Source organism: Podarcis gaigeae (assembly GCF_964106915.1).
Source record: "Podarcis gaigeae genome assembly, chromosome: 5".
NCBI classification, from domain to species: domain Eukaryota; kingdom Metazoa; phylum Chordata; class Lepidosauria; order Squamata; family Lacertidae; genus Podarcis; species Podarcis gaigeae.
Genome location: NC_139681.1, coordinates 10,312,968 through 10,434,863, shown reverse-complemented (window position 1 = coordinate 10,434,863; position 121,896 = coordinate 10,312,968). Strand labels below are relative to the sequence as shown.

Here is a 121,896-nt window from a genome sequence, read left to right as displayed (position 1 = left end):
CCTCCTATAGAGCAAAAATTTGGGAGAACTTCCTGGCCATTTCACCAGGCGGCTGAGCACACAATTAAGGTACAAAAATACCTTTATAGCATTCTAATGTCAGGAAGGTGAATGCACTTGGAAACCTGTGTGCAAGAAACTCTCATTTCTCAGCGTTCCTGACCAGAGGGAACATTTCTCAGTGCATTCAAGGGAACACACTTAAAAAAAACCTCTTCTGTCCTTGGACCTAAAAGTACATGTGCCTAGAGATGTTGTCTCTGTTCACGGTTTCTATTCAGGCAAATGCCTGAATATAGTTCACATCTCAACAATAAAATATCGACTGAATGTATTATTTCCTGTGGTGGAAGAGAAAGGGGGGAACTATTATGGGAACATATTTGGACACTGAATACTGAGCAGGTATCAGTGCTATTCTGTTACTTCAGCCAATGTTCAACACGCAAGCTTTTCATCAATTTAAATGTTTGATACTTGGCTCTGAGCTGCTTCCCTCAGCATCTGGTGGTCAGCACTCAATCTTCCAGTGCCACATTACTGAAATACTATATGTACATACGACTTAAATTATTGTTAATTTGCCTCAACAAACATTGGGATAAATGAATTGCTTGGTACTTTTCAGTAGCTGCAATAGCTGTGAAAATCAAGCAAGTTTTGCTGTGGTTAAAAATTGACTAATTTGTTGTATTTTATTAGTGGAACTGGAAAAAAATAAAAGAATTATACTTTCAAGTGCCACTTCTGTAAATAATGAGAGGGTGGAGTAGAAGAGATATCACTGATAACATTTTTTATAAAAATTCATTAATTGCGGCCTAAACATCTATTGCCTTCCCCCAAACAATTTAATATATTTAATATATGATCTTGTTGTTGTTGTTTAGTCGTGTCCGACTCTTCGTGACCCCATGGACCAGAGCATGCCAGGCACTTCTGTCTTCAATATATGATCTACTGATCCTTTAAATATATGTATTTAATAAAAATTGTGCCGCTGGTAAACTTTACACTCCTATATTTTGAAAACAGACAGACACTTGAGTCTTGCAGAGTTAAAAAATACGACAGTCGTCTTTGGCAAACGTATCCATAACTAAACATTAATGTTTGCTGTTTCATCATAACGGAAATTTTATTTCTTACATATTGTCCTATGGTTGAAGTGGACCACTTTCCAACTTCCTACAAAACTCAAATCCCTATATTCCTTGTGAGGCTCAGGCTCTGTCGACGACTTACAGAAGGCAAATTCTCCATCATAGTGGGATTTCCCCATGCAATCGCCATCCTTTGTTGCCATCATTTTTAATGGAGCACCCGTTAGCTGTTTGCATTCCCATGTTTCTTGAACAATTTCCTGTTTTGTTCCAGATCTGATTTCTTGCAATATTTTTGTGACAAGTTCCATTGCGCAACCTGTGCATTGGTCTTAAAGCCGTATTATGGCTATTTGGGGCTCTTCCAGGGAAGACAGAGGAGACGATATAACAATGAAACTTGCAGAAAGCTTGTGGAATATTGGTTATAATTTATCTTTAAGACTAGCTACCTCATTGTAGGAGGGACACGGGTGGCGCTGTGGGTTAAACCACAGAGCCTAAGACTTGCCAATCAGAAGGTCGGTGGTTTGAATCCCCACAATGGGGTGAGCTCCCGTTGCTCTGTCCTAGCTCCTGCCAACCTAGCAGTTCGAAAGCACGTCAAAGTGCAAGTAGATAAATAGGTACCGCTCTGGCGGGAAGGTAAACGGCGTTTCCGTGTGCTGCTCTGGTTCGCCAGAAGCGGCTTAGTCATGCTGGCCACATGACCCGGAAGCTGTACGCCGGCTTCCTCGGCCAATAAAGCGAGATGAGTGCCGTAACCCCAGAGTCGGTCACGACCGGACCTAATGGTCAGGGGTCCCTCTACCTTTACCTTTACCTCATTGTAGGCCCATTATCTGGTGAAGTCTTGGTCTTAGTCCTGGAATGTGTACTACATTTAAGAAGTTCGGCATCTTTCATTAAATTGCATTCCAACCAGGGCTTTTTTTCAGACGGAACTCAATTCCAGCACCTCTCAGGTGGGCATCATTGCCGTTCCAAGAGAATAAGGGAGGCGTTCATGGTGAGTCCACCACCTCTTTTTCTACAAAAATAACACTGATTCCAACTATTTTGAATGCACCATCAGACCATGAAGTACAGGTCCTGAGTACAGTTGGGCAGCCAAGCACTTGGTGCAGGCTTCCTCAGCCTCGGCCCTCCAGATCTTTTTGGCCTACAACTCCCATGATCCCTAGCTAGCAGGACCAGTGGTCAGGGATGATGGGAATTGTATTCTCAAAACATCTGGAGGGCTGAGGCTGAGGAAGCCTGTCTGGGTGCTTTGACACTGGAAGAAGTAATGGTCTTCCATATAACAGTGAATTGATTATTCCTGTTAACTGTTCTTGTTTGAGCACAAAGAGGAATAGAACCTCAATTGGCTTTTCTTGAGAACTACGTAGTGTTGTCAGCCATCTAGAATATTTTTATCAACCGTTTATAAGGTCCAAAACACATTTAACCCATGTTCTCCTTTCCTCTTTTGGCTGCCCCTTTATATATATATTTGTTCATAAGTTACTTGAATTGTATTACTCCAAAACTGCCATTAAAAAAAACTTATGGAAAAGGAACAAAAAATAAATAACAACAAAGCCATAGAAAGGAACACAGCTACAGCAAAACTCTATGGAATTTGTATGTAGATGGTTGTTGGTTTAATTTTGGGACATCTTCCATTCAATATTCAGAAGACTCCTGTCCATCACACATGGCTTGCTTGTAGGGAGCAAAGGGGGGGACGGATGCTGACCCCCCCAACATGTGGTGCTCATAATAATAATAATAACAATAATAATAATAATAATAATAATAATAAATTATTTATATCCCGCCCTCCCCAGCCGAACCTGGGCTCAGTGCGGCTAACAACAATAAAACAGTACAAAAGTACAGCACAAACAACACTCTAAAATCATTCATTATAAAATTAATTAAATTCAAGCCATTGGCCACCATTGGGCCAGAGCTCCGCGAAGATTGCCGAGGGAGGGAGTCAGGCTGTGCCCTGGCCAAAGGCCAGGTGGGGCATACCTGTGGGTGTCCTGTGGGGCATACCAGGAGAGGCGGTCCCATAGGTACGAGGGTCCTAGGCTGTATAGGGCTTTAAAGGTTTAAACCAGCACCTTAAACCTGATCCTGTACTCCACCGGGAGCCAGTGCAGCTGGTGTAGCACCGGGTGAATGTGATCTCGCAGCGAAGACCCCGTAAGGAGTCTCGCTGCAGCATTCTGCACCCGCTGGAGTTTCTGGGTCAGTCTCAAGGGCAGCCCCTTACTTTTCATGTGAAAAGTAAGCCGAACACACAAGCACTGGCATAATTGGGGGGGGGTGTCCCCAATCACATGGACCTCCTAACCTCCACGTAAGAGAAAAGCAGCGCTCCCCCCAATAATATTTATTGATTTTCATAAATAAACATAAAAGAAAATATACAATAACAAGGGGGGGGGGGAGAAAAAGAAAGCATCAAGAGCTTAAAATACATCCAGCACCCCGTATTCCATAACATCAAAAAAACAAAACTCAATTAGTTAATTGAAGCCCATCTTCATAAACATATTGCTTGACTTCCTCTAATCTCATCCATCTGAATTTCCTTGTAATTAAATGTAGCAGTTTCCAATATCATTATTTCCTAAAACCACATTACAGTCACATTCCAATTTCCTGACTTTTCTTATCGTACATTTTCTTATTTATATATTTAATCCTAATTTAATCCTAGGCCTAATTAGTTCTTTCAAGTGATTACCTATCTTTAATATTACAATATTTATTCAAATAGTCTTTAAATTTCTTCCAATCTTCTTGGTATTCCTCTTCTTTCTGGTCGCAGATTATCCCGGTGAGATCAGCCAGCTCCATAAATTCCATCATCTTCATCTGCCATTCTTCTACCGTTGCTAGTTCTTGTGTTTTCCAATTTTTGCTAGTAAAATCCTTGCAGCAGTTGTGGCATACAAAAGAAAGGCAGCGCTTTTTACTCTGCACTTCAGTCCTATGCAACTAAACTTAGATGCACGAGTCAGTGGGAATGGAAGCTTATCAGTCAATTATGTCTGCATATCAATTAAGCAAATAACTCTGCAGGAAATTTCCGTTTCTTACATTTTGCGCAGATTTTCACGTTATCATCCATCTGTGCGCACACTGCCTAATTTTGTCATAGGCATTCATGGGTCAGGAAAACCATCATAATGCCTGAGACGCGGCTTGGAGCATGGCCACATCAAGGAAAGTGAGATTTATTTGACAAGCTCGATTAACGGACATCGCTCTCTTTCGCCCAAATCAGTGTGCCCGTTCACATAAGGTAAATGTGTCGCTTTTCAGTACATTTTAACTGCCTTTTACTGCTGGCGGCGATTCTGATCAGGATTGGCTGGAAACGTAGCACACTCATAGACCACATCAATGCCAAATTACTAGTTCCGCAGGTATAATGCTGAGGTTTGTGTGGCCTTTTCGTAAATGACCTAGAATAATAGAATGGTAACATTGTAGGGTCAGAGGGGGGTCCTGAAGGACATCAGGGATCACATTCATTCAGTGCTTTACCAACTGCATTGGCTCCCGGTGGAGTACAGGGTCAGGGTCAGGTTTAAGGCTGGTTTTGACGTTTAAAGCCCTATGCAGCCTAGGACCCACGTACCTACGGGACCGCCTCTCCTGGTAGGCCCCGTGGAGGACCTTAAGGTCCACAAATGACAACATTTTGGAGATCCCAAGTCGCAAGGTGGTTAGCTTGGTCTCAACTAGGGCCAGGGCCTTTTCAGTACTGGCCCCGACTTGGTGGAATGCTCTGTCACAAAAGACCAGGGTCCTGTGGGACTTGACATCTTTCCACAGGGCCTGCAAGACTCACTCTGACCCTTATGTTTCCCTCCCTTTATGGTTTTGATCTATGGGCTACTTTTAAAATGAGGCTGCCATTTAAATTGCATTTTAACCTGCATTTTAAATTTGTGCCCCCCCCTATTATTATTTTTACTATGAGTTTACTGGTGTTAGCTGCCCTGAGCCCGGTTCTGGCTGGGGAGGGCAGGGTATAAATAAAAGTAGTAGTAGTAGTAGTAGTTATTATTATTATCTTGTCCAACTGCCAGCAATGCAGGAAATAGCTCACCCCTTTATTCTGGCCTTGAAGAACTGATCTCCCTTCTCTGCCTTCCCCCTCAGTCCCTTCCCTGTGTGTTTTGCCTTCTTAATTTGCAAGCATCATGACAGATCTCCCTCCCTTCTCAGGGCATTCCACCATGTTTGTACTGAGCTTTTCAGCGCTATGGGGAGGAAACCCCATGTATATTAAACAATGAGTAATAATTATTTTGCCCGGCTTGTTTCAGTATTGCCTTTAATTGAATGAAACAAGATATTGAGAAAGCTTAGGATCCTCAGGAAAGATGTGTCTTAATGGCCATTCTACTTAGATTGGTTGTGTTGCCAAGGGGTCGATATGGTAATTTTTCATTTCTCGCTTGCTGTAATTCAGCCGCGTGAGGAAGCGGCTCCTTGCTAATTGCTCTGGCTGCAGCGAAATGCTACGACCTTTGGCTTGGAACCAAGGGAAGTGGAATTAAGTTTGAAAATTCACATGCAGGGGATTATGGGTGCTGTAAGCGGTCCTGCCGAGAGCTGTTGCCTAGCAATTCGGTAAGGAATCAGCACCAGCCAATAAGGAAATTTATCTCTGCCTGAAGTACACCACCCTGATTTACCAAGGATTACACAAATGACGACTGGGTTGGCTGGTCGAAATCAATATGTGAAATTCACAGGGTGTTCATTCGCAGGGGAGGTGGAAAGAGAGGAATGCCAGACAGGCTGTCGAGGAGAACTGGGAGTTGAAGGAGACGGTTGTTCGGTTAGACTGCATGAAATATACTCGGAGTCGAGAGTGGATTTCATGCTCTTTATTCAGCTCATAGTGGTGAGGAGGAATGGAAGTTCCCCCACAATATCTGCTTTATATACATTATTTACACAATGGGCTGCACGTGATTGGCTAATTCCAGGATTCTCCTGTAGGCCAATCAGGTTGTGGATTCACTTCTACCTGGAGCTGGATTGGGTGGCTCCTGCGGACCAATCATACTGCTACATTGTTCTAGGACCAATCAGATTGCTGCATTTTGGATCCTATTCAACTCAGTGCATAACACTGCACAAGTAGGAGAAACTGGCTGGGCAACAGCACTGCTGGGACCTGGACCAGCTCAGCTATGAGGCAAGGTGAGGTAACTGCCTCAGGCAGCAGGATCCACAGGGGCAGCAGATCCTGCCTCCAAGGAATGCATTGCCCACTGCTGCTGTTGCTGCCCCTCTGCCTCCTTCTCTTTAGCAGCCGACCAATGCCATAGCTACAGAGGGTTTTGGCGAAGAGGAGGTCCTGCTGGCCTTATTCCCTCCTTGTTCCTGGTGTAGATCTTCACTCACCCCTTATTCCCTGGCTGGGGGTGGGGTAGGGGAGGCACCACTTTGTGGGGCACTAATAATAATAATAATAATAATAATAATAATAATAATAATACTTATACTCTGCCCATCTGGCCGGCCTCCCCAGCCACTCTGGGCGGCTTCCACAGGATATTAAAAACACCAAACATTAAAAACATCCCTAAACAGGGCTGCCTTCAGATGTCTTCTAAAAGTGTTTCTTTCCTTGACATCTGATGGGAGGGCGCCACTACTGAGAAGGCCCTCTGCCTGGTTCCCTGTAACCTCACTTCTCACAATGAGGGAACCGCCAGAAGGCCCTCGGCGCTGGACCTCAGTGTCCGGGCAGAACGTTGGGGGTGGAGACGCTCGTTCAGGTATACAGGACTGAGGCCGTTTAGGGCATTAAAGGTCAGCACCAACACTTTGAATTGTGTCCGGAAACATACTGGGAGCCAATGTAGGTCTTTCAAGACCGATGTTATGTGGTCTCGGCAGCCGCTCCCAGTCACCAGTCTAGCTGCCGCATTCTGGATTAGCTGCAGTTTCCAGGTCACCTTCAAAGGTAGCCCCACATAGAGCGCGTTGCATTGGTCCATACTGATTTCGACTTCAGGTACCAAAACATTTTGGGTAAGCCCTGGCCAAAACCATCAGCTAAGGGAAATGGGGCAAAGAACCCGAGGGGAAAATGTGTGGTTGGAACAAAGACCTAAGGAGAAAGCAGAACCAGGTCAGAACTTCATACTGGATAGACATGGGAGAAAGCGTGTTCTCACTAAAGGAGAGCACATGTTGCGGATGGGGCCAGGCAAAGCACCCCGTAGTTGCCAGGCAGGATAGATTGAAGGGGCCTGGCTTGGATTGGTGGTTGGTGTTGCTGGGTAAATTTGATGTTGCCAATTTGGGGGTGGGAACAGAGGTTATTTAAACAAGGTTCACAGCAAGCTGCTTTCTCTTTCGCTGTGGGCACTGGATCACCCGCCCGCCCTCCCTTTTGGGCTTGTGCTTTGACCTTGCTATGCCTCTCATGGGGTCGTCCGCCTTGGTGCGGGGGCCTGGTAGGAATTTTTCCATTTGGCTGATTAGTGTCTGCCATTTGGTTTTTGCCTACTGCGTAGCAAATCGTCACAACTTGTAAGGTTGGCGGTTAGGCATTGGTTTAAATTGGTTGGTGGAGGGGCATGGATTGGCTGTGCCTGCCCCTCCAATGCTGCTGCTGCACAGGAATTCCATTAAAGGAATTCAGGGGCTTACCATCCTTTCGTCCAAACCCCTGGAATCGGGTTTGGGCCGTGTAAGCCCCTGGGAGCATGCGGGGAGAAGCTATGGGTCTGTACCGCAGCTCCAGTTATCCCTGATCTTGTTCTTCCACACTGGCTTTCGCTGGAATCTGGGAGTCAGTGCTGTCCGCAAGGCGGGGGGGACGGGACAGATAGTCATAACCAATGCCTAAGCAACCACTCACAATTTGTATGTTTAATAAAGTTGTGGCCAAAATTATGCCAAAAACCTTAAACAAAAATTTATGAGTGATGTGTGAGTTATTGGGGTAGGGGTGTTTTGGGGGACCTCAGCACGCAAATAAAAAGACCAGGGAAGTTTGGGAGATAGGGGTCTGTGGGTCAGGGAGACAAAAGGGGGTTAGGCAAAGGCTCCAAAAGGACTCGTCAACCTTGAAGCCACATGGAAGTGGGCTTTTGCTAGCTGTTGTTTATAAAGCACACAAAAGATTTCTAGAGATCTAAGTGCAAGACAGGCCCTCTACAGGCCCTCTTATTTTAGATTAAGTAAACATGCAAGGGAGAGGTTGAGGATTCCCCCTGCAATTTAGAACCATGGTTTTCAGAGCTGCTGTCAGAACCTCTATTGGCATGAAGAAATCCTGTTGAATTTGTGAAGCACCACTGCAATGCCTATATACCCTCAACTGTTCGGGAGAGGAAATTCATTTTGTTTCACATCTTAAGGCAGACTTGCCTAATCATCACTTTCCTGAACAAGAACCGAAACACAGCCATCCTTTGACATTTGAATTTTTGCAACCGTTTTCCAGCCATGTAAAATGCATGCATTGTTGAAGACATCCAAAAACGCACTGTTTTAGGGGAAATAAATGTGTATATTAGGGGAAATGGCACCACAGGAGACCTGCCATGAGGAGAAATTAACGCTAAGATGCTTTTTGAGTTTTCATGAAGATTTCCTTTGAAAAATTCAGGAATCACAAGACAGAGAAACCAGTAGGAGAACAATAACAACAACAATAATAATTTATTATTTATACCCCGCCCATCTGGCTGGGCTTCCCCAGCCACTCTGGACGGCTTCCAAAAAAATATGAAAATACTATAATACATCAAACATTAAAAGCTTCCCTAAACAGGGCTGCCTTCAGAACACTTCAATCTCCCAGGACATTCTATACAAGATCTCAAAGTAGCTGTCTTATTACAAAAGAATTTCAGAAATAGACTGGAAAAAGAAGTTGCAGAATTGCAACTTATTACCAAATTTAAAACCATGGAGAGACCTGGTAGGAATAGAAACATTGGATACTTATGTCATTATACACGATAAAGCTATTTTTAGCCATCTCACCCCTTGCTTTTTCCTGTAAGACCAAATGCAGTCGTTAACAGTTGTCAACAGGTTTACCACACCTATCAGCCAATCACCCATTCCCACCACCCTTCTGAGTAATACCCCTCCCCACCCTCTCACTAAGGGTCTGGTGACTTCTGTTTCAGTGTATCCGAAGAAGTGTGCATGCACACAAAAGCTCATACCAATAACAAACTTAGTTGGTCTCTAAGGTGCTACTGGGACGCGGGTGGCGCTGTCACGACGCGGGTGGCGCTGTGGGTTAAACCACAGAGCCTAGGACTTGCCGATCAGAAGGTTGGCGGTTCGAATCCCCGCGATGGAGTGAGCTCCCGTTGCTCGGTCCCTGCTCCTGCCAACCCAGCAGTTCGAAAGCACGTCAAAGTGCAAGTAGATAAATAGGTACCACTCTGGCGGGAAGGTAAATGGCGTTTCTGTGTGCTGCTCTGGTTCGCCAGAAGCGGCTTAGACATGCTGGCCACAAGACCCGGAAGCTGTACACCGGCTCCCTCAGCCAATAAAGCGAGATGAGCGCCGCAACCCCAGAGTCGGTCACGACTGGACCTAATGGTCAGGGGTCCCTTTACCTTAAGGTGCTACTGGAAGGAATTTTTTTATTTTGTTTCAACTATGGCAGACCAACACGGCTACCTAGCTGTAACTTTGAAAAATTCGCATACTGATGTGGAAACGTCAAGAACGGAACTTTATAGTGACGTGGCGATGAGACGTGGCAAAAAACCAAAATGGACAAGATTCGCCTGCCCTTAGCAACCACAGGCCATGGTGGTTGGGACTGATGTCAGTTGCGTATCAAAACATCTTGGGGAAGTGTTCCTTAGGAAATTCCACTTATGCGCTGAAGACTTTGCAACTCTGTGTCCTAAGTTAAGCTTTGCTACCCTAAAACGTTTAGGGAGTTTCTCACGTTACCAATATGCCTTGGCTTAGCTAGAAGTTATCGCAGCAATGACTGAACAAGGAGAAACCAGGAAAACCTTTTTATATGCAACTTAGAATACTGGAGTAATCTTTATTGAAAATATAAAAGATATACAAAGCCACTTATACCCAGCATGGAAGAGTTCATTAAATTGTACACATTCATTATTATTTTTAAAGAGTAGCATAAAGTCAACAATGTTTTACATGAGATCTCTTTTCCATTCGCTCAGATTTTTATGTTTGAAATGTTCTGTGCAAGAGCTGCTTTTTCATGAAAGCCAACATTTTACAAGCCATGAATCCATTCATTATATAGTAAAAGAAACACAACAACGCAACTGTTTCCCCCGGTAACAGTTAAAGTAAACTTCTGAAAAAAAAGATCATGATTTTCAACATTAAATGCAATCAAGAGGAGCTAGTAATTAATGCTGCTTTTCACTACACACAATGCTTATATTGCTGTGTATCTTTTCTCATGAAAGGTTTTACTCATATGCAAAGTGTACAATGCAAGAGCATTAACAGAGGTTTATTTCCAATTTAGCTGCCGGTTTATAGCTTTAGGCGTCTTCCCCCTGGTTAAAGGAAGGATGACTACAAAATAGATGGCTGCTTCTGAAGCAGCATGGTTTGGTTAGCAAGTTCCGGGCTAACAAGGTCTGTAAGCTGCCAAAAGTATAGCCGACCTTTTGTTTCCTGCATTGTGAGCACCACGGGGAAAATAATACACTGAGTATTAAAGGAAGCAGCAAAGGCTGCAATCTTAAGGTGTGTTTTGAAAATGCTTTGCCCTACACCCTGCTGGGGCTGGAGCTGGCAGAACGAAGAGCGGAACACCGGCATGCCTGCCTCCATCTATGTCTAGGCTGCCCGATTTAAAAAATATTAAAATTCCCACTTGTTAAACCAATTTGAAAATAGTAGGAAGGAAGGTTTGTTGATGCTCAGAAGCAGGAGCTGGCAGTGATAGGGGCAGGTCTTGCCCTAGGGTGCCTCTGGGATGCGAGAAAGGCACCCAAAATATTTTGTTTCATCCTTCTCACCAGTTCGTTGCCGTATAAAATTTAGTTCAACGCTAAAAACATTCAATTGCAGCCTTAGGTTGTAGCAGCTGACAGCATGGCCCTGATCCTGCGGTCTACTCAGTAGATCCCTGTCCGTAGAGCAAGTCTCCCAATTAATTTAAACGGAAAGAATAGTTTTCTCACAGAGTGACCCCTCTCCGTTTAAATCAGGAGCAGAAATATCCTTATGTGCATCTGAACACATGGACTTTTGGAACAGGGTTTATATGGCTTTCTTGGAAGCCACTGATCAGAGACGCATGAATATTACACGTTTTTAAAGTGGGGTTAAATTATTGGGTATAGGCATTGGAATGATTATTTTCCCTGCACTAAAAATATATTTTTTGAAAGAAAAAAAGAGGTCTCAGAGCTTCACCTTCAGCAAGATGATATACTCAAACATGCTGACTGCGGCTTCTGAAGTAACCACACTAAGGTTTAAAAACAAGGAAAGGAAAAGGAATAGATCAATGGTCACCAAGGCACAATTTGACTAAGGTGAAGAGTCCCTGAGACTCCGATTCAGGTATGTAACTATTCCCTTTCTCTATATGAGCAAATGGGAAGAGTTAGGAAAAATATAATACAGAGTATTTCATAGGAAATGTATTTACAGGCAATATAACATGTCTAAAGTCTATATAGCTTTTAATCTTTTTTATTTATTTAAAAAAGACCTTAAAGTAGCGATCGCAAAGATTGGTCCATTTTTAATTACCAGCAAGCCAAACTCTAATGACTTCACTAAGCTTAAAGTGTATTAAAAGGCAAGGTTGCAGTATTGCTACATTCGGGGTAATTATATTCTAAACATATTGATGAACGCTAAATAAACGATGCAATTTTACAGCATTTTCTTTGCGTTTTGTAAGGAATACAAATTTCAATGACAGTATACAAAAGAAAAGAAAGAAAAAGGTTTAATATGAATACTGTAATTTAAAGCCATGCCTTCCATTTAAGTGTATTTGCAGCTGTAGAAAGCAATATAACATTAAGAAAAACTTAAGCAAACAGTTTTGCTTTCTTCTAAACAACTATTTGATAATCCAGCTCTGGTTCATCCGAGCTCTGAATCCTTCACGAAGAATACTGAAATATTGAATGGTAAACATTAAAATCAGTTAGGGAAAAAAAAGAGTGTGTTGGCCCCAATCCAGCTTGTCCCATCTGACTACATGAGACTTAAATGACCTGAATGGAGATGCATAATGCAATGTACACCTGACGCTTCCATCACTTAAAATGGGAACTAGATAAGCATCATAATATATGATATGTATCAGCTGCAGACATGGGCCTCCTTTGCTGAATTGACATTCGCTCGTTTGGATGTGGCACAACCATCAGAATCACAGTCTGAGAAGGCGGGAAGAATAAATGCAAATACAAAAAATGAAAATCCTGAGGGCCGAGTGCTACATACGCAGTCAAAGCATTTCGTGGAGAGTAAAAACATGAGTACAATAAACAACCCTTGCTAAAAATCACCAAATGAGAGGCAACTGATCTTTGTGCACAGTAATCCTGACCCTCAAAAGTTAGCAGAGTGTTTTTTTTTACATGTGCAAGCAAACACGATTTATTTTTTTCCAGAGTTATTCACTATAAAAACAGAGAAAGCAAGGGTCATTGCACATTAAGTCCTGATTCGAATCAGCTTTCCCCCCATCTTTTGAAGACGAACAGTACGCTTGATGATAAATCAAGAGAATATACGTTTTTTTTGTGTGTGTGTCTCAAAAATATCAAAAGAACTACTCCTATAGGAATATTTGCTAACCAAAGTTGTTGGGGTTTTTTTGTAAAATGATAATGTACTTTAAAAAAAGTATATCCTCCCCACTAACTTTTCAATCCTTGGTCCACTATAGCCAGAATCCAAAGAATGAGGGGGTGATCCCAAGCAAACCACGAGCAGAGATTTAGGGTTAAGTCCACGCTTCCATTTGACCTGTGCAAAGAAATGGTCTGAGCAGTTTTGCCTTTGCCATGCCACTTTCTCCTGGAAAACCCGCTCTTAATTCAGAGAAATCCCAATCGGATTCAGCGGTAAAAAGCAGGTTTTCCCGGGAAAGATTGTTGTGGCAAGCGGAACTGCGGACGAGCCTTTAACGCGCCGTTTCGGCTACAGAAGTTCCTATTGCCAGAGAAAAACCCATTTTTGAGTGGCTAACAGAAAATCTCCATCTTCGTGTGTAAATATTTGCTATGCCCACTTTGTATTTTAAAATATTTTTAAAAAGCACACCCACACCCAGAACTAACAGTGTGTACAATGGCTACAATAAAGGACTTTAAGCCGCGAGTGTATCTACTGTATTTTTCGCTCTATAAGACTCACTTCTTCCCTCCTAAAAAGTAAGGGGAAATGTGTGTGCATCTTATGGAGCGAATGCAGGCTGCGCAGCTATCCCAGAAGCCAGAACAGCAAGAGGGATTGCTGCTTTCACTGCGCAACAATCCCTCTTGCTGTTCTGGCTTCTGGGATTCAGAATATTTTTTTTCTTGTTTTCCTCCTCCAAAAACTAGGTGTGTCTTGTGGTCTGGTGCGTCTTATAGAGCGAAAAATACGGTAATCACATTTTGTAGAAAAAAAACATGATTTGCAATATATTGAATATACCAATCGTCGTTCGGCGAACCCTGGGCACGAAACCTCCTTTCAGATTACTGTGGGCTGAGGTTTTCTGGAAGAATGGCAGTCTGGCATATTTCGTGTAAGTGCTTTAGTCAGAACGTCCTGAGTTGAGCGCTGCCCTTCGACGCTACAGAAGCCTGGGATTGAGTCTGTGCGAATGTGTGTAGCTGCTGTCGCTTGAGCTCCCTTGCAAACTGTCTTCTGCATCGCTGGGACTTCTGCTACTGTCCATTTCAGCTGGTGGGAATTCCATTCCTTCAATGTCTACTTCTAAATTGAAACGGGAGAGAAGACGGAAGTTTCAGAACTGTGACAAGCCGAACCGAACCATCTGATGTTTATACAGTGCTTTAGAGCGTTCAAGTTAGGATTTGAAAAAGAAATATCGAAATTCGATAAATACTTAATAGAAGAAAAATTTAAAAAATATATCTAAATTGTATAATCTGATCTTAGAGTGGGAAACAAAGGATGAACTGGTTAAAGCATCCATGATTAAATGGGTGCAAGATATTGGGGGAAATATTATGTTTGAACAATGGGAAAAATTGTGGAAAGAAGATATGAAATTCACTTTGTGTTATATATTGAAAGAAAATTACTTCAAAATACAACATTAATAAAAATTGTAGCGCTGTCTGCTGGCGATGCAACACTGGAAAAGGTACTATGATGCATATATGGTGGAATTGTTTAAGCATCAAACAATTTTGGGAAGCAATATATAACGAAATGAAAATAAATGTTCAGATATTCATTTAGGAAAACACCAGAAGGTTTTCTATTGGGAATAGTACCAGGAAGTCTAAAGGAAGAAGACATGAAATTATATTTATACGCAACAGTAGCCGCAAGGCTATTGATTGCGAAAAACTGGAAAAGTGGTATTATACCAACAAAAACAGAGTGGCTTGCCAAATTATTAGAGTATTACAATATATCCAAAACAATGGGAGAAATTGGAAGGATCTCAAAAGAGAAGATAGAGAGGGACTGGAAGGTGTTTAAAGGATACTTGCAAAACCATATTAAAAAATCAGAACTCCTATTAGAATAAACAAGTTCCGTTTTAAATACTGAAATACTAAATAAGATGGATAACAATGTGTAATAGAAAAAGAAGCATGAAATTAGGTTAGAGGCGTGTGAAAGAAAGTAATAGAAGTGGAAAGAAATTGCAATTGAGTAGATTGGAAGTCTAACACAAAGGTGGGGTGAGGGGTGGTGGATGGTGATGGGAAAAGGAATTATCTGTGGGATTGAGTGTAGGTATGTTTGAACATTTTTAAGGATTGTATGAAATGTATGTTTGTATGCTTGTATTTTCGCAATATGTGTGTATTAATGCTGAATTATTTTAATAATAAAAACCTTTTTCTAAAAAATAAAAGTAGAGTGTTCAGAGGGCTTCCTACACGGTGGGACCTTGGTTCCTGAACGGCTTAGTTGTCGAACAAATCGGCTCCCGAATGCCACAAACCCGGAAGTAAGTGTTCTGGTTTGCAAACCTTTTTCGGAAGCCGAACGTCCGCCGCGGCTTCCACTTGAGTGCAGGAAGCTCCCGTAGCCAATCGGAAGCCACACCTTGGTTTTCGAACGGTTTGGGGAGTCAAACGGACTCCCGGAACAGATTAAGTTTGAGAAACAAGATACCACTGTAGCAATATTTACAACTTTGTAAGACGGGTCATTATTATTCCTATGATGTAAATGTGTGCACACATTTGAAGGGCAGGGGGGAAAGGGCTTGTCTGAGAAATCTTTCCAAGTTCACAGGAGGTGCGAGATTCAAACCAGGGACTTGCCAACCCAGAGCTCAGTCTCTTAGCCACAACCATATACCACATTTCTTTCCTGTGTTCATGTCTGCATTCAGATACTCAAATTATATAAGTTTAATGTGAGGGACGCGGGTGGCTCTGTGGGTTAAACCACAGAGCCTAGGACTTGCCAATCAGAAGGTCGGCGGTTCGAATCCCCGAGGTGGGGTAAGCTCCCACTACTCGGTCCCTGCTCCTGCGAACCTAGCAGTTCGAAAGCACATCAAAGTGCAAGTAGATAAATAGGTACCACTCCAGTGTGAAGGTAATCGGCGTTTCCGTGTGCTGCTCTGGTTCGCCAGAAGTGACTTAGTCATGCTGGCCACATGTACGCCGGCTCCCTCGGCCAATAAAGCAAGATGAGCGCCACAACTCCAGTCGGCCACAACTGGACCTAATGGTCAGGGGTCCCTTTACCTTTAGTCACCATGAGGTTGTTACAGTGAGTGCCACACTTTTTAACCATAAAAAAGAGGTGTGCGTACCCCCTAAAAAAAACACTGCTTACTACATGCAAGTGTTGGTGCTGACCTTTTAAAGCCCCAAACAGCCTCGGTCCAGTATATATGGAGTGTCCCCATCCCCATCGTTCTGCCCAGACACTGAGGTCCAGCGCCGAGGTCCTTCTGGCAGTTCCCTCACTGAGAGAAGCAGGGTTACAGGGAACCAGGCAGAGGGCCTTCTCGGTAGTGGCGCCCGCCCTGTGGAACGCCCTCCCACCAAGATGTCAAAGAGAACAACAACTACCAGACTTTTAGAAGACATCTGAAGGCAGCCCTGTTTAGGGAAGCTTTTAATGTTTGATGCATTACTGTATTTTAATATTTTGTTGGAAGCCGCCCAGATTGGCTGGGGAAACCCAGCCAGATGAGAAGGGTATGTATGTATGTATGCATGCATGCATGTATGTATGTATGTATGTATATAAACAAACAAACAAACAAAGCAACAGGCAAACATGCCTTGACACTATTTTAAGAAGGAGAAACAGCTTTGGCACTGCAGAATTTAGCGGAGAAACAAAATGGTGTATTTGTGTGGGAGGGGCATCTCCTGGTTCTATAGTAATAAAACTAGCTTTCCTGTGTGAATGCAATACATCGCCATGCAGAGAAGCGCCTTCACTTGTGGTGCTCCTATCACAGAATTGTAGAGTTGGAAGGGACCCCGAGGGTCATCTAGTCCAACCCCCTGCAATGCAGGAATCTCAACTAAAGTGTCCATGACAGATGGCCATCCAACCTCTGCTGAGAAACCGCCAAGGAGGGAGAGTCCACCACTTCAAGAGGGGGTCTGTTACATTGTCCAACTGCTCTTGCCACCAGAAAGTTCTTCCTGGCGTTAGTTGAAATCTCTTCTTGTTCAGTTCAAGCCCTAGCCTCCAGAGCAGGAGAAACAAGCTTGCTCCATTCTCCGTGTGACAGCCCTTTATATATTTGCATATGCCTTAATGATGTATGGAAGATGTATGGAAGTGAGAGCTGGACCATAAAGAAGGCTGATCGCCGAAGAATGGATGCTTTTGAATTATGGTACTGTGCTGGAGGAGACTCTTGAGAGTCCCATGGGCTGCAAGAAGATCAAACCTCTCCATTCTGAAGGAAATCAGCCAGGACAGATCCTGAATCTGAGACTCCAATACTTTGGCCACCTCATGAGAAGAGAAGACTCCCTGGAAAAGACCCTGATGTTGGGAAAGACAGAGGACGAGATGGTTGGATAGTGTTCTCGAAGCTACCAGCATGAGTTTGACCAAGCTGCGGGAGGCAGTGGAAGACAGGAGTGCCTGGCGTGGTCTGGTCCATGGGGTCACAAAGAGTCAGGCACGACTGAACGACTAAACAACAACAACAACAACAACAATATGCCTTAAAAGAAAATGTGATGAACATGATGTATAGATGGTATATTACATCTGTTAAATTAGCTAAAATGTATAAAGTGAGTAACAAATGTTGGAAATGTCAAGAAAAAGAAGGAACATTTTATCATATGTGGTGGGAATGTAAAAAAGTGAAAAACCTCTGGGAAATTATATATAATGAGATGAAAAAAATGTTGAAATATACATTTATTAAGAAGCCAGAAGCATTTTTACTTGGCATTGTAGGAGATTATATCAATAGAAAGGATTGTAAATTATTTTTATATGCAGTGACGGCAGCAAGAATATTATTGGCACAAAATTGGAAGCAAGAAGAAATACCGACAAAAGAAGAATGGAGGATGAAACTGATGGACTATGCAGAATTAGACAAATTAACAAGAAGAATTCGAAACCTGCGGGACCAGAGATTCACAGAAGACTGGTGTAAATTTACGGACTATTTGAAAAGGAATTGTGACGATCAGATTACGCTTGTAGGTTTGCAAGAAGTTTTGTAAGGTGAATTATTTGAATTATTGCAAAAATGGTAAAGAGGAGAATTGTTAGTTAAGATAATTAAAGGCAATATGAGTTTAAGAAATGCAGAAGAAGTGATAAGAACGGTGGATCATCAGAGGTGCTGATGGAAGTCCAAAAAGATTGTATAAGAAGTGAAGTTTTGTTGTATGTATGATAATATGTTAAAATTATTAAAAAATTATATGGCTAGAGTACAGTGGTGCCTCGCTAGACGAAAAGAATTCGTTCCGCGATTCACTTCGTCTAGCGTTTTTTTCGTCTTGCGAAGCAAGCGCATTGACAGCTTAGCGGATTAGCGCTACAGCTGTCAAGTGGCTTCCAGCGATCAGCTGTTAAGCGGCTTATCAGCGGAACAGCTGATAAGCGGCTTAGCGGCTTAAGAAAAGGGTGAAAAAAGCGAAAAAAACCCGCGGGGGGACGCAAGATTTTTTTCGTCTTGCGAAGCAACCCCATAGGGGAATTCGTTTTGCGAAACGCCTCCAAAACGGAAAACCCTTTCGTCTAGCGGGTTTTTCGTCTTGCGAGGCACCACTGTATCTTCTTTCTGACCCCGTAGATCCTTTTCACATGCACCACTGGCAATGCAGGTGTCCTCCATCTTACATTTGGCCGCTGGTTCTTCCTGCCTAAGTACAGAACCTGTCACCTGTCCCTGCTGAAATTCATTGTTTTGGCCCAGTAATCCAATCCGTGAAGGTAATCTTGAATCCCAATTTTGTCTTCTGCAGCATTAGCTACCCCTCCACGTTTGGTGTCATCTGTGAATTTGATGAGCATCCCCCTCAATTCCTTCATCCAAGTCGTTTATAAAGTCATTGAACAACAACGGACCCAGGACAGAACCCTGCAGCACCCCACTTGTCACGCGAAACCATTAATGGGTACTCTGTGGGTTCAGTCAATCAACCAGCTACAAATCCACCTAACAGTTACCTCGTCCAGCCCACATTCTAGCAGCTTCTCTGCAAGAATATAATAGGAGACTTTTGTCAAAAGCCTTACTGCAATCAAAATATACTGCATCCACAGCTTTCCTGATTTATTGTTTTTTAAAGAATTGACTATTATGCTTTGAACTGTCTCTACTTCTGGCGCTGGACATTCTAACATACATACCGTATTTTTCGCCCCATAGGGCGCACCGGCCCATAGGGCGCACCTAGTTTTTTTGGGAGGAAATAAAGAAGCCTGCGGTGTGCTGAACTCAGCGCGCCCCTGGCTTCTGGGTGCAGGCAGCTCTCCGCAAGAGGTGGGAGAGCTGCGCGACTTCGTAGAGCTCTCCCACGGCTTGCAGAGAGCCGCCCGAAGCCCGAGGGGCGCTGAGCTCAGCGCGCCCCAGGCTTCTGGGTGCAGGCAGCTCTCCGCAAGCCGTGGGAAGTCGCGCAGCTCTCCCACGGCTTGCGGATAGCTTCCTGAAGCCTGGATTCGCCCCTTAGGACGCACACACATTTCCCCTTCATTTTTGGAGGGGGAAAAGTGCGTCCTATAGGGCGAAAAATACGGTACTTGTTTTGAGATGCCCAGTATATACCCTAGAGAAATATACAGTCTAAGTTTAGTTAACAGTCCCATGGTGATTTCTATGCCCCCCCCTACCTTGCTCAGAATCCGTAGATATTGTTGATCCCAGGCTGTCTGTGCGAATTCGTTCCAGGCCCTGCATGGAGAGCTGCTCCAATCTACGCTTGAGGTATCGATGTTCTCGCTGTAACTGTTCTTTAATATTTAGAGCTTTCCGGTCTTGTTCTTCCAATTTCTATGGAGTTAGAATAATTTTAACAGTAATTTAACAGTAAAAACAGTGTTCTGGCTGCACCGATTATCTGGTGCTCTCATTAAAAAAAACAACCAACTGTTTAAAAAGTGGAGAAGTTCTCCACGTACTAAATTATTTGGGTTTTAACCTACCACATCAGCATCGAAGACTGAAAAAAATAGACCATTAAGTAAGAGCAGCACCTTTTAAATTAGAAAATCTGCAATCCTGCCATCTCACAAAAAAAGGGTGTGTGTGTGTGTCAGATTGTTGTTTAAGTAAAACAAAAGATAACTCTCTTTTTTTACCTTAATATGCATCTTGGCTCTTTTCAGCAGACTGAGTGTGGTGTGTCTAGTGCTATCTGCTCCCAAAGGGACAAGTTGTTTTAACTCTTCTAAATATAGTCGCAGTTTAGCTCGTCTGAAATTTAAAAAAAACAAACATGTTTAGTGTTGTTACAGTGCACTTTAGCTCACTAGAGTGCAATAGATAGCATATAACTTTAGGATTTCTGCACAATGCTACCTTCAAATAAGCAAAAAGGACATTCATCCCAGCACTAAAATGACAACCCTTGTAAAGATCTGAACAAAGTTCAAAGCATCAAACCCACTTTTTCTCGTCATTGTTCCCCCCCTACCCCCAATCGTCGCAGTCTTTGTTTTAACACATTTAAATCCTGTTTTTGATTTCCAGGGCAGCTGGCACCATGTAAAAGACTCAACACACTACAAGGACAAGGACACAGAATGTTGAGAGGCAGAGGAGAAAATGCAACAAGGACTCGTTCCATCGTTGGAAGCGTCCCCTGGACTAAAAGCTAAATGACACATTGACAGTTATAATAAGAACCTGTGAAGACCTGCTCAGAAATTAATTGGTATCCCATTGCTTGGTCCCAGCCCCTGCCAACCTAGCAGTTCGAAAGCACATCAAAGTGCAAGTAGATAAATAGGTACCGCTCCGGTGGGAAGGTAAACGGCGTTTCCATGCGCTGCTCTGGTTCGCAAGAAGCGGCTTGGTCATGCTGGCCACATAACCCGGAAACTGTATGCCGGCTTCCTCGGCCAATAAAGCAAGATGAGTGCCGCAACCCCAGAGTCGGTCACGACTGGACCTAATGGTCAGGGGTCCCCTTTACCTTAAACTACATTTGGAGGCGCATCTTTGCACCCCAGCAGCACATATGTTGAAGACGGCCCTGATCGATACCCTTCAATTTCCACCTAGAAACTCCCTATATCTGCCAATCAATCAATCAATCAATCAATCACAGAACAATGTTATGGCCTGGTCCTTTCTACCCATCTCCAGGCAGATGTTTTACTTTTCAAAAATAGCATTTTTCTAGGGCATCTGGAACCTACGATCTTGCAGACTTGCATTTAACCCCACCAGGATGCAAGGATTAGCGTATAGGATAGCCACACACTGAACATAGGGGACAGGGTGAGGCTCACGGCATTCCAATTAGCGGGCCATGACTTTGGCTGCTGCTCCACTGAGCTTGCAGAGACTGAGAGCAGCAGGCTTTGAGATCCAGGCTGCAGGGGGCTTTGCTCTTGTTCGGAGCATGCCTTCTGTCTACTGTCTGCTGCTGCCGCCCTTGCCCTGCCTCCTGCTGAAACAGAAAGAGTTGTGAGTGAGTGAGAGGGACAGCCAGCACACAAGCACCAGCCTACTGGTGCCTTTTTATTTGAGCTCCAGTGAACAGCAGGTTTTCCCAGTAGTGATTTATGGAAGTGAGAGCTGGACCATAAAGAAGGCTGATTGCCGAAGAATGGATGCTTTTGAATTCTGGTACTGGAGGAGACTCTTGAGAGTCCCATGGACTGCAAGAAGATCAAACCTCTCCATTCTGAAGGAAATCAGCCCTGAGTGCTCACTGGAAGGACAGATCCTAAAGCTGAGGCTCCAATATTTTGGCCACCTCATGAGAAGACTCGACTCCCTGGAAAAGGCCCTGATGTTGGGCAAGATGGAGGGCACAAGGAGAAGGGGACGACAGAGGACGAGATGGTTGGACAGTGTTCTCGAAGCTACCAGCACGAGTTTGACCAAACTGCGGGAGGCAGTGGAAGACAGGAGGGCCTGGTGTGCTCTGGTCCAGGGGGTCATGAAGAGTCGGACATGATTAAATGATTAACAACAACAATGAACAGCAGGTTGGTTTATTTAATCTGGGACCCGTGCGTTTGTATGTGGGGGCATTGGCGCTAGCGCTAAGGTGGAGGGGGAAATCAAGTTGCTGGAGCGAAATTGCATTCTCTACTGTGTGTGTCCCTACAACCAGGAGCCTAGCACCAATACGGGGAGGCAATTTGTTGCACTGTTTCTCTGCCTTTCTCCTTACTCCAGCCCTATTTCTCCAGCTTTATGTCTGCCCTTGCTGGAAGAATGCATTGCAAATGCCCTGTCTGCCTACCCTCTTAACTGCTCAAACTTTTTGGTGCTTCTATAGACACCCTTCAGGAGGTTCTGCTGTCAGAGGTGAGAAACCGTGTGCAATTTCTCTCTCGGCTCTCTGTAGTCGCTAGGCACTGTCTTACTTTTCTAGTGTCTGTGGAAAGGTGCCATTTGTTTCTGATGCTCCAGCAAGCAACAGAGCTGCCAATTATTAGCCAGGAACGCGCCCCTTAAGAGCTACAGTAGACAAATTCAGAAATATTTTAATGTCACTGAAACCTTAAGTATAAACAGCATTATGCACATAGTATAATTCAACGTTTAGATACCTGTTTCTAAAAATGGTGGTTGGAATTTGACAGCAAACACTTTCATTAACACGAGTTAAACAGATATAATTCCCTGTGACTTCCAATTTCTCTTGCAGGATTGTGCCATAGCAGAATAATAGTGTCCGTACAGGTTCTGTTTGATTCGTACTACTTACCTATGCTTTTCTAGTTCATTATGTGAAGACCTATAAAAACAACAACAGAAAGTATGATATATTATAGAGTTTTACTTGCTAATAACCCAAAGTTCAAATGAAACAACGCACTTTCAATCAGTTCCTGTCAGAAATCCATTAAAAAAATATCTTAGAGACCTATTTTGACATATCCAGAACACTATTAGCACATCTTATTTTCTCCCCCAAGGCTCAACCTTGAATCTGGTTGGGATTTTTATATTTCACACTTCACAAAATTAAATAACCCCTCCGCATACAAAAATAGTATAAAAAAAAAGGAAGATGGTTTTGTAGGACTGAAGTCTGCACACGTCTCTTAAACAGCACTACAGTAGTAAAAAAAAGGTAAAGGGACCCCTGACCATTAGGTTGTCGCGGACGACTCTGGGGTTGCAGTGCTCATCTCGCTTTACTGGCTGAGGGAGCCGGCGTCCAGCTTCCGGGTCATGTGGCCAGCATGACTAAGCCGCTTCTGGCGAACCAGAGCAGCGCACGGAAACGCCGTTTACCTTCCTGCCGCAGCGGTACCTATTTATCTACTTGCACTTTGACGTGCTTTTGAACTGCTAGGTTGGCAGGAGCAGGAGCAGGGACCGAGCAATGGGAGCTCACCCTGTCACGGGGATTCGAACCGCCAACCTTCTGATCGGCAAGTCCTAGGCTCTGTGGTTTAACCCACAGCACCATCTGCGTCCCCACTACAGTGGTACCTCAGGTTAAGTAGTTAATTCGTTCCGGAGGTCCATTCTTAACCTGAAACTGTTCTTAACCTGAAGCACCACTTTAGCTAATGGGGCCTCCTGCTGCCATCACGCCGCTGGAGCACGATTTCTGTTCTCACCCTGAAGCAAAGTTCTTAACCCGAGGTACTATTTCTGGGTTAGCGAAGTCTGTAACCTGAAGCGTATGTAACTTGAAGCTTATGCAACCCGAGGTACCACCGTATTGCTTATGGCAGTTAGCTATTGCAGGAGCAATGGTGCCCCCAGATGTTGTCCTGTATACCTGTATACCCCCATCGTTCAGCCTGGACACTGAGATCCAGCGCCGAGGGCCTTCTGCGGTTCCCTAATTGCGAGAAGTGAGGTTACAGGGAACCAAACAGAGGGCCTTCTCGGTAGTGGCGCCCGCCCTGTGGAACGCCCTCCCTTCAGATGTCAAGGAAATAAGCAGCTATCCTACCTTTAAAAGACATCTGAAGGCAGCCCTGTTCAGGGAAGTTTTTAATATTTAACGCTGTACTGTTTTTAACACTTGATTGGGAGCTGCCCAGTGTGGCTGGGGAAACCCAGCCAGATGGGCAGGGTATAAATAATAAATTATTATTATTATTATTATTATTATTATTATTATTATTATTATTATTGGACCACAGCTGCCTTTGGACCCAGCCAGCGTGACCAGTGTCAGAGCTGACGGAAGATGCTTGCCAACAGCATTTGGAGGGCACCATGTTTTCTACAATAAATGCCAAATGTAGTACACTTAAGCCGTATGATCAGCAGAAGAACTCTCTCGTGTTCCTTTGGGAACAGATGAACTAACGTCTGGCAATGTGAGCCTGTTATGCGGCAGATCCCACTTTGGACAAGAGGCGCAAGACGCAGCCTATGTCACTGCAACTGTTATCAAGAGAACATTTGCCCTGTTGTGGTGGAAAGGCCCATCATTTCACAGTTCCAAAACCGGACAGTTTAAGAGAGAGGCTGGGAGAAGTCATCTGCATGTTCTGTCTTCCAAGGAAACGATCTCGGAGGAATGGAACTGCAGCCTGGAAAAGGCCAGTTGAGAAGAAAGTGTAGGAAGTTCTCGAGCCAGAAGGCTCCTGTTTTCGTAAAATATCCAGATAAGCTCCAATGGACAAGAAGGGAAGACTCAAGAACAGCAGTTGCAGACCTTAGAACACTCCAAGGGGGATTTGAAAGGCACAGCCTATAGAACGATTCCTCTGTCCTTCCTCAGCCATTTAATTCACTAGGATTGGGGTACAAGGATCTAACACAACTTACTGTTGCTCTAGGTATGTTCATACAGTTTTCAAGAGCATGGATAAGGAGATAATGGCTTAGTTGAAAACTGAGGTCAACAATCAGCACATATAACAACTCTCTCTGCACATAGGTCATGCCTGAGCTGTCTAGTTCCATCAACCAGAAGCCAGTGGTTGCTTTTGTAACCTGCCTAAAGAGTTCCCCCAGCAGTGATACTACCTGTGACTCTCACGGGCACAGCTGTGGACACAGCTTGGTAGATAAAGACAACTTTACCGCTGGTGTGCGCCATCTTGATTTCGTTCACCAAATAGAGGGAGGCTGCTTGGCTCTCTTTACATGAGGCCAAGCCTAGGGTTTGCCCTACACTATTTAGTTTAAAGGTCCGTATAGTTAAAGCTATGGTTTTCCCAGTAGTGATGTATGGAAGTGAGAGCTGGACCATAAAGAAGGCTGATCACTGAAGAATTGATGCTTTTGAATTCTGGTGCTGGAGGAGACTCTTGAGAGTCCCATGGACTGCAAGAAGATTAAACCTCTCCATTCTGAAGGAAATCAGCCCTGAGTGCTCACTGGAAGGACAGATCCTGAAGCTGAGGCTCCAATACTTTGGCCACCTCATGAGCAGAGAAGACTCCCTGGAAAAGACCCTGATGTTGGGAAAGATGGAGGGCACAAGGAGAAGGGGATGACAGAGGATGAGATGGCTGGACAGTGTTCTTGAAGCTACCAGCATGAGCTTGACCAAACTGCGGGAGGCAGTGGAAGACAGGAGTGCCTGGCGTGCTCTGGTCCATGGGGTCACAAAGAGTCAGACACAACTAAATGAGTAAACAACAACAATTTAGTTCAAATCAATTTGAGAAAGTCATTTCCCGTCCTCACTGATAACATAGGCATCACCGTCTCCTGAGAGTTGCTAAGTCGAGATCTTGATGGGACTCCTGTGCTTCTAAGCTTTGTGGAGGCAAGAATTTCGCAAGGTGTGGCTTTTCTCGCTGCCATCTTGAAAGACGTGAGAAGCAAACTTTTGTCCTATATGCATCTCTTCAAGGGGAGAGTCCTTAAATTTGGATCCAGCAACTCTATATAGCTCCTTTGTTCTGTGGTGCATGGATTCCAGACCTTTCCTGCTTGTACAATGGCCACTCTTTAGTGGCCCTTCTCCTGCACCTTTAAAAACAGCTGGGCACAAAAGTCAACGCAAAAAAGCTCCCCACTTTCGCCTGTCACCTCAGAGAGGCTCACGGAGTGGCAAGGGGGGGGGGCAGGGGCTTTTGGGTTGTGGCCCCTCCACTAGTCCGTGAAATACTCTCCCAGCAAAACCCACCAGGTGTCTCTTCAGCACCAGGCATCTGAAGGCAAGTGAATTGGGGTTGTTTTTAAAGACCATTAAATTTTTGTTTTGTTTGTATATTCTGCTGGTTTTGATTTTGTTAACTTTGACGGGGAAGTGTCCTTTTAGTATCATATGGATTCGTTATTTTTACCGTTTGTGGTTTTAAACCTTGCATGTTTTCAGGATTTTATCTTCCTGTCATTTGACCTTGGGTGGTTTCGGAGAAAGGTGGCTAAGAAATTTAAAAGGCAAATTCGTTGGGTCAGGCTGTTTGTGAAGGACACAGGCAGCAGCAGAGCAACTGAGTACTATATGAAACTTTTACTGGCACACAAGCCGAGCAGCGAAATCGCTAACCCTAACCATGTGTAAGCTAGTCCCCATCTCACCTTTTCTTTGGCTACCCCTCTGGCCCTGTCTGCCAAACATTTATTTGCTCAAGTCTCAGATTTTGTCCCTACTCCTTTATCCATCCTGTCGAAACATTTAGCTCTTCTCCTCAGACACTGCAAGAGCTTAGTCTAACCTGTCCACTATGCTTTCGTTAATCCTTTCTTCCCTCTCCACATCAACTCAGTAAACAGATGCCAGGAGGCAGCTCGTGACAGTCACAAAATCTAGTGGCATATTATTAGTATCGGCTAGTAACTAAGGCTGCCACTATCTGAAAATCTCAACGGTCTGAAGACTGTTACTGATGTTATTGCACACTTAGATCATTGCAGACCTAAATAAAAATAAAATAAAAGACCTCTCGAGTCACAAAAAGGATCCGTTACCCGAAGATCACAGAGCAATTTACATTATAAAAACACAGCTTTAGCCTCAAGCTCTCCGTTAGCAAGCCAGTGCCTTATTCTTTCGGTGCAACTTTATAAGGCTGCTACCTATCAAGGGAGGAGAGTCAACATTGTTAATTTTGTAGGAAAATGCAGAAATGCCTGAGCTACATAGTCCGGAACATCAATGTATTATGAGACGGAACATGAGTCCCACCAAAATGCGTTCAGCTGAGTGCTTTCCTAAATAAATAAATAAATAAATAAATAAGTAGTAGTAGTAGTAGTAATAGTATCTGCCTCTTTCTCCCTTGCTTGTTTTCCCGTGGTTAGCTTACTCTAAGGTAGGGGAAACCTTTTCAACCTGAGGGTTGAAACCTTCTAGGACCCTCATACCTACGGGACCGCCTCTCCCGTTATGCCCCATGGAGGACCTTAAGGTCCATATATAGCAACACCCTAGAGGTCCTAGGCCCTAAGGAAGTTAGATTAGCCTCAACCAGAGCCAGGGCCTTTTCAACGCTGGCTCCGGCATGGTGGTATGCTCTGTCTCTTGAGATCAGGGCCCTGCGGGATCTGATCTCTTTCCGCAGGGCCTGTAAGACAGAGTTGTTCCACCCGGCCTTTGGCTTAGAATCAGTTTGATTCCCTCCTCCTCTTTCTTTTTCCTTTCTCCTCCTATGAAGAGATTGCAGCCTAATGTTTTAAGGTTGTATCTTAATCTTTTAAACTGTATTTTAATCAACTTGTTTTTATTATTGGTTGTTAGCTGCCCTGAGCCCAGTCTTGTCTGGTGAGGGCGGGGTACAAATAAAAATTTATTATTATTATTATTTATTATTCAGCAACCTTCCATGCCATTGGTTGGAGGCAAAAATGGGCAGAGCAATGAATGCAGAAGGTTATCTTTGCAGAGTAAGCTTGTTTCTACACACGTGGTCCGTGCAATACCTAGGAAGAGAAGAGGTCTAAGGATGAAACCCAGCCAGGGGAGAACAATCAAGGAGGATGCAGGTCTGGGGAGGAGTGGGTTTCAGAAGGGTGGGTTCAGAGGGGCCAGACAGAGCGGCCTGGAGGGCCACACTTGGTTGCTGGATCTAAAGTCCCCCATTCCTACTCTGAGAAATGCCTCCTCTTTCTTGACAACGCTCCTGCGTCTTTAAAAGCTCCATGGCTGGTAGAAATACAACAAGCAAAGTTTGTTGTATGCTTTCCAGAGGGGTAGCCTTGTTAGGTTGCTGTAGCAAAAACAACAGTCTGGTGGTGCCAAATTTAATATGGCGCAAGCTTTTCTGAATTGAAGTCAGCTTCACCGGATGTGTGAACTGTGTTCGCCCAAGTTAGAAAGGCAGAAAAGCAAATTGTGTAAAACAGAGAACAATAGTGCTGCAGATGCTCAACCTACTGCCAATGAGCTTCCCTTGCCTCTCCAATGACATCTCAATTACTTTGATGGGTCAGGACTGGAATACCCAGCCCATGATTTGCTGCTTAACCTGCAACCCTCATCCTGTTGTTGTTGTTTAGTCATTTAGTCGTGTCCGACTCTTCGTGACCCCATGGACCAGAGCACGCCAGGCCCTCCTGTCTTCCACTGCCTCCCGCAGTTTGGTCAAACTCATGCTGGTAGCTTCGGAACACTGTCCAACCATCTCGTCCTCTGTCGTCCCCTTCTCCTTGTGCCCTCCATCTTTCCCAACATCAGAGTCTTTTCCAGGGAGTCTTCTCTTCTCATGAGGTGGCCAAAGTATTGGAGCCTCAGCTTCAGGATCTGTCCTTCCAGTGAGCACTCAGGGCTGATTTCCTTCGGAATGGAGAGGTTTAATCTTCTTGCAGTCCATGGGACTCTCAAGAGTCTCCTCCAGCACCAGAATTCAAAAGCATCAATTCTTCAGCGATCAGCCTTCTTTATGGTCCAGCTCTCACTTCCATGCATCACTACTGGGAAAACCATAGCTTTAACTATACAGACCTTTGTTGGCAAGGTGATGTCTCTGCTTTATAAGATGCTGTCTAGGGTTGTCATTGCTTTTCTCCCAAGAAGCAGTTGTCTTTTAATTTTGTAATTGCTGTCACCATCTGCAGTGATCATGGAGCCCAAGAAGGTAAAATTTCTCACTGCCTCCATTTCTTCCCCTTCTATTTGCTAGGAGGTGATGGGCCCAGTGGCCATGATCTTCATTTTTTTGATGTTGAGCTTCAGACCATATTTTGCGCTCTCCTCTTTCACCCTCATTAAAAGGTTCTTTAATTCCTCCTCACTTTCTGCCATCAAGGTTGTGTCATCTGCATATCTGAGATTCTTGATATTTCTTCCAGCAATCTTATTTCCGGCTAGGGATTAATCCAGCCCAGCCTTTCCCATGATGAATTTGCATGAACCCTCATCCTACTGCGGTTTAATTCAGATTTGTTTGTCATATATAGCTTCCATCGCTCTGCCTGGGCAATCCCATGGGTGCTCTGTCTCTTCAGGATTATTAGGTTGCAAACCATGAGGGGACCCTTGTATTCAGCGAGTTCCCAGGAGAAATTTCACAAGGTGAGGTGATTCCTACCCTAGTTGTCTACTTCTACAAAATGGTGTACGAAAGAAGCACACTTGGCATTGCAAATGAAGGACGAGGTTCTCAACCTTGCATTTCCTTGTGATGTTAGCCGCCTCAAGTCTTTCGTGTTAGGAAACGAATGGTAGGGCTTATTCTTCTTCAGTATTGCTAAATGAATAATATTGGCCCCCAAGCCACAATTTCTTCAATGCACCAGTGTTGAGCACCTACTGGGAAAAGGAAATTTTAGGGAGAATTTCTTTCCCCACCCCTGCAAACAATGCAGATTAATTAAGGGCTGGAAAGATTTATTTGAAGCAGGGAGAAAACCCATTTTGTTCAGTCCCTCTCGTAGCAGTTTCTTCTTTTTAAGAAGGTACATTGGGGCAACATTTTATGGGTCTATACGGAACATCTAAACTATGTGTTTGACATTATTACACCACTACCGCTTTGATGAAGAACAAAAATGCAACAGATGCTCTTAAAACGGGGTATTTAACTCTGAATATATTGAAAACCCTGCCTGCCGAGAATTCCACTCACCTTCCTAATCTGAAACGGTGACCCTGCTATGCACAGAAGAGACTTTGAATTTCTTGAGCCTGTGCATACTATTTCTTGAAAGTGAAACAACTGGAGGAAGGTTGTCTATATCAGGGTGACTGAACTGTTGTTGGACTACAACTGTTGCCAACCCTGACCATTTGCCATGCTGGCTGCGGCTGAGGAGAGTTCGCTCCCAGGGTTCTTCCTTTAAAGTCTTCCAGCATCTACAAGGTGGACTTCCAGAAACAAAATTCGACATCAGATTTTTTTAGTTGATCCAACTGCAAAGTAAAAAACAACGTTCCTTTCCGATGGCTAAAACTTCCATCTGCTGATGTGTCTTTGAACCCAGACAGGGGAGCCGACTTGGGTCCCAGGTTACGGGTGCCCAGTGCGAGACCTTAGAAGTTGCGCGGGTAACCCTAAGGTGTGGGTACCTGAGCATCCACAACAAAAATTTTGTGGGGGCTCAGGCATCCAGAGTCCCCCATAGTTGGCACCCCTGAACCCAGAGATGGTTTGTGACAAGGTTAAGAAAACTGGGTACTTAATTTTGATTCCGGGAGGGACAATAGTAGGGGACAGATCACTGCCTTGTCGTGGCGAACGGGCTTGAATAACTCAGAGAAGCTATGAGCTATGCTGTGCAGGGCCACCCAAGACGGACAGGTCATAGCCTAGAGTTTAGACTAAATGTGATCCACCCGGAAAAGGAACTGGCAATCCACTCCAGTATTTTGCCAAGAAAACTCCATGGATATAAAAAAGGAGAAGCTTTGAGAAGAAAGTGAGAGTTTCCAAGGCATGATCTGGTCCATGGGGTCACAGAGAGTTGAACACGCCTAAGATGACTAAACAACAACAGTAAGTGCTTTCATGTTCTTTTTGTAGGCTTCTTAGAGTCATCTGGGTAGTTTATGTGAGAAACAGGATCTGGACCAGAGAGGCCTGTGATCTAATGCGACAGGGCTCATATGCGTTGGAAGGAGCCCTGCATTTAATTGTATATTAAATATTGTGGTGCCTTAAGTATCTAATTGGCTATGGTAATTAAAATGTCACTAGACTCATTCCTGATTTCAGTTATACTGCAACGTTTTGGTGGCTGCACTTAGGGATAGCGAGCGACTGTGAAGCTTGTCTGATATTGCGAGTGCTTGCGATTATTTAAGATTCCTTTGTAGGTAGTTTTTTCTCTCACTCCAAGATGATATTTTGCATGAACAAAGAGAAGGATAAGCAAAGGAGGGCAACAAGAACAATGAATGGGTATTTCAGGAAGTCAAGGAAGAAGCAGGCACGTTCTTTAAAGCACAGGGTGTCCTGGACTTTGTTTGGGGCAAGCCAGACAAATCTGCTGAGTCTGCAAAACAATCTTTAGCAGCTCATTCTGATCATTAGGACAGGAGTCCCTGCAAGGGGGGTGGGTTTGAAGGGGGTGTGTGTGTGTGTAGTTTGTGCTTCACAAGCTCCTGCTTCCAAGGCCTCCCTGGTGCTCTCTTCAACAACCAGTATAAACAGCAGATGAAACTCCCTTTTCAAACACTTACTGTATATAGAACAAGCAAAGAATAAAGGCACCATCCCACTCTATCCAGGCACACATCCAGTTAAGCAGAGCAGGAAAGCTCAGGGTAAAGCATCCAGAGCCGGGGGATGCACTTTTAACAATGTGGCATTATAAACCTGGATAGGAACGCGGGTGGCGCTGTGGGTTAAACCACAGAGCCTAGGACTTGCCGATCAGAAGGTCGGCGGTTCAAATCCCCGCAAGGGGGTGAGCTCCCGTTGCTCGGTTCCTGCTCCCGCCAACCTAGCAGTTTGAATGCACGTCAAAGTGCAAGTAGATAAAGAGGTACCGCTCCGGCGGGAAGGTAAACGGCGTTTCTGTGCGCTGCTCTGGTTCGCCAGAAGCGGCTTAGTCGTGCTGGCCACATGACCCGGAAGCTGTACGCCGGCTCCCTCGGCCAATAAAGCGAGATGAGCGACGCAACCCCAGAGTCAGCCACAACTGGACCTAATGATCCCTTTACCTTTATAAACCTGGACAAATATAAGGAGATGCAAGGAAATATTAAATAACTCCCTTTATGCCAATCTTACAGCGTTCTGCCACCTTGCTACTCTCTTAGTGCATCTATTAAGTTGTACTTTTTATAGAGACCATGCAGAATCTCACCTGCAAGTCCCACTGAATCCAGTGGAAATCACTTCCAGGTTAAGCATGCAAAAAAAAAAAAGCAAAAACAGACAGATACAGAGGCTTACAAGTGTGGTATGTGGTAGGAGCAGGGCTGGCATGATCATTAGGATGCAGACCTCAGAGTGAGACAGCTTTATACAGATTAGTTTTTGTTATAACTGCCTGATAACATTTTACTTTTTATTTTTAATGCAGCATTTCAAAGCTCAAGCTTACATGCGATCGACAATCTTGCGAAACAGACCAGTCGGGGTGGCAACTAATTCAACCCGTATTATCAGCACTCAACCCGAAGGAACAGGTGACAAAATTTGCAAAGGAAAAGATGCACAAAGTGCAGTTTTGATGTGCCTGTAACTGAAACCCGCAAGATACTTTTAACACCAAGCAGTTCCCAAGATTGTTCAGAACGATCTGTGTGCCGAAACACCTTTTTGTATTGGAGAAAGATAATGAAAGATCGCTGTGCTGCTTATTCTTGCAATTTAAAACAAGTTCAGCAGGTTCGACTTTCGTGCTTTTCATTCCACCCCCCCACAAGGCACCTGCTTTTGAAAACTGAAGTTGGCAGTTTTGGGGTGTTAGCGATCCTGCCCTCGCCCAAGTCGAAATCCCTGGAGCCGAAGAGCAAAAGGGGCCTGCGGGTCTGGTGTTGGTAGCATCCAGTAGAGGTTGCTTGGGAGAAAGGAACCCCCGCTGTACGCGTGGCAGCTTCTCCAGGAGAGACCGAAGCATAAACCCAGCCCAGAAAAGAGGGGTCGGCAGAAGGAAATGGCGACCTCCTGCTTCTGGGCTGGTGCTGAAGTCGCTGCAAAATACCTTGTGCTAGTGCATCAACACGGCCTCTGGGTCCTATCAGGTGGTGGGCGGACTACAGCTCCCATCATCCTCAGCTAGCAGGAGCAGCGGCCAGGGATGATGGGAGTTGTAGTGCAGAAACACATGCAGCCCACCCATAAATAAGGCCGTGGGAAGAGCTGCATTTAACCAGAGGGATCCTGGGTGGGGGGTAGGGGATCGCAGCCCCCCGCACTCACCGGCTGCTTTGGGGCTTCCCGGTCTTGCTTTTCCTCCTGGCGTAGCCGCTGTCGAAGGGCAGCACCGAGGCGTAGCCGTGCTCCGCTTCTGGTTGGGGGAAAGAGGCAAAAAGACACACACAAAAGCTGAGCTCGTGACAACTGCCGCGTATTGCTGCTGCTGCCCGTGCAAACGTTGCAAGCAACTTATTGCAAAGGGAGGAAGCAGTTGCAAAGGGAGAGAAGGGAGCAAAGGCGGACCTGCAGCGCCACCAGACCAACGGTGGGGAGATTTTCCTTCTTTTCGTGGCTTTTGCTTTTTTCTTTTTTTTTAAAAGTCCTTTTTGCAACAAAACAAACCCATCTCCCCACCCCCCACCCCCACTCAAGGTGACTTTTTTTAAAAAATGAAATAAATGGGGTGCATCGCAGCCCTGGCGTGGGAGCCCCTCAACTTTTGCAGGGAATCTTGCTGTATGTACCTCTCTCTCGCCTTTCCAAGTATTCCGCAGCTTCCAGCAACATCAGCAGGGAATTCCACTCCATTTTCACAGCCTTTTGCTTTTTTTTTTGCAATTTAAGCAGCAAGGAAGGAAGAACAAAAATAACAGCAATAGTAGCAATTAGCAATGGTTTGGGTGTTGTTTTTTTCCGGCACTCGGGAGCTCACAAGCGCGCGCAGGGAGGCTCCTCCAAAGTGTTGCTCTCTGAGCCCAAGTCTACAAACCCCCACACTTTGAGCATATTACTTTCCCAGCTGACGGACGGCTGGCTGGGCCAGTCGATAGCGTCCCCCGCAGGGTCCTGAGACACCGCGGAGCCAATCAGAGGCGAGGTGGGTGGGAGGGGGAAGGAAGGAAAGGGGAAAAAACACGCACACAACCCAACCAGCTGCCCGCCCTCCGTCCCTCCGGCGCATAGAATGTTGACAGATCAAGAGCCTCGCCCCCTGATAGGCCGGCGACTATAGCAACAACTTCAGAAGCCGAAGCTTAGCAACAGCACGTGGTAGCCCGGCCCCCCGGCTCTGTGAGTGGCCGGCCGGGCTCCATGCAAAACAGGCGACGGCCAGTGATTGGGCACGGGGAGCCCATGCAAATGAGCTTTCAAGTTGAACGCCTCGCGGGAGGCGGCGCCTCAGTTTGAGATGGGAGAGGGCGGTGCCGGGAGCACAGCTGGGCGCGCTTGCGCAGTGAAGGAAGCGAGCGGGCGGAACCGTCCAGGCCGTGGCCGCCCTGATGGGGGAAAAATTAGCCTGGTGATAACCAGCGTGCTCTGGTCTAATTGGTGCATGGAAGGGGTTAAAAGCCTAGAATAAACTATTTCATACTGATATAGGGACACAATAAAAATATATAGTGACATACAACCCCCCCCCCACATTTTAGTATAGTGGTACCTCAGGTTACATACGCTTCAGGTTACAGACCCTGCTAACCCAGAAATAGTGCTTCAGGATAAGAACAGAAATCGTGCTCTGGCGGTGCAGCGGCAGCAGGAGGCCTCATTAGCTAAAGTGGTGCTTCAGGTTAAGAACAGTTTCAGGTTACGAACAGACCTCTGGAATGAATTAAGTACTTAACCTGAGGTACCACTACCACTGTACTGTAAATATAAGTTAACATGAAGCCCTCTCAACTTCAAGCCCATGGTCTTTCAGAAAATGACTGTGAAGCATAGCAAATCTTGAGTTCCTATACGGCCACTGGTCCCATCACCTCCTGGCAGATAGAAGGGGAAGAGATGGAGGCAGTGAGAGATTTTACCTTCTTGGGCTCCATGATCACTGCAGATGGTGACAGCAGCCACGAAATTAAAAGACACCTGCGTCTTGGGAGAAAAGCAATGACAAACCTAGACAGCATCTTAAAAAGCAGAGACGTCACCTTACCAACAAAGATCCGTATAGTTAAAGCTTTGGTTTTCCCAGTAGTGATGTATGGAAGTGAGAGCTGGACCATAAAGAAGGCTCATCGCCGAAGAATTGATGCTTTTGAATTCTGGTGCTGGAGGAGACTCTTGAGAGTCCCATGGACTGCAAGAAGATCAAACCTCTCCATTCTTAAGGAAATCAGTCCTGAGTGCTCACTAGAAGGACAGATCGTGAAGCTGAGGCTCCAATATTTTGGCCACCTCATGAGAAGAGAAGACTCCCTGGAAAAGACCCTGATGTTGGGAAAGATGGAGGGCACAAGGAGAAGGGGAAGACAGAGGATGAGATGGCTGGACAGTGTTCTCGAAGCTACCAGCATGAGTTTGACCAAACTGCGGGAGGCAGTGGAAGACAGGAGTGCCTGGCGTGCTCTGGTCCAGGGGGTCACGAAGTCGGACACGACTAAACAACTAAGCAACAACAACAACATACCAATAATCTAGGGATTCACACCACTTTGGAACTAAACTGATTTTTGTTACTGTCTCTGCAGCCTTTCTGGTTCATGCACAGCAAAGCACATGAACCTGACTTTTGAAAAGTTTGTAAGCAAGCCAATTTTCAACTAGCCGAACATCTTTTCTCTATGCTGGAGGAAGAGGGACATTTTGGAATTGGCTTGGAAAGGCATATTTTAAACGTTTTAACAACCCATATTTCCACATTTTACTGCATATTTTGTGACTTTGAATCTCTGCTGGGGTTGCATCACCAAACAGTACAGGAATCCAGGAATTATCTATATTTGCAGCAACACAAGCCAGGAACCAGCAATTTTGGTGATTTAGTGCAGAAGGTACAGGGCAATGCACCAAATAAACACAAATATCCCGATTTGTTTAATAAATAAGGTATCTATTGGTATTGAATATTTTGAACCATCAAATGGAATTTAGAAGCGTCTATTGCATCGCTCTTAAGTTATTCCAGTGCTTTTGAGATTCACTCAACAGGACATTTCAAGGCATCGGAAAAGTTTATTTGTAGAGACCAGCTGGATATAAATGTTGCCTGCATGCTTTTACATTTCCATAAATAAAAGAGCTAGAGAGATTATTATTTTTTGAGAGAACAAAAAGCTGAAAATTCAGGCAAAGGCCTGAAATAGCTTAAGGAGATGAAAATGATGGAATATATGGAGCTGGCTGAACTTACTGGAAGAATCCATGACCAGAAAGAAGAAGAACATCAAGAAGAGTGGAAGAAATTTAAAGACTATTTGAACAAATATTGTAACATCAAAAATTAGAAACTACTTGAAACTACTAAATAGGCCTAGGATGAAAGTAAGAGTTGTAAAATAATTGAGATTCAGAACTTCGAAAAGTTAAGAAATTAGAACTTAATTGGAACATTGTGATTTAATAATGATATTAGAAAACCGCTACATTTAAATACAAGGAAATTTAGATGGGAGGGCTCAAAGGAAGTCCAAACTATGGTAATGACGTTAGAAGTTTGAGCAGCTGATTAATTTGTATGGTCTGGGTGTTTGTTGATATGTATTTTTATTTTCTTATATTCTTTTTTGTTTATATTTGTGATTTTGTCTTTATTTTTTGTTGTAGTGTGTGGTATATTTGTAAGAAACTTAATATTTTTTTTTTTTTGAAAAATGAAATAGCTTAAGGAGGCCAGCAGAATGTTGGCTACGGGGGTGTAAAGGCTGGATCTACACCTGCAGCAGTATTAAGTATCAATGCACTTGGGGGAAATGGGTGAGATGAATCAAGGATGGGCAGGCTTCAGACTTGTGTGATCCACTTTAAACCACAACAACAGCCCCACAACCTCAAGCTCTGCCAGGCAGAGTGAAGTGCAAAAAGACCTGAGCACATTCGAAACCGTGGGAATTGGTTTCCATGTTCAGAACTGAACTCCCTCCTTTTCTCCCTCCTGCCTCTGACCCAGTTTCCCTTCGGGAAGAAAAGCACGTGGCGTCTCCTTCCAACTCGGATCTTCTTCCCTCACGCTCGCACACCCCATCCTCACGTTACATTATACACCCGAAGCGGGAAGAGCAGAGCCGGTGGGTGAACTGGGACCCGGGACCCTCTATTCCGCGGCAGCTCCCGGAGCAAGAGGGCGCGGGAGCATGGCAAGAGCGCGCCGGTTTGGTGAAGCGGGAAGAAGCCAGCTTTCTAAATCCCGCGGCCGGGCGGCGTCGGGCTTCGTAGGCCGCCGCCACCGGCTTCCATTGGTTGCCAGGCAACCGAGGCGGCGTCGTCCGCGAGGGCGGCCATTTTCTCTCGCTCGGGACGGGGAAAGCGTTTCTCTCTCTCTGCGGAAGGTGAGAGAAGCGGCGTCTCTCTCCATCTCTCGGGTCGTCGTCCAGGTGAGTGCCAGACTCACCTGCTGGATCCGGCCATTGGCCCAGCCAGCCCAGCCTCGCAGGAGCCCGTCGTGGGGAAGCAGCCCCGGCGGGAGAGAAGCACTTCTCCATGAACTTCTATCAGGGCGCCAATTTTAATTTTTGATTTTTTTTGGGGGGGGGGGTTGTCAGCTAAGCTCTGTCCCGCATAATGAATCACACGATGCAGCACACAAACACCATTTCAATGGTCATCAACTTTTTTTTGGGGGGGGGGGAGGGCAGCTTCCTCAAATATTTTATGGGGGGGGGCAAAGGGACCTCGACCCATAGCTGTCAACTTTCCCCTTTTCTTGCGAGGAATCCCATTCGGAATAAGGGAATTTCCCTTAAAGGAAAACGTTGACTGCTATGCCTCGGCCCCTAGGTGTGGGCTGCGAGGACTTCTGTCATGTTGCCTCTTCATCGCTTTTCCTAGTCTAAACCAAGTGGTTCCGAACCTTTTTTTGGCCATGCCTCACCTAAGCATCTCTAAAATCCTGATGACCCCCCCCCCCACCGACATATAATTCTTAATATTCAAAAAGTGAACTCCTATTCACGTGGAGGAAGCCTAAAAGGCCATAAACCTGATCTAAACAAGCTCGAATTGCCCCCCTTAAAAATTAAATTGCCCCCTTGTTGGGAAGCACATCTGCAACTGTTCCTTACAAGGGAGTCACTCCAGCCCCTTGATCATTTGGGTGGCCTTTTTTTCTGAAGCTTTTCCAGCTCCTCCTTGAGATGAGGAGACCAGAACTGTACGCAGTACTCCAAATAGGTCACCCCACAGATTTGTATAATTGGCATTATGATATTAACCGCCCCCCCCCGCCCAATTTCTTTGTAGTGTGGAATTTGCCTTATTTTTTTTATGGCCACCTCACACTGGGTCAGAATCTTCATTGAGCTATTTAGTATGACCTGGCATCATGAATGTGGAGTCTCAACTTAATATTTAGTGTGTAAATATTAAGTTGGAACTTCTAGCATATTCTGAGCTCCCACGCCCCAGTAAACCTTTTCAGTGGCATCCAGACCCACAGTGGTTCTATGTACAAGGACACCCAGGCAAGGAAGCTATTATACCCCCTCCCCTGAAATCTGGGAGCAGGGGCTAGATACAACAGAGAGTCCATAGTTTAGGGCTTTTGAATTTTTATTTTTTTAACAATTGTGTTGTGAACTCAAGTGTACGTACTTCGAAATAAGCAAGTGGCATTAAAGAATCAAATGCAAATTTTTGAAAAGGAAGAAATTGAAATGTCACAAAATGTATTTTAATACAAAAAAAATTCCTTCCAGTAGCACCTTAAAGACCAACTAAGTCAGTTCTTGGTATGAGCTTTCGTGTGCATGCACACTTCTTCAGATACACTGCACACGAAAGCTCATACCAAGAACTGACTTAGTTGGTCTTTAAGGTGCTACTGGAAGGAATTTTTTTGTTTTGACTATGGCAGACCAACACGGCTACCTATCTGTATTTTAATAGTAAGTGTAAAGAAACCTGGCATTTAGAATTCAACTCTGAAAGTTTTCCCCCTCATCTTTTCAAATACTACCTCCTAAGCATAAATCTCAGCATATACTAGTAGCAGCACTAGTGTATTCATGAAAAATAGTATTTATACTTAGATTAAACGGTAACTGATGACAAGATATACCGTACATTTAATGATTTACAGGAATCTTGCATGTGAAGATGGCCAGCCAGCTGAAGCACATTGAAATTGTAGTCCAACAGCTTAATCGTTTCAATCCTGAAAATGAGAGTGTTGGGCATTTCTTGGATGAAACAGCTGCTAAAGCATTCCAGGTATGCAGAATCCTACTTCATCCTGCACAGTTTTCACATTTTAAATTGGCTTTCTTCCTTTCTTAGAACTAAACAAGATTAATCTTAATGTCACCAGATATCAAAATGCTTTAAGTGGATGGGGGGAGAAGTAGGAGCAAGTAAACGAGATCAAAATCCCATAGTGGTTGTGCTGGGGAATAATCTGAAATATCTGGCTTGGCATGTTGTTAGACTAGTCCTCTGAAATATTAAGTGGAAACACTTAAAGTTTGTTATTTTGAAGCCTCTAGATAAATGCATTAGTTATAGGTTGGAATTCTATTTAAACTAGTAAGAAGATTGTATGTCTCTACTTTAGAAGAAGGAAATTAATTTTAGGAATAGCACAAGAATATTGACATAAACAAGCCTGAGTGTGATGCATTAATGTATGCCCAGGTGTCAGTTGCTAGACTGTGGGATTTATCTTAGAAGCTCCACTTGGTTTGGGATGTATGCCAACCATCCTTATCTTCGTCTCTGCTACTTTATATGATGGAAAGATAAGCGGGGAGGCAGGAGCAGTGGGGGAGGAGATTTTTAAAAATAAGAGTCCTCAGCCCTTTGTTGATCTTGCCATGGAATCCAGGAGAAGTGTGGATTCCAAAGTGGACCTACGTCAAATCTGCTCATTAATCTTGGAAGTGTGAATCAAGTGAGTCTGCTTTGGAAGCTGAATTTGCCAGATTCCTTTCCTATGCCTAATACGTTTACACAGAAATCTCATCCATTCACCTCTCCCCACATCATCTCTCTCTACAACTGTCATCAAGTGGGTGAAAGGAATAATGCTTCTGTTTCTTATCCCTATTCCGTTTTTTCATCTGCTGTTTCCCCATAAATCTCCTCCTATTCTTCCCTGTTCCCCCTTTTCTGCCCGTTAGCCTCCCTTCATCCTCTTCCAGGTCCTTAATATGCTTCAGAAGTGCTTCCTCCCTAGAACATGCGAGATCTTAATCCCAGACTGACTGACAACCTTTCCTTCACAGAAAGAGGCTGGACTGCAAAGCTGGTTGTCAAACAAACCTTTGTCCTTTAGCAGCTGGAACATTTGAGAGTTCAGTGGCAACACATTAGCTCACCCAACCATTGTCAGAGGCTTTTGTGCCACAAGCACAGAATGTTTGCATTGTTATTTTCCACCACTGCAGATGTTGCTGCAACAGGTCAGGGGTCGATAAAAAGCTTGACCTGGCTCACAGGCCTGAGATCCGCTACCCTTCTCTAAATCCTGACTCATCTTGATAATTCCTATTAGGAAGTTCAGATTTTGCTGTGAGGAACTGTAGTTCTTGATTAAATATCAAAATATATGCATCATTTGGGAACATGTATGTGTTGTTGTGCATGTGTAGCAGTAAAATGCACCAGCTGTGGTTTCTTGCACAGGGGTCAGCAAACTTTGTCAGCAGGGGGGCGGTCCACTGTCCCTCAGACCTTGTGGGGGGCCGGACTATATTTTGAAGGGAAAAAAATTGAACAAATTCCTATGCCCCACAGATAACCCAGAGATACATTTTTAATAAAAGCACACATTCTACTCATGTAAAAACACTAGGCAGGCCCCACAAATAACCGAGAGATGCATTTAAAATAAAAGGACACATTCTACTCATGTAAAAACAAGCTGATTCCTGGACCATCCGCAGGCTGGATTAAGAAGGCGATTGGGCCGGATCCGGCCCCCAGGCCTTAGTTTGCCTACCCATGCCTTAGCACTATGAGATGAGGGGCAACAACACTTTGCAGAGATCTCACTTTGACAAACATGAAATAAAGTACACAGCAACTGACTTCAGAGAGCAGTAAAAGGTAAAGGTAAAGGTACCCCTGCCCGTACGGGCCAGTCTTGACAGACTCTGGGGTTGTGCGCCCATCTCACTCAAGAGGCCAGGGGCCAGCGCTGTCCGGAGACACTTCCGGGTCACGTGGCCAGCGTGACATCGCTGCTCTGGCGAGCCAGAGCTGCACACGGAAACGCCGTTTACCTTCCCGCTAGTAAGTGGTCCCTATTTATCTACTTGCACCCAGGGGTGCTTTCGAACTGCTAGGTTGGCAGGCGCTGGGACCGAGCAGCGGGAGCGCACCCCGCCGCAGGGATTCGAACCGCCGACCTTTCGATCGGCAAGTCCTAGGCACTGAGGCTTTAACCCACAGCGCCACCTGCGTCCCTCAGAGAGCAGTACATCATGGCAAACCTCACTGTAGATTTTGTTATGGGACAAAAGGAATTGGTCCACCAGATGTTCCACTGTTACAGAAAATGGTTTAGAAAGAGCTGCAACATAGAGCACAAGGTATAATACAGGAAACACTCCTCTACACACAACATGTTTGTCCACTGCAAGAATGGGACTAACCTCTCTTTCAAAGTAATCTTGAACCAATGGCTGACCTCACCCAGAGTAGTTATGCTGGAGAAACTCACGAGCACAGTGCATAACAAGGAGCTTCCTTTTCCAGCAAATTATTTGTGGGCTTCATCTTGTCAGAGACCTTGGATTGTTAGCTCTATGGAGTAGTGACTCAAGCCAGTGGCAGTCTTCGTATAGTTCCTTCCTTAATGGCCAATCCATGTTATCATTGGGCCGAGAAATGTGGTGTTTTGTTCCATCCATTGGACTTTGCTCCCCAAATTGTAATCAGTTTAATCTCTACAGGCTTTCAGTGTAACAGATGAAACCTTTTTGATGGCAACTTTATCTGGCTGTATAGAATATAAACCTCTGTTGGATGTGGTGGTCAATGCATTTTATACCAGAGATGGAAAACATTGCCTGTTGTCTGAGCATAATCTTTACGTTGGTAGGTATTATCTAATCAGAATATAATGATTTAGTGTTGGGTATTACATAATTACATTATAATGACATAGGAAATTTACACGGGGTTGTCATTATCATTTATTTGCAGTCAACAGACTATATGTGTGTGTGTGTGTGTGTGTGTGTATGTATGTATATATATATATATATGCTTTCGTAGATTTTCACGGGTACAGGAATGCAGGTTTTGGTGTCCTCGGGTGTCTTCCCGTGTAAAAGTTGAAGATGACGAGTGAGACCTCGTCGAAACGTCGCCTAGACACCCCAACTTTTACACGGGAAGACACCCGAGGACACCAAAACCTGCATATATATATATATATATACACACACACGTGTGCCATAGTTTCGCCACCACTGACTCAGAGCCTTTGGATAAGCATATTCTGCCTAAAATCATGAGGCTGAGTCATGAAACCGCTAGACACACTGTAATGAGCTTGAGAAAAGCTGAACCAGAGAACTCCTTGCCACAAGGAAATCACTGTGGCAAAGAAGTTGGGAATTTCTAGAGGGGTAAGATATCAATAGGGATGCGGGTGTCGCTGTGGGCTAAACTACACAGCCTAGAATTTGCCAATTGGAAAGTCAGCGGTTCAAATCCCCGCAATGGGGTGAACTCCCGTTACTTAGCCCCTGCTCCTGCCAACCTAGCAGTTCGAAAGCACGTCAAAGTGGAAGTAGATAAATAGGTACCGTGTTTCCATGCGCTGCTTTGGTTCGCCAGAAGCGGCTTAGTCCTGCTGGCCACATGACCCGGAAGCTGTATGCCGGCTCCCTCGGCCAATAAAGCGAGATGAGCGCCGCAACCCCAGAGTTGTCTGCGACTGGACCTAATGGTCAGGGGTCCCTTTACCTAAGATATCAATAGAAAATAATGACTGTCATTGGCAGCTGACTATGCCAAACTCTAATTCCACCTTCTACAATTATGTGATGTGACATGCTCTGCTTCTTCACCATCATTTTGTAACTGGTGGGCCTCAGTAATTTTCATGTGACTCCTGGGGATCAAAAATTTGATAACCCTTCTATATACTAAATTTGCACTAGTCCAGTAGTAAAGTTATCAATTTTGTATCATTATCCATATTCATCTATAAAATACAAATCTATTTTGTTTCTGATAGTTGTTTGTTATTTGGCCACTTTTCAATTGGATGAACTTGGACTTCAGCAGTTCTCAAGAATGGTTAAGGCAGCAGATCCTGTTAAAATATGTAAGGTAAATAAAACTGATGTAGTTAAGCAATTATTATTTTTAAAAAACCAACATTTTTATTATCCATTATGGGTTAACTGGTTCCCCCCAATAATATATTAAATTACATATCTGGATATCAATAATGAAGAAGTTTCATTGTCAATCAACTAGACAAAGGTTGTCCACCATATAATTATCCTATATGCCTCAGTAAATGGTAAGCTACCCCTCCTAGTGGTGCAGCAATAAAACTGCTATCACATTTGCAAAGCTAAGCAGGGTTCTCTTATGGTTTCAAATTGGATGGGAGACTGTTCAGATTGCTGCATTGCAGAGGGTTGGACTAGAATCACTAGATGATGCTTGGGATCCCTTCCAACTCTACAGTTCTATGATTCTTTACCAGATGGGTTGGAACCAAAGTTGTCTGTCCACAAAAGGAAGGGTTTCTTCCATTCACAGAAGGCACTGAGATCCAGTGAAGACTGTTATTTTCAGTTCTCCCTGCAACCTTCCCCTGCCTCCTCGCATATTGCTCTGTACTTTCTCCCAGTCTAGGGAAACAGATTTCTATTACACAGGGGACTGCAGGAAGAAGTAGAAATCAGGTAAAATTGCCTCTCAACTTCTAGATATTTAATTATTTGTTTAATATATTGCCCAATACCCTCAGGTCTCAGGGTGGTTCACAGGATAAAATCAGAATAGAAAACCACAAAGTACACAATCAAAATAAAAACAACAACCCAATAACCCCCCACCCCTGATAACTCTCAATCTAACCCTGTGGTTGCAGGATATTCAGTAATCTCAACAGAATTCAAATAGACATAGGAACGGATGTGGACTGGATGTAGTCAGTGCTTTTTTTCTAAACAAATGTTTAGGGGTACTCTCATTTTCCTACTCATATTGAGATACTGTCCCTCAATGAGGCCAAACTTAGATTCACAAAATGTTTAGGGGTACGCATACACCTGCGTCCCCCCCCCCCGAAAAAAGCACTGGATGCAGTTATTAGGACAAACAAAGTACAATATCTGACCCAGTGTTTAAGGCGGCTACTGGGTTTTCTCTGATTTTAATTCCTTAACTAAAGCAAATTCTTTTTAGTTCCTTAGATTTTTTTTCGATGTTGTAAATTTGCACACATGGATAAAAGATGAATGGAACCAGATATATGATTCTGCCTATGTAAAAGAAAACTGGATCGAACCATTGCTAAGGTAAGCAATAATCAGTACAGTCCCATTCGTGTTAAATCAGAAGTGAGTCTCATTATGTCTGATGGTGATTACTCCCAGAAAGCGGCATAGGATTGCAGTTTGTGTCTGTTAATAAATGAATGATAATTCGATTATCTTAAGCATCATTTGCGTCCCAAAAAATCCAGTTCACCATGGTTAGTTTATAATTTATATATTTATTTGTGAGGAGGCTGAACTGTTTGTATTACCAAGACTTGGGTAAGCAAAGAGGGTGGAATTGGTCTTACCTGGGCACTTGATGCATCATCAGGGCAGATTTGAGGAGCAGGGTGGGGCTGTAGTCTGTAGGAATTCTATCTCTTTTCCAGTCTTCCAGTCTGCTTAAGTTGGGATCTAGTGTGTCTGTACTGGGAAGTCAGGACAGATTAGGGATTCTGTCGGTTTACCACCTGCCCTGGTGTCCAGTTGTCTTCCTGCCTGAGCCAACAGAGGTGGTCTCAGATGTGGTCTTGAGACTCCCAGACTGTTGGTTCTGGAGAACTTCAACATACATGCCTAGTCCACTAAATATGAGGTGTCTCAGAATTTCATGGCCACCATAACAACCATGGGTCTGTCCCAATATCATGTGGCAGTCCTCAGCATAGTTGTCAACCGTCCCTTCTTTGGCGGGAAACTCCCTTATCCCAGCGCCGTGTAACGCTGCTGTCCCGGATTGATGATGTCCCTTAAATGTCCCGGGTTTCAAAGCAAGCAGCTCCTCCCCCTCCCTCCCTGCCAGCCAGGGAGGAGGGAGGCTCCAACTGTGTTGCTTGGCTGCATTGCTCACCCAATAAGGAGTCTAAGAACGACTGGGGGGTGGGGCTTGCATGCCTTGTGCCGATCAAATTGGCCGTGTTGCCTGGGGACTCGCCTTTGCTCAGCGCTTCCCAGCGGAGAGGCGACGGTGGTTTTCCTTGCTGCATCCCCTTTGCCGGGTTGCTGCGCTGAGGGAACCACTGCTTGAGGCTTCGTTTGGCTGCTGGCTGGGCTTTCTGCCTTTGGTTCGGAGGGGCTCAGAAGCTGAACATACCTGTGACCAGAAAATCCCTTATTCTGGCTGCTGATCCCTTATTTTCGAAGCTGCTGGTCCCTTATTTTCAAATCTGTAAGTTGACAGCTATGGTCCTCAGCCCTCATCTGATTTTCTCAACCAGGTAGAAAGAGGATGATCTGAAAATGCAACAGGGAAGATCACATCCTGCTGAGATTTAGGGAAGTTTTTAATGACTGATGTTTTAATGTATTTTTAATCTTTGTTGGAAGCTGCCCAGAGTGGCTGGGGAAACCGAGCCAGATGGGCAGAGTATAAATAATAAATTATATTATTATTATTATTATTATTATTATTATTGCTTCAGGCATTTCCCCCCTCCTCAGACGTGGAGGCCCTGATAGAATTATCTACCCTCGGAGGTTAATAGAGGCAGTTGGTTTCCAGACAGCTCTGTAGGATTTTCCATCTGATGTGACTGGCAGTCCTGTCAAATCCCAGGTTGACCCATGGAATATACAGCTGACCTAGGCCACTGCCATATTCATCCTTAGGCACCCTTTCTGACTTGCCTGCTTGTTTTATTCCAAAGTTTAGGGCAATGAAACAAGCTGGGCAGTGGCTTGAATGCAAGTGGATGAAAACTCAAGACGAACGAGCCTCCTCATTGTTAGTGAAGACAGTGAAGAAGAACTTAGCTGTTTCCATTGCATTTTCATTATGCCACCCAGTGGAGTTTTTCTAGGTAGTAATGAGGCATTTTACATTACGGCAGGTGGAACAGACAGTGGCCTGCTTTGACTTGTTTGAAAAACATTTTGAAGATAAAATTACTTGGACCCATCATGACTTTGATTAGGTTATCATCACAAGTGAATCTCAAGAAGTCTCTAGAGTGCAGTCTAGTCCTGTTTTGTTGCCAAAATTTCAGTAGTGGTGACTCAAGGACAAGGAACTTGGACCAGTATGGGAAACTGTGGCTCCTTGCCCTTTATGGCTGATAAAAGCTAGCAAGGAGGTTTGGGTCAGGGAGCCTATAGAAAATGGTCCTTTTGTGTCTAAGAGAGCTAGGAAGCAGGGTTCATTGAATCCGCTTTGCTGGAGGCCCAGCTCCATCAGGCACCTCCTGGGAGCCTTTTTGGCTGAAGAGCAGGTACAAATGCTCAAAGTAAATAAAGTAAAGGCAGCAGTGGTAAGGACATGCCTTCTAAATCCATAAATTTAAATTAATATTGTCCATTTCCTGGGCAGGATTTTTGAGTGGGTGGTCACTAACTAGCTCCAGGCTTTCTTGGATGTAACTGATTTTTTAAGCTCCATTTCAATCAGAATTCAGCCCTGGTTTTGCCATGGAAGCTGCCTTGGCTACCTCTGTGTTGTTGAGCATTTTTAGGAATTCATATTTTGTTTTGTTTTTACATTTTCTGGCTTTTAATGGATTTTATCTGATTTGTATTCTATCTCTTTAACTTGCTTTTAAACCTTTGTGTATAGCAACTAACAAATGTAATGCGTAATAACAATAACAATAACAATAACTAATAATAAGCAAGGAAAACAAAAGTTATTCAGAATAAAACGTAAATATGGGACTTTATTAGTGACCCAAAACAAGCAGAAGCAGAAACCTTGAACATTGAAGTTGTGAACAGTGCAAACCTATGCATATTTATTTATTTAGTAACTGTGTTCCATAGAGCTTACTCCCAGGTAAGTGTGCCTAGGAAAGCAGCCTAAGTAACTATAGTGCATTGGCCATCTTGCTTTGCCATACAGGAAGTGTCTGAGGCACTGTGGTTTCCGCATCAGTTCAGTGCTGCATGACCTTTTCTCTGTAAACCTCTTGTTATTAAAGTTCTTAGGAACAGGGGAAGCTGCCTTATACCACGTCAGACTATCGGATCCTCTAGCTAAGTGTTGTTTTAGACGTACAGGCAGATTTATCTTGTATCTGTGTTTTAAACAATAATAACAATCCAATATGTTTTTGACTCACTCTGTCCATTTTGATTTGTAATTTAGATTCCAAGCTACTCCGTATAAAATTCAGCTCTGTGCTTCTGGGTTCACTCTTCTAGGGAATTTAGTTATAACTTGCTCCCCTTTGGGCAGAATTAGATGTTTTTTTAAGGCACAGGAGTCCCCCCCCCCCCCAAAGTGTATTAAACCTCCCAAATGGCAGACATATAGGTCCAGGGGTTGTTATGGGGAAAGTAAAAGGGATTCACTTTTCTCTGTAATCCATATTATGGAGGGCAAACCCTTCCTTCTTTAGGCCAACTAAAACTCTTAAATTCATATTTGTTTTATGTATTTGAGGGGAGGGGAGCAGTGGGTTGTCTCTTGTACTTTCCTACCTTAAAATAATTAAGAAGTGACTGAGTGGTGTGTATTCTTGTTTGTACATTTTAAAAAAGATTAGCAGCTTCAGATTGGTGCTTTTTGGTGTTGAGAGAAGATATCTTCCAATAGATGTTACAAGATGAGGCTGCCCTTTATACGGCCTGCTGGATTCTCTGATGGGTAGCAGGAAGACCTCACTATCTTGCTGTTGGGTAGTATAGCATCACAGGTACTTCCCAGAGTCCAATTGGTGCATTCCATTGGAAATGGTATGTTGAGGAAATGTGGATCTCAACATCGAATACTTGAAACTGTACTTCCCAAAAATTTACTACAAATTGGGTCATTCAGGCCACATATGATATTGTCATGGATTTCATAAAACTGGAAGACATTCTATATTAATGTTTATACTATCCTCAACTTAAAGGACAGGGTAAATAAAATTTTAAAAGGCATTGGGGAAAACTGTATAGAGTTTATATTTACCAAAGTTAACAGGCATAAAGGGACTTGATTTTAACCATGTCAGACTGTTTCTCCACCTAACTCAGTTAGATGGCTTCAGCTCTCAAGGCAGAAGTGTTTCACATGACCTGATTCTTTTAACTGGAGGTTCCAGGAATTTAACCTGGAAACTTCTACATACAAAAAATGTACTTCCCACTGAACTGTGATTCCTCCCTTCCATAGTCTGTTAGAAAAGAATATAAGATAAAAAATGAAAATAAGGTTATATATTCTTTTTTTTTGAAGATGGCAGCCCAAAATGAAACAACTGATTGATCAGCTTGATGACAAATCAATTAAATGCACTGCTACAGCGTCAAAGACAACTGAACCAAAGGCGTTTAACTTGACAGTCCCTAATCCACGAGCTATTATGGTTCCTGAGCTAATTCCACCAGTAGAAAAAACGAAGCCTGTGAGTGCTGCTTTTTTACCAAAGAAAGTTTGTCTGATTTCTGATAATATCTGAACCCTAAATAAATTAACAGACTCTAAAAGGCAAGCCTCAGTTGAAGAAAGCGCTACGTATTAATTATTGAAGATAAATCCTATAAAAATCTTGTTTTTCTGTAGGGCAGTATCATTGGGCCATTGGGCCTTGCCAGAGCTACCTACAGCTGTGGTGGACCCCAGTGGGTCTCCCTGTGGCAGACCCTATTGGGCCTCCCTGGGCCATATGTGTACATGGCAGGTGCCCCCAAAGTTGGGCGATACCCAGCACCTATACTTTCTCATAATACTATAATTGGGACTGGAAGTAGATCCAGAAAAGAAAGTATACCAGATGTGCTGGTGGCCACAGCTTTAAAAAAAGATTAAACAAATCCATGAATGATCATGGAGCTCTCAATGTCTACTTGTCACAATGACTATATGGAAACTGTAGTAGATTCAAAGACAATATGCCACTGAACAGGGTGGATAAAAATCAATGAATATATATATATATATATATATTTGCTTTCGTAGATTTTCACGGGTACAGGAATGCAGGTTTTGGTGTCCTCGGGTGTCTTCCCGTGTAAAAGTTGGGGTGTCTAGGCGACGTTTCGACGAGGTCTCACTCGTCATATATATATATATTGTTTTTTAAAATTTAAATTGGATTTTTAAAAAATTTAAATTGGATTTTTAAAATAAAATGCTTTTGAGGGAAAAATCTTTCTAAAGATAGTTATCCATTTAAGTTACATTACAGTCCAAAGGCTATTCATCAGGAAATAAGGATTCATTTTAAGTTTTTCATGTGTGCTAAAACTCAGTCTAAGTTTTTTTAAAAATTGTTTAACCACATCAGTTAACAAATATGGATACATATGCTATAATGTTATTGTTTTAGTTCAATAAATTTCCTCACAATAATTTCCTAATTATATGTCTATGTATTTCTCATAGTATAACCAAATCAGTAATTTTTGATATAACTGTAAAAACTACTCTGAAAAATTATTATTCCAAAAATGCAACCTTCATCTGGTTGTAAGTATTAAGATGATACCAGCAAGAATGAGTCTTTCTGTAAAAAAATGATTTAAATCAAGTCTTACTGACTAGTGATTTAAACCGTGATTTAAATAAATTTGATTTAAATCAAATCCACCCTGCCAATGAATACTAGTTGCTGGCAAGCAATGGGAAAGTGGTACTTAATGTGCTCACGCTTTGCTTGTGGGCTTCCCAGAAGAAATTGGTTAGGCATTGTCAAAAACAGGATGCTGGACTAGATATGCCTTTAGTCTAAATCAGCAGGGCTTTTCTTTAGTTCTAAAACAAACTGTTGAAATATATGTTATTCAAATCCTTCCAGACCTCTTTGTTACCTAGTACTTTCTAACTCTAAATTATTGCTTCTGTGTGCCTAGGTTCCTAAAAGTACTTATAAACCCCAAAAACTGAAGCAGCAGCTAGAAGGAATTAAACTGAAGAATCGTCGCAAAGCAGAGGCAAGTTCAGTATTGTCTCTTTATAATCTATTTAGGGCTTGTCTGCACTGCTTGCCCTACCACTTTCCTTCAGGGGAAACTGAACGTCAAGCAGGTTTTCTGTGGCTTGACATTTGCTCCAATTCAGCGGCGAAGAGCAGAAAAGAGTGGGGCAGTTGGAAAACCACTTGTGAATCGAGGACCCGACCCCCGCTTGGGAATAATAGAGACACGTGGACACAATATATAAGGTTAATGCGCTAGAAAAGGCCACAACAATATTGATTACAGCATGTGAGAGGTATTGGCTTAGGCATTGGAAAACCACAAATATGACTCCACCCACTCGGAGAGGGGTGAGTCTGAAGAGGGTTAACGACCAGTAGGGGGAGTCTGTTGATGCAAATACAACTATAAGCTCTCCCCTGATGTCACCGGGGGTTGTGCCATTGCCCCCCGCACCACAGGGCATCAGACAGGATCCACAACTGCCGGATTCCTTTAACGGAATACCCATAAGTGAAGGGGTAGGCAATGGCCACACCTTGCCCTTCCACACACCATCAACACATTCCAATGCCTAACCGCCAAATACCAAGAAAGTTGTGACGATTGCTACGAGGTAGGCGAAAAAAACCAAGAGGCCGGTGCCAATTTGCCAATTGGAAAAAAACTACCAGGCCCCCTAGGAAACCAGGGTGACCAACCGTGGGTCCATAGCAAGGTCAAGCGAGAAGCTACGCCCTAAAGGGAGTGGTGGGTGAGTGACTCGAGGGAAATCGGAGTGCAATGGCAGGGAGAACTGGCGCGGCCGCATTTGAGCAGCTAAACCACGCCCCTGCACTCTCACCCTATTGGGTGCCCATCCGGGGGCGCGCCGCACCAGCGACAATGGCAGGGCAGGGGGCATGCACAAATAACCATGGATTTGCAATAAAAATGATATCTCAGGGGACCTTTAGACACTCTACTTTGCATCTTCAATTCATCCCAGTCCTCTACCCTGGATGCATTTGATCTACTCTCCCCACAAACTGTTAAACCTTTTCATCCCTAGCTTACCATTAATATCTTCATTGATGTTTTCACAGAGCCGAACATCCACTTTAACTTCATCTTCTCTTTCTATACTCGCTGCACCCCCACTGCACAAAGTGGGGAAAGGTATCATGTTACTAAAATTATTGTGTCCCCTTTAGGAACTGCTGCTGGAAGCAAATGTTAACCAGTTCTCCTGTGCAGCCCCCAAACCTGGATGTCACTGTGGTGCTGTAAGTAAAATCAGCATGAATACATATTCAGTAGTGTGGGAATGAATAATAAGTCTGCCTCTAGTACTGTATTGGGATGTTAGGATCAATCATTTTATTGAGATTTCCTTGTTGAGATCATAATATTGAACTGCAGTTTTTGTATTGACTATTAAAACAACACAACTAGTATAGAAGAATGACATACGGTGTAATCCTTACTTGCAGTGGCGTAGCGTGGGTTGTCAGCACCCGGGGCAAGGCAAGTAATTTGCACCCCCTAACCCGTGGATTTGTGCCCCCTAACCCATGGATTTGCGCCCCCTAACCCGTGGATTTGCACCCCCTAACCCGTGGATTTGCGCCCCCTAAAGCTAACCCCCAGATGTTGCGCCCAGTGCGGCCGGCCCCCCCTGCACCCCCCACGCTACGCCACTGCTTACTTGGATTGCAGCTATGAGCCAGTTAGTTCCTACTACACATCTCATTGGGGCCACAAGCTCACTAAGTGGCCTAGGCAAGACATTTCTACCCCAGCCTTAATCCCACCTCCTTGGCCTGTAATAGTGGGGGGGAGGATATAACTCTGGGCCACCTTATTGGGTTGCTGCAAACATTACATAAATAATGTAACCTACCACACATTCCCCATCCTGTCATAACCCTAAGTAAGCAAATTGAAGGCTTTCTGGGGGGAGGAAGATGGGGCACTTTGCTTCTCCAGCTAGGGTTTCTTTCTTACCCTTCCTGATCTATCTGCTGCCACATTTTCAAGCTATCATTTAGGCACCAGGCAAAAGCATTTGTTTCCCCAGGCTTTCAAGAACTGCTGGTGTTACCATTTTAAACTTACCACGGTGTGATTTTGCTGTCTATTAAACATTTGAGTGGGCTGCCAGTGCTTTAGTTCTTTTGAACTTGCTATATTAGTATAGTATAGTATTAGTAGCATCAGTGTTATTTTTCTTACTACTCTGTTAGTTACCATCGGGACATAAATTTATGGAGAATATGTGTGATAGAACTTACGTAAAATAAATAAATACTTACTTTTCGTATTCAGAGGGAATATACCACTAAGTGAAATAATTATTATATTTATATTATATTATATTTTTAGGGTATAATTCAGACTGTTCCGGAGACCTTTCAAGCTCAGAAGATCCAAGGAGAGGTGAGCAACTTGTTTGATTATGTTATCCTGATGTTCCAACCAGCAGGAAATAAGAGGTAAAATTTCAGATTTGGTATAAAAGTTAATAGTTCTGCAATTGAGCACACATCTCTCTTTAATAATTAAATATCTTAGTTAGGTACGAATCCCAGTTTTAATGATATTTTCCTTGTCCATCATACCTTTAGCTCAGTGTAATACATGGGGGATGTTGAAGTGTTCAGATTACAAATTAAGGTATTACATTAACCATTTGAAGTCCTTAAAAAATTCTTTAGAATTTTATTGGCTGGTTTTATTGGCTGAATATCAGCTGTGGATTCAAACTTTCAGCACCATTTATTAAAGCTTTTCTAAACTGCCTTTATTATATTTAAATCATTCCAAGATTCGTTACTGCTTTTGTAATTCTTTTTATATTGCTTTTTGTAATTCTCTTATTTATGTGCTAAATTTCCTGGCAGATTGACAACGTACCTGTGAAACTAAACACAACAGCAATCTTAAGAGAAGGTGTCCTTTACCAACGAAAAGTGGAGCAGGAGCTTAATAGGTACTTTTTACTCCTTGTCTGCTTCTGTTTGTGAATATGCATTAACTGAAAGATGTCACAGAATCATAGAATTGTAGAGTTGGACGGTACCTCAAGGGTCATGTAGTCCACACCCCTGTAATTCTGGAATCTCAGCATTGCATCAAAGTGAATTAATCAGTTGTTCTTAATATAATTATTCGCTTCTTTTCCAAACCTTCATGAAAGGTTCCAGAAGCCAGCTCATCAGAAGCTTGTTACTTGTTCAGGTAATGACAAGGCCAGAGCCCTGCTTGAGGAGAAGGCATACTAAAAATATGCCATACAGTTCTCTACAGTCCAGCCCAAATTTGGGGTGGTGAAGGACTGCAATGCAGGCCTCTTAAATAGTGCTTTACTGGTAATGCAGTACAAAACAAATCAATATTTCAAATCACTGTACCCCATGATCACACTGCTGAAATACAATCATTTATTTTCCAAAACAAAGTTAAATAGGTATACGCAGCCATGACTTGATAGAAGTTTATATAATTATCTGTATAAAATTATAGAGATAATAGAAAGTTCTCTCTTTCATAGTACAGTATTACAAATTCCAGACAAATGACATTGACTGACAGTATGTTTATTATTTTTTAATTTCTAACGCTGTATTGTTTTTAATACTTGATTGGGAGCCTCCCAGAGTGGCTGGGGAAACTCAGCCAGATGGGTGGGGTATAAATAAATTATTATTATTATTATTATTATTATTATTATTAACCGCTTTATATTTTTAATAAAAATCTCAAAGCATTTTACAGCATATTAAATCAATAAATCAATAAAACATTAGCCGGGCGATGTTCCTCCGGCCTCATGAGGAGCCTCTTCAGTAGGGCTGGTGAGTGTAGGTTGAGGACAGGCAAAAGGAATGATTTCAAGCAATACCTGGAATTCACTAGTGGAAGATTGGTGGTGACCAGGAACCTAGACAGCTTTAAAAAAAGGGATTAGTTAGGGACATTTATGGAGGAAAGCTCTATCAAATATTTGCAGAATAGACACATGTACAGAAGTGGGATACCTGTGGACTGGCTACTGGAGACAAAGAACATGTGAATGCAATTGTTCCTGCCCTACTTAGGAGCTAACCACTGCTGAAAACCGAATGCTTCATTAGATGAATGAAATAAAAACTAACTGAAGCAAAGACTTCATTATCGGACAACAGAGACCTTGTAGCAATTACCGTATTTTTCGCTCCATAAGACACACTTTTTTCTTCCTAAAAAGTGAGGGGAAATGTCTGTGCATCTTATGGAGTGAATGTGTGGTCCCTGGAGCCGAATTGCCCAGGGGCAAAAAGCAGATCATGCTTTTTTTTTAAAAAAAAGAGGGAAGTGGGTGTGGAAACAAAGCCACTAATCAGCAAGCAATTGGGGAGGGAGATAAGGGATACTAGCAATAAAGGAGGCTGCCTGGGAGGGGGGAGGCAAAAACAGCAAACATGCAAAGAGCGGAAACAGGAAGACTAAATCAATGAGGAGAGAAATTAGAAGAAAAGGAGGAGCAAAAAACTGCTCCAGCTAAGGAAAAGACACTAAGGCAAACAAGAGGGAAGGGAGTGTTGAAAGGAAGCAGGTGATCGGTGGGATCGGGAGAGAGATAAGGGACGCTAGCGGAGGCTGCCAGGGAGAGGGGAGGTAAAAGCCCATGGATCCTCAGGATTTTTACATTGGGTCACCCCAAAATCACCATCAGATCACATAGCATGTCCATGGCTACAGCCTGCACCCAAAAAATCATACATCCACTGTTTCGTTTAGAATATTTTTTCTTGTTTTCCTGCTCTAAAAACTATGTGCGTCTTATGGTCAGGTGCGTCTTATGGAGCAAAAAATACGGTACTATAAATTTATGAATGGGTTTTTTATTTTCACTACTCGTGAACTCTGAGGTAATGTTTTCAGTGAGTTCTTTACCATAGTCCCAAAATCTTCCCAAGGTAGCCACAGACCAGTTCAGGCACCCTGATTTTAATTTTAATTTTTTTGCCTCATTTAAACTCACTTACTATGTTGCTATGTAATGCCATGTTCACCTTGACAGCTCTACTCTGTTCAGTTCCTCAGAGCAGCTTGTTTTCTTTTTCTTACAGGATTGAACAGCTTTTACGAGGGGCTCGGGATCCTTCTGAATTTCTGGATTGGCAAAAAGAAATGTATGAGAGAGAGTTGAACCAAAAGCTGGCAGAAGCAGAATGTAAGAGGCTGCAAGGACAGCTAAGCCACGAGGAGGCCATTCTTGCACGTCAGAATCGCATTCTGGAAAACCATAGAAAAGCTGAGCGGAAGAGGGAAGAGGTACTCTATTAATATACTGTTCGTATTTTATCTTGCCGCAACTCCTGTGTATGGGTATGTTCAGTGGCAAAATGAGGGAGAGGGTGTGCAGAAGAGGCAAAGTCCATATTGAGAGACAACATCGATTTCAAAAAGGAGTGGGAACCATCTATAAACTATATTAAAAGACAGTATAAAAATTTGGACCCATTGGCAGGTTTTGACTAAACTTTCGCAACTATATAAGAGGTAAAACCAGCAGGGTACAGAATTTGTTTAATAAATCTATACGGAAATACGGGGGAAGCCAAAGAGGGGGGAGGGGAGAAATATGGATATATAAATTGTTCAATTAAGATTTGTGGAAAATTTCTACACCATGTTGGACCAACTTCCTTTATCTGCCTTTTTAATGTTGATGTCAGTACTGTTTGTGAGGCAGTGGGGGGACATCACACAAGCTTAGTTTTACAAGGAGTGCATCTGCCATCATGCCCAATCAATAAAGCGCATATCAATAATCAATATCAATATCGAGCATCATTTGCCACTCAGCGGCTACCTTGTAGAACATGATGCAGTCTACAGCCTCAGAAACAATACCGGTATCAGAATTAAAGAAATGGACGAAGGAGATCCAAGAATGTCATAATAAAGTTGTTAGCCTTTAAGGTACAACAGTAATCTTTGCCGATTTTGCTGCAACAGTTTGACCCAGGTAATCTTCAGCCAGGTGTAGGGAAATGATTAAAATCAGGTTTGTTTCTTTATCTGTAGCTCTAACAATCTCAGGTTTAGGGCTTTCGTTCAGATTTGAAAGAGTAAAGAATGCTTAGCATTTTTCCAGAGGCAAATCGAGGACTATAAGTTGAGGCCTTTTATGATTGAATATAGAAAAAGGTCAGATTTTGAGGATCGGAGCCCTGCTTGGACTGGAGAAGGAAAGTTGGATAGACCCTTCTATGCAGGGATTTACTGACCTTTGGGTCCTGGATTTGGGTCAGGAGGTGATTGGAGTTGTGGGGGCCTTTGGATTTGGAGGAACTTTGAAACATGTCTTGAAATATTATATGGACCTTGGTTTTAACTATGGAGAGTTGGTTGACCTGTCGAGAAGGAATAAAAGCATTGTTAGGTTGGAGTCTCCCCGAGACCTGCTCTTCAGCATTAAAGAATATGAAGAAGACCTGCAGAAGGGACTTGGAAAAGCATTAAGAGCCTCGGACAGACGATCTCCAGGTTGATGAACTATATGGAATTGACGGAAATGACTGGCAGAATCCGAGACCAGGGAGAAGAGATGGTGGAAGAAGACTGGAAAAGTTTAAAGTTTATATATAGAAATACTGTATAATTAATGAGTGTTAGAAAAATTGTTGGAATGAATTTTTATGGCTTTAGTAGAAATGTTATAAGGAGTTAAGTATAAATAAGTACTTTAGCATTAATGGAAAATAAGGTTAAAAATATGTTAAGATATTTATATGACAAAAAATAGAGAAAGATGGAAAGGATTTGATGAAACAATTAATAGAAGTGGAATACAAAAAGGGAGGTGAGAGGAGGTCGATGAAACAAGGGACTGAAAGATAGAGTAATGAAATGGTATGATGTATGTTTTTTTAAAAATGTTGTTTTGTTTTGTTTAATTTAGTGTGTTAAGGTTGTGTTTTGTACTGTTTATATTGTATTGTATTGTCTTGTCTTTGTTTTTCTCTCTTTTGTTTTTTCTTCTTGTCTTTTTTCTTCTTTTTTCTTTCTTGTAAGTTTTAAAAGTAATAAATATTATTTTTTTAAAAAAATGCTTAACATTTTAAGGTCAAGGAAGCTTGCTTATTTATTTATTTATTTATTTAAGAAATGCATGCTTAAGATTTTTTTAAAAACAAATAAAGCAAGAAGCTTTCATTGTAATTAATTTATCTGGCTTCAATTTTGCTTGGAGTTTAGGAAGCGGAAATGAGCCAGCAAATTGCAGAAAGGCGCATTCAAGAAAGGAAGGAAAGGGAAAAAATGGTGCAGCAAGTGGTGGAAGGACGCAAAAATGTGAAGCAAGCACGAATGAAGCTCCAAAAACAGAAGCACCAAATAGGTACGAGTAGCGCCAGATCTGTGTGTCTTTTTAAAAGGTACATTTTCTTCTGATTTGCTCAGCAAAGCATTGCTATATATAGAGAGAGATTCAAGTGCTGTATTATAAATAGCTATTGAAAAGCTCCTGTTGAGAGATATATGAAATCCTGAGACATTCCACCCATAAATATGTGTGCACAGAATTTGAGAGCCAAGTGACAAATTTGCTTTTGTTGAAGGATTCACCTAAAATATGCCTACTGTGTGTAGGCTGGCATGGGAAACATGATGGCTTGCTTGTCCTGATTCGCCAAGACCTTGTGACTTTGCAGATTAGTATAGCATCCTTTCTATAGTTTCCTTCCAGTGCTTTGTCCTTGACCCCCCCCCCCCCCGTGAGGCAGCCAATCATACTTCTAATATTGATTGATTGATTGAATTTATATACCACCCTATACCTGGAGGTCTCAGGGCAGTTCACAAAAAAGGTCACAATATATAAAATCAGAATAAAAACAATAATCCTATAACACCCCCCCCCCCAAAAAAAAACCCAGTCACATTTTAAAGGGTATGGGATGTTGATTAGGCCAGCCAAATGCCTGGTTAAAAAGGAACGTTTTTGCCTGGCACCTAAAGGTGTATAATGAAGGTGCCAGGCGAACTTCCCTGGGGAGAGCATTCCACATTCAGGGAGCCACTGCAGAGAAGGCCCCGTTCTCGTGTTGCCACCCTCCGGACCTCTCGAGGAGGAGGCACACGAAAAAGGGCCTCAGAGGATGATCTCAGGGTCCAGGTAGGTTCATATGGAAAGAGGTGTTCTGTTTGTTTCCCCTCCATTTTCTTGGATCCCTTGCTTACCACAGCTATTTCTGACTCTTTCCCCCTTGATGCGTGTGTCTCACACACATACAAAGTCTTTACCTTTCTCTCCACTCCTCTTCTTCTCTGTCTTTTCTATGGCGCCTGCAAGCAAGGATGAGCACATTGAGCCTAAATGGGTGGCTGCCAACCAAGGCACTACAATATCTGCTTCTAGTGAAGCCATGCCTAAAACTATCTTCAGCCAGGCCACTGCTCCTCAGCTGCCCACCCTGAATTCCCCCAGGGGCTTCTCTTGGATCTTAGCATGCATTGCCCAGCATTGGAAGAGTAAGTTCACCCTGCCATGGACGTTCCCAAATGATTCATCTCTTGGCTGCAAGATGCATAGTTGTGGGGAGAGCAAAGGAGACATCCTCATCCGCTCCCAGCCACAGCTTGGACCAGGTTCCATGTATCTGAAAGCAGAAGGCATCAGGGTTTTTAGCCGCCGAGACCACATAACACCGGTCTTGAAAGACCTACATTGGCTCCCAGTACGTTTCCGAGCACAGTTCAAAGTGTTGGGTGTTGACCTTTAAAGCCCTAAACAGCCTCGGCCCAGTATACCTGAAGGAGCGTCTCCACCTCGATCGTTCTGCCCGGACACCGAGGTCCAGCTCCAAGGGCCTTCTGGCAGTTCCCTCATTGCGAGAAGCAAAGCTACAGGGAACCAGGCAGAGGGCCTTCTCGGTAGTGGCGCCCGCCCTGTGGAACGCCCTCCCATCAGATGTCAAAGCGATAAATAACTACCTGACATTCAGAAGACATCTTAAGGCAGCCCTGTTCAGGGAAGTTTTTAATGTGTGACATTTTAGTGTATTTTTGGTCTCTGTGGAAGCTGCCCAGAGTGGCTGGGGAAACCCAGCCAGATGGGCGGGGTACAAATAAATATTATTATTATTATTATTATTATTATTATTATTATTATTTATTTGAGCCCACTACTCACGTTGTTCTGCTTTTACCCCTGCCTCCACATTTGGTGCAGCGTTCATTTTCTCTAGAGCATAGCTCTTCAACCACAGGGCCAGGCAGCTGTTGCTGCCATGCTGGACTCCAGCCAAGACTGACCAGACCAAAGGGACGTTATTTGAAGTGTTTGGGCAAGGATGTGTTCTTCTGATGAGACACACGTTTGATGAATTTCTCTGCTGCCGTAGAGCCTCTTTCAATTAGATGCCTGCTTCTTGCCAACCATATGTCCCACCTTCCTATAGCTATGCCTTTAGTGAGGAAGCTCTCTTTTGAGCAGGGGCAGTCTTTTTCTCCCTTCTTTTTTTTTTTTTTTTTTGCTTTCTAGGCTCCTTCTGTGGCTTTCTAGATTTCTCCTGGAATGGAAGTATGCTGGAGACTAAAATGCAGACGTTGTTGACATTTCCATTCTACCTTAAGGAACAGGCATGCTTGCAGCTCTCTGAAGCTAGCAAAGCCAAACAGGATCTGTTGTCTTGATACACCTGTATAGGACATTGCACAGTAACCCTGACGTCCTTAAACAGTTGCATCAACCATTCACAATCCATAAGTGAAAATGACAGTGCATTGAGCTCAGCTTCACAAGAACTTAGGTTAACTGTGGTTTGCCTCTTGCACAGCCAGTCAGACACTGGTTGTACACGTAGCTCTTCCTGGATGTACTTGTGCCATCTTTGGTGTCACTGCCAAAACTTGCATCTGCAAAGATTTCAAGACCTCCAGACTCCTGACCAGTGAATCTGAGTCTGTATGTAGTGCATAGTACCTTTGAGATAACATGTTTGAGAGCTTTTCAATCTTTAACTGTAGGATTGTTAGCACAGCTGCAGTGTGTAGTCTGTTTGCCATCATGGCAGCAGCTGGGGACCCAGGAAGTAATGGTAGGAGCCTGGCTGCTGCAGGAGTCAGGAGGTGGGAGTTGGAGGGAGCAGGGATGCCATATCACCCTCGTGCTGCTCCCTGCAACCTGAAACAGGGCTGGGGTAGGGGGAAAGGTTCTTGGTGGGCAGAGAGGGGGATCCATTCACAGGTCTCTGCACAGTTGCCAAGTTCCTAAGGCCTCAGGTGCCTCTGCTACAATTTCCCTATTCTCTGCTTCACATACAGCAGTGTGGTGTAGTGGTTAAGAGCAATAGACTCGTAATCTGGTGTACCGGGTTCGCGTCTCCGCTCCTCCACATGCAGCTGCTGGGTGACCTTGGGCCAGTCACACTTCTCTGAAGTCTCTCAGCCCCACTCACCTCACAGAGTGTTTGTTGTGGGGGAGGAAGGGAAAGGAGAATGTTGGCCGCTTTGAGACTCCTTAAAGGGAGTGAAAGGCGGGATATCAAATCCAAACTCCTCCTCTTCTTCTTCTCCTCAGTTTCAGGGTCTTTGCTCAGTCTATTTGCCCAGCTGCACAATAGCATGCTGCTCCTTAGCTCCTGTTCTGCTGATCTGCAAAGGAAGAATGCTGTTGAGAGCTCTCTCTCTCTCTCTCTCTCTCTCTCTCTCTCTCTCTCTTTCTTTCTCTCTTTCTCTCTCTCTCTCTCTCTGTTGGGGTAAAAACGCAGCATCCGCAACTAACATTACCAAAGTTTGGGATTTTGATCAGTAAAAAGATTACCTGGAATGGGCAAGCAAAGCTGTCACCTGTCTGCTGCCATTTGGAACCACCTGTCTTTGTGAGCAAGGCGTCTCAGCAATGGTGACCTTCCAAACCAAACAGCCTAGCGCTAGGAAATGAGTCGCGAGTTAGCCTTTCTGTAATATCACTCCTCACTGGAATGAAATCTGGAAGAGCAAACATGCCCAGGTGTCCCATGGAAATTGTGAGTGATACTTTTCTTTTTTTTTAAAAAAAGAAAAAGCTTTCGTTTTGCAGTAATGCTAAGGTAACAGCATGTATATTGCTCTGTGAATTTTAGGATTAATAACGTGCAGATCGCTTCTCGAGGGCTTAAAAAGTACAGTATCATCTCTGACCACCAGAGGCCCACACGGGATGCAGAAAGTTAGTGGTTTTCCTCCTGCCAATCACGAAACCTCCTTCAGTACAGTACATTACAGCACAGTAGGCTTCCCTTCCCTTCTCTAAAAAGTCAATTTCTAGCTTTCAAGAGGCTTTGCTGACTGACATTTCCATGAAGCTGCAGTGTAAAATGGATATAAGCACAGAAAGAGATCTAGTCTATCTTCTTCCTCCTCCTTCCCAAAGACGCCCCTCTCCATATCACTGTAGCAAAGGGAATGGGAAGAAAAAGTTAAAACATCATCAACAACCCTGTGCAATGCGCCTTCGGGCTGAACTCCCAGTTGTTCACTCTTCTGAGGCATCTGGATATGATTTTCCCAATCCATTTTCCTTGGCTAAAGGGCTTCACCCTTCTAGGATCCAGAGTCGCCAAAAATCAGTCATACCTCCCAGACAAGCCTTTCACCTCTTTCTCCAGGCAAAACAACCCACAGTTTTAGTGGCATCTGGGGGGCGGGGACATCTTCAACAAATCTATTATTAGTTTATCCCATAAAATTTATGCAGTGGACCCTCAGGTTATGTACCTCTCTGGATACGTAATCTTTAGGTTGCGAAAGTGGCAAACCCGAAAGTATTTTTCCGGGTTTCACCACTCGCACATGCACAGAAGCGGCGCCTCTCGTTACGGATATTTCAGGGTGCACACAGACCCCCAGAACAAATTAAATCCATATCCAGAGGGTCCACTGTATAATGCTTGATTGTATGTATGTATGAATAAATAAATAAATAATCAATCAATCAATCAATCAATCAATCTCCAAGTGTTTTACAAAATGTAGAGAGGTCACATTTATATAGTGGGGTGCTATTTTGTTCTATTGCATAGTGTTTGTGCAGTGGTTTTGTGTCAGTGTCACTCGAATAGGTCCTTTGTTTATATATTTATTTTTGTTGGCAGTGCAAGAGATTAGAAGATGCAGAGCTTGGTTGGTTGAGTTCAGGTGGTTGCTGTGGGGTTTGTTTGTTTGTATGCTTGATGGGGTGTTGGGTCAGATTAGGCATATCGGTTTGTATGCTGTTGGTGGGGTTATGACATTGCTTTGTTGTGCTGCATATGTGATAAAGAGGAGCCACACCGGGGTGAAGACATATGCCTCAGTCTCACTAGTTGAAGGGGAGGAAGCCACTGTAGGGGTTGGTCTGTTCTGTGGATTTTTCTTTCTTTCTCTATCATCCTTCTTCTGAATCCGACTTAGTCAGAGCTTTGTCACATACAAAAAACTAGGTAAAGGACCCCTGGATGGTTAAGTCCAATCAAAGGCAACTATGGGGTTGCAGCACTCATCTCACTTTCAAGCCAAGGGAGCTGACGTTTGTCCACAGACAACTTTCCGTGTCATGTGGCCAGCATGACTAAAGTGCTTCTGGAGCAACGGAACACCGTGACGGAAACCAGAGCGCACAGAAACGCCATTTACCTTCCCACCGCAGCGGTGCCTATTTATCTACTCGCACTGGTGTGCTTTTGAACTGCTAGGTTGGCAGGAGCTGGGACAGAGCAATGGGAGCTCACCCCGTCGCGGGGATTCGAACCACCAACCTTCCGATCGGCAAGCCCAAGAGGCTCAGTGGTTTAGACCACAACTGGAGGGAAAGTGGAAGAAGGATGCTAAATTAATCTGCAAAATCACATGGCCGCTGCTCAGATGAATTGGGACAAATAACTCATCATGTGGGAGCTTTGCTGTGGGAGCTCAGAAGGCTCATTCATGGTAAGCGAGTCAATGGGCCATTCCCTGTGCAAAGCATGCAACTCCTATGTCACTTTCAGAGTTTACAGGCTATATAATACAGCACTAGCTTTGAGACAATGAATAATTGAGTCTCCAAGCTGGTGAGCTACCAAGGGATTTTTGAAAGCCAGAATCCCATGAATTGTCCAGCTATATTTTGCTTGAAAATTGGAGGTAGGGGCCTCAAAATGGGTTCGGGAGCCTTGTTGGCTCCAGAGATTCCCATAACACTTAAAGGTCTCACGGGGCCAGCCCAGATACTTTTTGCAAATTTCGGTAATTGTGTCATTAGAAAACTCCAGAAGCTAGAGGTCTCTGGATAAGCAAGGGTAGAGGGGAATACCATATTTTTTGCTCTATAAGACTCACTTTTGCCCTCCTAAAAAGTAAGGGGAAATTTGTGTGTGTCTTATGGAGCGAATGCAGGCTGCGCAGCTATCCCAGAAGCCAGAACAGCAAGAGGGATTGCTGCTTTCACTGCGTGGAGATCCCTCTTGCTGTTCTGGCTTCTGAGATTCAGAATAAATTTTTTCTTGTTTTCCTCCTTCAAAAACTAGGTGCGTCTTGTGGTCTGGTGCATCTTATAGAGTGAAAAATACGGTATATCCCTGTAAGTCTACACTGATAGAATCAATAAGCACAGACTCCTAAACACCAGAGAAAAGGGCAGATTTTGGTATGATTGCCTAAAAGATCACCATGTGTTCTGCTTACTGAGAACCCCAAATCCGATTCAACTTCCAGTCTTGACAGAATTGGACAGCATTCCAACCTACATTACTAATCCCCTCTACTTAACCTTATGCACTGCTATGGAGATTGCACATCTTTCCTACCGTTTAGCAGCTCAGGAAGTTGCTGAAGAAAGCCAGGAAATCCTACTTCAGAGTTTGAAAGAAGAAGAAGAGAGATTCAAAAAAAGATATGAACTGATTCAACAAATAAGAGCGATAGAGTATCTGCCTTTAATGAAGCAAAAATTTGTTGACTTAACCCAGGTGAGCTCATTAAGACAGATTACAAAAGTGCTTGTGTGCATTTATTTGTTACTTTCCCATCTTGTTCTTCCTCCAAAGTTCTCAGTCCAGCACCTGACTTTACAGCTCCTTTGTGAGATAGATTAGGATGAGAGAGATGTTCTTGGAAATCTCCAGCTGTAGGTTGCCAGGGCTTGACTGCCTTAAAGCAACTTCTGGTCAATGCAATAACTAGCCATTTCTATACCCAGTCATAGCTCTCCATTCCAACTCAAACCTCAAATAATTTTCTAATGAAGTCAGAGTTGTGTGTCAATTAATGTGCAGGCGACGCCCCACTTACAGGGGGATTACATTCTGGGCCGCTGTGTGCATAAGCAAAATGTGTTTAAGGGCGATCCTTGTCAGAGCAGGGAACTAGGGAAATTTCTTTTGCAACAAAAAATTCAGAGCTGTTCACAACCCTACATAACCAAACCAACCCATACTCTTAACCTTTGCCTCCAGAGCACCAGAAATGGCAGTGAACAGCATTACAGGTTCCCTGCCCAACAGGGTGGTAGCAATGAGAGCTTCCACATGCCATCTTGAAACCCATACATTCTTTTTTAAAGCCTTTTGGGGCTCCGGGAAGGGGTTTCTCACAAGCCACGAGGACTTTCCAGCTCTCTCCTACCATTTCTAGGTTTGAATTGAAATCAGTTGGTTGATTCATTGATTGATTTTCTGGCGCTGCACACATACATGGTCACACGCGAGTTGATCATGCATAATTGGGGGGGACGCTTGTATAATAAAAAAAAGATAGAATTTGCCGGTTTCTCTTCTCCATAGACTCCTAACCATGGTGTTCTTGGTGAGATGTCCATAGTAGAACTGCAGGAACGCTTAGCCTTACTGAAACAAGCTCAGAAGAAGGCCGAAGAGGAGAAGAGGGATCAGATAATCCAAGAAAAATATGCGAAGGAACAGCTTCTTTTGGACAAACTTGAGCAGATCTCCATGTTCAGAGACCAATTTGGAAGAGCAGCTGCGCTGAAGTTAGTCTGAAGAACTGTAGCATTTATAATACATAATTGTGGATTACGTATTTACAGAAACAAAACGAATAATTGCTCTTCAAGTTAATAGATAGGAAATAGCTGTATTCTGTGACGGATTTCAGAAGTTTAATTAACCCTCCTTTTTAGTAATATTCACAAGTTGAGGGGTCCAGCAGCTAACATGAGTAAATTTTGACATTTAATTGTAAATTTGAATTCTTTGTGCTCTCACTCGATGACCAGAATCACCATTTCAGAGGTAAAGGACCTTGCATGTGGGGGAAATGTCAAAAACAAGTCTCAAGAGTAGATTATTCTGTCATTCACCCTTTCAGAACAAGAACCACTTTCAAAACCACCTTCAAAACAAAACACAAAAGCCAGGGTGTGTCCTTACACAGGGGACTGAAATGGATGTTTTGGGTAATTTTAAAAATTTCATTCTATAATGTATATAAATCAGAGAGAACAATTATAACAGATGTCAATTAAAAGATGAAAACAAAACCATTGAATAGGCACATAGAATAAGTATCATGCCCCTCAGCCAGTCCTGAATTAAGAGAGACATTCTGGAATTACAGAAGCCATTCCAGATTCTGATTGGATCCCGGAATGCCTTGCAGGAATCAGCCGGCTCACACGAGTGCCAGACCAAAAGACGCTTGGGTTTTTCCGTCTTGTACTCTTTCACAAATCACCTGGCTCCTGCGAGAGCTCAGGACCAAAAAGCAAGCATCTTTGATTTTGGTCAGTGGGATTTTGGAGAGTGTGACATATGAGTTAAGTAGCAATGTCCAAGCCATTAAAGCAAAAAGCAAAAATAAAAGTTGTCTTCATATAAATAAATAATATTAGTGCTGTTTTATTGTCAAGTACAGTTCCAAATTTGCCATGCTTGTGATGATGGTTGTCTTAAAATGATGCTTCTGCTATATATGTAATTAAGGAATGACAAACCATATAACAAGTGTCTGGAGACTCTAGTTGTCGTCAAAATATGCATAATTTTCTCCATCACAGCTATATTCCATCGTGAATGGTACTGTGTCCAATGTAAGATTTTGGGCTGTTTCCCATTGAGTTGCATTTAATACAGTATGTGAGCTGCCAGGACCATACATGAGGCCAATTCTCAGTTCTCATTTTTATATATCTACCTTTGTATCATGAAAAATATTCCATAACTGTAATTTTGGACAATTGTTTATTTAGTAATATTTATCATTTCTGCCAAAATTAAATTCCAGAAATCTTGTACCAATGTGCATTGTCACCAGAAATGATAAACACCAAATTTATTGCAGCTCCCCCAAGAATTAGGTGACAGAGAGGAAAACATTTTGGGCATTTGCAAAGTAATGCGATACCATCTGTGTAGTAATTTCAAGGAGTTTCCCCTAAGGAAACTAGAAACAGATTTTAAGGGTTGTGATTCCCAAATTTTATTCTAACCTTTGGGGAGAATTTGTGTGCCAATATCATGTTCCTAAGTTGCATTAAGCAACACAGTGCAACTTAGAAATTAATCCTTTTTGTTCTCTACCCATTGTGTTCAATAATTGTAAAAATTGTGTTAAGGGTCTCAGAGCTTGTTTCTTAATTTTATTTGGTTAATAGGTTGATTAGTGGTATAGAAAAATCACAATGTGTGTAAAATCTTTGGATTCCCATTGTTCAAATCACTTATTTCTCCCCTGCTAGAAAAAAAATGGGTGATCTGATACTGTGATTAGTGGGAAAAAAATACTTATTTTTTTCTTATTTGCTCTGCAGGCTGGAGGAAAAGAAAACCAAGCCTCCGCTTCGCGAACGCATTTTGAAAGATCAACAAGTTTTGGAGCTGAAACAAAAGATTATGGAAAAATCTATGGAGCGTAAAATGCAAGCTGAGAAAATGCAGACTGCATCCCTAAAGTACGACGAAGGGTCAGTCACATCTTGGAGGCCAAAGAAAGTAAGAAATTTCTTGTTCTTGTGTAAATCACTGTCCAAACATAGCATGGAAATAAGTTCTTTGCAGCTGGAACTGGACACAGTATTCCAAGTGTGGTGACACCATAGGTTTGTATAAAGAAATTGCAATCTTCAGTTTCACTGTCAGTCACTTTCCTAATGATACCTACCATGAAATTTGCATTGCACAGCTGCCACACACTGGATCATGTTCACTGAGCTGTTCACCGGGCTCCTAATATCTTGTCTGGCCAGTCACTACCAATTCACACCAAATTAATGTACAGTGGTACTTTGATTCTCAAATGCCTTGGTTCTCAAACAACTTGGAACCCAAACACTGCAAACCCAGAAGTAAGTGTTCCAGTTTGCGAACTTTTTTCGGAAGTCGAACGTGGTCCATTTTGAGTTCCACACTTCAGTTTTAAGTGTTATGCTGAGACCCGTCTGTTTTTGCTATTTATTTTGCGTTTTTGTGGCTCTTCTTTTTTGCGTGACTGTGTGGAACCCTGTTTAGCTACGGATTGATTGTGTGACTGCAGTACATTGTTTATTGCTTTCATTTTATGGAACAATGGTCTCATTAGATAGTAAAATTCATGTTAAATTGCTGGTTTAGGGGTCATTTTTAGAAGTCTGGAACGGATTAATCTGTTTTGCATTACTTTCTATGGGAAAGTGCACCTTGGTTTTGGAACGCTTTGGTTTTGGAATGGTCTTCCGGAACGGATTAAGTTTGAGAACCAAAGTACCACTATATATTTAAAGTTAATATTCCCCCCCCCCAATATATCACTTTATATTTGCTTATGCTAAACTCTTATTTCCCACTTTACTTTTTACCACCTAGAACAATTTGGTGCATGCAGCAAACTTGCTGCCCTTACTGCTGATTCCCGACTTCAGATAGTTTGCGAACAAGCTGGAAAGTACTGTTCCCAGTGCAGGTCATCATTGGCAGGTCCCACATCCATTGTGAGAATTGTCTCTGCTTCCTGCCTTTACTGATCCGTAAGATGACCTGCCCCATGACTGCTAAACTTACTCGAGTCTGGTGAGGAACCTTTTGAAGATTTGTTAGGAGCTATTTGAAAGACGGCGGAAATGCCTCTTTCTGTTCACTTACAGACTTACTGGAGAACTCTTCAAGGTTAGTTAGAATAGGACATGGTGGAAGCCACGCTGATGATTCTTCAGAAATACTTGTTCTTCTGTATGCTTGGTAATTTTATCTTTAATAATATTTTCCAGAACAGATGTTAAACTAACTGGCTTCTAAGGGTAAAGGTAAAGGGACCCCTGACCATTAGGTCCAGTCGTGGCCAACTCTGGGGTTGTGGCGCTCATCTCGCTTTATTGGCCGAGGGAGACGGCGTACAGCTTCCGGGTCATGTGGCCAGCATGACTAAGCTGCTTCTGGCGAACCAGAGCAGCACACGGAAACGCCGTTTACCTTCCCGCCGGAGTGGTACCTATTTATCTACTTGCACTTTGAGGTGCTTTCGAACTGCTAGGCTGGCAGGAGCAGGGACCGAGCAACGGGAGCTCACTCCATCACAGGGATTCGAATCGCCGACCTTCTGATCGGCAAGTCCTAGGCTCTGTGGTTTAACCCACAGCTCCACCCACGTCCCATGGCCTGTAAGGTTAGCAATTTCTTATTTTGAGTTCTTTAAGAAAGCTCAAGTGGTTACCATCTGGGTATGGATATTTGTTAGATTTTGTCGGTGCAGCTTAGAACTTCATGTCTTGTCAGCACTATTTGCCTGAGTTTTTCAGACCCTTTTCCTGAGCAGTCTGCTCTAATACTGCATTGAAGACAGAAGCAAATAATTCAGTTTCTCTGCAGTCTCCCTTTCCTCCTTAGCGCACCTCTAACTCCCTTGCTATCCAATGATCCAACTATCCCCCAGCCACTTTCCTGCTTCCAATGTTTAAAGAATAGTTTTGGCGATCTTTCCCCCTCAAAGAATCATTCCTGCCTCTGACAGCTTTCGTGACTCTGTTCATCAACTCTGCTGGCAGCCTCTTGGACTTGTCAGTACCTTTCCTGATCTGCAGAAGCTTCTGTTACTCTAGTTTTGAATAACCACCAAACGTTCTGGAGATTTGACTTTCCCCTTTCAACTTGCTTATTCCCAGTCTCCTCGTTTGTGAGAAGCTTCCACTTTTGAAGTCAGATATGACCGTGTGTGATTTTTGATTTCTGCAATTGTCAGTTACGTTGAATTTGATAGCTCTGTGGTCACTCTTGCCAGTTGGTTCCACAGCTCTTAGTTCTTGTGCCAGGTTTTGGGTGCCCCTTAAGATTAAGTTCAGGGTCTTCATCTCCCCTCTCTCTCATCAGCTCCATAAGCAACTCTTGTAAGGCACTTTGTGATTTACTGTATTTTTTGCTCTAGAAGACTCACTTTTCCCCTCCTAAAAAGTAAGGGGAAATGTGTGTGCGTCTTATGGAGCGAATGCAGGCTGCGCAGCTATCCCAGAAGCCAGAACAGCAAAAGAGATTGCTGCTTTCACTGCACAGCGATCCCTCTTGCTGTTCTGGCTTCTGAGATTCAGAATATTTTTTTTCTTGTTTTCCTCCTCCAAAAACTAGGTGCGTCTTATGGTCTGGTGCGTCTTATAGAGCGGAAAATACGGGTATATTTAGAAATGTTACCTCTTTGTTGTGACCAGAACATGCATTTACCCAATCTATGTGAGGGTGTAATTGTGGTCACACGTTACTACAACACTTACTTCTTGGGATGCCTCCTTACTTTCATGCTCCATCTCAAATTTTTGGTCAGGAGGTGATACGATGATAGTATGTCACCTGTGCCAATTTCCTTTTGGTGCCTGGTATTGCAGTTTACAATTCTGTGGAGTAGTCTGCCTCTGGGGGTTTCTAGCTTGTTTGCCTCAGTGTCCTCTAAGCAACACCCACCACCTGCCATACATCTGGGATCTCCTGGACATTACTGGGATCTCAAAGGCGGAAGTGATTCCTGGGGGGGAGGGAATCTGTGGAAGGCGGTGGGTTTTTTTCCGTAAAAAAAAGCTCAAGAACTTTGGGGTTATTCTAGAAAAAAAGCTGAACAATTTTGGGGTCTTCCTGAAAAAAACCCTCAACTTTCGGGGTGTCCGGCTTTTTTACTTTTTGAAATATGACATCTCTCCCCTTGCCTGTCTTTCCAATAGAATCTGCATGTAGAAATAAATATCCCACTGGTTCTCTCCGTTCTACTAGGTTTGTTATTCCCAGCATATAGCCAGTGTGGTATAGCAGTTAGCATGTCGGACTAGGACCTGGGAGACCAGGGTTCAAATCCCTATCTGGCCATGAAGCTCACTGGGTGACTGTTATGTACTGAGTTGAATAGGATCCAAAAGGCAGCAGTCTGATCGGTCCTAGAACAATAGGATTCAGAATGCAGCAGTCTGATTGGTCCTAGAACAATGCAGCAGTATGACTGGTCCGCAGGTGCCACCCAATCCAGCTCCAGGTGGAAGTGAATCCGCAACCTGATTGGCCTACAGGAGAATTCCAGAATTAGCCAATCACGTGCAGCCCATTGTGTAAATAATGTATATAAAGCAGATATTTTGGGGGAACTTTCATTCCTCACTACTATGAGCTGAGTAAAGAGCACGAAATCCACACTCGACTCAGAGTATATTTCAGTGACCTTGGGGCAGCCACTGCCTCTCAGCCTAATCTACCTCACTGGGTTGTTGCGGGCATTAAATGTGGAGGAGAATCACGTATGCGACCATGAGCTCCCGGGGAAAAACATTGGCCCTTCTCCCCAAGCAGTATCCAGGAAAGCTGTACTGATGCTGGCGACGGGAGTGTGGTTTTGCTTCTCTGCCCCACCCCACCAGCTGCCACTGCCAGTGCTAACAGTCCAATAGGACTGCCTTTGATCTACATTTGGGGAGGACGAGACCATAAAATGCTTTTCTCTTATTGAACACCTTTGTACCAATACCAGAATCTTCTGTGTGTCGCTTCCACAGAAATCTCAGCGTGAGGATCACTGGAAGAAGTTGGAAGAAAGTCAACAGCGGCAGTTCAAAATGCTTCAACATGGTTTTATGGCAAGAGAATTGACTCAGAAAAGGATGACCAATGAGACTTTGAGAACTGGAACCAAGGCTTGTATATTGCGCTCTTAAGTCAGACAAAGTTATTTCTACGTTTATTTCTGTTTATGAGACGTTTACTAGGTCTTTGATACTGTAAGCACTGAGAGCTAGTTTTGGTTCACAGTATCTCAGTATTCTTTTTTCAGCGGTTTCCTACCATTACAAGATTTCCCTCCCATTGACGTCAATGGGAGAGAGAATTGATGCACTAAGGCTAGCGCCCTCCCTCCCCAACCCCAACCCCAACCCCCGCCTCCTACTCCTGCCCTAGCCAGCACAGCCCCTTTTTGTCATTACCTCAATTAGAGCATCAGTGTCTGACCAGCAAGAGTGGTGGAAATTTCCATGTCCACAGTGGGGAGGTTTGTTCCATTAAAGATAACCCGCATTGTGAAAACTTGTCTGGCTCAGTATGTCCTCCACATCACATGCAATTGGCAATGCTCTGCTAAGGCAGTGGCCAGACCACGGATTTGGCAAGAATTCTCCTGCGCTCCTCCACTGCTTGACAATCTCTAGGCTTGCCGACACTAAAAGGAAAGTTACCAACTCTCAGGAACACATAATTCTTGGGAAGAAGCCCTCTTGAATATGATGGGATTTATTTTTGAGTACACACACACACACCAGACTTTGGTGTAAAACAGGTGTTTTGAGCTGGTGGGAGTTACCGTATTTTTTGCTCTATAAGACTCACTTTTTCCCTCCTAAAAAGTAAGACGAAATGCGTGTGCGTCTTATGGAGTGAATGCAGGCTGCACAGCTAGCCCAGAAGCCAGAACAGCAAGAGGGATTGCTGCTTTCACTGCGCAGCGATCCCTATTGCTGTTCTGGCTTCTGAGATTCAAAATATTTTTTTTCTTGTTTTCCCTCCTCCAAAAACTAGGTGCGTCTTGTGGTCTGGTGCATCTTATAGAGCAAAAAATACAGTACTTGTTTTTATTCACCCCCTTCGCTGTTCTGCCAGGCTTCAGTGCAACGCATCAAAAAGTAACCGGGGTCCACTGTGCCAACCAGTCATTCGGTCCTGCCTTTGCCAGTTAACCCCTTGATCCCTGATAAATGGTGATTCTGTAATGCAGAAAATAAGACGGTAGCCTATGACCTCTTGATCATATAAGCTCTGTTAATGCATTCAAAGAAATGCATCACACATACACAGCTTAAACGAAGCTACTGGGAGGTGGGTTTGTAGCTGGCTGACTGACCAAACCCAGTGTGTGCTCACCAGTGGTTCCTTGTCATCCTCTAAAAAGGTGACAAGCGGAGTGCCACAGGCTTCTGTCCTGAGCCCAATATTGTTCATCATCTTTGCAAATGACTTGAATGATGGAATTGAGTGGATGCCCATCAAATATGCAGATTACACCCACCTCCCTCAGCTTTCAGGAACGAGTAACGATAGATATAGCATTAACTATATGCCCTGTTTAGGGAAGTTTTAAATATTTGATGTTTTATTCTGTTTTTAATCTGTTGGGAGCCACCCAAGTTTGAGCAGATGTCTTATCTGAAGCTGCGTGTCCATTTTAAAAGATGTGTTTTCTTAGCCTTTAAATTGTTTGCACTGAAACACAAGCAATAGGGGACTTTTTACACCCCCCCCCCAGCTCCTGCCCATGTTTGCCATGCTTGAAAGAGGCTTCACGTTTCCTCACAAATCCTCCTGTATGTGTGGTTTTAGGATGATGCCAACTAGCCACATAAGGCTATTTTCCAAGCCTCTGAAATAATGTTTCAAGTTTGGGCTTTTTAAATCGCTGGTAGTCTGAGGAAGACAAAAGTATATTAGCAGGATTATTGTCTCCCAGTTTCCCATTGTCTTTGTGGTCCAAGGCGTATGCAAAATTCAAGGAAAACTATGGGCAAGGTAGGTGAAGTATCTTACTCTTTTTTTTAAATCATTGGCCATTTCCATTTCTTCCGCATCTTCACAGATGTGGTATATTGCACCGAGTTTCTTGATGTATTGGAAGAGGGGAGGACCAGGATTCAAATCCCATTTAGCTATGGAGCCTGGGCCAATCGCTTTCTGAGCAAAACTTGCCTCACAGGAGTGATGAGGAAAAGGGCGGGTGGTGGTGGTGAGAACTTTGTACATTAGCCTGAGCTCCTTAAAGAAATGTTGGAATCAAAGTATAATAAATAAATTCAAACTGAGCTTGCAAATGCCTTGGGTGAAATACAGTGCAACATCTTAGCTGCAAAAGGTGAGAGCTATGCCTGCTGCCTTTTAAGCCCCCCAATGCAGCCCCACCAGCAGCCCATTTTCTAAAGAAGGGTGAATGTGTGCTCAGTTATCAGGACAAAACTTGAGCTCAGCCTGCAGAAGAGCTGAAGCTGACTCGGGAAAGGTGGAAAAGTGCTGTCATGAAGGCGTGCTCTATCATTTCACGTTCTTTAATGTACCAAGTAGACCTGTTGCACCAAATTACAGCCACATTTCAGGCCTCCTGAAAGTGGCGAAAAAGGAACAGAGTCCTCATCTCTTAGGAATCCTACACATTGCCAGCTGCACATATATTTCCAGAAATAAATGCAACCGCAGATAAGCAAAGGTAAGTTAAAACTTCCAGCAACTGACAGGTAATTCGGCAAAAGTACAGTTATGTTTCTGATAAAGGAAGGGGGAGGAAAGGAAGAAAAAAACAGTGTTAACAGTCACTAAAATCCCCTCCATATTATGGTGAATGAAAGTAGAAAGGAGATCAAGGCTGTTGGTGCCACTCCTATGTGGATTCAACATTTCTGAGAAAGCCAAAAATGTTCAATGAGGAATGCCAGAAAAAGGCGTAAGAGTCAGGAGGATGGCATGTGAAGATTCTGACGGAACCTGCAACCTAGCTGGGATACTTTGAAATTGCCTTGCAGTTCAGCACTCTCTGCAGTCTGCCAGCTTTCATATGTTTTAATGGGATAAACAATGGCATAGCTTCTTAATCATTGCTCCTACTTGCCATCAGCCTGTAAAACAGTAGAAGTCAGCTGCTCTGTTTATAACTGCATGAAAATTTAATTTTAATAGATTCCCCCCGCCCCCCCTAGTAATAGCATTCAACATTTTTAACAAACCCAGTCTTTTGAAAAAGGGAATTACAAAAAGGTAAAATAAGTTGCCTCTTCTATTTAATGGCAAGGTAAACTTTCTCTTTTGTAAAAATGTGAAAAGAAAAGACAGAAGAACTGCCTCCTAAGAAATAGCAGGATTAACATGATGTTATTTGAGACTGGATCACACAATGTATAGTATGGCTGATCATCTGAATGGAGCCTAGTGCAGCTGATAGAGCACTTTCTAAACTCTGAAAGGGTAAGGCTTGATGTGCTGGGAAACTTTATACGAAAATAACTTACACCCCAGAATGGACAAAAACCAAGGTAGAACATAGAAGAGATATGTAATCTCTCATACATGACACCCTCATTACAGAACCTCCTCAAGTCTCATTATAAAATTTATATTAAAACTTAGTAAAGTGCACCTTTTAAAAGACTTGTCTAGTGAAAGAGCATTTGGAAAATATAAAACACTTAACACAAGACATATAATAATAGTTAAATCAGAATGTACATTTTCAAAAACTACTTTTTAAATTTTTTGATTCACTCAAGAATAAATGGTGTCAGCTACAGTAGTGTTCACATTATTCTTCAGTATTATGCAGCCTCATATGATTTTGTTAGTTGGCAATCTTTAGATTTGGAGCATGGCAAAAGAAGCAGTCTAAACCACCGCTACTTCTCTCTGTGTAATAAGGCTCCTCTGGCAGACAGATGCATGCCATAAAATCATGCTCAGATTTTGGGAAGCTTTGGTGCACTGACCACAGGATTGGCCTCCTGCAAGTACCTCCGCCCTGCATTCTTGTAGTCATAAGTACATGTGTGAGTCTCTGCATAGCGGTGAGTTGCACAGAAGTTGTTTCCACATCTGAAAAGAGAAAGGCAAGTGTTAGAGATCTTCCACAAATCTCATATTCCAGATGCTGTCCCAGAAATAAAATAATGCCATTTTTGATGGTTGAAGGTCTCATCTAAACAAGTTGAGTAATACAGGAAGGCTAGTAAAACCAGAGAGACAAAATCACTAACTCCTGACGCGAGATCTGCATTCTTCGTACAGCACAATCCACTGTATGTTCACTGGAAAAAAAGTCCCATTGTGTTGGATAAGGAAGATATTGGGACTATGCAGGACTGGCAAAATCAGCAGCAAAATTAAGAAAATCTAATGGTGTTTTGTAGAAGAATGTATGCTTTTTCAGACTACTTAAATATTATAGTATGGTGAACTTGTGAGCAGGATTTCAGCTATAAGAAACAGAAGTAATTTGATTGTAATAATTAGGTTATGTTTTGATAGACGGAAGATAAGCTGCAGCAGGAGTAAAAATAACTGCATGGGGAAAGGGGTGGGGAGTCAACAAAAATAAGAGAAAAGGCAAACTTGTGTTATGACTATGTATGTTAAAAATGTTGAAACTCAATAAAATATAATTGGAGAAAAACCAAGTCCCACTGTCCTGAATGAGGCTCACTCCCAGGAAACTGTGAATCAGATTCCAACCTAAAAGGGTTAAAAGTATAGCGCTAAAGGAGGAACATTGGCTTTGGATGGAAAGGGGGTGTTGGGAGGAAGAGCACGACAGAGGAGTGGAGAAGAGAGATGCCATAAGCTGGATGGGATCACGCTGGGGGTTCTATCCTTGCTTGTGGAGGCCCATGCTAACCACAAATAGAAAGGGGAAGGTTGATTTCTTTTTCAGTCTGCTCTGTCACACCTCACGATGTCCTCCAGGGTCGCTTGAGTCCTGACCTTCTGGAGCAAATTTCTGAGAGGTATGGGATCTACAGGGGAAACTGCTGAAGACCGGCTCCCGCTCACCCCCAAATCCATTAGCAAAATCCACCCTCTGCTGTTGTTATCAAAAGGCCTTCTGAGGATGGAAGGGCACAGTAACTTAGTCTGAGGCAGCAGCACTCATAAAGGTAAAGGGACCCCTGACCATTAGGTCCAGTCGTGGCCGACTCTGGGGTTTGCGGCGCTCATCTCGCTTTATTGGCCGAGGGAGCCGGTGTACAGCTTCCGGGTCATGTGGCCAGCATGACTAAGCTGCTTCTGGCGTACCAGAGCAGCACATAGAAACGCCGTTTACCTTCCCGCCGGAGCGGTACCTATTTATCTACTTGCACTTTGACGTGCTTTCGAACTGCTAGGTTGGCAGGAGCAGGGACCGAGCAACGGGATCTCACCCGCCGTGGGGATTCGAACCACCGACCTTATGTGTCCTAGGCTCTGTGCTTTAACCCACAGTGCCACCAGTGTCCCAGCAGCACTCATACGCCGGATTAATAACCCGGGTTCAGACCAGTCAAATGGAGGTACTGAACTTTGATACTGATAAACAGCGGGCAGAGTCAATGGGAGTGAGGTTTATGAAGGCCTTGAGAAGATCGCAGGAGGTGACAGTCTGACAAATGTATTACGTTCGCAAATGAGGAACCTAATGAGGAGATCGTATTTGCTTAGCTTGTCTGGAACAGCAGGGTGAGAGGTAGGGAGTCAATCGAAAAGGAATACCTGAAGTTGGAGAGAGATAGAAAAAGGGGATAGAAAGGTGACAGTCAGAGACAGAGGAAAAACTACCTAGAGTGGGACCAAGTAATCAAGACAAGAAAGAGCAGAGGAGGGGGGAGACCAGAGTCAATGAGAGTCACTCAGGCTTGCAAATTCAGAGATCATGATGTCTAGGACATCGTATTTGTGGCTTTGTCTCGTGTGTCTGCTGTAGCTGCAGCTTAACAACATTGCAAAGCCATTTGAACTTGTCTGATCTGTCACTGCTTGGTTCAAACGGTGAGAAGAACACTAATGGATTCCAGGTATGCACTTCAAACAGGGCGATAGTGTCCCTGCCGGGGTCCTATTATAAAACGCTACAAAAATCCCCACAACCACCACTTCGAAGTGTATATCAAACGGCTTGTAAGTAAGGAAATAACTTGTTTCACCAATTGTCTTGGCCAGCCAATTCCACTGGATTAGAGTAGGCATAAAGAACTAGTGCCTGAACACAATTTGGCAGACATTTTGCAATTCCCTTTGTCGTGTATGACTTAGCTGAGATTCCTGCATTGTAGGGGACTGGACTAGATGACCCCTGAAGTTCCTTCCAACTCTACGATTCTATTGTATCTGGAAGAAGAGGGTGGTTTTATTCAGTGTTAAACCCACTGAAATTAGTCATGGGGGAGGAGAGAGCAGAAGAATCCAATTATTTTAACAGTAGGGGCAGGACCAGGACTAACTCCTGGACATGACAGCTTTCAACATCCAGCAGCTATGCAACGCTGGTAAATTTCTGTGATTCCACAGGGCCAAGGCGTGCCCTCCCTCCCATTCGCACAAATCTCTACCACCTTTAAAAGGAAGCTCAAGGTGTGACCCCTTTTAAATGAGATGCAAAATATTCGGAGATATTTTACAATGGACAGCCCTTCATCCCTTGGAGATTTACGTCAAGAAATTTCACATTTTATCAAGGAAGAAATAATAACCATTAATAAGTGACAAAGCATGGCAACAAGCTTTCGTTTGAAGACAAACACATTCAAGGTGCAAACTCAACCTACCTACATTCATAGCTAGTAGCTAATCCAGTTTTCTTTCCACAGAAGAAACAGTGCTTTGTCATTTTCTTTTTAGGCTGAACTGAACCATTCACAGGTGGGAGATGAGTTGCATCACCTGCTTTCAAAAAGCAAAACGTTCTCAGTTTATATGTGCTCTCAGAGAAATGGTGTAAAAGAAAAACAGCACACACGGAAAACCTTGCTTCACAGGTGAAAAACAGTTTCTTGTTTCAAGTGACTTTTCTATGCCCCCAAAATTACATAATGCAAACTTTGGCAGCAGTAAACATGTTAGCCTGACACATGTTGTTTGATTAATGTGTTTTAATAATAAGGCAATCTTAAATACTGCATATTTTTTTGTTAGCGCAATACACGCTATATAGAAAACTAAGTGGTTTTAGTTATGTGAGATCTATGCTGCCCATAAGAACTACTTTTTTTATTTAGAATGATTACCTTTGAAGAGTTTTGGTTCCAGAACTGCTGTCTATAGAAAAGAGAGGTTGGATACTCCCTCTTAGATCCTAGTTCAGTTTCAAATGAGACAAGCACTTTCTAGCTGATAACAGCAATACGGATTTATTACTCACCTATTCTTTTTCCTGCAGCCACAATACTTCCATTCAATCCAAGTCCAGGAGACTAAAAATAGAGAGGTTTTTTTGTATTAGTGGATTAGGTGAAAAAAACGCTGGGTTGGGAAACGGGCACTAAAGCAAGATAAATGCATTAAGCTGTAGCAATTCAAGAACCAGTTGATGAATTTGAACCAAATTTGGTACGTAGGACTCTCATAGTGTACATAAGCACAGATTAGTTTTTGCTTGAAAAGACACGATGGGAGGTGGATAAAATATTGCATTTGCTATCCCACCTTTCTCCCAGGGTAGGACCCAAAGTGGTTCACAACATGAGTTAAAAGCAAATACAGCTAGAAGACACATCAGATGCAAATATGAAAAACAATTAAACAAGTTACCGTAGTATTGGTATGTGTGTGTGTGTGTGTATATATATATATATATATATATATACACCTCTTCAACTTACATTTTTTTGCTGACGTGAAATTTCATACAATAAATTGTTGTTGGAAAGAATGCATACCCCTACACAATTTTTTAATGACAGCAACTTGTTCAGGGTTTAACGTCAAACTTTAAAGAGAAAGATGAGGGTGATGACGCCCTGACTATTTTAGTTCAGGAAGGATTTTATTTATCTAAATATTTACATACCGCTATTTCATAAAACACATCAAAGCAGTTTACGCCAGAAGTTACATTAAACCACATGGTAAAAACCAAATAAAAACGATTAAAACCAGACATCAATTAACTAGTGTGGAAAAATGCATTACAGTATATGTTTGCAAGATTTAGAAGAATTAAGGGTGTTAAACTGTTACACATGTCGTAGACAGCATTCCATACATCTGCTGCTGCTGCTGCTGCTGCTTTCTACAAAACCCTAGCATGGAAGAGAAAGAAATCATTCCTCTTTTCCTCCACAAAGAACTTAGGGAACGAAGAAGTGACTGGGAAGGAAAACACCAGTGAGAAGCATTTTCACCCTTTTGCCCACAGACACCTGTTATCTCCCATTATCCCCTGCCTTATTTGGGCACCAAGATACACAGAACTCTCTTGTGTATGTCAGAACAATCTCCTCTCTTCTGCTAGTGCTGCTATGGGAGCCTTATCCTGCACCAGGCAAATTGTGCTGCTTGTTAAAACAAGGTGAACTTATGTAGGTAAGGTGCGGAAAGGGAGCAGGGCTGCAAAATATCGGTTTCATGTTCAAGAAATCATTATATTCACTTAGAGGTAAACAACTGCTGGAATAATTTTTATCAGTGCGATTTCTGCACTGACAACTTTTGGTTAATGGCCACTGTTAATAACATAACTATATCACTATAATAACATAATTATTTCACTGTTTGTACTTCTCTGCTTTTCACCCCCCCCCCCCGATCTGCTTACAACCACTAACGATGAAGTGAATCCATGAAACTGGAACCAGAAAAGTTTTGCTAGTTCTTAAGGCGTTTCAAGACTTTTTGAAGTTTTAGATGCAACGGCCTAACATAGCTACAAAGTACAGCAAGCCCTTTCCCATCCTTCTCCTGCCCCCAAACACTGCCAGGCAATATTCCCATCACCAGCCCAAACCAGGGAAGAAATGCGAAAACACAGTATCTCAGTAAGAACCTAAAGCGAATGAGACTTTTATGTACATTTTTGGTGTTTTTGTGTTGCCCTTGATATGGTTGGCGTCAAAAGCTGAGCAGCTTGAATCAAAACAAGAGCCCAAGAACTCAAGAGTCATATTCAGCCATTAACGCTCCCAATACAATAAGCATTTCGGGAAGGGGAGATTTCTGATCACAGGGAGAGCCTAGGGTGTTTCAGTGTCTTACTTTTCGCAGATATATCCCAACGCTTGGTTGGCAACTCAAGAGTCAGTGGTTACAGTTCCACACTCTCCCTTGCACAATTTGCTTATTGGAGTGTCTTATCTGAATAAGAAGGGACGCAGGTGGCGCTGTGGGTAAAAGCCTCAGCGCCTAGGGCTTGCCGATCGAAAGGTCGGCGGTTCGAATCCCTGCGGCGGGGTGCGCTCCCGTTGTTCGGTCCCAGCGCCTGCCAACCTAGCAGTTCGAAAGCACCTCCGGGTGCAAGTAGATAAATAGGGACCGCTTATCAGCGGGAAGGTAAACGGCGTTTCCGTGTGCGGCTCTGGCTCGCCAGAGCAGCGATGTCACGCTGGCCACGTGACCCGGAAGTGTCTCCGGACAGCGCTGGCCCCCGGCCTCTTGAGTGAGATGGGTGCACCAACCCCAGAGTCTGGTAAGACTGGCCCGTACGGGCAGGGGTACCTTTACCTTTACCTTTATCTGAATAAGGCTGATGTACTGAAGATGGGTGTTTAAAAGCAAATGCAGATTAATTCATGCTCCTGGTTTCACTGAACATGTTGATAGGCGAGACTTGGAGGTTTCTAGTGGGCCACAGCGGATCAAACTAACAGTTCCCTTCTATGTTACTCATAATTTGGATGTAGACAGCAGTGAACTATTAACATGCCTTAGAGGAGAGCGCAAAATATGGTTTGAAGCTCAACATCAAAAAAACGAAGATCATGGCCACTGTTCCCATCACCTCCTGGCAAATAAAAGGGGAAGAAATGGAGGCAGTGAGAGATTTTACTTTTTTGGGCTCCATGATCACTGCAGATGGTGACAGCAGCCTCGAAATTAAAAGACGCCTGCTTCTTGGGAGAAAAGTAATGACAAACCTAGACAGCATCTTAAAAAGCAGAGACATCACCGTGCCAACAAAGGTCCGTATAGTTAAAGCTATGGTTTTCTCAGTAGTGATGCATGGAAGTGAGAGTTGGACCATAAAGAAGGCTAATCGCCGAAGAATTGATGCTTTTGAATTCTGGTGCTGGAGGAGACTCTTGAGAGTCCCATGGACTGCAAGAAGATCAAACCTATCCATTTTTAAGGAAATCAGCCCTGAGTGCTCACTGGAAGGACAGATCGTGAAGCTGAGGCTCCAATACCTTGGCCACCTCATGAGAAGAGAAGACTCCTGGAAAAGACCCTGATGTTGGGAAAGATGGAGGGCACAAGGAGAAGGGGACGACAGAGGACGAGATGGTTGGATAGTGTTCTCGAAGCTACCAGCATGAGTTTGACCAAACTGCGGGAGGCAGTGGAAGACAGGAGTGCCTGCCGTGCTCTGATCCATGGGGTCACGAAGAGTCGGACACGACTAAACGACTAAACAACAATAACAACAAAGAACCGCATATGGCTTAGCTAATGCAGCAAAGTGTGAAACTGGATAGATAGATAGATAGATAGATAGATAGATAGATAGATAGATAGATGGATAGGAAGATTAAGCAAAAGCTTTTTGGACGATCAAACTGGAAGTCACAAGAAAATTAATGAATGGAATTTATCACCAAGATAGAAATTAAATGCCAAAATTATGAAGTCCTAGACTTCTGAAAAGTATGGCTGGTACCTACCTGAAAGGGAGTTTTCCACTGGCAGTGCAAGGCTATTGGGTTGGGCTTACTGCTTGAAGAGGTGGTCAAAGGCACCATGAACAAGCCCAACATGCCTAAGAAATACTGATACAAACAGTACTGAACACCCACATCTAGTTCTCAATTCCAGCTGCAATCAGCTTTGTGACTCTTAACAGAAACAAACACTAATCAAGCCTTCTAAGGAACACAAAGAGGAATCGCATCTATTTAGAAAGCTTATGTACTTACTAGGAAGTATCCGGGCATTTCATTATGGGGAGCGGCCACGTTGTAGCTTTCTCCTTGAAAATGTTGGAGGTTTGTAGTCCGCGCAATACCAGAAGTCCGAAACCTGCTTGTCCCACAGGAATTCTGCAAAGCATCTCTGTTTGCGCTCCGGGCCAGCGAACTTAGGAACCCCACATTATTTACAGAGACAACAGGATCTTTGGATGCCTTGACCGCTACTTCTGTGACTTCCCGTGCCTCCATTTTAGAAAGGAGGTCGGGTCTTTTGCCGGGCGAGTCTAAACCTATGCCGTGGAATTTAGAAGTCCTTGGATATGTGGAGTCGGCTAAATTGTGCAACTCCAAGGAGCGCAGAACATTTGGCGAGGCAGCGGGCCTCAAGTTACCAACCTCGAAAAACTTGGACTGAGCTTGAGGTTTCCGAGGACTGTAACGTGTCATCTGTGCGGAGCAGTGAAGAGGCGACAATTGTGTGTTCTTCTGGGGACTTAGTTCGCAAGAATTAAGAATACTAGTATCCGCTGCTGCTGCAGCTGCAGGGGTCAGGAGTTTTGTAATCGTCTTGTTTGGAAGATCTGCAGAAGCAGAGTCCTCATCCCCCTCAGATAAACGGAGCTCCGTGTTGACTTTTCCTATTCCATATAAATCACTGCACGGTTCAGCTAACAAGGCAAAAGCATCAGAGTTTGGAATAACCTTTTCTTCTGCAGCATACAGCTTTACATTGGTGAGATTTGGATATAAGAAAGAACCAGCTTCATTTGTTGCCGAACTGTTATCTATATTTCTCCCAGGGTGCCTAAGTGGAGCAGGGACCGGAAGAACCACGCTGTTTGTCGGAAGCTTTGAATCTTCTTTTTCCACACGTGGAATTTTAGGGGGCAGCCTAAGGCTGCTAAGTGACTGTGGAGCAGTCTCCCACCTGTCATTTTCCTTCACGAAGTCATTACTAGTGGATGGCATCCTTCTGCCAGCAGATGATAAAAACGAAAGTGCATTTTGAGAAAAGTCTGAGGTATTTGAATTCCTAGGAGGTAGGCACGGTTGTCCCATACGGCGGAGTGCTCGCAAAAATCTCTGGTGAGCAGCTGTGACTGAGCCACTAGATGGGCGAGGAGCCAATGGAGGGTGGGGGTTCACTTTAATTGTTTTTTTAGGCTGTGAAAAAAGAAAAAGGAGACGTGGTTATTATTACTTTTTCTGCATTACAATATCCACAAAAATTCCGAGATGACTTTTCAAATTAAAAAATAGCCTCTTCCCACTTTCTTTAACTGCATACCTTTCCAAGCATGGCCAATTAAGGAATTAAGTGAATTTAATGTCCAGATTAGTGCTCAGTGTCCAGATTAATAAAAGTTCAAAACTATAAGTCTGCATAGACGGCCATGTTAATAACTAATTTTTTTCTAATAAATAATGAGAATGTTGGAGGGAAATCAGATACACTAAATAACACCGCTTTGCATTTTTTAAATATAAAAACAGATTCTCATTTAGAAGTTGTTTACTATATATAGTCGTACCTCGGTTCTCGAACACCTTGGGAGTTGAACATTCCGGCTCCCGAATGATTGAAAACCGAAGTGAATGTTCTGGTTTTTTAACGTTCTTCTGAAAGCTGAACGTCTGATGGGGCTTCCAATTGGCTGCAGGAGTTTCCTGCAGCAAATAGAAGCCGTGCTTTGGAAGTCAAATGTTTCAGAACTTGAAGGGACTTCTGGAATGGATTCTGTTCAACTTCTGAGGTGCGGATGTACTTTATACTAAAAATGCATCTTTGTAATAAGTGGCACAAACATATATTCTGGGCATATTATATAGTAAAGTATTATCTTTTGTTGGAACAATGTCTGCTATTGAAATAAAAAGTTGCTACAGGCAGATCAGGATGTTTTTGTCTCTCCCTTACTAAAGTTTTGGTCCAATAAAAGTACTCTTATTTCTATACATTTCCTCGCTTTAAGGCCAACAAAGCAATAATTCCCTCTAACAGTTCTGTGATGAATACTTGTACAGTGGTGCCCCGCAAGACGAATGCCTCGCTAAACGAAAAATCCGCAAGACGAAAGGGTTTTCTGATTTTTTAGCGGCTTCGCAAGACGAATTTCCCTATGGGCTTGCTTCGCAAGACGAAAGCCCATAGGGAAATCTCCGGGGACAGCGGGGAAGCGCAGCGCGCCTTCTCCTCTGTTCCCGGACCTGTCCTAAGGCTTGCGGTGGGAGGTCCGGGAACAGAGGACAAGGCGCGAAGGGCCTCTCCTCTGTTTCCGGGGCTTGTGGTGGGAGGAGGGTTTTTCCTCCCCACCGCCAACATTCAGAACAGCATTCTGAATGTTGGCGGTGGGGAGGAAAGCCCTCCTCCCACCGCAAGCCTTCAGGACAGGTCCGGGAACAGAGGGGAAGGCGCGCAGCGCTTCTTCTCTGTTCCCGGGGCTTGCGGTGGGAGGAGGGTTTTTCCTTCCCACCGCCAACATTCAGAACAGCATTCTGAATGTTGGCGGTGGGGAGGAAAGCCCTCCTCCCACCGCAAGCCTTCAGGACAGGTCCGGGAACAGAGGGGAAGGTGCGCAGCCTTCGCTGCCGCCTGCCAGCATTTTAAGATCACCCCGGGACAGCGGAGAAGTCTCCGCTGTCCCGGGAAGGCAGGCGGGGGGAAGCAAAGACTTTCGCCCCCCCTCCCGCCGGCCTTCAGAAGAGGTCGGGGGACAGACTGTCCCCGGACCTGGTCTGAAGGCGGTTTCCATAGGAACGCATTGATTGATTTTCAATGCATTCCTATGGGAAACCGTGCTTCGCAAGACGAAAAACTCGCAAGACGAAAAGACTTGCGGAACGAATTAATTTCGTCTTGCGAGGCACCACTGTAGTCCATAAAGGTTACGGAAGTCAGCTAACTCTTCCAAAGAAATGAATATGCAGATAGTTCTGTATGGGGTAGAAGAATCTGTGCCTTCACCTTTTTACTCAGATTCATGTTCTCCATCTTTGCTCTAAGAAGCTTCATTTTATTCATTGTAATAGAATTCTCAATAATCTGTTCACCAGAAGGAGATGCCTCTGTATCTTCTTCATCATCCGCATATAAATTATAAACAGAACCACCACTGGCAAGGAGAGAGTGCAAATTTACATTTTAATATTAGGTATTTAAGTTGTAAATATAGATGCCAAACATTCAAAGCAATGGGGGGGGGAGGTGTCAAAAGCTTTCAAAATTAAGTAGGATGAGAAGAGGTGGTACCCTGGATACATTTATGGCTTTGAAGATAAGCCCCGACACTCTGAATTGTGCATACTGGTAACCAGGGCAGCTGTTTTAAGATCAATATAACATCTCATGCACAAGCACTGGCCAACATTAATGCACTTGGATCCTGGACCAAGTAAAATTTCTGAAGAGTCTGCAATGGTAGGCCCAAGCAGAGTGCATTGCAGTTAACGCAATATGGATGTGTGTTACCACAGCAAATTTGACCTCATCAGGAACATGTGTCACTGGTGGCCCATCAGGCTGCAATGCAGAGGGAGAGAAGAAAACCAGGGCTATTCCATTGCCTCTTCTGAAACAGCCTTTGACCCTTCCTCTCTCATCACTCCATCAGGCTACCTGAACTGCTTCCATCCCACCTGGTTATTATAATTTTTAGAACTGGTGCCTGAGTTTGCTTTCTCCCTCCTCCACCCGCCAAGCCTCTTTTCCTTGAGTCTCTTTGTGTTGTAAGGACAGGGACTAGTTTTTGTCAGCTGCTGAGGAAATCTTTTCAGATGAAGAGCAAATATATAAGCAAGCAAGCAAGTTGGGTGAAAGGCACTTCTGGCTACAGCTGCCACCCGAATCCAGAGGTGTTCCAAGCTTGTGAACCTGATTCAAAAATCCAAAACATTTTCAATCACTGTACTCTGGTTGCACGCCCCCAAGGTCTTTCAACGCCACATTTTCAGGATCCATTGTTTCATAATTTTAGAATTCTGTGCCTTTTCCTTCCCCCTCAAACCTATGGACCTGTCCGACTCCAATCTGCCTCATCAGCTGTAGCAAAAGGTTGAAGCGCTTCTTCAGAATGGGGGCCCTGCAGATTTTTCCTACCAAATCTGTAAGAAAAGTTTCTATGTTAGACATTTTTTGTAACTTTTCCGAAAAGAAATAAAACCCAGTATACCTTAACGATTCAGACAATGGTGTTAAAGTTCCATCTCCCTTGTCTATAATACGGAAAAAATTCAATTGATCTCCTTCGCGGTATACTAAGAAGGTAACCTGTTTGCTGGATGGAACCTTCTCCCAAATATCGTCACGACTGGGATCCATGTATTCTGTTATTTCCCTAATTGGGTCTCCCACAGGAACTAAGAGGAAAAACAACCAGAAATATTTTATTGTCTGAAAGCAAAGATGCACACTTATCACCTAGGCAACATACTGAAAAGATTTCTCTCCTGAAGCTATCTTAAAGTGTCTCTAATAGGCCAAATTAAGTGATTGTCCACATAGCTTCCTCGAATAAATAATTAACCTATGATCAAGTTACTGTCAAGTAAGAACCATTTTCAAATAGAAATTTAATAAATAAAATCAATAACTGGCTAGACCTTCAGCAAACTTTACGGCAGCTCAGAAAAAGAGAGAGCCCCTTTACCCTTACCAGCATAATTGTCGACAAATAGACTGGGCTGCACTTGCAGACAGATCTCTAGAGCTGACACAGGTCATTGTGTGGGCCAGAGTTTGCCCATCTTTTTGGGCCAGTGGCCACATTTCAGACTTGAAACTGCTGTGGCTGCTGGTCATGACATGGCTGCCACAGGGGAACATGGCAAAACACAACGCTGCCATGAAGGGCATGATATGACACAAAATCAAAAGTATTGTCATTGCTGCTCAAGATTACATTGTGTTTACCATGGGAAGCTGGCTATGTCCTGCTGGTCTTGATTGTGGAGATCACACAATATAGATCTCTCTCTCACACATACACGCACGCATGCACGCACGCACCAACCACACAAATACATGCCCCCCACATCTCTCTTTGCCCCCAGACTGCACATACGTAGACCACATAGTCATGCACAGACCCCTCTTCCATGCACAAACCTCACAGATAGCTCTCCCAGATCACACATTCCTGCGCGCACCCCCCTTCCTTCTCTCTCTCTCTCTCTCTGGGGTGATGCAACTGCTAGCTTAAGACTGGCAGGCAACAAGCAAGCAATGAGGCAGGGGGGTGGGGAAGCCTTCTCTGCCATCTCCCCCCCAAAAAAGAATCCTTCCAAACCAAACAGAAGGCAAGGGGCAGACCCTTCTAGCTCCAGCAATCACTCTGAACTGTTCTGCCGTGTAAAGAACCAAAGCAAACCAAAATAATAATAGTAATAATATATATAGATATATAGTGGGTTACCAACCCAATGGGGATGCAGGTGACGCTGTGGTCTAAACCACTGAGCCTAGGGCTTGCTGATTGGAAGGTTGGCAGTTCAAATCCCCACAAAGGGGTGAGCTCCTGTTGCTTGGTCCCTGCTCCTGCCAACCTAGCAGTTCGAAAGCACCTCAAAGTGCAAGTAGATAAATAGGTACCGCTCCGGCGGGAAGGTAAATGACATTTCTATGCGCTGCTCTGGTTTCGCCAGAAGTGGCTTAAGTCATGCTGGCCACATGACCTGGAAAAATTGTTTGCGGACAAACGCCGGCTCCCTCGGCCTGTAAAGTGAGATGAGCGCCGCAACCCCAGAGTTGTTCGCAACTGGACTTAACTGTCAGGAGTCCTTTACCATTACCATTTTTTAACTAACCCAATGCCCACAGGCAGCCCAAGGCACAAGAGAAAGCCTTTGAGGGTACCGTGACGCTCACAGGTGTCTGGGTGGCGGTCCCAGATTTTGCTCACTTCCAAGGCTGTCAAACCTGTAGTAGCTACGGAAGGCCATCCCTACTGATGCATTAGCATTACTTTTGCCCTTTCCAGCCACGAGAAGTATTTCTACAGATGCAAATCAGCCCTTTTTGCTGCTGGCAATGACAGCAAACAAATTTCATCCTAGTGCATGGATTTTCCATGCAAGTCTTCCTGAAGATTTCACACATCCGTAAATAAAAAGATTTTTCTGAGACAAACCTTGCAATTTTGAGCACGGATTTCACTGGAGAAGCAGTTTCTGAGTAATCTTTAAGGGCAGCCCCATATATAAGGTACCGCAGCTATCCAACTGGGATGTTATCACATGGATCACCATGGCAAGGCTAAACTCTGTCCGGCAAAGGTTGCAAGCACGACAAGGTTGATAAAAGGAACCTGAGGCCTGGTGGGCCCCAAACTGACAATGCTGGATAAAAGAGCACCCCCAAACTGTGAACCAACTCTTTCAGGAGAAGTGCAGTGCCAAACAAAGCAAGATAAAACACCAAAGTCCTAGGAAGTACCTGCTCATAGTGCCTCTGTCTTATCAGGATTCAGTTTTAGTTTATTGGTTGTCATCCAGCCCATTATGGAGTCCAGATGATGCACCTGTACAGTTTCACTCAGTTGTGTGGTGAGTTCCCACCTCCCACCAGAAGAAATAAAGACACAAGACACCATAATTAAGGTTAATGGGCAAAAATTGGCCACAACTTTATTGGTTACAGGTGATGAGCGTTATTGGCCTAGGCATTGGTCCTAATCGACTATCTGGCTTCAGGCTGTCTGCCTGAGAGGCCAGGAAGGGTTAACACCAGCAGGGGGAACTCTGCTGATGCACATCAATTAGGCACTCCCCCCTTGGGCCTTGGGCCCCCGGAGTCCTTTACCGGACTACCCTTCGCAAGTAGACCATGGATCAAAACCGTAAGGAGAGGGAAGACATAAGGGTCAGACTGATTTGTGTTGCAGTGACACTCTATCAAGAGACACTCTAAAATGGGTTTATCTTGTGCAAACCTTGCCGGTTTTAAAAACACACTTCCAGGCATGAGGACTCTTGATAGTGCACTACAGAGTGAGGGCTGAGAGATTTCCTGGGAGAGTCGATCTGAGTCATCTCTAATGATAGAATCGTCACTCTAATGATAATCGGGGGTTTTAACATCCATACGGGTATCGGGGCTCTCACAGGCAGTATCATTGAATGCCTGTTTTTGACTTTGGGCTACGGATTCAGTCACTATGGATGATTTGATTTGCTGGATACAGTGATTTGCTGTGAGCACTGCTAAAAAGAATGATTATGAAACCACAGTTGTGTCTCAGGTACTAATACTAAGACCCAGCCTCTCCTGGTATGCCCCGCGGAGGACCTTAAGGTCCACAAATGACAACACTTTGGAGGTCCCAAGTCGCAAGGTGGTTAGATTGGTCTCAACTAGGGCCAGGGCCTTTTCAGTACTGGCCCCGACTTGGAGGAATGCTCTTTCACAAGAGACCAGGGTCCTGCAGGAGTTGACATCTTTCCGCAGGACAGAGCTGTTCCGCCTGGCCTTTGGTTTGGACTCAGTCTGACCCTTATGTCTTCCCTCCCCTTACGGTCTTGATCCATGGGCTACTTTTAAAATGAGGCTGCATTTGAAATTGCATTTTAACCTGTGTTTTAAATTTTTTCCTCTATTTTGTTTTTATTGTAATTTTACTGGTGTTAGCCGCCCTGAGCCCGGCTCTGGCCGGGGTATAAATAAAATTTATTATTATTATACGTCTTCTGTAATAATGATAAAGTAAAGGGTAAAGGGACCCCTGACCATTAGGTCCAGTCACGGATGACTCTGGGTTGTGCACTCATCTTGCTCTATAGGTCAAGGGAGCCGGTGTTTGTCCGCTGACAGCTTCCGGGTCATGTGCCAGCATGACTAAGCCGCTTCTGGTGAACCAGAGCAGTGCACGGAAACACCGTTTACCTTCCCGCCAGAGCGGTACCTATTTATCTACTTGCACTTTGAGGTGCTTTCGAACTGCTAGGTGAGCAGGAGCAGGGACCGAGCAACGGGAACTCACCCCGTCGCGGGGATTCAAACCACCGACTTTCTGATTGGCAAGTCCTGGGCTCTGTGGTTTAACGATACTTTGCAAATAATGCTTAGGGCTTCCAATGTGGGAACCAAAGGTGCCCCATAGTTAGAACATGCTTCCCACTGTCAGGTGATATGCCCATAGAAACCAATCATCTGTGTGTCTGCCCAGTATATTGAAAAGGAGAGGGGGAGAAGAGAAATGCAGAACACATTTGACATTTACCCTTCAGCATTAGGACTTCTGTGTTGGTCAAATTGCTGAAACTATCTGCAGTAGTTCATTGAGTGCTTTGAACACTCATTCTCACTTTTAATTTTGTATACAATGATAGACATTTCTGTAAATACGAGGGATCAAATGTTTGACCCACTTAAAGTAAACCACCTCTCTTTCAGCACTTGGTTCATACCACTCAGCTTCATACAATATTTACGGGTTTCTCTCGATGCAAGTTACCAAGAGTAACTACAGAGCAAATGCAGTAACATTTGAGCGAGCGCTAAGAACACACTTCTCACAATGTTTGTTTCTTCATTTCACTGATTTTGGAAATAAAAATGTATCTTCCCTTGCATGTAAGTGTAATAACTGGCCACTTTGCCTGCCTCCGTACCACTGTTTTATCGCAGACATTACAATGGCAGAGAGGACGCAAAGGCACGTCAGTGTAGTTTCTCTCACTTTTCTTTAAAGAATTTGTAAAACTAAAATGACAACTATGTTAGGTAAAGGTAAAGGGACCCCTGACCATTAGGTCCAGTCACGGACGACTCTGGGGTTGCGGCGCTCATCTTGCTTTATTGGCCGAGGGAGCCGGCGTACAGCTTCCGGGTCATGTGGCTGGAATGACTAAGCCGCTTCTGGCGAACCAGAGCAGCACACGGAAACACTGTTTACCTTCCCGCCAGAGTGGTACCTATTTATCTACTTGCACTTTGACGTGCTTTCAAACTGCTAGGTTGGCAGGAGCAGGGACCGATCAATGGGAGCTCACCCTGTCGTGGGGATTCGAACCGCCGACCTTCAGATCAGCAAGTCCTAGGCTCTGTGGTTTAACCCAACTATGTTATGTTAAGGTTATTTTCCCTTTTTTGGGGGAAAGCAATTAGCTTTTAATATGATTGTCAAATTTAAGTCTAGATTTGAATCTAACAAGTCAAAAAATGAATATACTTTTGAGGTTCCCCTTTTCGTTCCTCAAAGACAGGCTGTGGCTACCCAACAATTATCCTCTTGTAGGTACACCAAGGCTTGTGCTGCAACAGCTAAAGGAAGATGCAAAGGGCACGCAAAAATTCCAGCCCAAACTACACAATGATACTTTAGTGGTGGAGAGAGAATGATCCAATAACTTTTGGGGTGTGATATATAGGTTGGGCCTTTTACCAGAACTGGGAGCCTATTGCCAAGTTACTTTGTTGTTGTTTAGTCGTGTCCGACTCTTCGTGACCCCATGGACCAGAGCACGCCAGGCACTCCTGTCCTCCACTGCCTCCCGCAGTTTGGTCAGACTCATGCTGGTAGCTTCGAGAACACTATCCAACCATCTCGTCCTCTGTCGCCCCCTTCTTCTTATGCCCTCCATCTTTCCCAAGCCCAGTTACTAGTGTTGTGTATAACAAGGCAGAAGTATGTAGAATCAATTACCACAGCACTTTAACTCATAGGTCACTGGGGTGTAATTGATTTATTACTGAAGAGAAGCACAAAAAGGAAAGAAGCTCTCATTCTCTTCAATAGTTAATAATGTGACCCATAATGGCAAAGTGAAGTATGTGCTTTACTCCCTCTCACCCATCAGCGGGATCACAGTACAGTGGTGCCTCGCTAGACGAAAAGAATTCGTTCCGTGAGGCTCTTCGTCTAGCGGTTTTTTCATCTTGCGAAGCAAGCCCATTGACAGCTTAGCGGATTAGCGCTACAGCTGTCAAGCGGCTTCCAGCGATCAGCTCTTAAGCGGCTTATCAGCGGAACAGCTGATAAGCGGCTTAGCGGCTTAAGAAAAGGGCGAAAAAAGCCCGCGGGGGGGATGCAAGATTTTTTTCGTCTTGCGAAGCAACCCCATAGGGGAATTCATTTTGCGAAGCGCCTCCAAAACGGAAAACCCTTTCGTCTAGCGGGTTTTTCATCTTGCGAGGCGTTCGTCTTGCGGGGCACCACTGTAAGTTTAACTTCCAGGTGGATTGTACTGACTATGCAAAAAATACTTCAGAGACAATTTAATAGGCACCTACCTCTTCTAGTATTAATAGGTCCACCTCGCATTGCCAATATCAACTTCAAAGTGCAGCCCTCTGAAATGCTGTAAACCAATCAAAAATGTTTTGTAGCCTTTTTCCCACAACAGAAATGGTATTTAGAAACATCTGTAATTGCATTTAAATACTCACTTGTAATCATTCAAGCAATAGTCGTCCTCTAGCTCTAGATTATTCCAGATTAAGTGTTGCTGAGATACGGGGATACCTTAAAATGACATTGATAAATATTAATTGGCTTACTGACCTTGTAAAGCTGTGCCCCAAATCACCATGGTAAACCACTGCAATTAATTGTAAGTATACTTAGTTATGTACATTCATTTAGGTTAAAGGTACTAAAGAGCTGAAAAGATGTGAATACGTAGTAGAAAGTGCCTTGAAAATATATAAAGGAACATCCTGACATTACTATCAAGTGAACACAAACTACTTATAACCATTTCTGTCCTTGAGATTAAATGGTAACAACAATAAAACAGAATACAGTGGTACCTCGGTTTAAGAACAGCCCGGTTTAAGAACGATTTGGTTTACAAACTCCGCAAAACCAGAAATAGTGTCTTGCTTTGATAACTTTACCTCGGTCTAAGAACGGAATCCGAATGGTGGAAGGGCACTGGCGGTGGGAGGCCTCAATAGGGAAAGCGCATCTCTGTTTAAGAACGGACTTCTGGAATGGATTAAGTTCGTAAGCCAAGATACCACTGTAGCTACTTTGCTTGAAAAGTTCATGGTTTTAACTAGCCTGCTTCCAAAAGCAAGGAACCAGATGCAACAAGAAACCTGCAGGCGACACGCTGTGCAAAGTGTGCCTTTCATCTATCTTGAAATTACTGCAAATCAATTTCACTCTACGTACAAAGTAGGAACCCACAGGGTGGCATTCCAGAGGTTAGTGCCACCACCGAAAAGGCTCCATCTCCAATTCCTAGCTGTTTGATCTCACACGACATGCCATTCTCTAAGGTGGTCTTATGCAGGTAGAGTTCACGAGAGAAGGAAATGACTGTATTCTCTAATTTGGGGTTATGCTATTCTCTCCAGGAGAGCTGTGTTGTGTTATGCCATGCCACACACCACAGCTATTATGTGTTATGCCGCGTTTCCATGGCAACCATTTGAGATCACTGGACTCCTCTCCAAAAAAGTATGACCATCATTGCTATTTACTGTTGTTGCAACAGAGACCAGGCAAATTTAACCCATATGATTTAGGAAGGTTCTGTTCTTATTTCCTTTTGGGCAGAGGCTGTTGACTGTGTCAATGTAGTATTGAATATCACATTTCAATGTAAAGAGATCAATATGTAGTTAACTGATAAGAAGTTTTTTTATGCTGTCTGAGAGCACTCATGATGGCTCTATAACACTAGAGCTACAAATCTTGGCTTGCTGTGTACAATGCTGGGGTACTGAATTTTGCACTAGCTGAAACCTCTGAGCACTTAGGTGTTAAAACTACTACCAGTGAGTACTTGGGTTCTTGTGAAAGCAAGCACTAATGATGAAGAACTCTCTGAAGATACGTCTATAGCATGAACAGTTGATAGATACTCATACAGAAAAGTGTAGATATTTTTAAGAATAAGTTACTACCAAAACATATCAGCTATCATTTAAATTGGCTAATTCACTGTCTTTGTAAATATCTCAATGATATACCTCAATGAGAATTCTAAACTTATGTAAGAAACGAAATGCCAGTACAATTCAATGGATGTTGTTGAATGGATGCTCATCAAATTTGCAGGTGACACCAAACTGGGAGGGGTAGCTGCTGCCACAGAAGACAGAATCGGAATTCAAGATGACCTTAACTGATTGGAGAACTGGGCCCAAACTAACAAAATGAATTTCAAAAGGGACAAATGCCAAGTTCCACACTTAGGCAGGAAGAACCAGCTGCAGAAATATAGGATGGGAAACACCGGGATTACCAGTTGTACAAGTGGAAAGGGTCACAGGGTCTTAGTAGACCACAAGCTGAACATGAGTCAACAGTGTGATGCATCAGCAGAAAAGGCTAATGCTATTCTAGGCTGTGTCAGCAGAAGCACAGCGTCCAGATCAGGGGTTGGCACGGCTTACCTGGCATGGGCCAGATCACTCCCACGGAGATCCTCCGTGGGCCGGACCGGTGCAGCGCTGGAAATCGCACCTGCGCATGCCCAGAAGCGATTTCCGGAGCCGCGGAAGAGAGTCCCTGTGCCACTCAGCATCGGTTTAGCGTAGTGCGCGGGGACTCACTGAGCGGGCGGCTCGGTTCGGGGGTGGCTCATGGGCCAGTTAAGCAACCCTTATGGGCTGCTTCTGGCCCATGGGCCTTAGGTTGCCGACATATGGTCCAGATCAAGGGAAGTAGTAATACTACTCTATTCTGCCTTGGTCAGACCCAACCTGCAATCCTGTGTCCAGTTCTGGACACCACAATTTAAGGATATTGGTAAGCTGGAACCGGTGCAGAGAAGGGCAACCAATATAATAAAGGGCCTGGAAACCAATCCTTATGAGGCATGGCTGAGCCTGGAAAAGAGGAGCCTGAAAGGAGATCTGACAGCCATCTTCAAATATCTAAAGGGCTGTCACATGGGAGATCCTAGAATTGCAGAGCTGGGATCCCGAGAGACATCTAGTCGAACCCTCTGTAATGAAGGAAACCAAACTAAAGCATCCATGACAGATGGTGGCCCAACCTCTGCTTAAAACTTCCATCAAAGTACACCACCTTCCAATGGAGTCCGTTCTATGGCAAAACAGCTCTTACCACCCCAAATTCTTCCTGACGTTTAGTCAGAATCTCCTTTCTGTGACAGGAGAAAACAAGCTTGCTCCATCTTCCAGGTACAGTCATACCTCGGGTTAAAATAGCTTCGGGATAAGTATTTTTGGGTTGCGCGCTGCGGTGACCCGGAAGTAATGGAGAGCGTCACTTCTGGGTTTCGCCGCTCGCGCATGCGCAGACGGTCAAAATGCTGTCATGCGCAGAAGCACCGAATTGCGGGTTGCATTCGCTTCTGGATGCGAACGGTGCTCCGGAACGGATCCCGTTCGCATCCAGAGATAACACTGTATCCAGAGATAACACTGTATTTCACACTGCTAGCTAGCTCTTTACACTGCATTACAGATCACAATGGCATGTTTTCTATAAAATAACCGCCTTTTCAAGTGCTAAGTTAAAAACCTTTCTAGATTTTTATAACTTAAAAGGACACAAACCTTCCAATCTCTGGATTTTAGTTTTCACAGAAATTACTGTTTCAAAAGGAGATACCAGCAGCTCAAAGCATGTTCCTGTTAGAGTTTCAATGAAGAGCTCCATAGTCTCATAGAAAGCAAATTTGTAATGGCATGGCCCCATGTTATTATCATTGTAGAAAGGAGGTTCTTTCTTGTTGGCCATTCTAGGTACTTTAAAAATGCCTTGTGGGAAAGTCAGTTGGGAAGCGTTGGGCTCTGAGCTCCACGACAAGCCAAGTCAGCTCTGAACACGGGACATGGGTGATGCTGTTCATGTTTCAAAGTTTGCACCTAAGACAGACACAGAGTCAGTAAACATGGTATTTGAGGAAAACAACATTTTTTAAAAAACAAACAACAAACAAACAATTGTCTCTGAACTTCTTGTGTGAGTTGTGACACAAAATAGTTACCTGACAACAGGCTACAGGTCAAAAGAAGGGACTGTTTATGGACTGTGCTTACACTAAAATGGTAAAGGGACCCCTGACCATTAGGTCCAGTCGTGACCGACTCTGGGGTTGCGGCGCTCATCTCGCTTTATTGGCCAAGGGAGCCGGCGTACAGCTTCCGGGTCATGTGGCCAGCATGACTAAGCCGCTTCTGGCGAACCAGAGCAGCGCACGGAAACGCCGTTTACCTTCCTGCCGGAGCGGTACCTATTTATCTACTTGAACTTTGTCATGCTTTTGAACTGCTAGGTGGGCAGGAGCAGGGACTGAGCAACGGGAGCTCACCCCGTTGCGGGGATTCGAACTGCCGACCTTCTGATCAGCAAGTCCTAGGCTCTGTGGTTTAACCCACAGCGCCACCCACGTCCCTTCGTGCTTACACTATCACCCATCAAAACATTTGCTTGTCTGGGCTGTTATTTGACTCGGGAGTAATTTTCTCAGCGATATTTAAACAAACTAATAAATTGATATTAAGCACTGTTGTATCGTAACCTAATCCTTTTCTATTCACACATGCAGCACATAACCACTCGCTTGCAAGAAGTTAAGGAGGTAGAATATCTGCAAAATCACGCATACTGGTCAAGGCCCTTCAATGAGTTAACTCAGGGGTATGCATCCATCTGCCCTGAGGGCCAATGCCTCTGGGGATGAAATCAACTCAGTGTTTGCAGCACCAAAGTGACCTTCCATGGTGTGCAAGCCTGGACAGTGTGTATGGAGGTCCTGGGCTGCCTCAATGACAAGACACTCCTCTTGGTCTTGATGATATGGTCCAAAAGAAAGCAGAGCAATGTGTTTGGCAACAGCTTGGCTGCAGGAGTTGCCAGGAGGAGGTGTACAAGACGCCATACAATCGTCTTCGGGACTCCACTCTGAATTTGTGTATGGTTTCCTCCTTAGACTTTTCTTCTCCTGAAGATATCCCTCAAGGCAGCGGAGGTTTAGGACCAGAGTTTTCCTTCTCGTAGATAGGCTACCTTCCCAGGTTGACAAACCCCATCTGCCTCTCACTTCCCTCTACATCACAGCACACTGGGGAAGTCCCTAGCTCACTGAGGGTTTGACACCCATCAGCTACCCTCACCCGATTTAGCTTTAAATTTGAAAGGTAGAAAATTTAATTACTGGGTTATTTATTATTTTCAAAACTGTTCTACATTTTGCAACACATAAAACAGCATACTTGATAACTTGGACAGATGTTTAGCAAGCCATGAAGGCAAGCACACGAGTTAGGCACTTGGAAAGTTCGCTTTCCTTGCTTCACATCTGATTTTGGGCCAAATTATAAACAGTAACCAAACAGGTACGATAAATTAAGCATACCTCCTGCTGTCCCGAATGGAAGCAGCCATTTAACTGCCAGCTGCGTGCTCTAGGCTGCGCCAATTGTTTTGTCTGTCTGTCATTGTGAGGGCTTCTAGAAGTTCACACAAGAGATTGCTGTACAATCTTTAACATCTCAATTCCATGCACGTTTATTCAGAAGTATGAGCAATTGCATTCAACATGGCTTACTGCTAAGTAAACATGCACGGAATCGCAGCCTAAGTCAATCCAACATTTCAGTGGGAAGGTGGCTAGAGTACCTGGGCTGAGCAGTGGAAACAAGCATGAACTTTTTTCTTCACTAGCACAATTCAGCCCAGATTTATGAAATCCAACAAACACTGTGTGGGAAATGGGGCTTTGAAACTGAAACACTGGTGAAGCAGTTGCACAGAGAAAGAAGCAAAACCCACAGCTTCACCACTGTCAACCTGACTATGCTCATTAGCCTTTCAGCAAAGCAGCCTTAAGGCCGAATGCTGTGAAGTCTAAGAGGTTGAAAACTGCTATTGCTCACTCTGGATGCCAAGGAGGAAGAGGTCTCCCATTATGAACCTGGCACTTCAAGGAGCGGCTTTGGGCTTCCGGTTCCAACTGGCAGCCTCTGGACTAACTTCCAGTTAGTGCAGTGTGCCAAAGGTAGTGCAGTGTGCCAAAGTGACAATTGCCTGCAGCACCCCGCAGCTGAAACATGAAGCCTGTATAGCATGAGTAATTTATTAAGGGTTTGTTTTTATCTATTAACAATCTCAATAATACAAATAAAAGGAAATCATAAATAAACTTGGGAAGGGGGAATCATTTTTTGTTTGTTTTCTATTAACAGTCTCAATGATATGAATAAAAGGGATGTATGAATAAAAATGGGGGGAGGGAGGAGGTAAACTTTGGGGAAATAACCATGTACACTAAGTCCGCAACTGACATTACATTCTAGGGAGCGTGCTGAAAGCCATAATCGTGTATAGTCAAAACCCAATGGCAGGCGGCGTTGCCCAAGTCATTTTCACCAGAACCCCACCACCTTTTAACATTTTTTTTTTTTGCCAAGCACATAAAGCCGAATGCACACGAGTTCAACGTGCGCTAGCTGCGGATTCAATGTGCATAAAATTCCATTCGCTGCGTTGGCATCATGACGGAAACGTGAACACTTGTGTTTCAACCTCTGCCGTGTGAGGCTCGTAATACGGGAGGATGCGCTTTTCATACTTTTTGCAAGGGAAAGGCGCGGGAACTAAACGCTGAGGTGAAGCCAATACATAGGAACTATCATATATCTATATATCTATATATAGGTATATAAATATAGTGTTTTATATATATATATATATATATATATGTACATAGCTATATAAAACTGTAACTTGATCCATATAAAACTATCTATAACAATATTTACATCTATATAGGATCTATATAGGAACTATATCTAGATCTAATAGGTTTTTCTCTTTTACTGTTCTGTTGGAAGCCGCCCAGAGTGGCTGGGGAAACCCAGTCAGATGGGCGGGGTATAAATAAATTATTATTATTATTATTATTATTATTATTATTATTATTATTATTACTATTGTATAAACCTATCTATAACTATATATACATAGTTATATAACTCTAGCTATCTATCGCTATAAAACTACTCTCTCTCTCTCTAAATAACTAGTAGCCTTCCTTGAGTCCCTGTCAGGACAAAAAGGTGGGGTGCAAATAAATATACAACAAATGACATAACAAATCCACTTAATAGTGCTAAGAATGCTAATTCCCCAAACACAACTCTTTTGGAGGGCGTCTAGTCACTAAACAAGCGCGTCCCGCGAAGGAGGGAGGAGGGGAAAGAGCGCAACGGCCGCCTCATCCTCCTCACCTGCCTGCCGGTCGCCTCCGCCTCTCCCTCCTTCGGTCGCTGGACGGGGCGGGGCCAAGCGCCGACTCACAGGAACACCGGTGCCGCCGCCGCCGCCGCCGAACACGCGACCATCACGAGAAGGCTGGGAGGAAGGCGCGGAAGGAGAACCGGCGGCCGCCGCTGCCGTTAGCCGCACTCACTCGCTCCCGCCCCCGCCCGCCCCCTCCCCTCACAACGCGGCGCGCAGCCCGCCTCCTCCCTCGTCCGCCCACCGGGCCTTTGTGACGCGGCCAGGCGGGCTCCGGGCCAAGCCGCCCAGAGGTCTCCGCCCTCCCGAGCGCCGCCGCCCAATCGCCGGGCGCTCCCGCGGCCGGGAAAGAGCGGGGGGCGGGACTTTCCGCCGACGCCGGGGCGCTGTTGGTCGTTAACGGAGCGTGGGAGAGACCCCGGATGTTGGGACCGCGTTGCCGTTAGCAACGCGCCCTCGGCGCTTCCGCAAGGCCCGCAAGAGCTGCCGGGAAATGTAGTTTCGTGGTAGCCGAGTCCTAGTTAAAAAAGGTGGACTACTCGCGTCTGGCATTTCAGTAACTAGGAGGGAGACATGCGGTCAGGACAATGGGGTAGCGCCTATTACAAACCTCGCAGGTTTGCTTCCACCCTTGGGAGTCTTAAGAACAGGCATAGGCAACCTTTGGCCCTCCAGATGTTTTAGTACTACAACTCCCATGATCCCCAGCTAACAGGACCATAGGTCAGGGGTGCTGGGAATTGTAGTCCCCAAACATCTGGAGGGCCAAAGGTTTCCTATGCCTGCTTAAGAATATTGGGAGACAGGAAATAAGCTGCTATCTGTCTGGAGAGACAATGGAGTGTGCTTTTGGGGGTGAACTGCTGCCCAGATGACATGCCTTTTCGGCCTCACTGATGTGATCCAAAAGAAAGCAGAGCAATACCTTTGGCACCAGCTTGGCTGCGGGAGTTGCTGGAAGGAGGGGTAGGAGACGCCTCCTTCCACTCTGGATTTGTGTAGGACCTTGTTGTTGTTTAGTCGTTTAGTCATGTCCGACTCTTCATGACCCCATGGACCAGAGCATGCCAGGCACTCCTGTCTTCCACTGCCTCCCGCAGTTTGCTTAGGGATTTTTTCAAAAAATCTTTTTATGCCAGTTAAGTTGTTGAGAGCTGAAAAACTTTTTTTTTGCAAAAATCCCTAAGCCGCGCGGTCAGAATTTCAGCAAAAATCTGACGTTCTGCAATTCACTCAAAAATGCTGCCAAAGTGTTGCAAACGATCCCCTGAAAGTTTTTTCGGAGGAAACAGATGGGTTTTTATCATCAGAAACAGAATAAGCCCTCGATGTTTCAACAACCTTTTTTTGCAAAAATCCCTAAGCCGCGCGGTCACAATTTCAGCAAAAATCTGACGTTCTGCAATTCACTCAAAAATGCTGCCAAAGTGTTGCAAACGATCCCCTGAAAGTTTTTTCGGAGGAAACAGATGGGTTTTTATCATCAGAAAGAGAATTAGACCTGGACGTCTGAACAATTTTTTTTTGCAAAAATCCCTAAGCCGCGCTGCCACAATTTCAGCAAAAATCTGACGTTCTGCAATTCACTCAAAAATGCTGCCAAAGTGTTGCAAACGATCCCCTGAAATTTTTTTCGGAGGAAACAGATGGGTTTTTATCATCAGAAACAGAATAAGCCCTCGATGTTTCAACAACATTTTTTTGAAAAAATCCCTAAGCCGCGCGGTCACAATTTCAGCAAAAATCTTTTTTTTAATAATATTTTTTATTAGTTTTATGAAATACAGAAAAAAGAATAAAGAGCATAATATAAAAGTAGAAAAAGAAAGTTACAAATTTTCTTGTTCTTTTTTCCAAATCTACCGGATTTCCCCGCGTCCTCCCAACCCTGCATTCTCTGTGATACATAACATCTGCAATTTGTTAACTTGTTTCAATACTTATTGTATCTTCCATTTTATCATGTTACCCAATTTCAAATATATTATGACCCAAATCATGTACATTTTCATTTTAACACAATAAAGTTGTTTCATTATTCTATCTCTGACTTCTTGTACCTTATTTTCCATTTCTTTAATTTAACATTACTGAAGCTAGAATTTCCTAAAAGGTGCGTTTTTTAACATTCATACAACTTATAATGTTTTTCCAAATAGTCTTTAAATTTTTTCCAGTCCTCCTCAATTGTTTCTTCTCCCAAGTCTCGGATTCTGCCAGTCATTTCGGCCAATTCCATGTAGTCCATCAACTGCGTGTGCCATTCCTCCAGTGTGGGTAAATCTTGTGTCTTCCAATGTTTTGCAGTCAGGATCCTTGCTGCTGTAGTAGCGTACATAAAAAATGTTCTGTCCTTCTTAAGCACTCTCTGGTCCACCATGCCCAGGAGGAAGGCCTCTGGTTTCTTAGGTAAGGTAAATCTAAGTACCTTTTTTAGTTCATTATGAATCATTTCCCAAAAGGCCTTCACTTTCGGGCAGGTCCACCAGAGGTGAAAGAATGTCCCTTCCGCCTCTTTACATTTCCAGCATTTATTATCAGACAGGTGATATATCTTAGCAAGCTTGACTGGGGTCATGTACCACCGGTATATCATTTTCATAATGTTTTCCTTCAAGGCACTACTTGCCGTAAATTTCATTCCGGTGTTCCATAACCTTTCCCAGTCTTCAAACATAATGTTATGCCCCAAATCCTGCGCCCACTTTATCATGGCGGATTTGACTGTCTCATCCTGAGTATTCCATTTAAGCAGCAGGTTATACATTCTCGAAAGTAGTTTACTTTTTGGTTCTAACAGTTCTGTCTCTAGTTTCGATTTTTCCACCTGGAATCCAACCTTCTTGTCTACTTTAAAGACCTCTTGAATTTGTGCATAATGCAACCAATCTCGCACCTTGTTTTTTAGTTTTTCCATGCTCTGCAACCTCCAATTGTCTCCAATCTTTTCAATAATTTCCTCATATTTAGGCCAATTGGCTTCCATATTAGGTCTCTTACGTGCCTTGGCCTCCACCGGTGAGAGCCACCTCGGAGTCTTACTCTCCAATATCTTCTCCTTCTTTTCATTCCAGAGCTTTTTCTTGATCGTGTTTTGTTGTATTAGAAACCCTCTCATAACTGCTTTACTTGCGTCCCAGATTATTCTTTTTTCCACAGTGGTATTTAAATTTATCTCAAAATAGTCCTTTAAAGTTTTTTGGGCCTTCTTAACAATCTTCTCATCCCTTAGTAGGGTGTCATTCATTTTCCATCTGAAGGATCCGGTTGTCTTTAGTCTGAGTTCCATTTTCAAAGCATTATGGTCGGAGCAGGTTTTTAGGCAGATTTCCACCTTTCTAGTCTTGGGTGCCAGTCCTCTAGTTATCCATATTTGGTCGATTCGTGTCCATGTCAGATGAGCTTCAGAAAAGAAAGTCCCTTCTTTTCCTAGGGGGTTCTTAACCCTCCATATGTCAATTAAGTCCACATTGTCAGTCATTTCAAAAAAAGTTTTAGGTAGTCTGCCATCTTTCGTTATGTTAGCACTTTGCGACTTATCCATATTTACAGACACAACCCCATTCATATCACCCATCATGATGATGTTGTTGTAGTCTAGGTAGTCCAGCATAATCTCATGCAGCTTCCTGAAAAATTCCGATTTTCCTTCATTTGGGGCGTATATTCCTAATATCAAATTTTTTTCTCCTTGTGTCTGAATTTCAATCGCCAAAATTCTGCCGTGTTCATCTTTAAATAAGAATTTCGGTGACAGGCTCTCCTTTGCATATATCACCACTCCTCTTTTCTTCACTTTGTCCGAAGAGATGAATTCTTGGCCTAGTCTTTTATTAATTAGCACTTTTCTATGGAGCCTTGTCACATGCGTTTCTTGCAGGCAAATAATGTCCAATTGTTCTTTTTTCAAAATATGAAATACTTTTCTTATTTTTTCCGGAGAATTTCCGCCATTTATATTCCAACTAAGAAGCTGCAGAGACATCCTGGTCTAATTGGTGGGTCTACAATGGGGTGTCTAGGTTTCCCTCTGATCCCGGAGGTGGTAATGTTGGTCCAGATCCAGGCGGTGTAGGCTTTGGAGATGGTCCCGGTGGTGGTGGAGGCCAAGAAGCTGCAGCTCCTTTCTGGAGGTCCTCCTTGTGGTCGTGTAGGAACTTCTGTTGGTCCTCCGGTGTTTTAATTCTTACTTTCCTTCCTTTGTAGGTAAATGATAGTCCTTGCGGAAACTCCCACCTATAAGGGATTGTGTTGTATCTCAACAGTTTGGTCAAATCTGTATAAGTGGTCCTAAGATCCAAAAGGTGTTTAGGTATATCTCTGTAAATTTCAGCCTTTTTACCTTCTATCTCCAAAGATTTTTTGAAATGTAGGCCTAGTATCTTGTCTCTTTCCTCTCTCGATCTCAGAATAACCAAACAGTCTCTGGACTTGTCCTTCTTTATCAGTTTTCCCAGTCTAAAGGCAGTCACAATTTTAAAGTCCTTATCTTCCTCTATCCCCCAGAATTTGGAGAACAAAAGTGTTAAAAATCCCTGTAGATTTCCTTCCTCCAGTTCTGGGATAGCCCTTAATCTGAGATTATTTTCCTTACTTTTCAATTCAACCAATGACAGGTAGGCTTGTTGTTCCCCTACCTGTCTTTTCAGAGGCCTTACTTCCCCCCTAATCTCATCAACCTTTTTGTTCGCCTGTTCTGCTTTTTGACTAGCTTCCACAGCAAGTTTATAATTTTCAGTCGTTGCCCCTTGCAATTTTTCAATTGCCTGAGTATGATGAGAAACTTGCTCGGATAATTTAGTAATAGAGGATGTAGCTTGGTCAATTTTTGATGATTGATTGTCCACTTTTTGGTTTAGAATTCCAAGTTGTTCCAAGATTTGTTTTAGGACTATTTCAGATCCTCCAGTTGCCATATCTTCTGCAGCAGGCTCTACAGCAGGCTCTTCAATTTCCACCTCCTGTGCTGTCAGCACAGTTGGGACGGATGATCTTCGTTGAAGAGATAGGGTTGTTTGAACAAGTTGCCCTGGTTTCTTTTCTTTAGCTTTAGCTGCTCTTGTTCTCCCGGTGCCACTCATTCCACACCTGCCTCTGTTCAAGGTCAAATTTTCTTTTGTTTCATAAGTTAGACAAAGTCCGGAGTGTAAACAATTTAACCACAGAGAATCACAATAAAGTACAGTTCCCAGGCCTCTATGTCTCCACAATCCTCTAGGTGGGGGTATTTCAAAGTTTCAAGGAAGGAGAGAGCTCTTGTCCGCCATTGAAGTTCTTATATTCCCTATGTTAAGTCTTTAGTGGTTCCAGAGCACAAAAGGAAGTTTCCACAGGCTTTCTTTTTCTTGAAGAAAAGCCACAAGGTGTCAAGAAAGGTCCCAGCAACAATGTTTAAACATTAGTGTCTCAGTCTATGTATCAGTTAAGCTCCAATAACAGTATCAGCAGTTTGACAGTTCTCTTTTGCACACTGACAGCACAGAAAGAGAATTATACCTTGACGTCTGAGCAACTTTTTTTTGCAAAAATCCCTAAGCCGCGTGGTCACAATTTCAGCAAAAATCTGACGATCTGCAATTCACTCAAAGATGCTGCCAAACTGTTGCAAACGATCCGCTGAAGGTTTTTCGGTGGAAACAGATGGGTTTTTATCATCAGAAAGAGAATTAGACCTCGACGTGTGAACAACTTTTTTTTTTGCAAAAATCCCTAGGCCGCGCGGTCACAATTTCAGCAAAAATCTGACGTTCTGCAATTCACTCAAAAATGCTGCCAATCTGTTGCAAACGATCCTCTGAAAGTTTTTTCGGAGGAAACAGATGGGTTTTTATCATCGGAAACAGAATAAGCCCTCGACGTGTGAACAACTTTTTTTTGCAAAAATCCCTAAACCGCGCGGTCACAATTTCAGCAAAAATCTGACGTTCTGCAATTCACTCAAAAATGCTGCCAAAGTGTTGCAAATGATCCCCTGAAAGTTTTCTCGGTAGAAATAGGTGGGTTTTTATCATCAGAAAGAGAATTAGACCTTGACGTCTGAACAATTTTTTTTTGCAAAAATCCCTAAGCCGCGCGGTCACAATTTCAGCAAAAATCTGACGTTCTGCAATTCACTCAAAAATGCTGCCAAAGTGTTGCAAACGATCCCCTGAAAGTTTTTTCGGAGGAAACAGATGGGTTTTTATCATCGGAAACAGAATTAGCCATCAACGTCTGAGTAACTTTTTTATGCAAAAATCCCTAAGCCGCGCGGTCACAATTTCAGGAAAAAATCTGAGGTTCTGCAATTCACTCAAAAATTGTGCCAAACTGTTGCAAACGATCCGCTGAAGGTTTTTCGGTGGAAACAGATGGGTTTTTATCATCAGAAAGAGAATTAGACCTGGACGTCTGAACAATTTTTTTTTGCAAAAATCCCTAAGCCGCGCGGTCACAATTTCAGCAAAAATCTGATGTTCTGCAATTGACTCAAAAATGCTGCCAAACTCTTGCAAACAATCCCCTGAAACCTTTTTCGGTAGAAATAGGTGGGTTTTTATCATCAGAAAGAGAATTAGACCTCGACGTCTGAACAATTTTTTTTTGCAAAAATCCCTAAGCCGTGCGGTCACAATTTCAGCAAAAATCTGACGATCTGCAATTCACTCAAAAATGCTGCCAAAGTGTTGCAAACGATCCCCTGAAAGTTTTTTTGGAGGAAACAGATGGGTTTTTATCATCAAAAACAGAATAAGCCCTCGATGGTTCAACAACATTTTTTTGAAAAAATCCCTAAGCCGTGCGGTCACAATTTCAGCAAAAATCTGATGTTCTGCAATTCACTCAAAAATGCTGCCAAAGTGTTGCAAACGATCCCCTGAAAGCTTTTACAGTGGAAACAGATGGGTTTTTATCATCAGAAAGAGAATTAGCCCTCGAAGGCTGAACAACTTTTTTTTGAAAAAATCCCTAAGCCGCGCGGTCAAAATTTCAGCAAAAATCTGACCTTTTGCAATTCACTCAAAAATGCTGCCAAACTGTTGCAAACGATCCCCTGAAAGTTTTTTCGGTGGAAACAGATGGGTTTTTATGATCGGAAACAGAATAAGCCCTCGACATCAGAACAACTTTTCTTTTCAAAAATCCCTAAGCCGCGCGGTCACAATTACAGCAAAAATCTGACCTTCTGCAATTCAGATGGGTTTTTATCATCAGAAACAGAATTAGCCCTCAACGTCTGAACAACCTTTTTTTGAAAAAAATCTCTCAGCCGCGCAGTCACAATTTCAGCAAAAATCTGACATTCTGCAATTCACTCAAAATTGCTGGCAAACTGTTGCAAACGTTCTCCTGAAACCTTTTTTGGTGTAAACAGATGGGTTTTTATCATCAGAAAGAGAATAAGCCCTTGACGTCTCAACAACCTTTTTTTGCAAAAATCCCTAAGCCGCGCGGCCACAATTTCAGCAAAAATCTGATGTTCCTCAATTTACTAAAAAATGCTGCCAAAGTGTTGCAAATGAACCCCTGAAAGGTTTTTTGGAGGAAACACATGGGTTTTTATCATCAGAAACAGAACTAGCCCTCAACGTTTGAACAACCTTTTTTTTAAGAAATCCCTCAGCCGCGCGGTCACAATTTCAGCAAAAATCTGACCTTCTGCAATTCAGATGGGTTTTTATCATCAAAAAGAGAATTAGCCATCAACGTCTGAGCAACTTTTTTTTGCAAAAATCCCCAAGCCGCGCGGTCACAATTTCAGCAAAAATCTGACGTTCTGCAATTCACTCAAAAATGCTGCCAAACCGTTGCAAACGATCCCGTAAAAGTTTTTTTCGGAGGAAACAGATGGGTTTTTATCATCAGAAAGAGAATTAGACCTGGACGTCTGAACAATTTTTTTTTTTGCAAAAATCCCTAAGCCGCGCTGCCACAATTTCAGCAAAAATCTGATGTTCTGCAATTCACTCAAAAATGCTGCCAAAGTGTTGCAAACGATCCCCTGAAAGTTTTTTCGGAGGAAACAGATGGGTTTTTATCATCAGAAACAGAATAAGCCCTCGATGTTTCACCAACATTTTTTTGAAAAAATCCCTAAGGCGCGGTCAGAATTTCAGCAAAAATCTGACGTTCTGCAATTCACTCAAAAATGCTGCCAAACTGTTGCAAACGATCCCCTGAAAGTTTTTTCGGAGGAAACAGATGGGTTTTTATCATCAAAAACAGAATTAGCCCTGGACATCTGAGCAACTTTTTTTTGCAAAAATCCCTAAGCCGCGCGGTCACAATTTCAGCAAAAATCTGAGGTTCTGCAATTCACTCAAAAATTGTGCTAAACTGTTGCAAACGATCCCCTGAAGGTTTTTCGGAGGAAATAGATGAGTTTTTATCATCGGAAACAGAATTAGCCATCAACGTCTGAACAACTTTTTTTTTTGCAAAAATCCCTAAGCCGCGCGGTGACAATTTCAGCAAAAAGCTGACGTTCTGCAATTCACTCAAAAATGCTGCCAAACTGTTGCAAACGATCCCCTGAAAGTTTTTTGGGAGGAAACAGATGGGTTTTTATTATCAGAAACAGAATTAGACCTGGACGTCTGAGCAACTTTTTTTTGCAAAAATCCCTAAGCCGCGCGGTCACAATTTCAGCAAAAATCTGAGGTTCTGCAATTCACTCAAAAATTGTGCCAAACTGTTGCAAACCTTCTCCTGAAACCTTTTTCGGTGTAAACAGATGGGTTTTTATCATCAGAAAGAGAATAAGCCCTTGACGTCTCAACAACCTTTTTTTGCAAAAATCCCTAAGCCGCGCTGCCACAATTTCAGCAAAAATCTGACGTTCTGCAATTCACTCAAAAATGCTGCCAAAGTGTTGCAAACGATCCCCTGAAAGTTTTTTCGGAGGAAACAGATGGGTTTTTATCATCAGAAACAGAATAAGCCCTCGATGTTTCAACAACTTTTTTTTGAAAAAAATCCCTAAGCCGCGCGGTCAGAATTTCAGCAAAAATCTGACGTTCTGCAATTCACTCAAAAATGCTGCCAAACTGTTGCAAACGATCCCCTGAAAGTTTTTTCGGAGGAAACAGATGGGTTTTTATCATCAGAAACAGAATTAGCCCTGGACGTCTGAGCAACTTTTTTTTGCAAAAATCCCTAAGCCGCGCGGTCACAATTTCAGCAAAAATCTGAGGTTCTGCAATTCACTCAAAAATTGTGCCAAACTGTTGCAAACGATCCCCTGAAGGTTTTTCGGAGGAAATAGATGAGTTTTTATTATCGGAAACAGAATTAGCCATCAACTTCTGAACAACTTTTTTTTTGCAAAAATCCCTAAGCCGCGCGGTCACAATTTCAGCAAAAATCTGAGGTTCTGCAATTCACTCAAAAATGCTGCCAAAGTGTTGCAAACGATCCCCTGAAAGTTTTTTCGGAGGAAACAGATGGGTTTTTATCATCAGAAAGAGAATTAGACCTGGACGTCTGAGCAACTTTTTTTTGCAAAAATCCCTAAGCCGCGCGGTCACAATTTCAGCAAAAATCTGAGGTTCTGCAATTCACTCAAAAATTGTGCCAAACTGTTGCAAACCTTCTCCTGAAACCTTTTTCGGTGTAAACAGATGGGTTTTTATCATCAGAAAGAGAATAAGCCCTTGACGTCTCAACAACCTTTTTTTGCAAAAATCCCTAAGCCGCGCTGCCACAATTTCAGCAAAAATCTGACGTTCTGCAATTCACTCAAAAATGCTGCCAAAGTGTTGCAAACGATCCCCTGAAAGTTTTTTCGGAGGAAACAGATGGGTTTTTATCATGAGAAAGAGAATTAGACCTCGACGTCTGAGCAACTTTTTTTTGCAAAATTCCCTAAGCCGCGCTGCCACAATTTCAGCAAAAATCTGACGTTCTGCAATTCACTCAAAAATGCTGCCAAAGTGTTGCAAACGATCCCCTGAAAGTTTTTTCGGAGGAAACAGATGGGTTTTTATCATCAGAAACAGAATAAGCCCTCGATGTTTCAACAACATTTTTTTGAAAAAAATCCCTAAGCCGCGCGGTCACAATTTCAGCAAAAATCTGATGTTCTGCAATTCACTCAAAAATGCTGCCAAAGTGTTGCAAACGATCCCCTGAAAGTTTTTTCGGGGGAAACATATGGGTTTTTATCATCAGAAAGAGAATTAGACCTCGACGTCTGAGCAACTTTTTTTTGCAAAAATCCCTAAGCCGCGCGGTCAGAATTTCAGCAAAAAGCTGACGTTCTGCAATTCACTCAAAAATGCTGCCAAACTGTTGCAAACGATCCCCTGAAAGTTTTTTCGGAGGAAACAGATGGGTTTTTATCATCAGAAACAGAATTAGCCCTGGACGTCTGAGCAACTTTTTTTTGCAAAAATCCCTAAGCCGCGCGGTCACAATTTCAGCAAAAATCTGAGGTTCTGCAATTCACTCAAAAATTGTGCCAAACTGTTCAAACGATCCCCTGAAGGTTTTTCGGAGGAAATAGATGAGTTTTTATTATCGGAAACAGAATTAGCCATCAACTTCTGAACAACTTTTTTTTTGCAAAAATCCCTAAGCTGCGCGGTCACAATTTCAGCAAAAATCTGAGGTTCTGCAATTCACTCAAAAATGCTGCCAAAGTGTTGCAAACGATCCCCTGAAAGTTTTTTCGGAGGAAACAGATGGGTTTTTATCATCAGAAAGAGAATTAGACCTGGACGTCTGAACAATTTTTTTTTTGCAAAAATCCCTAAGCCGCGCTGCCACAATTTCAGCAAAAATCTGATGTTCTGCAGTTCACTCAAAAATGCTGCCAAAGTGCTGCAAACGATCCCCTGAAAGTTTTTTTGGAGGAAACAGATGGGTTTTTATCATCAGAAACAGAATAAGCCCTCGATGTTTCACCAACATTTTTTTGAAAAAATCCCTAAGCCGCGAGGTCACAATTTCAGCAAAAATCTGATGTTCTGCAATTCACTCAAAAATGCTGCCAAAGTGTTGCAAACGATCCCCTGAAAGTTTGTTTGGAGGAAACAGATGGGTTTTTATCATCAGAAAGAGAATTAGACCTCGACGTCTGAGCAACTTTTTTTTGCAAAAATCCCTAAGGCGCGGTCAGAATTTCAGCAAAAATCTGACGTTCTGCAATTCACTCAAAAATGCTGCCAAACTGTTGCAAACGATCCCCTGAAAGTTTTTTCGGAGGAAACAGATGGGTTTTTATCATCAGAAACAGAATTAGCCCTGGACATCTGAGCAACTTTTTTTTGCAAAAATCCCTAAGCCGCGCGGTCACAATTTCAGCAAAAATCTGAGGTTCTGCAATTCACTCAAAAATTGTGCTAAACTGTTGCAAACGGTCCCCTGAAGGTTTTTCGGAGGAAATAGATGAGTTTTTATCATCGGAAACAGAATTAGCCATCAACGTCTGAAGAACTTTTTTTTTGCAAAAATCCCTAAGCCGCGCGGTCACAATTTCAGCAAAAATCTGACGTTCTGCAATTCACTCAAAAATGCTGCCATTCTGTTGCAAACGATCCCCTGAAAGTTTTTTCGGAGGAAACAGATGGGTTTTTATTATCAGAAACAGAATTAGACCTGGACGTCTGAGCAACTTTTTTTTGCAAAAATCCCTAAGCCGCGCGGTCACAATTTCAGCAAAAATCTGAGGTTCTGCAATTCACTCAAAAATTGTGCCAAACTGTTGCAAACCTTCTCCTGAAACCTTTTTCGGTGTAAACAGATGGGTTTTTATCATCAGAAAGAGAATAAGCCCTTGACGTCTCAACAACCTTTTTTTGCAAAAATCCCTAAGCCGCGCTGCCACAATTTCAGCAAAAATCTGACGTTCTGCAATTCACTCAAAAATGCTGCCAAAGTGTTGCAAACGATCCCCTGAAAGTTTTTTCGGAGGAAACAGATGGGTTTTTATCATGAGAAAGAGAATTAGACCTCGACGTCTGAGCAACTTTTTTTTGCAAAATTCCCTAAGCCGCGCTGCCACAATTTCAGCAAAAATCTGACGTTCTGCAATTCACTCAAAAATGCTGCCAAAGTGTTGCAAACGATCCCCTGAAAGTTTTTTCGGAGGAAACAGATGGGTTTTTATCATCAGAAACAGAATAAGCCCTCGATGTTTCAACAACATTTTTTTGAAAAAAATCCCTAAGCCGCGCGGTCACAATTTCAGCAAAAATCTGATGTTCTGCAATTCACTCAAAAATGCTGCCAAAGTGTTGCAAACGATACCCTGAAAGTTTTTTCGGAGGAAACAGATGGGTTTTTATCATCAGAAACAGAATAAGCCCTCGATGTTTCACCAACATTTTTTTGAAAAAATCCCTAAGCCGTGCGGTCACAATTTCAGCAAAAATCTGATGTTCTGCAATTCACTCAAAAATGCTGCCAAAGTGTTGCAAACGATCCCCTGAAAGTTTTTTCGGGGGAAACAGATGGGTTTTTATCATCAGAAAGAGAATTAGACCTCGACGTCTGAGCAACTTTTTTTTGCAAAAATCCCTAAGCCGCGCGGTCAGAATTTCAGCAAAAAGCTGACGTTCTGCAATTCACTCAAAAATGCTGCCAAACTGTTGCAAACGATCCCCTGAAAGTTTTTTCGGAGGAAACAGATGGGTTTTTATCATCAGAAACAGAATTAGCCCTGGACGTCTGAGCAACTTTTTTTTGCAAAAATCCCTAAGCCGCGCGGTCACAATTTCAGCAAAAATCTGAGGTTCTGCAATTCACTCAAAAATTGTGCCAAACTGTTGCAAACGATCCCCTGAAGGTTTTTCGGAGGAAATAGATGAGTTTTTATCATCGGAAACAGAATTAGCCATCAACGTCTGAAAAACTTTTTTTTTTGCAAAAATCCCTAAGCCGCGCGGTGACAATTTCAGCAAAAAGCTGACGTTCTGCAATTCACTCAAAAATGCTGCCAAACTGTTGCAAACGATCCCCTGAAAGTTTTTTCGGAGGAAACAGATGGGTTTTTATTATCAGAAACAGAATTAGACCTGGACGTCTGAGCAACTTTTTTTTGCAAAAATCCCTAAGCCGCGCGGTCACAATTTCAGCAAAAATCTGAGGTTCTGCAATTCACTCAAAAATTGTGCCAAACTGTTGCAAACCTTCTCCTGAAACCTTTTTCGGTGTAAACAGATGGGTTTTTATCATCAGAAAGAGAATAAGCCCTTGACGTCTCAACAACCTTTTTTTGCAAAAATCCCTAAGCCGCGCTGCCACAATTTCAGCAAAAATCTGACGTTCTGCAATTCACTCAAAAATGCTGCCAAAGTGTTGCAAACGATCCCCTGAAAGTTTTTTCGGAGGAAACAGATGGGTTTTTATCATCAGAAACAGAATAAGCCCTCGATGTTTCAACAACTTTTTTTTGAAAAAAATCCCTAAGCCGCGCGGTCAGAATTTCAGCAAAAATCTGACGTTCTGCAATTCACTCAAAAATGCTGCCAAACTGTTGCAAACGATCCCCTGAAAGTTTTTTCGGAGGAAACAGATGGGTTTTTATCATCAGAAACAGAATTAGCCCTGGACGTCTGAGCAACTTTTTTTTGCAAAAATCCCTAAGCCGCGCGGTCACAATTTCAGCAAAAATCTGAGGTTCTGCAATTCACTCAAAAATTGTGCCAAACTGTTGCAAACCTTCTCCTGAAACCTTTTTCGGTGTAAACAGATGGGTTTTTATCATCAGAAAGAGAATAAGCCCTTGACGTCTCAACAACCTTTTTTTGCAAAAATCCCTAAGCCGCGCTGCCACAATTTCAGCAAAAATCTGACGTTCTGCAATTCACTCAAAAATGCTGCCAAAGTGTTGCAAACGATCCCCTGAAAGTTTTTTCGGAGGAAACAGATGGGTTTTTATCATGAGAAAGAGAATTAGACCTCGACGTCTGAGCAACTTTTTTTTGCAAAATTCCCTAAGCCGCGCGGTCAGAATTTCAGCAAAAAGCTGACGTTCTGCAATTCACTCAAAAATGCTGCCAAACTGTTGCAAACGATCCCCTGAAAGTTTTTTCGGAGGAAACAGATGGGTTTTTATCATCAGAAACAGAATTAGCCCTGGACGTCTGAGCAACTTTTTTTTGCAAAAATCCCTAAGCCGCGCGGTCACAATTTCAGCAAAAATCTGAGGTTCTGCAATTCACTCAAAAATTGTGCCAAACTGTTCAAACGATCCCCTGAAGGTTTTTCGGAGGAAATAGATGAGTTTTTATTATCGGAAACAGAATTAGCCATCAACTTCTGAACAACTTTTTTTTTGCAAAAATCCCTAAGCTGCGCGGTCACAATTTCAGCAAAAATCTGAGGTTCTGCAATTCACTCAAAAATGCTGCCAAAGTGTTGCAAACGATCCCCTGAAAGTTTTTTCGGAGGAAACAGATGGGTTTTTATCATCAGAAAGAGAATTAGACCTGGACGTCTGAACAATTTTTTTTTTGCAAAAATCCCTAAGCCGCGCTGCCACAATTTCAGCAAAAATCTGATGTTCTGCAGTTCACTCAAAAATGCTGCCAAAGTGCTGCAAACGATCCCCTGAAAGTTTTTTTGGAGGAAACAGATGGGTTTTTATCATCAGAAACAGAATAAGCCCTCGATGTTTCACCAACATTTTTTTGAAAAAATCCCTAAGCCGCGAGGTCACAATTTCAGCAAAAATCTGATGTTCTGCAATTCACTCAAAAATGCTGCCAAAGTGTTGCAAACGATCCCCTGAAAGTTTGTTTGGAGGAAACAGATGGGTTTTTATCATCAGAAAGAGAATTAGACCTCGACGTCTGAGCAACTTTTTTTTGCAAAAATCCCTAAGGCGCGGTCAGAATTTCAGCAAAAATCTGACGTTCTGCAATTCACTCAAAAATGCTGCCAAACTGTTGCAAACGATCCCCTGAAAGTTTTTTCGGAGGAAACAGATGGGTTTTTATCATCAGAAACAGAATTAGCCCTGGACATCTGAGCAACTTTTTTTTGCAAAAATCCCTAAGCCGCGCGGTCACAATTTCAGCAAAAATCTGAGGTTCTGCAATTCACTCAAAAATTGTGCTAAACTGTTGCAAACGGTCCCCTGAAGGTTTTTCGGAGGAAATAGATGAGTTTTTATCATCGGAAACAGAATTAGCCATCAACGTCTGAAGAACTTTTTTTTTGCAAAAATCCCTAAGCCGCGCGGTCACAATTTCAGCAAAAATCTGACGTTCTGCAATTCACTCAAAAATGCTGCCATTCTGTTGCAAACGATCCCCTGAAAGTTTTTTCGGAGGAAACAGATGGGTTTTTATTATCAGAAACAGAATTAGACCTGGACGTCTGAGCAACTTTTTTTTGCAAAAATCCCTAAGCCGCGCGGTCACAATTTCAGCAAAAATCTGAGGTTCTGCAATTCACTCAAAAATTGTGCCAAACTGTTGCAAACCTTCTCCTGAAACCTTTTTCGGTGTAAACAGATGGGTTTTTATCATCAGAAAGAGAATAAGCCCTTGACGTCTCAACAACCTTTTTTTGCAAAAATCCCTAAGCCGCGCTGCCACAATTTCAGCAAAAATCTGACGTTCTGCAATTCACTCAAAAATGCTGCCAAAGTGTTGCAAACGATCCCCTGAAAGTTTTTTCGGAGGAAACAGATGGGTTTTTATCATGAGAAAGAGAATTAGACCTCGACGTCTGAGCAACTTTTTTTTGCAAAATTCCCTAAGCCGCGCTGCCACAATTTCAGCAAAAATCTGACGTTCTGCAATTCACTCAAAAATGCTGCCAAAGTGTTGCAAACGATCCCCTGAAAGTTTTTTCGGAGGAAACAGATGGGTTTTTATCATCAGAAACAGAATAAGCCCTCGATGTTTCAACAACATTTTTTTGAAAAAAATCCCTAAGCCGCGCGGTCACAATTTCAGCAAAAATCTGATGTTCTGCAATTCACTCAAAAATGCTGCCAAAGTGTTGCAAACGATCCCCTGAAAGTTTTTTCGGAGGAAACAGATGGGTTTTTATCATCAGAAACAGAATAAGCCCTCGATGTTTCACCAACATTTTTTTGAAAAAATCCCTAAGCCGTGCGGTCACAATTTCAGCAAAAATCTGATGTTCTGCAATTCACTCAAAAATGCTGCCAAAGTGTTGCAAACGATCCCCTGAAAGTTTTTTCGGGGGAAACAGATGGGTTTTTATCATCAGAAAGAGAATTAGACCTCGACGTCTGAGCAACTTTTTTTTGCAAAAATCCCTAAGCCGCGCGGTCAGAATTTCAGCAAAAAGCTGACGTTCTGCAATTCACTCAAAAATGCTGCCAAACTGTTGCAAACGATCCCCTGAAAGTTTTTTCGGAGGAAACAGATGGGTTTTTATCATCAGAAACAGAATTAGCCCTGGACGTCTGAGCAACTTTTTTTTGCAAAAATCCCTAAGCCGCGCGGTCACAATTTCAGCAAAAATCTGAGGTTCTGCAATTCACTCAAAAATTGTGCCAAACTGTTGCAAACGATCCCCTGAAGGTTTTTCGGAGGAAATAGATGAGTTTTTATCATCGGAAACAGAATTAGCCATCAACGTCTGAACAACTTTTTTTTTTGCAAAAATCCCTAAGCCGCGCGGTGACAATTTCAGCAAAAAGCTGACGTTCTGCAATTCACTCAAAAATGCTGCCAAACTGTTGCAAACGATCCCCTGAAAGTTTTTTCGGAGGAAACAGATGGGTTTTTATTATCAGAAACAGAATTAGACCTGGACGTCTGAGCAACTTTTTTTTGCAAAAATCCCTAAGCCGCGCGGTCACAATTTCAGCAAAAATCTGAGGTTCTGCAATTCACTCAAAAATTGTGCCAAACTGTTGCAAACCTTCTCCTGAAACCTTTTTCGGTGTAAACAGATGGGTTTTTATCATCAGAAAGAGAATAAGCCCTTGACGTCTCAACAACCTTTTTTTGCAAAAATCCCTAAGCCGCGCTGCCACAATTTCAGCAAAAATCTGACGTTCTGCAATTCACTCAAAAATGCTGCCAAAGTGTTGCAAACGATCCCCTGAAAGTTTTTTCGGAGGAAACAGATGGGTTTTTATCATCAGAAACAGAATAAGCCCTCGATGTTTCAACAACTTTTTTTTGAAAAAAATCCCTAAGCCGCGCGGTCAGAATTTCAGCAAAAATCTGACGTTCTGCAATTCACTCAAAAATGCTGCCAAACTGTTGCAAACGATCCCCTGAAAGTTTTTTCGGAGGAAACAGATGGGTTTTTATCATCAGAAACAGAATTAGCCCTGGACGTCTGAGCAACTTTTTTTTGCAAAAATCCCTAAGCCGCGCGGTCACAATTTCAGCAAAAATCTGAGGTTCTGCAATTCACTCAAAAATTGTGCCAAACTGTTGCAAACGATCCCCTGAAGGTTTTTCGGAGGAAATAGATGAGTTTTTATTATCGGAAACAGAATTAGCCATCAACTTCTGAACAACTTTTTTTTTGCAAAAATCCCTAAGCCGCGCGGTCACAATTTCAGCAAAAATCTGAGGTTCTGCAATTCACTCAAAAATGCTGCCAAAGTGTTGCAAACGATCCCCTGAAAGTTTTTTCGGAGGAAACAGATGGGTTTTTATCATCAGAAAGAGAATTAGACCTGGACGTCTGAGCAACTTTTTTTTGCAAAAATCCCTAAGCCGCGCGGTCACAATTTCAGCAAAAATCTGAGGTTCTGCAATTCACTCAAAAATTGTGCCAAACTGTTGCAAACCTTCTCCTGAAACCTTTTTCGGTGTAAACAGATGGGTTTTTATCATCAGAAAGAGAATAAGCCCTTGACGTCTCAACAACCTTTTTTTGCAAAAATCCCTAAGCCGCGCTGCCACAATTTCAGCAAAAATCTGACGTTCTGCAATTCACTCAAAAATGCTGCCAAAGTGTTGCAAACGATCCCCTGAAAGTTTTTTCGGAGGAAACAGATGGGTTTTTATCATGAGAAAGAGAATTAGACCTCGACGTCTGAGCAACTTTTTTTTGCAAAATTCCCTAAGCCGCGCTGCCACAATTTCAGCAAAAATCTGACGTTCTGCAATTCACTCAAAAATGCTGCCAAAGTGTTGCAAACGATCCCCTGAAAGTTTTTTCGGAGGAAACAGATGGGTTTTTATCATCAGAAACAGAATAAGCCCTCGATGTTTCAACAACATTTTTTTGAAAAAAATCCCTAAGCCGCGCGGTCACAATTTCAGCAAAAATCTGATGTTCTGCAATTCACTCAAAAATGCTGCCAAAGTGTTGCAAACGATCCCCTGAAAGTTTTTTCGGGGGAAACATATGGGTTTTTATCATCAGAAAGAGAATTAGACCTCGACGTCTGAGCAACTTTTTTTTGCAAAAATCCCTAAGCCGCGCGGTCAGAATTTCAGCAAAAAGCTGACGTTCTGCAATTCACTCAAAAATGCTGCCAAACTGTTGCAAACGATCCCCTGAAAGTTTTTTCGGAGGAAACAGATGGGTTTTTATCATCAGAAACAGAATTAGCCCTGGACGTCTGAGCAACTTTTTTTTGCAAAAATCCCTAAGCCGCGCGGTCACAATTTCAGCAAAAATCTGAGGTTCTGCAATTCACTCAAAAATTGTGCCAAACTGTTCAAACGATCCCCTGAAGGTTTTTCGGAGGAAATAGATGAGTTTTTATTATCGGAAACAGAATTAGCCATCAACTTCTGAACAACTTTTTTTTTGCAAAAATCCCTAAGCTGCGCGGTCACAATTTCAGCAAAAATCTGAGGTTCTGCAATTCACTCAAAAATGCTGCCAAAGTGTTGCAAACGATCCCCTGAAAGTTTTTTCGGAGGAAACAGATGGGTTTTTATCATCAGAAAGAGAATTAGACCTGGACGTCTGAACAATTTTTTTTTTGCAAAAATCCCTAAGCCGCGCTGCCACAATTTCAGCAAAAATCTGATGTTCTGCAGTTCACTCAAAAATGCTGCCAAAGTGCTGCAAACGATCCCCTGAAAGTTTTTTTGGAGGAAACAGATGGGTTTTTATCATCAGAAACAGAATAAGCCCTCGATGTTTCACCAACATTTTTTTGAAAAAATCCCTAAGCCGCGAGGTCACAATTTCAGCAAAAATCTGATGTTCTGCAATTCACTCAAAAATGCTGCCAAAGTGTTGCAAACGATCCCCTGAAAGTTTGTTTGGAGGAAACAGATGGGTTTTTATCATCAGAAAGAGAATTAGACCTCGACGTCTGAGCAACTTTTTTTTGCAAAAATCCCTAAGGCGCGGTCAGAATTTCAGCAAAAATCTGACGTTCTGCAATTCACTCAAAAATGCTGCCAAACTGTTGCAAACGATCCCCTGAAAGTTTTTTCGGAGGAAACAGATGGGTTTTTATCATCAGAAACAGAATTAGCCCTGGACATCTGAGCAACTTTTTTTTGCAAAAATCCCTAAGCCGCGCGGTCACAATTTCAGCAAAAATCTGAGGTTCTGCAATTCACTCAAAAATTGTGCTAAACTGTTGCAAACGGTCCCCTGAAGGTTTTTCGGAGGAAATAGATGAGTTTTTATCATCGGAAACAGAATTAGCCATCAACGTCTGAAGAACTTTTTTTTTGCAAAAATCCCTAAGCCGCGCGGTCACAATTTCAGCAAAAATCTGAGGTTCTGCAATTCACTCAAAAATGCTGCCATTCTGTTGCAAACGATCCCCTGAAAGTTTTTTCGGAGGAAACAGATGGGTTTTTATCATCAGAAAGAGAATTAGACCTGGACGTCTGAGCAACTTTTTTTTGCAAAAATCCCTAAGCCGCGCGGTCACAATTTCAGCAAAAATCTGAGGTTCTGCAATTCACTCAAAAATTGTGCCAAACTGTTGCAAACCTTCTCCTGAAACCTTTTTCGGTGTAAACAGATGGGTTTTTATCATCAGAAAGAGAATAAGCCCTTGACGTCTCAACAACCTTTTTTTGCAAAAATCCCTAAGCCGCGCTGCCACAATTTCAGCAAAAATCTGACGTTCTGCAATTCACTCAAAAATGCTGCCAAAGTGTTGCAAACGATCCCCTGAAAGTTTTTTCGGAGGAAACAGATGGGTTTTTATCATGAGAAAGAGAATTAGACCTCGACGTCTGAGCAACTTTTTTTTGCAAAATTCCCTAAGCCGCGCGGTCAGAATTTCAGCAAAAAGCTGACGTTCTGCAATTCACTCAAAAATGCTGCCAAAGTGTTGCAAACGATCCCCTGAAAGTTTTTTCGGAGGAAACAGATGGGTTTTTATCATCAGAAACAGAATAAGCCCTCGATGTTTCAACAACATTTTTTTGAAAAAAATCCCTAAGCCGCGCGGTCACAATTTCAGCAAAAATCTGATGTTCTGCAATTCACTCAAAAATGCTGCCAAAGTGTTGCAAACGATCCCCTGAAAGTTTTTTCGGGGGAAACATATGGGTTTTTATCATCAGAAAGAGAATTAGACCTCGACGTCTGAGCAACTTTTTTTTGCAAAAATCCCTAAGCCGCGCGGTCAGAATTTCAGCAAAAAGCTGACGTTCTGCAATTCACTCAAAAATGCTGCCAAACTGTTGCAAACGATCCCCTGAAAGTTTTTTCGGAGGAAACAGATGGGTTTTTATCATCAGAAACAGAATTAGCCCTGGACGTCTGAGCAACTTTTTTTTGCAAAAATCCCTAAGCCGCGCGGTCACAATTTCAGCAAAAATCTGAGGTTCTGCAATTCACTCAAAAATTGTGCCAAACTGTTCAAACGATCCCCTGAAGGTTTTTCGGAGGAAATAGATGAGTTTTTATTATCGGAAACAGAATTAGCCATCAACTTCTGAACAACTTTTTTTTTGCAAAAATCCCTAAGCTGCGCGGTCACAATTTCAGCAAAAATCTGAGGTTCTGCAATTCACTCAAAAATGCTGCCAAAGTGTTGCAAACGATCCCCTGAAAGTTTTTTCGGAGGAAACAGATGGGTTTTTATCATCAGAAAGAGAATTAGACCTGGACGTCTGAACAATTTTTTTTTTGCAAAAATCCCTAAGCCGCGCTGCCACAATTTCAGCAAAAATCTGATGTTCTGCAGTTCACTCAAAAATGCTGCCAAAGTGCTGCAAACGATCCCCTGAAAGTTTTTTTGGAGGAAACAGATGGGTTTTTATCATCAGAAACAGAATAAGCCCTCGATGTTTCACCAACATTTTTTTGAAAAAATCCCTAAGCCGCGAGGTCACAATTTCAGCAAAAATCTGATGTTCTGCAATTCACTCAAAAATGCTGCCAAAGTGTTGCAAACGATCCCCTGAAAGTTTGTTTGGAGGAAACAGATGGGTTTTTATCATCAGAAAGAGAATTAGACCTCGACGTCTGAGCAACTTTTTTTTGCAAAAATCCCTAAGGCGCGGTCAGAATTTCAGCAAAAATCTGAGGTTCTGCAATTCACTCAAAAATTGTGCTAAACTGTTGCAAACGGTCCCCTGAAGGTTTTTCGGAGGAAATAGATGAGTTTTTATCATCGGAAACAGAATTAGCCATCAACGTCTGAAGAACTTTTTTTTTGCAAAAATCCCTAAGCCGCGCGGTCACAATTTCAGCAAAAATCTGAGGTTCTGCAATTCACTCAAAAATGCTGCCATTCTGTTGCAAACGATCCCCTGAAAGTTTTTTCGGAGGAAACAGATGGGTTTTTATCATCAGAAAGAGAATTAGACCTGGACGTCTGAGCAACTTTTTTTTGCAAAAATCCCTAAGCCGCGCGGTCACAATTTCAGCAAAAATCTGAGGTTCTGCAATTCACTCAAAAATTGTGCCAAACTGTTGCAAACCTTCTCCTGAAACCTTTTTCGGTGTAAACAGATGGGTTTTTATCATCAGAAAGAGAATAAGCCCTTGACGTCTCAACAACCTTTTTTTGCAAAAATCCCTAAGCCGCGCTGCCACAATTTCAGCAAAAATCTGACGTTCTGCAATTCACTCAAAAATGCTGCCAAAGTGTTGCAAACGATCCCCTGAAAGTTTTTTCGGAGGAAACAGATGGGTTTTTATCATGAGAAAGAGAATTAGACCTCGACGTCTGAGCAACTTTTTTTTGCAAAATTCCCTAAGCCGCGCGGTCAGAATTTCAGCAAAAAGCTGACGTTCTGCAATTCACTCAAAAATGCTGCCAAAGTGTTGCAAACGATCCCCTGAAAGTTTTTTCGGAGGAAACAGATGGGTTTTTATCATCAGAAACAGAATAAGCCCTCGATGTTTCAACAACATTTTTTTGAAAAAAATCCCTAAGCCGCGCGGTCACAATTTCAGCAAAAATCTGATGTTCTGCAATTCACTCAAAAATGCTGCCAAAGTGTTGCAAACGATCCCCTGAAAGTTTTTTCGGGGGAAACATATGGGTTTTTATCATCAGAAAGAGAATTAGACCTCGACGTCTGAGCAACTTTTTTTTGCAAAAATCCCTAAGCCGCGCGGTCAGAATTTCAGCAAAAAGCTGACGTTCTGCAATTCACTCAAAA

At 43.2% G+C, this 121,896-nt stretch overlaps 3 protein-coding genes and 1 long non-coding RNA gene across 14 annotated transcripts; 2 read left to right on the top strand and 2 right to left on the bottom strand.

The window, feature by feature from the left end:
- Positions 1–9,287: 9,287 nt before the first annotated feature.
- On the top strand, positions 9,288–11,492 carry LOC310844457. Its single transcript, XR_014564146.1, has 2 exons — positions 9,288–9,346; positions 9,728–11,492. It is a non-coding gene; the product is annotated as an uncharacterized lncRNA (long non-coding RNA).
- On the bottom strand, positions 10,134–34,245 carry MXD4 (MAX dimerization protein 4). 5 transcript variants are annotated; one of them, XM_083738548.1, is made up of 7 exons: positions 33,602–34,245; positions 33,141–33,228; positions 22,670–22,699; positions 20,082–20,196; positions 19,614–19,773; positions 13,724–14,060; positions 10,134–13,466 (listed from the first exon to the last, which is right to left on the bottom strand). In XM_083738548.1, exons 1-6 carry the CDS (start codon positions 33,663–33,665, stop codon positions 13,918–13,920), a joined length of 600 nt encoding a protein of 199 aa, XP_083594674.1. In that variant the 5' UTR covers positions 33,666–34,245; the 3' UTR covers positions 10,134–13,466; positions 13,724–13,917. The 5 variants fall into 5 exon arrangements, with proteins under 5 accessions (XP_083594674.1, XP_083594675.1, XP_083594678.1 ...); XM_083738549.1 differs by having other exon boundaries at positions 10,134–13,463; positions 33,602–34,046; XM_083738552.1 differs by having other exon boundaries at positions 32,080–33,228; positions 33,602–33,991.
- A 3,031-nt stretch (positions 34,246–37,276) lies between these two features.
- CFAP99 (cilia and flagella associated protein 99) lies at positions 37,277–75,850 on the top strand. The gene is made up of 17 exons (XM_083738351.1): positions 37,277–37,387; positions 39,091–39,221; positions 41,903–42,047; positions 43,198–43,292; positions 44,385–44,497; positions 48,612–48,780; positions 50,228–50,308; positions 51,487–51,558; positions 52,658–52,711; positions 53,176–53,264; positions 55,387–55,591; positions 57,521–57,662; positions 64,082–64,233; positions 65,047–65,252; positions 67,032–67,212; positions 71,214–72,014; positions 72,273–75,850. The coding sequence occupies exons 2-16, from the start codon at positions 39,108–39,110 to the stop codon at positions 71,370–71,372; spliced, it is 1,977 nt and encodes a 658-aa protein (XP_083594477.1). The 5' UTR covers positions 37,277–37,387; positions 39,091–39,107; the 3' UTR covers positions 71,373–72,014; positions 72,273–75,850.
- Positions 74,911–99,776, bottom strand: ZFAND4 (zinc finger AN1-type containing 4). 7 transcript variants are annotated; one of them, XM_083738339.1, is made up of 10 exons: positions 99,418–99,776; positions 95,740–96,051; positions 92,650–92,725; positions 92,494–92,561; positions 86,438–86,624; positions 85,234–85,381; positions 82,275–83,432; positions 78,569–78,620; positions 77,976–78,090; positions 74,911–75,273 (listed from the first exon to the last, which is right to left on the bottom strand). In XM_083738339.1, exons 2-10 carry the CDS (start codon positions 95,921–95,923, stop codon positions 75,138–75,140), a joined length of 2,124 nt encoding a protein of 707 aa, XP_083594465.1. In that variant the 5' UTR covers positions 95,924–96,051; positions 99,418–99,776; the 3' UTR covers positions 74,911–75,137. The 7 variants fall into 7 exon arrangements, 6 of the variants coding, with proteins under 6 accessions (XP_083594465.1, XP_083594463.1, XP_083594464.1 ...); XM_083738337.1 differs by having other exon boundaries at positions 77,980–78,090; positions 99,418–99,765; XM_083738338.1 differs by having other exon boundaries at positions 77,976–78,093; positions 99,418–99,677.
- Between the last annotated feature and the right edge of the window lie 22,120 nt (positions 99,777–121,896).

What these genes read in the sequence shown, in the direction of transcription:
- MXD4 (XM_083738548.1), bottom strand. Translation starts at nt 33,665, where the DNA reads ATGGAGTGGAATTCCCTGCTGATGTTGCTGGAAGCTGCGGAATACTTG. An exon ending in CTTGGAAAGGCGAGAGAGAG is followed by an intron (nt 33,229 to 33,601) that starts GTACATACAGCA and finishes TCCCCCAACCAG; the next exon opens with AAGCGGAGCACGGCTACGCC. An exon ending in ATCTACGGATTCTGAGCAAG is followed by an intron (nt 14,061 to 19,613) that starts GTAGGGGGGGGC and finishes GTTTCAATTTAG; the next exon opens with AAGTAGACATTGAAGGAATG.
- CFAP99 (XM_083738351.1), top strand. Translation starts at nt 39,108, where the DNA reads ATGGCCAGCCAGCTGAAGCACATTGAAATTGTAGTCCAACAGCTTAAT. An exon ending in CAGCTGCTAAAGCATTCCAG is followed by an intron (nt 39,222 to 41,902) that starts GTATGCAGAATC and finishes TAATCTCTACAG; the next exon opens with GCTTTCAGTGTAACAGATGA. An exon ending in GTGGAGCAGGAGCTTAATAG is followed by an intron (nt 53,265 to 55,386) that starts GTACTTTTTACT and finishes TTTTTCTTACAG; the next exon opens with GATTGAACAGCTTTTACGAG.
- ZFAND4 (XM_083738335.1), bottom strand. Translation starts at nt 95,923, where the DNA reads ATGGCCAACAAGAAAGAACCTCCTTTCTACAATGATAATAACATGGGG. An exon ending in TAAAATCCAGAGATTGGAAG is followed by an intron (nt 92,726 to 95,739) that starts GTTTGTGTCCTT and finishes TGTCATTTTAAG; the next exon opens with GTATCCCCGTATCTCAGCAA. An exon ending in TATTGCTTGAATGATTACAA is followed by an intron (nt 92,562 to 92,649) that starts GTGAGTATTTAA and finishes ATTGGTTTACAG; the next exon opens with CATTTCAGAGGGCTGCACTT.